We start from the raw sequence: 139,129 nt of genomic DNA on the forward strand, positions 1-139,129 counted from the left end.
GCACTCTCAGTAATGTCACTCTCAATAATTTCACTCTCAGTAATTTCACTCTCCGTAATGTCACTCTCAGTAATATCACTCTCAGTAATGTCACTCTCAGTAATGTCACTCTCAGCAATATCACTCTCAGCAGTATCACTCTCAGTAATATCACTCTCAGCAATGTCACTCTCTGCAATATCACTCTCAGTAATGTCACTCTCAGTAATATCACTCTCAGTAATGTCACCCTCACTAATGTCACTCTCAGCAATATGAATGTCAGCAATAACGCTCTCAGTATTATCACTCTCAGTAATGTCACTCTCAGCAATACCACTCTCAGTAAAGTCACTCTCAGCAATATCAATCTCTGCAATATCACTCTCAGCAATATCACACTCAGTAATATCACTCTCAGCAATATCACTCTCTGTAATATCACTCTCCGTAATGTCACTCTCAGCAATATCACTCTCGGCAATGTCACTCTCAGTATTATCACTCTCAGTAATGTCACTCTCCGCAATATCACTCTCAGTAATATATCTCTCAGCAATGTCACTCTCAGCAATATCACTCTCAGTAATGTCACTCTCAGCAATATCACTCTCAAAATGTCTCTCTCAGCAATATCACTCGCTGCAATATCACTCTCTTTAATATCACTCTCAGTAGTATAACTCTCAGCAATGTCACTCACAGAAACGTCACTCTCAGTAATATCACTCTCAGTACTGTCAGTCTCAGCAATATCACTCTCAGTAATGTCACTCTCAGCAATATCACTCTCAGCCATTTCACTCTCATTAATACCACTCTCAGTAATATCACTCTCAGCAATATCACTTTCAGCAATATCACTCTCAGTAATGTCACTCTCAGTAATGTCACTCTCAGTAATATCACTCCCAGGAATATCACTCTCAGTAATATCACTCTCAGTAATATCACTCTCAGCAATATCATTCTCATTAATATAACTCTCAGTAATGTCACACACTCTCAGTAATATCACTCTCATTAATGTCACTCTCAGTAATGTCACGCTCAGTAATGTCAATCTCAATAATGTCACTCTCAGTAATAACACTCTCAGTAATATCACTCTCAGCATTATAACTCTCAGCAATATCACTCTCAGCAATATCACTCTCAGTAATGCCACTCTCAGTAATGTCAATCTCAGTAATGTCACTCTCAGTAATGTCAATCTCAGTAATGTCACCCTCAGTAAAGTCACTCTCAGTAATGTCACTCTCAGCAATATCATTCTCAGTAATGTCACTCTCAGTAATGTCACTTTCAGCAATATCACCCTCAGTAATATCACTCTCAGCAATATCACTCTCAGTAATGTCACTCTCAGTAATGTCAGTCTCAGCAATATCACTGTCAGCAATTTCACTCTCAGCAATATCACTCTCAGTGATATCGCTCTCAGCACTATCACTCTCAGCAATATCGCTCTCAGTTATGTCATTCTAAGCAATATCACTCTCAGTAATGTCACTCTCAGCAATATCACTCTCAGCAACATCACTCTCAGTAATATCACTCTCAGTAATATCACTCTCAGTAATATCACTCTCAGTAATGTCACTCTCAGTATAACACTCTCAGTAATATCACTCTCAGCAATAACACTCTCAGCCATATCACTCTCAGTAATATCACTCTCAGTAATATCACTCTCAGTAATAGCACTCTCAGCAATATCACTCTCAGTAATGTCACTCTCTGAAATATCACTCTCAGCAATGCCACTCTCAGTAATATCACTCTCAGTAATATCACTCTCAGCAGTATAACTCTCAGCAATATCACTCTCAGCATTATCACTCTCAGTAATATCACTCTCAGCAATATCACTCTCAGCAATATCACTCTCAGAATATCACTCTCAGTAATGTCACTCACAGTAATATCACTCTCAGTAATGTCACTCTCAGTAATGTCACTCTCAGCCATATCACTCTCAGTAATGTCACTCTCAGTAATATCAATCTCCGCAATATCACTCTCAGCAATATCACACTCAGTAATATCACTCTCAGTAATATCACTCTCAGTAATATCACTCTCAGCATTATCACTCTCAGGAATATCAATCTCAGTAATGTCACTCTCAGTAATGTCACTCTCAGCAATATCACTCTCAGCAATATCATTCTCAGCAATATCACTCTCAGTAATATCACTCTCAGCAATATCACTCTCAGCATATCACTCTCCGTAATGTCATTTTCAGCAATATCACTCTCAGCAATATCACTCGCAGTAATATCACTCTCAGCAATATCACTCTCAGCAATATCACTCTCCGTAATGTCACTCTCAGCAATATCACTCTCAGCAACATCACTCTCAGTAATATTTCTCTCAGTAATGTCACTCTCAGTAATGTCACTCTCAGTAATAACACTCTCAGTAATATCACTTTGAGCAACATCACTCTCAGCAATATCACTCTCTGTATTATCACTCTCAGTAATATCACTCTCAGTATTATCACTCTCAGTAATGTTACTGTCAGCAATGCCACTCTCAGTAATATCACTCTCAGTAATATCACTCTCAGCAATTTCACTTTCAGCAATATCACTCTCAGTAATATCGCTCTCAGCAATGTCACTCTCTGCAATATCACTCTCAGTAATGTCACTCTCACTAATGTCACTCTCAGCAATATGAATGTCAGCAATAACGCTCTCAGTATTATCACTCTCAGTAATGTCACTCTCAGCAATACCACTCTCAGTAAAGTCACTCTCAGCAATATCAATCTCTGCAATATCACTCTCAGCAATATCACACTCAGTAATATCACTCTCAGCAATATCACTCTCTGTAATATCACTCTCCGTAATGTCACTCTCAGCAATATCACTCTCAGCAATGTCACTCTCAGTATTATCACTCTCAGTAATGTCACTCTCCGCAATATCACTCTCAGTAATATATCTCTCAGCAATGTCACTCTCAGCAATATCACTCTCAGTAATGTCACTCTAAGCAATATCACTCTCAGTAATGTCACACTCAGTAATGTGAATCTCAATAATGTCACTCTCAGCAATATCACTCGCAGCAATATCACTCTCTTTAATATCACTCTCAGTAGTATAACTCTCAGCAATGTCACTCACAGAAACGTCACTCTCAGTAATATCACTCTCAGTACTGTCAGTCTCAGCAACATCACTCTCAGTAATGTCACTCTCAGCAATATCACTCTCAGCCATTTCACTCTCAGTAATATCACTCTCAGCAATATCACTTTCAGCAATATCACTCTCAGTAATGTCACTCTCAGTAATGTCACTCTCAGTAATGTCACTCTCAGTAATGTCACTCTCAGTAATATCACTCTCAGTAATATCACTCTCAGTAATATCACTCTCAGTAATATCACTCTCAGTAATGTCACTCTCAGTATAACACTCTCAGTAATATCACTCTCAGCAATATTACTCTCAGCCATATCACTCTCAGTAATATCACTCTCAGTAATATCACTCTCAGTAATGTCACTCTTAGTAATGTCACTCTCATTAATATCACTCTCAGCAATATCACTCTCAGCAATATCACTCTCAGTAATGTCACTCTCAGAAATATCACTCTCAGCAATGCCACTCTCAGTAATATCACTCTCAGTAATATCACTCTCAGCAGTATAACTCTCAGCAATATCACTCTCAGCATTATCACTCTCAGTAATATCACTCTCAGCAATATCACTCTCAGCAATATCACTCTCAGAATATCACTCTCAGTAATGTCACTCACAGTAATATCACTCTCAGTAATTTCACTCTCAATAATGTCACTCTCAGCAATATCACTCTCAGCAATATCATTCTCAGCAATATCACTCTCAGTAATATCACTCTCAGCAATATCACTCTCAGCATATCACTCTCCGTAATGTCATTTTCAGCAATATCACTCTCAGCAATATCACTCGCAGTAATATCACTCTCAGCAATATCACTCTCAGCAATATCACTCTCCGTAATGTCACTCTCAGCAATATCACTCTCAGCAACATCACTCTCAGTAATGTTTCTCTCAGTAATGTCACTCTCAGTAATGTCAGTCTCAGTAATAACACTCACAGTAATATCACTTTGAGCAACATCACTCTCAGCAATATCACTCTCTGTATTATCACTCTCAGTAATATCACTCTCAGTATTATCACTCTCAGTAATGTTACTCTCAGCAATGCCACTCTCAGTAATATCACTCTCAGTAATATCACTCTCAGCAATATAACTCTCAGCACTATCACTCTCAGCAATATCACTCTCAGTAAAATCACTTTCAGCAATATCACTCTCAGCAATATTACTCTCTGTAAAATCCCTCTCAGTAATGTCACTCTCAGTAATATCACTCTCAGTAATGTCACTCTCAGTAATGTCACTCTCAGCAATATCACTCTCAGCAGTATCACTCTCAGTTATATCACTCTCAGCAATGTCACTCTCTGCAATATCACTCTCAGTAATATCACTCTCATTAATATCACTCTCAGTAATGTCACTCTCACTAATGTCACTCTCAGCAATATGAATGTCAGCAATAACGCTCTCAGTATTATCACTCTCAGTAATGTCACTCTCAGCAATACCACTCTCAGTAAAGTCACTCTCAGCAATATCAATCTCTGCAATATCACTCTCAGCAATATCACACTCAGTAATATCACTCTCAGCAATATCACTCTCTGTAATATCACTCTCCGTAATGTCACTCTCAGCAATATCACTCTCAGTAATATATCTCTCAGCAATGTCACTCTCAGCAATATCACTCTCAGTAATGTCACTCTCATTAATATCACTCTCAGTAATATCACTCTCAGCAATATCACTCTCAGCAATATCACTCTCAGTAATGTCACTCTCAGTAATGTCACTCTCAGTAGTGTCACTCTCAATAATTTCACTCTCAGTATTATCACTCTCAGTAATGTCACTCTCAGCAATGCCACTCTCAGTAATATCACTCTCAGTAATATCACTCTCAGCAATATAACTCTCAGCAGTATCACTCTCAGCAATATCACTCTCAGTAAAATCACTCTCAGCAATATCACTCTCAGCAATATTACTCTCAGTAATTTCACTCTCAGTAATGTCACTCTCAGTAATATCACTCTCAGTAATGTCACTCTCAGTAATGTCACTCTCAGCAATATCACTCTCAGCAGTATCACTCTCAGTAATATCACTCTCAGCAATGTCACTCTCTGCAATATCACTCTCAGTAATGTCACTCTCAGTAATATCACTCTCAGTAATGTCACTCTCACTAATGTCACTCTCAGCAATATGAATGTCAGCAATAACGCTCTCAGTATTATCACTCTCAGTAATGTCACTCTCAGCAATACCACTCTCAGTAAAGTCACTCTCAGCAATATCAATCTCTGCAATATCACTCTCAGCAATATCACTCTCTGTAATATCACTCTCCGTAATGTCACTCTCAGCAATATCACTCTCAGTAATATCACTCTCAGTAATGTCACTCTCAGTAATGTCACTCTCAGCAATATCACTCTCAGCAGTATCACTCTCAGTAATATCACTCTCAGCAATGTCACTCTCTGCAATATCACTCTCAGTAATATCACTCTCATTAATATCACTCTCAGTAATGTCACTCTCACTAATGTCACTCTCAGCAATATGAATGTCAGCAATAACGCTCTCAGTATTATCACTCTCAGTAATGTCACTCTCAGCAATACCACTCTCAGTAAAGTCACTCTCAGCAATATCAATCTCTGCAATATCACTCTCAGCAATATCACACTCAGTAATATCACTCTCAGCAATATCACTCTCTGTAATATCACTCTCCGTAATGTCACTCTCAGCAATATCACTCTCAGTAATATATCTCTCAGCAATGTCACTCTCAGCAATATCACTCTCAGTAATGTCACTCGCAGCAATATCACTCTCTTTAATATCACTCTCAGTAGTATAACTCTCAGCAATGTCACTCACAGAAACGTCACTCTCAGTAATATCACTCTCAGTACTGTCATTCTCAGCAATATCACTCTCAGTAATGTCACTGTCAGCAATATCACTCTCAGCCATTTCACTCTCATTAATATCACTCTCAGTAATATCACTCTCAGCAATATCACTTTCAGCAATATCACTCTCAGTAATGTCACTCTCAGTAATGTCACTCTCAGTAATATCACACTCAGTAATATCACTCTCAGCAATGTCACTCACAGAAATGTCACTCTCAGTAACATCACTCTTAGTAATGTCAGTCTCAGCAATATCACTCTCAGTAATGTCACTCTCAGCAATATCACTCTCAGCAATTTCACTCTCAGTAATATCATTCTCAGTAATATCACTCTCAGCAATATCACTCTCAGCAATATCACTCTCAGTAATGTCACTCTCAGTAATGTCACTCTCAGTAATGTCACTCTCAGCAATATCACTCTCAGCAATTTCACTCTCAGTAATATCATTCTCAGTAATATCACTCTCATTAATCTCACTCTCAGCAATATCACACTCAATAATGTCACTCTCAGTAATGTCAGTTTCAGTAATATCACTCGCAGGAATATCACTCTCAGCAATATCTCTCTCCGCAATATCACTCTCAGCAATATCACTCTCAGTTATATCGCTCTCAGTAATATCACTCTCAGCAATATCACTCTCATTAATGTCACAATCAGCAATGTCACGCTCAGTAATGTCACTCTCAGCAATATCACTCTCAGTAATGTCACTCTCAGTAATGTCACGCTCAGTGATGTCACTCTCAGTAATGTCACTCTCAGCAATATCACTCTCAGTAATGTCACTCTCAGTAATGTCACTCTCAGCAATATCACTCTTAGCAATATCACTCTCAGCAATATCACTGTCAGTAATGTCACTATCAGTAATATCATTCTCAGTAAAATCACTCTCAGTAATGTCACTCTCAGTAATATCACTCTCAGTAATGTCACTCTCAGTAATGTCACCTTCAGCAATATTACTCTCAGCAATGTCACTCTCAGCAATATCACTCTTTGTAATGTCACTCTCAGTAATGTCTCTCTCAGCAATATCACTCTCAGTAATGTCACTCTCTGTAATGTCAATCTCAGTTATGTCACTCTCAGTAATATCAATCTCACTAATGTCAATCTCAGTAATATCACTCTCAGTTATATCACTCTCAGTAATGTCACTCTTGGTAATGTCACTCTGGGCAATATCACTCTCAGTAATGTCACTCTCAGTAATGTCACTCTCAGTAATGTCAATCTCAGTAATATCACTCTCATTAATATCACTCTCAGTAATGTCACTCTCAGTAATATTACTCTCAGTAATGTCAATCTCAGTAATATCACTCTCAGTAATATCACTCTCAGCAATGTCACTCTCAGTATTATCACTCTCAGTAATATCACTCTCAGTAATATCATTCTCAGTAATGTCACTCAGCAATATCACTGTCAGCAATATCACTGTCAGCAACATCACTCTCAGTAATATCTCTCTCAGCAATATCTCTCGCAGCAATATCACTCTCAGTAATGTCACTCTCATTAATATCACTCTCAGTAATATCACTCTCAGCAATATCACTCTCAGCAATATCACTCTCAGTAATGTCACTCTCAGTAGTGTCACTCTCAGTAATAGCACTCTCAGTAATGTCACTCTCAATAATTTCACTCTCAGTATTATCACTCTCAGTAATGTCACTCTCAGCAATGCCACTCTCAGTAATATCACTCTCAGTAATATCACTCTCAGCAATATAACTCTCAGCAGTATCACTCTCAGCAATATCACTCTCAGTAAAATCACTCTCAGCAATATCACTCTCAGCAGTATCACTCTCAGTAATATCACTCTCAGCAATGTCACTCTCTGCAATATCACTCTCAGTAATGTCACTCTCAGTAATATCACTCTCAGTAATGTCACTCTCACTAATGTCACTCTCAGCAATATGAATGTCAGCAATAACGCTCTCAGTATTATCACTCTCAGTAATGTCACTCTCAGCAATACCACTCTCAGTAAAGTCACTCTCAGCAATATCAATCTCTGCAATATCACTCTCAGCAATATCACACTCAGTAATATCACTCTCAGCAATATCACTCTCTGTAATATCACTCTCCGTAATGTCACTCTCAGCAATATCACTGTCGGCAATGTCACTCTCAGTATTATCACTCTCAGTAATGTCACTCTCACTAATGTCACTCTCAGCAATATGAATGTCAGCAATAACGCTCTCAGTATTATCACTCTCAGTAATGTCACTCTCAGCAATACCACTCTCAGTAAAGTCACTCTCAGCAATATCAATCTCTGCAATATCACTCTCAGCAATATCACACTCAGTAATATCACTCTCAGCAATATCACTCTCTGTAATATCACTCTCCGTAATGTCACTCTCAGCAATATCACTCTCGGCAATGTCACTCTCAGTATTATCACTCTCAGTAATGTCACTCTCCGCAATATCACTCTCAGTAATATATCTCTCAGCAATGTCACTCTCAGCAATATCACTCTCAGTAATGTCACTCTCAGCAATATCACTCTCAAAATGTCTCTCTCAGCAATATCACTCGCAGCAATATCACTCTCTTTAATATCACTCTCAGTAGTATAACTCTCAGCAATGTCACTCACAGAAACGTCACTCTCAGTAATATCACTCTCAGTACTGTCAGTCTCAGCAATATCACTCTCAGTAATGTCACTCTCAGCAATATCACTCTCAGCCATTTCACTCTCATTAATATCACTCTCAGTAATATCACTCTCAGCAATATCACTTTCAGCTGTATCAATCTCAGTAATGTCACTCTCAGTAATGTCACTCTCAGTAATATCACACTCAGTAATATCACTCTCAGCAATGTCACTCACAGAAATGTCACTCTCAGTAACATCACTCTCAGTAATGTCACTCTCAGCAATATCACTCTCAGCAATTTCACTCTCATTAATATCACTCTCAGTAATATCACTCTCAGCAATATCACTTTCAGCAATATCACTCTCAGTAATGTCACTCTCAGTAATGTCACTCTCAGTAATATCACACTCAGTAATATCACTCTCAGCAATGTCACTCAGAAATGTCACTCTCAGTAACATCACTCTCAGTAATGTCAGTGTCAGCAATATCACTCTCAGTAATGTCACTCACAGCAATATCACTCTCAGCAATTTCACTCTCAGTAATATCATTCTCAGTAATATCACTCTCAGCAATATCACTCTCAGCAATATCACTCTCAGTAATGTCACTCTCAGTAATGTCACTCTCAGCAATATCACTCTCAGTAATGTCACTCTCAGTAATATCACTCTCATTAACCTCACTCTCAGCAATATCACACTCAGTAATGTCACTCTCAGTAATGTCAGTCTCAGCAATATCACTCGCAGGAATATCACTCTCAGCAATATCTCTCTCCGCAATATCACTCTCAGCAATATCACTCTCAGTTATATCACTCTCAGTAATATCGTTCTCAGCAATATCACTCTCATTAATGTCACTCTCAGCAATGTCACGCTCAGTAATGTCACTCTTAGCAATATCACTCTCAGCAATATCACTCTCAGTAATGTCACTATCAGTAATATCACTCTCAGTAATATCACTCTCAGTAATGTCACTCTCTGTAATATCACTCTCAGTAATGTCACTCTCAGTAATGTCACCTTCAGCAATATTACTCTCAGCAATGTCACTCTCAGCAATATCACTCTTTGTAATGTCACTCTCAGTAATGTCTCTCTCAGCAATATCACTCTCAGTAATGTCACTCTCTGTAATGTCACTCTCAGTTATGTCACTCTCTGTAATATCACTCTCAGTAATGTCAATCTCAGTAATATCACTCTCAGTTATATCACTCTCAGTAATGTCACTCTTAGTAATGTCACTCTGAGCAATATCACTCTCAGTAATGTCACTCTTAGTAATGTCCCTCTCTGTAACGTCACTCTCAGTAATATCATTCTCAGTAATATCACTCTCAGCAATATCACTCTCAGCAATGTCACTCTCAGTATTATCACTCTCAGTAATGTCACTCTCCGCAATATCACTCTCAGTAATATATCTCTCAGCAATGTCACTCTCAGCAATATCACTCTCAGCAATATCACTCGCAGCAATATCAGTCTCTTTAATATCACTCTCAGTAGTATAACTCTCAGCAATGTCACTCACAGAAACGTCACTCTCAGTAATATCACTCTCAGTACTGTCAGTCTCAGCAATATCAATCTCAGTAATGTCACTCTCAGCACATCACTCTCAGCCATTTCACTCTCATTAATATCACTCTCAGTAATATCACTCTCAGCAATACCACTTTCAGCAATATCACTCTCAGTAATGTCACTCTCAGTAATGTCACTCTCAGTAATATCACACTCAGTAATATCACTCTCAGCAATGTCACTCACAGAAATGTCACTCTCAGTAACATCACTCTCAGTAATGTCACTCTCAGCAATATCACTCTCAGTAATGTCACTCTCAGCAATATCACTGTCAGCAATATCACTCTCAGTAATGTCACTCTCAGTAATATCACTCTCATTAATCTCACTCTCAGCAATATCACACTCAGTAATGTCACTCTCAGTAATGTCAGTCTGAGTAATATCACTCGCAGGAATATCACTGTCAGCAATATCTCTCTCCGCAATATCACTGTCAGCAATATCACTCTCAGTTATATCACTCTCAGTAATATCACTCTCAGCAATATCACTCTCATTAATGTCACACTCAGCAATGTCACGCTCAGTATTGTCACTCTCAGCATTATCACTCTCAGTAATGTCACTCTCAGCAATATCACTCTTAGCAATATCACTCTCAGCAATATCACTGTCAGTAATGTCACTATCAGTAATATCATTCTCAGTAAAATCACTCTCAGTAATGTCACTCTCAGTAATATCACTCTCAGTAATGTCACTCTCGGTAATGTCACCTTCAGCAATATTACTCTCAGCAATGTCACTCTCAGCAATATCACTCTTTGTAATGTCACTCTCAGTAATGTCTCTCTCAGCAATATCACTCTCAGTAATGTCACTCTCTGTAATGTCACTCTCAGTTATGTCACTCTCAGTAATATCAATCTCACTAATGTCAATCTCAGTAATATCACTCTCAGTTATATCACTCTCAGTAATGTCACTCTTGGTAATGTCACTCTGAGCAATATCACTCTCAGTAATGTCACTCTCAGTAATGTCACTCTCAGTAATGTCAATCTCAGTAATATCACTCTCATTAATATCACTCTCAGTAATGTCACTCTCAGTAATATTACTCTCAGTAATGTCAATCTCAGTAATATCACTCTCAGTAATATCACTCTCAGCAATGTCACTCTCAGTATTATCACTCTCAGTAATATCACTCTCAGTAATATCATTCTCAGTAATGTCACTCAGCAATATCACTGTCAGCAATATCACTGTCAGCAACATCACTCTCAGTAATATCTCTCTCAGCAATATCTCTCGCAGCAATATCACTCTCAGTAATGTCACTCTCATTAATATCACTCTCAGTAATATCACTCTCAGCAATATCACTCTCAGCAATATCACTCTCAGTAATGTCACTCTCAGTAGTGTCACTCTCAGTAATAGCACTCTCAGTAATGTCACTCTCAATAATTTCACTCTCAGTATTATCACTCTCAGTAATGTCACTCTCAGCAATGCCACTCTCAGTAATATCACTCTCAGTAATATCACTCTCAGCAATATAACTCTCAGCAGTATCACTCTCAGCAATATCACTCTCAGTAAAATCACTCTCAGCAATATCACTCTCAGCAATATTACTCTCAGTAATTTCACTCTCAGTAATGTCACTCTCAGTAATATCACTCTCAGTAATGTCACTCTCAGTAATGTCACTCTCAGCAATATCACTCTCAGCAGTATCACTCTCAGTAATATCACTCTCAGCAATGTCACTCTCTGCAATATCACTCTCAGTAATGTCACTCTCAGTAATATCACTCTCAGTAATGTCACTCTCACTAATGTCACTCTCAGCAATATGAATGTCAGCAATAACGCTCTCAGTATTATCACTCTCAGTAATGTCACTCTCAGCAATACCACTCTCAGTAAAGTCACTCTCAGCAATATCAATCTCTGCAATATCACTCTCAGCAATATCACACTCAGTAATATCACTCTCAGCAATATCACTCTCTGTAATATCACTCTCCGTAATGTCACTCTCAGCAATATCACTGTCGGCAATGTCACTCTCAGTATTATCACTCTCAGTAATGTCACTCTCACTAATGTCACTCTCAGCAATATGAATGTCAGCAATAACGCTCTCAGTATTATCACTCTCAGTAATGTCACTCTCAGCAATATCACTCTCAGCAATATCACTCTCCGTAATGTCACTCTCAGCAATATCACTCTCAGCAACATCACTCTCAGTAATGTTTCTCTCAGTAATGTCACTCTCAGTAATGTCAGTCTCAGTAATAACACTCACAGTAATATCACTTTGAGCAACATCACTCTCAGCAATATCACTCTCTGTATTATCACTCTCAGTAATATCACTCTCAGTATTATCACTCTCAGTAATGTTACTCTCAGCAATGCCACTCTCAGTAATATCACTCTCAGTAATATCACTCTCAGCAATATAACTCTCAGCACTATCACTCTCAGCAATATCACTCTCAGTAAAATCACTTTCAGCAATATCACTCTCAGCAATATTACTCTCTGTAAAATCCCTCTCAGTAATGTCACTCTCAGTAATATCACTCTCAGTAATGTCACTCTCAGTAATGTCACTCTCAGCAATATCACTCTCAGCAGTATCACTCTCAGTTATATCACTCTCAGCAATGTCACTCTCTGCAATATCACTCTCAGTAATATCACTCTCATTAATATCACTCTCAGTAATGTCACTCTCACTAATGTCACTCTCAGCAATATGAATGTCAGCAATAACGCTCTCAGTATTATCACTCTCAGTAATGTCACTCTCAGCAATACCACTCTCAGTAAAGTCACTCTCAGCAATATCAATCTCTGCAATATCACTCTCAGCAATATCACACTCAGTAATATCACTCTCAGCAATATCACTCTCTGTAATATCACTCTCCGTAATGTCACTCTCAGCAATATCACTCTCAGTAATATATCTCTCAGCAATGTCACTCTCAGCAATATCACTCTCAGTAATGTCACTCTCATTAATATCACTCTCAGTAATATCACTCTCAGCAATATCACTCTCAGCAATATCACTCTCAGTAATGTCACTCTCAGTAGTGTCACTCTCAGTAATAGCACTCTCAGTAATGTCACTCTCAATAATTTCACTCTCAGTATTATCACTCTCAGTAATGTCACTCTCAGCAATGCCACTCTCAGTAATATCACTCTCAGTAATATCACTCTCAGCAATATAACTCTCAGCAGTATCACTCTCAGCAATATCACTCTCAGTAAAATCACTCTCAGCAATATCACTCTCAGCAATATTACTCTCAGTAATTTCACTCTCAGTAATGTCACTCTCAGTAATATCACTCTCAGTAATGTCACTCTCAGTAATGTCACTCTCAGCAATATCACTCTCAGCAGTATCACTCTCAGTAATATCACTCTCAGCAATGTCACTCTCTGCAATATCACTCTCAGTAATGTCACTCTCAGTAATATCACTCTCAGTAATGTCACTCTCACTAATGTCACTGTCAGCAATATGAATGTCAGCAATAACGCTCTCAGTATTATCACTCTCAGTAATGTCACTCTCAGCAATACCACTCTCAGTAAAGTCACTCTCAGCAATATCAATCTCTGCAATATCACTCTCAGCAATATCACTCTCTGTAATATCACTCTCCGTAATGTCACTCTCAGCAATATCACTCTCAGTAATATCACTCTCAGTAATGTCACTCTCAGTAATGTCACTCTCAGCAATATCACTCTCAGCAGTATCACTCTCAGTAATATCACTCTCAGCAATGTCACTCTCTGCAATATCACTCTCAGTAATATCACTCTCATTAATATCACTCTCAGTAATGTCACTCTCACTAATGTCACTCTCAGCAATATGAATGTCAGCAATAACGCTCTCAGTATTATCACTCTCAGTAATGTCACTCTCAGCAATACCACTCTCAGTAAAGTCACTCTCAGCAATATCAATCTCTGCAATATCACTCTCAGCAATATCACACTCAGTAATATCACTCTCAGCAATATCACTCTCTGTAATATCACTCTCCGTAATGTCACTCTCAGCAATATCACTCTCAGTAATATATCTCTCAGCAATGTCACTCTCAGCAATATCACTCTCAGTAATGTCACTCGCAGCAATATCACTCTCTTTAATATCACTCTCAGTAGTATAACTCTCAGCAATGTCACTCACAGAAACGTCACTCTCAGTAATATCACTCTCAGTACTGTCATTCTCAGCAATATCACTCTCAGTAATGTCACTGTCAGCAATATCACTCTCAGCCATTTCACTCTCATTAATATCACTCTCAGTAATATCACTCTCAGCAATATCACTTTCAGCAATATCACTCTCAGTAATGTCACTCTCAGTAATGTCACTCTCAGTAATATCACACTCAGTAATATCACTCTCAGCAATGTCACTCACAGAAATGTCACTCTCAGTAACATCACTCTTAGTAATGTCAGTCTCAGCAATATCACTCTCAGTAATGTCACTCTCAGCAATATCACTCTCAGCAATTTCACTCTCAGTAATATCATTCTCAGTAATATCACTCTCAGCAATATCACTCTCAGCAATATCACTCTCAGTAATGTCACTCTCAGTAATGTCACTCTCAGTAATGTCACTCTCAGCAATATCACTCTCAGCAATTTCACTCTCAGTAATATCATTCTCAGTAATATCACTCTCATTAATCTCACTCTCAGCAATATCACACTCAATAATGTCACTCTCAGTAATGTCAGTTTCAGTAATATCACTCGCAGGAATATCACTCTCAGCAATATCTCTCTCCGCAATATCACTCTCAGCAATATCACTCTCAGTTATATCGCTCTCAGTAATATCACTCTCAGCAATATCACTCTCATTAATGTCACAATCAGCAATGTCACGCTCAGTAATGTCACTCTCAGCAATATCACTCTCAGTAATGTCACTCTCAGTAATGTCACGCTCAGTGATGTCACTCTCAGTAATGTCACTCTCAGCAATATCACTCTCAGTAATGTCACTCTCAGTAATGTCACTCTCAGCAATATCACTCTTAGCAATATCACTCTCAGCAATATCACTGTCAGTAATGTCACTATCAGTAATATCATTCTCAGTAAAATCACTCTCAGTAATGTCACTCTCAGTAATATCACTCTCAGTAATGTCACTCTCAGTAATGTCACCTTCAGCAATATTACTCTCAGCAATGTCACTCTCAGCAATATCACTCTTTGTAATGTCACTCTCAGTAATGTCTCTCTCAGCAATATCACTCTCAGTAATGTCACTCTCTGTAATGTCAATCTCAGTTATGTCACTCTCAGTAATATCAATCTCACTAATGTCAATCTCAGTAATATCACTCTCAGTTATATCACTCTCAGTAATGTCACTCTTGGTAATGTCACTCTGGGCAATATCACTCTCAGTAATGTCACTCTCAGTAATGTCACTCTCAGTAATGTCAATCTCAGTAATATCACTCTCATTAATATCACTCTCAGTAATGTCACTCTCAGTAATATTACTCTCAGTAATGTCAATCTCAGTAATATCACTCTCAGTAATATCACTCTCAGCAATGTCACTCTCAGTATTATCACTCTCAGTAATATCACTCTCAGTAATATCATTCTCAGTAATGTCACTCAGCAATATCACTGTCAGCAATATCACTGTCAGCAACATCACTCTCAGTAATATCTCTCTCAGCAATATCTCTCGCAGCAATATCACTCTCAGTAATGTCACTCTCATTAATATCACTCTCAGTAATATCACTCTCAGCAATATCACTCTCAGCAATATCACTCTCAGTAATGTCACTCTCAGTAGTGTCACTCTCAGTAATAGCACTCTCAGTAATGTCACTCTCAATAATTTCACTCTCAGTATTATCACTCTCAGTAATGTCACTCTCAGCAATGCCACTCTCAGTAATATCACTCTCAGTAATATCACTCTCAGCAATATAACTCTCAGCAGTATCACTCTCAGCAATATCACTCTCAGTAAAATCACTCTCAGCAATATCACTCTCAGCAGTATCACTCTCAGTAATATCACTCTCAGCAATGTCACTCTCTGCAATATCACTCTCAGTAATGTCACTCTCAGTAATATCACTCTCAGTAATGTCACTCTCACTAATGTCACTCTCAGCAATATGAATGTCAGCAATAACGCTCTCAGTATTATCACTCTCAGTAATGTCACTCTCAGCAATACCACTCTCAGTAAAGTCACTCTCAGCAATATCAATCTCTGCAATATCACTCTCAGCAATATCACACTCAGTAATATCACTCTCAGCAATATCACTCTCTGTAATATCACTCTCCGTAATGTCACTCTCAGCAATATCACTGTCGGCAATGTCACTCTCAGTATTATCACTCTCAGTAATGTCGCTCTCACTAATGTCACTCTCAGCAATATGAATGTCAGCAATAACGCTCTCAGTATTATCACTCTCAGTAATGTCACTCTCAGCAATACCACTCTCAGTAAAGTCACTCTCAGCAATATCAATCTCTGCAATATCACTCTCAGCAATATCACACTCAGTAATATCACTCTCAGCAATATCACTCTCTGTAATATCACTCTCCGTAATGTCACTCTCAGCAATATCACTCTCGGCAATGTCACTCTCAGTATTATCACTCTCAGTAATGTCACTCTCCGCAATATCACTCTCAGTAATATATCTCTCAGCAATGTCACTCTCAGCAATATCACTCTCAGTAATGTCACTCTCAGCAATATCACTCTCAAAATGTCTCTCTCAGCAATATCACTCGCAGCAATATCACTCTCTTTAATATCACTCTCAGTAGTATAACTCTCAGCAATGTCACTCACAGAAACGTCACTCTCAGTAATATCACTCTCAGTACTGTCAGTCTCAGCAATATCACTCTCAGTAATGTCACTCTCAGCAATATCACTCTCAGCCATTTCACTCTCATTAATATCACTCTCAGTAATATCACTCTCAGCAATATCACTTTCAGCTGTATCAATCTCAGTAATGTCACTCTCAGTAATGTCACTCTCAGTAATATCACACTCAGTAATATCACTCTCAGCAATGTCACTCACAGAAATGTCACTCTCAGTAACATCACTCTCAGTAATGTCACTCTCAGCAATATCACTCTCAGCAATTTCACTCTCATTAATATCACTCTCAGTAATATCACTCTCAGCAATATCACTTTCAGCAATATCACTCTCAGTAATGTCACTCTCAGTAATGTCACTCTCAGTAATATCACACTCAGTAATATCACTCTCAGCAATGTCACTCAGAAATGTCACTCTCAGTAACATCACTCTCAGTAATGTCAGTGTCAGCAATATCACTCTCAGTAATGTCACTCACAGCAATATCACTCTCAGCAATTTCACTCTCAGTAATATCATTCTCAGTAATATCACTCTCAGCAATATCACTCTCAGCAATATCACTCTCAGTAATGTCACTCTCAGTAATGTCACTCTCAGCAATATCACTCTCAGTAATGTCACTCTCAGTAATATCACTCTCATTAACCTCACTCTCAGCAATATCACACTCAGTAATGTCACTCTCAGTAATGTCAGTCTCAGCAATATCACTCGCAGGAATATCACTCTCAGCAATATCTCTCTCCGCAATATCACTCTCAGCAATATCACTCTCAGTTATATCACTCTCAGTAATATCGTTCTCAGCAATATCACTCTCATTAATGTCACTCTCAGCAATGTCACGCTCAGTAATGTCACTCTTAGCAATATCACTCTCAGCAATATCACTCTCAGTAATGTCACTATCAGTAATATCACTCTCAGTAATATCACTCTCAGTAATGTCACTCTCTGTAATATCACTCTCAGTAATGTCACTCTCAGTAATGTCACCTTCAGCAATATTACTCTCAGCAATGTCACTCTCAGCAATATCACTCTTTGTAATGTCACTCTCAGTAATGTCTCTCTCAGCAATATCACTCTCAGTAATGTCACTCTCTGTAATGTCACTCTCAGTTATGTCACTCTCTGTAATATCACTCTCAGTAATGTCAATCTCAGTAATATCACTCTCAGTTATATCACTCTCAGTAATGTCACTCTTAGTAATGTCACTCTGAGCAATATCACTCTCAGTAATGTCACTCTTAGTAATGTCCCTCTCTGTAACGTCACTCTCAGTAATATCATTCTCAGTAATATCACTCTCAGCAATATCACTCTCAGCAATGTCACTCTCAGTATTATCACTCTCAGTAATGTCACTCTCCGCAATATCACTCTCAGTAATATATCTCTCAGCAATGTCACTCTCAGCAATATCACTCTCAGCAATATCACTCGCAGCAATATCACTCTCTTTAATATCACTCTCAGTAGTATAACTCTCAGCAATGTCACTCACAGAAACGTCACTCTCAGTAATATCACTCTCAGTACTGTCAGTCTCAGCAATATCAATCTCAGTAATGTCACTCTCAGCACATCACTCTCAGCCATTTCACTCTCATTAATATCACTCTCAGTAATATCACTCTCAGCAATACCACTTTCAGCAATATCACTCTCAGTAATGTCACTCTCAGTAATGTCACTCTCAGTAATATCACACTCAGTAATATCACTCTCAGCAATGTCACTCACAGAAATGTCACTCTCAGTAACATCACTCTCAGTAATGTCACTCTCAGCAATATCACTCTCAGTAATGTCACTCTCAGCAATATCACTGTCAGCAATATCACTCTCAGTAATGTCACTCTCAGTAATATCACTCTCATTAATCTCACTCTCAGCAATATCACACTCAGTAATGTCACTCTCAGTAATGTCAGTCTGAGTAATATCACTCGCAGGAATATCACTGTCAGCAATATCTCTCTCCGCAATATCACTGTCAGCAATATCACTCTCAGTTATATCACTCTCAGTAATATCACTCTCAGCAATATCACTCTCATTAATGTCACACTCAGCAATGTCACGCTCAGTATTGTCACTCTCAGCATTATCACTCTCAGTAATGTCACTCTCAGCAATATCACTCTTAGCAATATCACTCTCAGCAATATCACTGTCAGTAATGTCACTATCAGTAATATCATTCTCAGTAAAATCACTCTCAGTAATGTCACTCTCAGTAATATCACTCTCAGTAATGTCACTCTCGGTAATGTCACCTTCAGCAATATTACTCTCAGCAATGTCACTCTCAGCAATATCACTCTTTGTAATGTCACTCTCAGTAATGTCTCTCTCAGCAATATCACTCTCAGTAATGTCACTCTCTGTAATGTCACTCTCAGTTATGTCACTCTCAGTAATATCAATCTCACTAATGTCAATCTCAGTAATATCACTCTCAGTTATATCACTCTCAGTAATGTCACTCTTGGTAATGTCACTCTGAGCAATATCACTCTCAGTAATGTCACTCTCAGTAATGTCACTCTCAGTAATGTCAATCTCAGTAATATCACTCTCATTAATATCACTCTCAGTAATGTCACTCTCAGTAATATTACTCTCAGTAATGTCAATCTCAGTAATATCACTCTCAGTAATATCACTCTCAGCAATGTCACTCTCAGTATTATCACTCTCAGTAATATCACTCTCAGTAATATCATTCTCAGTAATGTCACTCAGCAATATCACTGTCAGCAATATCACTGTCAGCAACATCACTCTCAGTAATATCTCTCTCAGCAATATCTCTCGCAGCAATATCACTCTCAGTAATGTCACTCTCATTAATATCACTCTCAGTAATATCACTCTCAGCAATATCACTCTCAGCAATATCACTCTCAGTAATGTCACTCTCAGTAGTGTCACTCTCAGTAATAGCACTCTCAGTAATGTCACTCTCAATAATTTCACTCTCAGTATTATCACTCTCAGTAATGTCACTCTCAGCAATGCCACTCTCAGTAATATCACTCTCAGTAATATCACTCTCAGCAATATAACTCTCAGCAGTATCACTCTCAGCAATATCACTCTCAGTAAAATCACTCTCAGCAATATCACTCTCAGCAATATTACTCTCAGTAATTTCACTCTCAGTAATGTCACTCTCAGTAATATCACTCTCAGTAATGTCACTCTCAGTAATGTCACTCTCAGCAATATCACTCTCAGCAGTATCACTCTCAGTAATATCACTCTCAGCAATGTCACTCTCTGCAATATCACTCTCAGTAATGTCACTCTCAGTAATATCACTCTCAGTAATGTCACTCTCACTAATGTCACTCTCAGCAATATGAATGTCAGCAATAACGCTCTCAGTATTATCACTCTCAGTAATGTCACTCTCAGCAATACCACTCTCAGTAAAGTCACTCTCAGCAATATCAATCTCTGCAATATCACTCTCAGCAATATCACACTCAGTAATATCACTCTCAGCAATATCACTCTCTGTAATATCACTCTCCGTAATGTCACTCTCAGCAATATCACTGTCGGCAATGTCACTCTCAGTATTATCACTCTCAGTAATGTCACTCTCCGCAATATCACTCTCAGTAATATATCTCTCAGCAATGTCACTCTCAGCAATATCACTCTCAGTAATGTCACTCTCAGCAATATCACTCTCAAAATGTCTCTCTCAGCAATATCACTCGCAGCAATATCACTCTCTTTAATATCACTCTCAGTAGTATAACTCTCAGCAATGTCACTCACAGAAACGTCACTCTCAGTAATATCACTCTCAGTACTGTCAGTCTCAGCAATATCACTCTCAGTAATGTCACTCTCAGCAATATCACTCTCAGCCATTTCACTCTCATTAATATCACTCTCAGTAATATCACTCTCAGCAATATCACTTTCAGCTGTATCAATCTCAGTAATGTCACTCTCAGTAATGTCACTCTCAGTAATATCACACTCAGTAATATCACTCTCAGCAATGTCACTCACAGAAATGTCCTCTCAGTAACATCTCTCTCAGTAATGTCACTCTCAGCAATATCACTCTCAGCAATTTCACTCTCATTAATATCACTCTCAGTAATATCACTCTCAGCAATATCACTTTCAGCAATATCACTCTCAGTAATGTCTCTCTCAGTAATGTCACTCTCAGTAATATCACACTCAGTAATATCACTCTCAGCAATGCCACTCAGAAATGTCACTCTCAGTAACATCACTCTCAGTAATGTCAGTGTCAGCAATATCACTCTCAGTAATGTCACTCACAGCAATATCACTCTCAGCAATTTCACTCTCAGTAATATCATTCTCAGTAATATCACTCTCAGCAATATCACTCTCAGCAATATCACTCTCAGTAATGTCACTCTCAGTAATGTCACTCTCAGCAATATCACTCTCAGTAATGTCACTCTCAGTAATATCACTCTCAATCTCACTCTCAGCAATATCACACTCAGTAATGTCACTCTCAGTAATGTCAGTCTCAGCAATATCACTCGCAGGAATATCACTCTCAGCAATATCTCTCTCCGCAATATCACTCTCAGCAATATCACTCTCAGTTATATCACTCTCAGTAATATCGTTCTCAGCAATATCACTCTCATTAATGTCACTCTCAGCAATGTCACGCTCAGTAATGTCACTCTTAGCAATATCACTCTCAGCAATATCACTCTCAGTAATGTCACTATCAGTAATATCACTCTCAGTAATATCACTCTCAGTAATGTCACTCTCTGTAATATCACTCTCATTAATGTCACTCTCAGCAATGTCACGCTCAGTAATGTCACTCTTAGCAATATCACTCTCAGCAATATCACTCTCAGTAATGTCACTATCAGTAATATCACTCTCAGTAATATCACTCTCAGTAATGTCACTCTCTGTAATATCACTCTCAGTAATGTCACTCTCAGTAATGTCACCTTCAGCAATATTACTCTCAGCAATGTCACTCTCAGCAATATCACTCTGTGTAATGTCACTCTCAGTAATGTCTCTCTCAGCAATATCACTCTCAGTAATGTCACTCTCTGTAATGTCACTCTCAGTTATGTCACTCTCAGTAATATCACTCTCAGTAATGTCAATCTCAGTAATATCACTCTCAGTTATATCACTCTCAGTAATGTCACTCTCAGCAATATCACTATGAGCAATATCACTCTCAGTAATGTCAATCTCAGTAATGTCCCTCTCTGTAACGTCACTCTCAGTAATATCACTCTCAGTAATATCACTCTCAGCAATATCACTCTCAGTAATGTCACTCTCAGTAGTGTCACTCTCAGTAATAGCACTCTCAGTAATGTCACTCTCAATAATTTCACTCTCAGTATTATCACTCTCAGTAATGTCACTCTCAGCAATGCCACCCTCAGTAATATCACTCTCAGTAATATCACTCTCAGCAATATAACTCTCAGCAGTATCACTCTCAGCAATATCACTCTCAGTAATATCACTCTCAGCAATGTCACTCTCAGCAATATTACTCTCAGTAATTTCACTCTCAGTAATGTCACTCTCAGTAATATCACTCTCAGTATGTCACTCTCAGTAATGTCACTCTCAGCAATATCACTCTCAGCAGTATCACTCTCAGTAATATCACTCTCAGCAATGTCACTCTCTGCAATATCACTCTCAGTATATGTCACTCTCAGTAATATCACTCTCAGTAATGTCACTCTCACTAATGTCACTCTCAGCAATATGATGTCAGCAATACGCTCTCAGTATTATCACTCTCAGCAATATCACTGTCAGCAATTTCACTCTCAGTAATGTCACTCTCAGTAATGTCACTCTCAGTAATATCACACTCAGTAATATCACTCTCAGCAATGTCACTCACAGAAATGTCACTCTCAGTAACATCACTCTTAGTAATGTCAGTCTCAGCAATATCACTCTCAGTAATGTCACTCTCAGCAATATCACTCTCAGCAATTTCACTCTCAGTAATATCATTCTCAGTAATATCACTCTCAGCAATATCACTCTCAGCAATATCACTCTCAGTAATGTCACTCTCAGTAATGTCACTCTCAGTAATGTCACTCTCAGCAATATCACTCTCAGCAATTTCACTCTCAGTAATATCATTCTCAGTAATATCACTCTCATTAATCTCACTCTCAGCAATATCACACTCAATAATGTCACTCTCAGTAATGTCAGTTTCAGTAATATCACTCGCAGGAATATCACTCTCAGCAATATCTCTCTCCGCAATATCACTCTCAGCAATATCACTCTCAGTTATATCGCTCTCAGTAATATCACTCTCAGCAATATCACTCTCATTAATGTCACAATCAGCAATGTCACGCTCAGTAATGTCACTCTCAGCAATATCACTCTCAGTAATGTCACTCTCAGTAATGTCACGCTCAGTGATGTCACTCTCAGTAATGTCACTCTCAGCAATATCACTCTCAGTAATGTCACTCTCAGTAATGTCACTCTCAGCAATATCACTCTAAGAAATATCACTCTCAGCAATATCACTGTCAGTAATGTCACTATCAGTAATATCATTCTCAGTAAAATCACTCTCAGTAATGTCACTCTCAGTAATATCACTCTCAGTAATGTCACTCTCAGTAATGTCACCTTCAGCAATATTACTCTCAGCAATGTCACTCTCAGCAATATCACTCTTTGTAATGTCACTCTCAGTAATGTCTCTCTCAGCAATATCACTCTCAGTAATGTCACTCTCTGTAATGTCAATCTCAGTTATGTCACTCTCAGTAATATCAATCTCACTAATGTCAATCTCAGTAATATCACTCTCAGTTATATCACTCTCAGTAATGTCACTCTTGGTAATGTCACTCTGAGCAATATCACTCTCAGTAATGTCACTCTCAGTAATGTCACTCTCAGTAATGTCAATCTCAGTAATATCACTCTCATTAATATCACTCTCAGTAATGTCACTCTCAGTAATATTACTCTCAGTAATGTCAATCTCAGTAATATCACTCTCAGTAATATCACTCTCAGCAATGTCACTCTCAGTATTATCACTCTCAGTAATATCACTCTCAGTAATATCATTCTCAGTAATGTCACTCAGCAATATCACTGTCAGCAATATCACTGTCAGCAACATCACTCTCAGTAATATCTCTCTCAGCAATATCTCTCGCAGCAATATCACTCTCAGTAATGTCACTCTCATTAATATCACTCTCAGTAATATCACTCTCAGCAATATCACTCTCAGCAATATCACTCTCAGTAATGTCACTCTCAGTAGTGTCACTCTCAGTAATAGCACTCTCAGTAATGTCACTCTCAATAATTTCACTCTCAGTATTATCACTCTCAGTAATGTCACTCTCAGCAATGCCACTCTCAGTAATATCACTCTCAGTAATATCACTCTCAGCAATATAACTCTCAGCAGTATCACTCTCAGCAATATCACTCTCAGTAAAATCACTCTCAGCAATATCACTCTCAGCAGTATCACTCTCAGTAATATCACTCTCAGCAATGTCACTCTCTGCAATATCACTCTCAGTAATGTCACTCTCAGTAATATCACTCTCAGTAATGTCACTCTCACTAATGTCACTCTCAGCAATATGAATGTCAGCAATAACGCTCTCAGTATTATCACTCTCAGTAATGTCACTCTCAGCAATACCACTCTCAGTAAAGTCACTCTCAGCAATATCAATCTCTGCAATATCACTCTCAGCAATATCACACTCAGTAATATCACTCTCAGCAATATCACTCTCTGTAATATCACTCTCCGTAATGTCACTCTCAGCAATATCACTGTCGGCAATGTCACTCTCAGTATTATCACTCTCAGTAATGTCACTCTCACTAATGTCACTCGCAGCAATATGAATGTCAGCAATAACGCTCTCAGTATTATCACTCTCAGTAATGTCACTCTCAGCAATACCACTCTCAGTAAAGTCACTCTCAGCAATATCAATCTCTGCAATATCACTCTCAGCAATATCACTCTCAGTAATATCACTCTCAGCAATATCACTCTCTGTAATATCACTCTCCGTAATGTCACTCTCAGCAATATCACTCTCGGCAATGTCACTCTCAGTATTATCACTCTCAGTAATGTCACTCTCCGCAATATCACTCTCAGTAATATATCTCTCAGCAATGTCACTCTCAGCAATATCACTCTCAGTAATGTCACTCTCAGCAATATCACTCTCAAAATGTCTCTCTCAGCAATATCACTCGCAGCAATATCACTCTCTTTAATATCACTCTCAGTAGTATAACTCTCAGCAATGTCACTCACAGAAACGTCACTCTCAGTAATATCACTCTCAGTACTGTCAGTCTCAGCAATATCACTCTCAGTAATGTCACTCTCAGCAATATCACTCTCAGCCATTTCACTCTCATTAATATCACTCTCAGTAATATCACTCTCAGCAATATCACTTTCAGCTGTATCAATCTCAGTAATGTCACTCTCAGTAATGTCACTCTCAGTAATATCACACTCAGTAATATCACTCTCAGCAATGTCACTCACAGAAATGTCACTCTCAGTAACATCACTCTCAGTAATGTCACTCTCAGCAATATCACTCTCAGCAATTTCACTCTCATTAATATCACTCTCAGTAATATCACTCTCAGCAATATCACTTTCAGCAATATCACTCTCAGTAATGTCACTCTCAGTAATGTCACTCTCAGTAATATCACACTCAGTAATATCACTCTCAGCAATGTCACTCAGAAATGTCACTCTCAGTAACATCACTCTCAGTAATGTCAGTGTCAGCAATATCACTCTCAGTAATGTCACTCACAGCAATATCACTCTCAGCAATTTCACTCTCAGTAATATCATTCTCAGTAATATCACTCTCAGCAATATCACTCTCAGCAATATCACTCTCAGTAATGTCACTCTCAGTAATGTCACTCTCAGCAATATCACTCTCAGTAATGTCACTCTCAGTAATATCACTCTCATTAACCTCACTCTCAGCAATATCACACTCAGTAATGTCACTCTCAGTAATGTCAGTCTCAGCAATATCACTCGCAGGAATATCACTCTCAGCAATATCTCTCTCCGCAATATCACTCTCAGCAATATCACTCTCAGTTATATCACTCTCAGTAATATCGTTCTCAGCAATATCACTCTCATTAATGTCACTCTCAGCAATGTCACGCTCAGTAATGTCACTCTTAGCAATATCACTCTCAGCAATATCACTCTCAGTAATGTCACTATCAGTAATATCACTCTCAGTAATATCACTCTCAGTAATGTCACTCTCTGTAATATCACTCTCAGTAATGTCACTCTCAGTAATGTCACCTTCAGCAATATTACTCTCAGCAATGTCACTCTCAGCAATATCACTCTTTGTAATGTCACTCTCAGTAATGTCTCTCTCAGCAATATCACTCTCAGTAATGTCACTCTCTGTAATGTCACTCTCAGTTATGTCACTCTCTGTAATATCACTCTCAGTAATGTCAATCTCAGTAATATCACTCTCAGTTATATCACTCTCAGTAATGTCACTCTTAGTAATGTCACTCTGAGCAATATCACTCTCAGTAATGTCACTCTTAGTAATGTCCCTCTCTGTAACGTCACTCTCAGTAATATCAATCTCAGTAATATCACTCTCAGCAATATCACTCTCAGCAATGTCACTCTCAGTATTATCACTCTCAGTAATGTCACTCTCCGCAATATCACTCTCAGTAATATATCTCTCAGCAATGTCACTCTCAGCAATATCACTCTCAGCAATATCACTCGCAGCAATATCACTCTCTTTAATATCACTCTCAGTAGTATAACTCTCAGCAATGTCACTCACAGAAACGTCACTCTCAGTAATATCACTCTCAGTACTGTCAGTCTCAGCAATATCAATCTCAGTAATGTCACTCTCAGCACATCACTCTCAGCCATTTCACTCTCATTAATATCACTCTCAGTAATATCACTCTCAGCAATATCACTTTCAGCAATATCACTCTCAGTAATGTCACTCTCAGTAATGTCACTCTCAGTAATATCACACTCAGTAATATCACTCTCAGCAATGTCACTCACAGAAATGTCACTCTCAGTAACATCACTCTCAGTAATGTCACTCTCAGCAATATCACTCTCAGTAATGTCACTCTCAGCAATATCACTGTCAGCAATTTCACTCTCAGTAATATCAATCTCAGTAATATCACTCTCATCAATCTCACTCTCAGCAATATCACACTCAGTAATGTCACTCTCAGTAATGTCAGTCTGAGTAATATCACTCGCAGGAATATCACTGTCAGCAATATCTCTCTCCGCAATATCACTGTCAGCAATATCACTCTCAGTTATATCACTCTCAGTAATATCACTCTCAGCAATATCACTCTCATTAATGTCACACTCAGCAATGTCACGCTCAGTATTGTCACTCTCAGCATTATCACTCTCAGTAATGTCACTCTCAGTAATGTCACTCTCAGCAATATCACTCTTAGCAATATCACTCTCAGCAATATCACTGTCAGTAATGTCACTATCAGTAATATCATTCTCAGTAAAATCACTCTCAGTAATGTCACTCTCAGTAATATCACTCTCAGTAATGTCACTCTCGGTAATGTCACCTTCAGCAATATTACTCTCAGCAATGTCACTCTCAGCAATATCACTCTTTGTAATGTCACTCTCAGTAATGTCTCTCTCAGCAATATCACTCTCAGTAATGTCACTCTCTGTAATGTCACTCTCAGTTATGTCACTCTCAGTAATATCAATCTCACTAATGTCAATCTCAGTAATATCACTCTCAGTTATATCACTCTCAGTAATGTCACTCTTTGTAATGTCACTCTGAGCAATATCACTCTCAGTAATGTCACTCTCAGTAATGTCACTCTCAGTAATGTCAATCTCAGTAATATCACTCTCATTAATATCACTCTCAGTAATGTCACTCTCAGTAATATTACTCTCAGTAATGTCAATCTCAGTAATATCACTCTCAGTAATATCACTCTCAGCAATGTCACTCTCAGTATTATCACTCTCAGTAATATCACTCTCAGTAATATCATTCTCAGTAATGTCACTCAGCAATATCACTGTCAGCAATATCACTGTCAGCAACATCACTCTCAGTAATATCTCTCTCAGCAATATCTCTCGCAGCAATATCACTCTCAGTAATGTCACTCTCATTAATATCACTCTCAGTAATATCACTCTCAGCAATATCACTCTCAGCAATATCACTCTCAGTAATGTCACTCTCAGTAGTGTCACTCTCAGTAATAGCACTCTCAGTAATGTCACTCTCAATAATTTCACTCTCAGTATTATCACTCTCAGTAATGTCACTCTCAGCAATGCCACTCTCAGTAATATCACTCTCAGTAATATCACTCTCAGCAATATAACTCTCAGCAGTATCACTCTCAGCAATATCACTCTCAGTAAAATCACTCTCAGCAATATCACTCTCAGCAATATTACTCTCAGTAATTTCACTCTCAGTAATGTCACTCTCAGTAATATCACTCTCAGTAATGTCACTCTCAGTAATGTCACTCTCAGCAATATCACACTCAGCAGTATCACTCTCAGTAATATCACTCTCAGCAATGTCACTCTCTGCAATATCACTCTCAGTAATGTCACTCTCAGTAATATCACTCTCAGTAATGTCACTCTCACTAATGTCACTCTCAGCAATATGACTGTCAGCAATAACGCTCTCAGTATTATCACTCTCAGTAATGTCACTCTCAGCAATACCACTCTCAGTAAAGTCACTCTCAGCAATATCAATCTCTGCAATATCACTCTCAGCAATATCACACTCAGTAATATCACTCTCAGCAATATCACTCTCTGTAATATCACTCTCCGTAATGTCACTCTCAGCAATATCACTGTCGGCAATGTCACTCTCAGTATTATCACTCTCAGTAATGTCACTCTCCGCAATATCACTCTCAGTAATATATCTCTCAGCAATGTCACTCTCAGCAATATCACTCTCAGTAATGTCACTCTCAGCAATATCACTCTCAAAATGTCTCTCTCAGCAATATCACTCGCAGCAATATCACTCTCTTTAATATCACTCTCAGTAGTATAACTCTCAGCAATGTCACTCACAGAAACGTCACTCTCAGTAATATCACTCTCAGTACTGTCAGTCTCAGCAATATCACTCTCAGTAATGTCACTCTCAGCAATATCACTCTCAGCCATTTCACTCTCATTAATATCACTCTCAGTAATATCACTCTCAGCAATATCACTTTCAGCTGTATCAATCTCAGTAATGTCACTCTCAGTAATGTCACTCTCAGTAATATCACACTCAGTAATATCACTCTCAGCAATGTCACTCACAGAAATGTCACTCTCAGTAACATCTCTCTCAGTAATGTCACTCTCAGCAATATCACTCTCAGCAATTTCACTCTCATTAATATCACTCTCAGTAATATCACTCTCAGCAATATCACTTTCAGCAATATCACTCTCAGTAATGTCTCTCTCAGTAATGTCACTCTCAGTAATATCACACTCAGTAATATCACTCTCAGCAATGCCACTCAGAAATGTCACTCTCAGTAACATCACTCTCAGTAATGTCAGTGTCAGCAATATCACTCTCAGTAATGTCACTCACAGCAATATCACTCTCAGCAATTTCACTCTCAGTAATATCATTCTCAGTAATATCACTCTCAGCAATATCACTCTCAGCAATATCACTCTCAGTAATGTCACTCTCAGTAATGTCACTCTCAGCAATATCACTCTCAGTAATGTCACTCTCAGTAATATCACTCTCATTAATCTCACTCTCAGCAATATCACACTCAGTAATGTCACTCTCAGTAATGTCAGTCTCAGCAATATCACTCGCAGGAATATCACTCTCAGCAATATCTCTCTCCGCAATATCACTCTCAGCAATATCACTCTCAGTTATATCACTCTCAGTAATATCGTTCTCAGCAATATCACTCTCATTAATGTCACTCTCAGCAATGTCACGCTCAGTAATGTCACTCTTAGCAATATCACTCTCAGCAATATCACTCTCAGTAATGTCACTATCAGTAATATCACTCTCAGTAATATCACTCTCAGTAATGTCACTCTCTGTAATATCACTCTCAGTAATGTCACTCTCAGTAATGTCACCTTCAGCAATATTACTCTCAGCAATGTCACTCTCAGCAATATCACTCTTTGTAATGTCACTCTCAGTAATGTCTCTCTCAGCAATATCACTCTCAGTAATGTCACTCTCTGTAATGTCACTCTCAGTTATGTCACTCTCTGTAATATCACTCTCAGTAATGTCAATCTCAGTAATATCACTCTCAGTTATATCACTCTCAGTAATGTCACTCTTAGTAATGTCACTCTGAGCAATATCACTCTCAGTAATGTCACTCTTAGTAATGTCCCTCTCTGTAACGTCACTCTCAGTAATATCATTCTCAGTAATATCACTCTCAGCAATATCACTCTCAGCAATGTCACTCTCAGTATTATCACTCTCAGTAATGTCACTCTCCGCAATATCACTCTCAGTAATATATCTCTCAGCAATGTCACTCTCAGCAATATCACTCTCAGCAATATCACTCGCAGCAATATCACTCTCTTTAATATCACTCTCAGTAGTATAACTCTCAGCAATGTCACTCACAGAAACGTCACTCTCAGTAATATCACTCTCAGTACTGTCAGTCTCAGCAATATCAATCTCAGTAATGTCACTCTCAGCACATCACTCTCAGCCATTTCACTCTCATTAATATCACTCTCAGTAATATCACTCTCAGCAATATCACTTTCAGCAATATCACTCTCAGTAATGTCACTCTCAGTAATGTCACTCTCAGCAATATCACACTCAGTAATATCACTCTCAGCAATGTCACTCACAGAAATGTCACTCTCAGTAACATCACTCTCAGTAATGTCACTCTCAGCAATATCACTCTCAGTAATGTCACTCTCAGCAATATCACTGTCAGCAATTTCACTCTCATTAATATCAATCTCAGTAATATCACTCTCAGCAATATCACTCTCAGCAATATCACTCTCAGTAATGTCACTCTCAGTAATGTCACTCTCAGCAATATCACTCTCAGTAATGTCACTCTCAGTAATATCACTCTCATTAATCTCACTCTCAGCAATATCACACTCAGTAATGTCACTCTCAGTAATGTCACTCTCAGTAATATCACTCTCAGCAATATCACTCTCAGCAATATCACTCTCAGTAATGTCACTCTCAGTAATGTCAATCTCAGTAATGTCACTCTCAGTAGCATCACTCTCAGCAATATCACTCTCAGTAATATCACTCTCAGTAATATCACTCTCAATAATGTCACTCTCAGCAATGTCACTCTCAGTAATGTCACTCTCAGTAATGTCACTCTCAGTAATATCACTCTGAGTAATATCACTCTCAGCAATATCACTCTCAGCAATATCACTCTATTTGTAATGTCACTCTCAGCAAAATCATTCTCAGTAATATCACTCTCAGTAATATCACTCTCAGTAATGTCACTCTCAGTAATGTCAATCTGAGTAATGTCACTCTCAGCAATATCACTCTCAGTAATATCACTCTCAGTAATGTCACTCTCAGTAATATCACTCTCAGTAATATCACTCTCAGTAATGTCAATCTCAGTTATGTCAATCTGAGTAATGTCACTCTCAGTAATATCACTCTCAGCTAATGTCAATCTCAGTAATATCACTCTCAGTTATATCACTCTCAGTAATGTCACTCTTGGTAATGTCACTCTGAGCAATATCACTCTCAGTAATGTCACTCTCAGTAATGTCACTCTCAGTAATATCACTCTCATTAATATCACTCTCAGTAATGTCACTCTCAGTAATATTACTCTCAGTAATGTCAATCTCAGTAATATCACTCTCAGTAATATCACTCTCAGCAATGTCACTCTCAGTATTATCACTCTCAGTAATATCACTCTCAGTAATATCATTCTCAGTAATGTCACTCAGCAATATCACTGTCAGCAATATCACTGTCAGCAAAATCACTCTCAGTAATATCTCTCTCAGCAATATCTCTCGCAGCAATATCACTCTCAGTAATGTCACTCTCATTAATATCACTCTCAGTAATATCACTCTCAGCAATATCACTCTCAGCAATATCACTCTCAGTAATGTCACTCTCAGTAGTGTCACTCTCAGTAATAGCACTCTCAGTAATGTCACTCTCAATAATTTCACTCTCAGTATTATCACTCTCAGTAATGTCACTCTCAGCAATGCCACTCTCAGTAATATCACTCTCAGTAATATCACTCTCAGCAATATAACTCTCAGCAGATCACTCTCGCAATATCACTCTCAGTAAATCACTCTCAGCAATATCACTCTCAGCAATATTACTCTCAGTAATTTCACTCTCAGTAATGTCACTCTCAGTAATATCACTCTCAGTAATGTCACTCTCAGTAATGTCACTCTCAGCAATATCACTCTCAGCAGTATCACTCTCAGTAATATCACTCTCAGGCAATGTCACTCTCTGCAATATCACTCTCAGTAATGTCACTCTCAGTAATATCACTCTCAGTAAGTCACTCTCACTAATGTCACTCTCAGCAATATGAATGTCAGCAATAACGCTCTCAGTATTATCACTCTCAGTAATGTCACTCTCAGCAATATCACTCTCAGTAATATCACTCTCAGTAATATCACTCTCAGTAATGTCACTCTCAGCAATATCACTCTCAGTAATGTCACTCTCAGTAATATCACTCTCAGTAAAGTCACTCTCAGTCATGGCACACTCAGCAATATCACTCTCAGTAATGTCACTCTCAGTAATATCACTCTCAGTAATGTCACTCTCAGCAATATCACTCTCACTTATATCACTCTCAGCAATATCACTCTCAGCAATATCACTCTCAGCAATATCACTCTCAGTAATATCACTCTCAGCAATATCACTCGCAGCAATATCACTCTCAGTAATGTCACTCTCAGCAATATCACTCTCAGTTATGTCACTCTCAGTAATATCACTCTCAGTAATGTCAATCTCAGTAATATCACTCTCAGCAATATCACTCTCAGTAATATCACTCTCAGTAATGTCACTCTCAGTAATGTCACTCTCAGCAATATCACTCTCAGTAATGTCACTCTCAGCAATATCACTCTCAGCAATATCACTCTCAGCAATATCACTCTCAGTATATCACTCTCAGCAATATCACTCTCAGTAATGTCACTCTCAGTAATGTCACTCTCAGTAATATCACTCTCAGTAATGTCACCCTCAGTAATGTCACTCTCAGTAATGTCACTCTCAGTAATGTCACTCTCAGTAATATCACTCTCAGTAATGTCAATCTCAGTAATATCACTCTCAGTAATATCACTCTCAGTAATATCACTCTCAGCAATATCACTCTCAGCAATATCTCTCTCAGTAATGTCACTCTCAGTAATGTCACACTCAGTAGTATCACTCTCAGCAATGTCACTCCAGAAACGTCACTCTCAGTAATATCACTCTCAGTACTGTCACTCTCAGTAATATCACACTCAGCAATATCACTCGCAGCAATATCACTCTCAGTAATTTCACTCTCATTAATATCACTCTCAGTAATATCACTCTCAGCAATATCACACTCAGCAATGTCTCTCTCAGTAATGTCACTCTCAGTAATGTCACTCTCAGTAATATCACACTCAGTAATATCACTCTCAGCAATGTCACTCACAGAAATGTCACTTCTCAGTAACATCTCTCTCAGTAATGTCACTCTCAGCAATATCACTCTCAGCAATTTCACTCTCATTAATATCACTCTCAGTAATATCACTCTCAGCAATATCACTTTCAGCAATATCACTCTCAGTAATGTCTCTCTCAGTAATGTCACTCTCAGTAATATCACACTCAGTAATATCACTCTCAGCAATGCACTCAGAAATGTCACTCTCAGTAACATCACTCTCAGTAATGTCAGTGTCAGCAATATCACTCTCAGTAATGTCACTCAGCAATATCACTGTCAGCAATATCACTGTCAGCAATATCACTCTCAGTAATATCACTCTCAGCAATATCACTCTCAGCAATATCACTCTCAGTAATGTCTCTCTCAGTAATGTCTCTCTCAGCAATATCTCTCTCAGTAATGTCACTCTCTGCAAAGTCACTCTCAGTTATGTCACTCTCAGTAATATCACACTCAGTAATGTCACTCTCAGTAATGTCAGTCTCAGCAATATCACTCGCAGGAATATCACCCTCAGCAATATCACTCTCCGCAATATCACTCTCAGCTATATCACTCTCAGTTATTCACTCTCAGTAATATCGTTCTCAGCAATATCACTCTCATTAATGTCACTTTCAGCAATGTCACGCTCAGTAATGTCACTCTAGCAATATCATTCTCAGCAATATCACTCTCAGTAATGTCACTATCAGTAATATCACTCTCAGTAATATCACTCTCAGTAATGTCACTCTCTGTAATATCACTCTCAGTAATGTATCTCTCAGTAATGTCACCTCAGCAATATTACTCTCAGCAATGTCACTCTCAGCAATATCACTCTTTGTAATGTCACTCTCAGTAATGTCTCTCTCAGCAATATCACTCTCAGTAATGTCACTCTCAGTAATATCACTCTCAGTAATGTCACTCTCATTAATGTCACTCTCTGTAATGTCACTCTCAGTAATGTCAATCTCAGGAATTTCACTCTCAGTAAATTCACTCTCAGTCATGGCACACTCAGCAATATCACTCTCAGTAATGTCACTCTCAGTAATGTCACTCTCAGTAATGTCACTCTCAGCAATATCACTCTCACTTATATCACTCTCAGCAATATCACTCTCAGCCATATCACTCTCAGCAATATCACTCTCAGTAATGTCACTCTCAGCAATATCACTCTCAGCAATATCACTCTCAGCAATGTCACTCTCAGCAATATCACTCTCAGCAATATCACTCTCAGCAATATCACTCTCAGTAATTTCACTCTCAGTAATATCACTCTCAGTAATGTCACTCTCAGTAATGTCACTCTCAGTAATATCACTCTCAGTAATATCACTCTCAGTAATATCACTCTCAGTAATGTCACTCTCAGTAATATCACTCTCAGTAATATCACTCTCAGTAATATCACTCTCAGCTAATATCACTCTCAGCAATGTCACTCTCAGCAATATCACTCTCAGTAATGTCACTCTCAGTAATATCACTCTCAGTAATATCACTCTCAGCAATGTCACTCTCAGCAATTTCACTCTCAGTAATATCACTCTCAGCAATATCACTCTCAGTAATATCACTCTCAGTAATATCACTCTCAGTAAGTCACTCTCAGTAATAGTCACTCTCAGCAATATCACTCTCAGTAATTTCACTCTCAGCAATATCACTCTCAGTAATATCACTCTCAGCAATATCACTCTCAGAATGTCACTCTCAGTAATATCACTCTCAGCAATATCACTCTCAGCAATATCACTCTCAGCAATATCACTCTCAGTAATATCACTCTCAGCAATATCACTCTCAGCAATATCACTCTCAGTAATATCAGCCTCAGTAATATCACTCTCAGTAATATCACTCTCAGTAATATCACTCTCAGTAATGTCACTCTCAGCAATATCACTCTCAGTAATGTCACTCTCAGTAATGTCACTCTCAGCAATATCACTCTCAGTAATGTCACTCTCAGCAATATCACTCTCAGTAATGTCACTCTCAGCAATATCACCTCTCAGTAATGTCACTCTCAGTAAATGTCACTCTCAGTAATAGTCACTCTCAGTAATGTCACTCTCAGTAATATCACTCTCAGAATATCACTCTCAGCAATATCACTCTCAGTAATGTCACTCTCAGTAATGTCACTCTCAGTAATGTCACTCTCAGTAATATCACTCTCAGTAATAGTCACTCTCAGCTAATGTCACTCTCAGCTAATATCACTCTCAGTAATATCACTCTCAGTAATTTCACTCTCAGTAATATCACTCTCAGTAATTCACTCTCAGTAATGTCACTCTCAGGTAATATCACTCTCAGTAATATCACTCTCAGTAATTTCTTTCTCAGTAATATCACTCTCAGCAATTTCACTCTCAGCAATATCACTCTCAGTAATATCACTCTCAGTAATGTCACTCTCAGTAATATCACTCTCAGTAATGTCAATCTCAGTAATATCACTCTCAGTAATATCACTCTCAGCAATGTCACTCTCAGTAATATCACTCTCAGTAATATCACTCTCAGTAATATCACTCTCAGTAATGTCACTCAGCAATATCACTGTCAGCAATATCACTGTCAGCAATATCACTCTCAGTAATATCTCTCTCAGCAATATCACTCTCAGCAATATCACTCTCAGTAATGTCACTCTCAGTAATATCACTCTCAGTATATCACTCTCAGCAATATCACTCTCAGCAATATCACTCTCAGTAATGTCACTCTCAGTAGTGTCACTCTCAGTAATAGCACTCTCAGTAATGTCACTCTCAGATAATTTCACTCTCAGTAATATCACTCTCAGTAATGTCACTCTCAGCAATTCACTCTCAGTAATATCACTCTCAGTAATATCACTCTCAGCAATATAACTCTCAGCATTATCACTCTCAGCAATATCACTCTCAGTAAAATCACTCTCAGCAATATCACTCTCAGCAATATTACTCTCAGTAATTTCACTCTCAGTAATGTCACTCTCAGTAATATCACTCTCAGTAATGTCACTCTCAGTAATGTCACTCTCAGCAATATCACTCTCAGCAGTATCACTCTCAGTAATATCACTCTCAGCAATGTCACTCTCTGCAATATCACTCTCAGTAATGTCACTCTCAGTAATATCACTCTCAGTAATGTCACTCTCACTAATGTCACTCTCAGCAATATGAATGTCAGCAATAACGCTCTCAGTATTATCACTCTCAGTAATGTCACTCTCAGCAATACCACTCTCAGTAAAGTCACTCTCAGCAATATCAATCTCTGCAATATCACTCTCAGCAATATCACACTCAGTAATATCACTCTCAGCAATATCACTCTCTGTAATATCACTCTCCGTAATGTCACTCTCAGCAATATCACTCTCAGTAATGTCACTCTCAGCTAATGATCACTCTCAGCAATATCACTCTCAGCTAATTCACTCTCAGTAATATCACTCTCAGTAATGTCACTCTCAGCAATATCACTCTCAGTAATATCACTCTCAGCAATATCACTCTCAGTAATGTCACTCTCAGCAATATCACTCTCAGTAATATCACTCTCAGTAATATCACTCTCAGCAATGTCACTCTCAGCAATATCATTCTCAGCAATATCACTCTCAGTAATGTCACGCTCAGTAATGTCACTCTCAGTAATATCACTCTCAGTAATGTCACTCTCAGCAATGTCACTCTCAGTAATATCACTCTCAGTAATATCACTCTCAGTAATATCACTCTCAGTAATATCACTCTCAGCAATATCACTCTCAGTAAATATCACTCTCAGTAATATCACTCTCAGTAATATCACTCTCAGCAATATCACTCTCAGCAATATCACTCTCAGAAAGTCACTCTCAGCAATATCACTCTCAGTAATGTCACTGTCAGCATATCACTCTCAGCCAATTTTCACTCTCATTAATATCACTCTCAGTAATATCACTCTCAGCAATATCACTTTCAGCAATATCACTCTCAGTAATGTCACTCTCAGTAATGTCACTCTCAGTATATCACACACAGTAATATCACTCTCAGCAATGTCCACTCACAGAAATGTCACTCTCAGTAACATCACTCTTAGTATGTCAGTCTCAGCAATATCACTCTCAGTAATGTCACTCTCAGCAATATCACTCTCAGCAATTTCACTCTCAGTAATATCATTCTCAGTAATATCACTCTCAGCAATATCACTCTCAGCAATATCACTCTCAGTAATGTCACTCTCAGTAATGTCACTCTCAGCAATATCCACTTTCAGTAATGTCCACTTCTCAGTAATATCACTCTCATTAATCTCACTCTCAGCCTATCACACTCAATAATGTCACTCTCCGTAATGTCAGTTTCAGTAATATCGTCTCGCAGAATATCACTCTCAGCAATATCACTCTCAGCAATATCACTCTCAGCAATATCACTCTCAGTAATATCACTCTCAGTAATATCACTCTCAGCAATATCACTCTCAGTAATGTCACTCTCAGTAATGTCAATCTCAGTAATGTCACTCTCAGCAATATCACTCTCAGCAATATCACTCTCAGTAATGTCACACACTCTCAGTAATATCACTCTCAGTAATATCACTCTCAGTAATATCATTCTCAGTAATATCACTCTCAGTAATGTCACTCTCAGTAATGTCACTCTCAGCAATATCACTCTCAGCAATATCACTCTCAGCAATATCACTCTCAGTAATGTCACTCTCAGTAATGTCACTCTCAGCAATATCACTCTCAGTAATGTCACTCTCAGTAATGTCACTCTCAGTAATGTCACTCTCAGTAATATCACTCTCAGTAATGTCACTCTCAGTAATATCACTCTCAGTAATATCACTCTCAGTAATGTCACTCTCAGTAATGTCACTCTCAGCAATATCACTCTCAGTAATAGTCACTCTTAGTAATGTCCCTCTCAGTAACGTCACTCTCAGTAATATCATCTCAGTAATATCACTCTCAGTAATATCACTCTCAGCAATGTCACTCTCAGTATTATCACTCTCAGTAATGTCACTCTCAGCAATATCACTCTCAGTAATATATCTCTCAGCAATGTCACTCTCAGCAATATCACTCTCAGCAATATCACTCGCAGCAATATCACTCTCATTAATATCACTCTCAGTAGTATAACTCTCAGCAATGTCACTCTCAGAAACGTCACTCTCAGTAATATCACTCTCAGTACTGTCAGTCTCAGCAATATCACTCTCAGTAATGTCACTCTCAGCAATATCACTCTCAGCCATTTCACTCTCATTAATATCACTCTCAGTAATATCACTCTCAGCAATATCACTTTCAGCAATATCACTCTCAGTAATGTCACTCTCAGTAATGTCACTCTCAGTAATATCACACTCAGTAATATCACTCTCAGCAATATCACTCTCAGAAATGTCACTCTCAGTAATATCACTCTCAGTAATGTCACTCTCATCAATATCACTCTCAGTAATGTCACTCTCAGCAATATCACTCTCAGCAATATCACTCTCAGTAATATCACTCTCAGTAATATCACTCTCAGCAATATCACTCTCAGCAATATCACTCTCAGTAATGTCACTCTCAGTAATGTCACTCTCAGCAATATCACTCTCAGTAATGTCACTCTCAGTAATATCACTCTCAGTAATATCACTTTCCGCAGTATCACTCTCAGTAATATCACTCTCAGTAATGTCACTCTCAGTAATATCACTCTGAGTAATATCACTCTCAGCAATATCACTCTCAGCAATATCACTCTCAGCAATATCACTCTCAGTAATATCACTCTCAGTAATATCACTCTCAGCAATATCACTCTCAGTAATGTCACTCTCAGCAATGTCACTCTCAGTAATGTCACTCTCAGCAATATCACTCTCAGTAATGTCACTCTCAGTAATGTCACTCTCAGCAATATCACTCTCAGCAATATCACTCTCAGCAATATCACTCTCAGTAATGTCTCTCTCAGTAATATCACTCTCAGTAATATCACTCTCAGTAATGTCATTCTCAGTAATATCACTCTCAGTAATGTCACTCTCAGTAATGTCACCTTCAGCAATATCACTCTCAGCAATGTCACTCTCAGCAATATCACTCTCAGTAATGTCTCTCTCAGTAATGTCTCTCTCAGCAATATCACTCTCAGTAATGTCACTCTCTGCAATGTCACTCTCAGTTATGTCACTCTCAGTAATATCACTCTCAGTAATGTCAATCTCAGTAATATCACTCTCAGTAATATCACTCTCAGTAATGTCACTCTCAGTAATGTCAATCTCAGCAATATCACTCTCAGTAATATCACTCTCACTAATGTCAATCTCAGTAATATCACTCTCAGTAATATCACTCTCAGTAATGTCACTCTCAGTAATGTCAATCTCAGTAATGTCACTCTCAGTAATATCACTCTCAGTAATATCACTCTCAGCAATGTCACTCTCAGTAATATCACTCTCAGTAATATCACTCTCAGTAATATCACTCTCAGTAATGTCACTCTCAATATCACTCTCAGCAATATCACTCTCAGCAATATCACTCTCAGTAATATCACTCTCAGCAATATCACTCTCAGCAATATCACTCTCAGTAATGTCACTCTCAGTAATATCACTCTCAGTAATATCACTCTCAGCAATATCACTCTCAGCAATATCACTCTCAGTAATGTCACTCTCAGTAATGTCACTCTCAGTAATATCACTCTCAGTAATGTCACTCTCAGTAATATCACTCTCAGTAATATCACTCTCAGTAATGTCACTCTCAGCAATGTCACTCTCAGTAATATCACTCTCAGTAATGTCACTCTCAGCAATATCACTCTCAGCAATATCACTCTCAGCAATATCACTCTCAGTAATATCACTCTCAGCAATGATCACTCTCAGAAATATCACTCTCAGTAATTTCACTCTCAGTAATGTCACTCTCAGTAATATCACTCTCAGTAATGTCACTCTCAGTAATGTCACTCTCAGTAATATCACTCTCAGCAGTATCACTCTCAGTAATATCACTCTCAGCAAAGTCACTCTCTGCAATATCACTCTCAGTAATGTCACTCTCAGTAATATCACTCTCAGTAATGTCACTCTCAGTAATGTCACTCTCAGCAATAGGCAATGCTCAGCAATAACAGCTCTCAGTATTATCACTCTCAGTAATGTCACTCTCAGCAATACCACTCTCAGTAAGTCACTCTCAGCAATATCACTCTCTGCAATATCACTCTCAGCAATATCACACTCAGTAATATCACTCTCAGCAATATCACTCTCTGTAATATCACTCTCCGTAATGTCACTCTCAGCAATATCACTCTCAGCAATGTCACTCTCAGTAATATCACTCTCAGTAAAGTCACTCTCCGCAATATCACTCTCAGTAATATATCTCTCAGCAATGTCACTCTCAGCAATATCACTCTCAGTAATGTCACTCTCAGCAATATCACTCTCAAAATGTCTCTCTCAGCAATATCACTCGCAGCAATATCACTCTCTTTAATATCACTCTCAGTAGTATAACTCTCAGCAATGTCACTCACAGAAACGTCACTCTCAGTAATACCACTCTCAGTACTGTCAGTCTCAGCAATATCACTCTCAGTAATGTCACTTTCAGCAATATCACTTTCAGCAATATCACTCTCAGTAATGTCACTCTCAGTAATGTCACTCTCAGTAATATCACACTCAGTAATATCACTCTTCAGCTAATGATCACTCTCAGCTAATGTCACTCTCAGTAATATCACACTCTGTAATATCACTCTCAGCAATGTCACTCACAGAAATATCACTCTCAGTAATGTCACTCTCAGTAATGTCACTCTCAGCAATCTCACTCTCAGCAATATCACTCTCAGTAATATCACTCTCAGTAATATCACTCTCAGCAATATCACTCTCAGCAATATCACTCTCAGTAATGTCACTCTCAGTAATGTCACTCTCAGTAATATCACTCTCAGTAATATCACTCTCAGCAATGTCACTCAGTAATGTCACTCTCAGTAATATCACTCTCAGTAATGTCACTCTCAGCAATATCACTCTCAGTAATGTCACTCAGCAATATCACTCTCAGCAATATCACTCTCAGTAATATCACTCTCAGTAATATCACTCTCAGCAATATCACTCTCAGCAATATCACTCTCAGTAATGTCACTCTCAGTAATGTCACTCTCAGCAATATCACTCTCAGTAATGTCACTCTCAGTAATATCACTCTCAGTAATGTCACTCTCAGCAATATCACTCTCAGTAATGTCACTCTCAGTAATGTCACTCTCAGCAATATCAATCTTAGCAATATCACTCTCAGTAAAATCACTCTCAGCAATATCACTCTCAGCAATATTACTCTCAGTAATTTCACTCTCAGTAATTCACTCTCAGTAATATCACTCTCAGTAATGTCACTCTCAGGCAATATCACTCTCAGTAATATCACTCTCAGTAATTTCACTCTCAGTAATGTCACTCTCAGTAATGTCACTCTCAGTAATTCACTCTCAGTAATATCACTCTCAGTTATGTCACTCTCAGTAATTTCACTCTCAGTAATGTCAATCTCAGTAATATCACTCTCAGTAATATCACTCTCAGCAATATCTCTCTCAGTAATATCACTCTCAGTAATGTCACCCTCAGTAATGTCACTCTCAGTAATGTCTCTCTCAGTAATGTCACTCTCAGTAATATCACTCTCAGCAATATCAATCTCAGTAATATCACTCTCAGCAATATCACTCTCATTAATATCCCTCTCAGTAATGTCACTCTCAGCAATATCACTCTCAGTAATGTCACTCTCAGCAATATCACTCTCATTAATGTCACTCTCAGTAATGTCACTCTCAGTAATGTCAATCTCAGTAATGTCACTCTCAGTAATATCACTCTCAGTAATGTCACTCTCAGCAATATCACTCTCAGTAATATCACTCTCAGCAATGTCACTCTCAGCAATATCACTCTCAGTAATGTCAATCTCAGCAATATCACTCTCAGTAATGTCACTCTCAGCAATATCACTCTCAGAAATATCACTCTCAGCAATATCACTCTCAGAAATATAACTCTCAGCAATGTCACTCTCAGAAATGTCACTCTCAGCAATATCACTCTCAGCTAATGTCACTCTCAGCAATATCACTCTCAGTAATGTCACTCTCAGCAATATCACTCTCAGTAATTTCACTCTCAGTAATGTCACTCTCAGTAATATCACTCTCAGCAATATCACTCTCAGCAATATCACTCTCAGTAATGTCACTCTCAGCAATGTCACTCTCAGTAATATCACTCTCAGTAATTCACTCTCAGCAAGTCACTCTCAGAAATGTCACTCTCAGTCACTATCACTCTCAGTAATGTCACTCTCAGCAATATCACTCTCAGTAATGTCACTCTCAGCAATATCACTCTCAGCAATATCACTCTCAGCAATATAACTCTCAGCAATATCACTCTCAGCAATATCACTCTCAGCAATATCACTCTCAGTAATGTCACTCTCAGTAATGTCACTCTCAGCAATATCACTCTCAGTAATATCACTCTCAGTAATATCACTCTCAGTAATGTCAATGTCAGCAATATCTGTCTCAGTAATGTCACTCTCAGCAATATCACTCTCAGTAATAACACTCTCAGTAATATCACTCTCAGCAATATCACTGTCAGCAATATCACTCTCAGCAATATCACTCTCAGTAATATCACTCTCAGTAATATCACTCTCAGCAATATCACTCTCAGTAATGTCACTCTCAGCAATGTCACTCTCAGTAATGTCACTCTCAGCAATATCACTCTCAGTAATGTCACTCTCAGCAATATCACTTTCAGCAATATCACTCTCAGTAATGTCACTCTCAGTAATATCACTCTCAGTAATGTCACTCTCAGTAATATCACTCTCAGTAATATCACTCTCAGTAATATCACTCTCAGTAATGTCACTCTCAGTAATGTCACTCTCAGCAATATCACTCTCAGTAATATCACTCTCAGTAATGTCACTCTCAGTAATGTCACTCTCAGCAATATCACTCTCAGTAATGTCACTCTCAGTAATGTCACTCTCAGCAATATCACTCTCAGCAATATCACTCTCAGTAATATCACTCTCAGTAATATCACTCTCAGTAATGTCACTCTCAGTAATATCACTCTCAGTAATGTCACTCTCAGTAATGTCACTCTCAGCAATATCACTCTCAGCAATATCACTCTCAGCAATATCACTCTCAGTAATATCACTCTCAGTAATGTCACTCTCAGCAATATCACTCTCAGTAATATCACTCTCAGTAATATCACTCTCAGTAATGTCACTCTCAGTAATATCACTCTCAGTAATGTCACTCTCAGTAATGTCAATCTCAGTAATATCACTCTCAGTAATGTCACTCTCAGTAATGTCACTCTCAGTAATATTACTCTCAGTAATGTCAATCTCAGTAATATCACTCTCAGTAATATCACTCTCAGCAATATCACTCTCAGTAATATCACTCTCAGTAATATCACTCTCAGCAATATCACTCTCAGTAATATCACTCTCAGTAATATCACTCTCAGTAATATCACTCTCAGCAATATCACTCTCAGCAATATCACTCTCAGCAATATCATTCTCAGTAATATCACTCTCAGTAATATCACTCTCAGCAATGTCACTCTCAGTAATTTCACTCTCAGTAATGTCACTCTCAGTAATATCACTCTCAGTAATGTCACTCTCAGTAATATCACTCTCAGTAATATCACTCTCAGCAATATCACTCTCAGCAATATCACTCTCAGTAATATCACTCTCAGTAATGTCACTCTCAGTAATATCACTCTCAGTAATGTCACTCTCAGTAATATCACTCTCAGTAATATCACTCTCAGTAATGTCACTCTCAGCAATATCACTCTCAGTAATATCACTCTCAGTAATATCACTCTCAGCAATATCACTCTCAGCAATATCACTCTCAGCAATATCACTCTCAGTAATATCACTCTCAGCAATATCACTCTCAGCAATATCTCTCTCAGTAATATCACTCTCAGTAATGTCACCCTCAGTAATATCACTCTCAGTAATGTCACTCTCAGTAATGTCACTCTCAGCAATATCACTCTCAGCAATATCACTCTCAGTAATATCACTCTCAGCAATGTCACTCTCTGCAATATCACTCTCAGTAATGTCACTCTCAGTAATATCACTCTCAGTAATGTCACTCTCAGTAATATCACTCTCAGCAATATCACTCTCAGCAGTATCACTCTCAGTAATATCACTCTCAGCAATGTCACTCTCAGCAATATCACTCTCAGTAATGTCACTCTCAGTAATATCACTCTCATTAATGTCACTCTCAATAATGTCACTCTCAGTAATGTCAATCTCAGTAATGTCACTCTCCAGTAATATCACTCTCAGTAATGTTCACTCTCAGCAATATCAACTCTCAGTAGAGTCACTCTCAGTAATGTCACTCTCAGCAATATCACTCTCAGTAATGTTCACTCTCAGTAATATCACTCTCAGTAATTCACTCTCAGCAATATCACTCTCATTAATATCACTCTCAGTAATGTCAGCTCTCAGTAATTTCACTCTCAGGATATTCACTTCAGCAATATCACTCTCAGCAATATCACTCTCAGCAATATCACTCTCAGTATATCACTCTCAGTAATATCACTCTCAGCAATATCACTCTCAGTAATGTCACTCATCACTAATGTCACTCTCAGTAATATCACTCTCAGCAATATCACTCTCAGTAATATCACTCTCAGTAATGTCACTCTCAGTAGATGTCACTCTCAGTAATGTCACTCTCAGAATATCAATCTCAGCAATATCACTCTCAGTAATATCACTCTCAGCTAATATCACTCTCAGCAATATCACTCTCAGTAATATCACTCTCAGCAATGTCACTCTCAGCAATATCACTCTCAGTATATATCACTCTCAGCTAATGTCACTCTCAGCAATATCACTCTCAGCAATGTCACTCTCAGTCAATATCCACTCTCAGTAATGTCACTCTCAGCAATATCACTCTCAGAATATCACTCTCAGCAATTTCACTTCTCAGTAATATCACTCTCAGCTATATCACTCTCAGAATAGTCACTCTCAGTAATATCACTCTCAGTAATATCTCTCTCAGCAATATCACTCTCAGTAATGTCACTCCTGCAAAGTCACTCTCAGTAATGTCACTCTCAGTAATGTCACTCTCAGCAATATCACTCTCAGCAATATCACTCTCAGTAATATCACTCTCAGCAATATCAATGTCAGCAATATCGCTCTCAGTAAAATCACTCTCAGTAATATAACTCTCAGCAATGTCACTCACAGAAATGTCACTCTCAGTAACATCACTCTCAGTAATGTCACTCTCAGTAATGTCAATCTCAGTAATGTCACTCTCAGCAATATCACTCTCAGCAATTTCACTCTCATTAATATCATTCTCAGTAATATCACTCTCAGCAATATCACTCTCAGCAATATCACTCTCAGTAATGTCACTCTCAGTAATGTCACTCTCAGCAATATCACTCTCAGTAATGTCACTCTCAGTAATATCACTCTCAGTAATGTCACTCTCAGCAATATCACTCTCAGTAATGTCACACTCAGTAATATCAGTCTCAGTAATATCACTCTCAGCCATATCACTCTCAGCAATATCTCTCGCCGCAATATCACTCTCAGCAATATCACTCTCAGTTATATCACTCTCAGTAATATCACTCTCAGCAATATCACTCTCATTAATGTCACACTCAGCAACGTCACGCTCAGTGATGTCACTCTCAGCAATATCACTCTCAGTAATGTTACGCTCAGTATTGTCACTCTCAGCAATATCACTCTCAGTAATGTCACTCTCAGCAATATCACTCTCAGTATATCACTTCAGTAATATCACTCTCAGCTATATCACTCTCAGCAATATCACTTTCAGCAATATCACTCTCAGTATATCACTCTCAGTAATGTCACTCTCAGTAATATCACTCTCAGTAATGTCACTCTCAGCAATATCACTCAGCAATTTCACTCTCAGTAATAATCACTCTCAGTAATATCACTCTCAGTAATATCACTCTCAATAATTTCTTTCTCAGTAATATCACTCTCAGCAATTTCACTCTCAGCAATATCACTCTCAGTAATATCACTCTCAGTAATATCACTCTCAGCAATATCACTCTCAGTAATATCACTCTCAGTAATATCACTCTCAGTAATATCCTCTCAGAAATATCACTCTCAGTAATGTCACTCTCAGCAATAGTCAGCTCTCAGCAATATCACTCTCAGCAATATCACTCTCAGCAATATCACTCTCAGCAATGTCATCTCAGTAATATCACTCTCATTAATATCACTCTCAGCAATGTCACTCTCAGTAATATTCACTCTCAGTAATGTCACTCTCAGTAATATCACTCTCAGTAATATCACTCTCAGCAATGTCACTCTCAGTATTTCACTCTCAGTAATTTCACTCTCAGTAATATCATTCTCAGTAATGTCACTTCAGCAATATCACTCTCAGCAATATCACTCTCAGCAACATCACTCTCAGTAATATCTCTCTCAGTAATATCTCTCCAGCAATATCACTCTCAGTAATGTCACTCTCAGCAATATCACTCTCAGTAATATCACTCTCAGCAATATCACTCTCAGCAATATCACTCTCAGTAATGTCACTCTCAGTAGTGTCACTCTCAGTTATATCACTCTCAGTAATGTCACTCTCATAAATTTCACTCTCAGTATTATCACTCTCAGTATGTCACTCTCAAGCAATGCCACCCTCAGCAATATCACTCTCAGTAATATCACTCTCAGCAATATCTCTCTCCGCAATATCACTGTCAGCAATATCACTCTCAGTAATATCACTCTCAGCAATATCACTCTCAGCAATATCACTCTCAGTAATTCACTCTCAGTAATGTCACTCTCAGTAATATCACTCTCAGTAATGTCACTCTCAGTAATGTCACTCTCAGCAATATCACTCTCAGTAATATCACTCTCAGCATTATCACTCTCAGTAATATCACTCTCAGCAATATCACTCTCAGTAATATCACTCTCAGTAATATCACTCTCAGTAATATCACTCTCAGTAATGTCACTCTCAGTAATGTCACTCTCAGCAATATCACTCTCAGTAATATCACTCTCAGTAATGTCACTCTCAGCAATATCACTCTCAGTAATATCACTCTCAGTAATGTCACTCTCAGCAATATCACTCTCAGCAATATCACTCTCAGTAATATCACTCTCAGCAATATCACTCTCAGTAATATCACTCTCAGTAATGTCACTCTCAGCAATATCACTCTCAGTAATATCACTCTCAGTAATGTCACTCTCAGCAATATCACTCTCAGTAATATCACTCTCAGTAATATCACTCTCAGCAATGTCACTCTCAGCAATATCATTCTCAGTAATATCACTCTCAGTAATATCACTCTCAGTAATATCACTCTCAGCAATGTCACTCTCAGTAATGTCACTCTCAGTAATATCACTCTCAGTAATGTCACTCTCAGCAATATCACTCTCAGTAATGTCACTCTCAGCAATATCACTCTCAGTAATATCACTCTCAGTAATATCACTCTCAGTAATATCACTCTCAGCAATATCACTCTCAGCAATATCACTCTCAGTAATGTCACTCTCAGTAATGTCACTCTCAGTAATATCACTCTCAGTAATATCACTCTCAGCAATATCACTCTCAGTAATGTCACTCTCAGTAATATCACTCTCAGTAATGTCACTCTCAGCAATATCACTCTCAGTAATGTCACTCTCAGCAATATCACTCTCAGCAATATCACTCTCAGTAATATCACTCTCAGTAATATCACTCTCAGCAATATCACTCTCAGCAATATCACTCTCAGTAATGTCACTCTCAGTAATGTCACTCTCAGTAATGTCACTCTCAGGAATTTCACTCTCAGTAATATCACTCTCAGTAATGTCACTCTCAGCAATATCACTCTCAGTAATGTCACTCTCAGTAATGTCACTCTCAGTAATATCACTCTCAGTAATATCACTCTCAGTAATATCACTCTCAGCAATATCACTCTCAGCAATATCACTCTCAGTAATATCACTCTCAGTAATATCACTCTCAGCAATATCACTCTCAGTAATGTCACTCTCAGCAATATCACTCTCAGTAATGTCACTCTCAGCAATATCACTCTCAGTAATGTCACTCTCAGTAATATCACTCTCAGTAATGTCACTCTCAGTAATGTCACTCTCAGCAATATCACTCTCAGTAATGTCACTCTCAGTAATAATCACTCTCTTAATTTATCACTCTCAGTAATGTCACTCTCGCAATCCTCAGTAATGTCACTCCTCAGCACTATCACTCTCATAATTGTCACTCTCAGTAATGTCACTCTCCGTAATGTCAATCTCAGTAATGTCACTCTCAGTTAATAACACTCTCAGTAATATCACTGGCCATTATAATATGATACTCTCTCGTAGAATATCAATCTCAGTAATAGGCACTCTCAGTAATAGTCACTCATCTATGTCACTGTCACTCTCAGTAATGATCAAGCTCTCAGTAATGCACTCTCAGTAATAGCATTCTCAGTAATGGCACTCCATTCACTGTCACATATCACTCTCAGCTACTGTCACTCTCAGTAATAGTCACTCTCAGCTATAGTCACTCTCAGCAATATCACTCTCACTTATATCACTCTCAGGAATATCACTCTCAGTAATATCACTCTCAGCAATATCACTCTCAGCTAATCTCACTCTCAGTAATAGTCACTCTCAGCAGTATCACTCTCAGCAATATCACTCTCAGTAATATCACTCTCAGCAATAATCACTTCAGCAATATTCACTCTCAGTAATTTCACTCTCAGTAATGTCACTCTCAGTAATATCACTCTCAGTAATGTCACTCTCAGTAATGTCACTCTCAGCAATATCACACTCAGCAGTATCACTCTCAGTAATATCACTCTCAGCAATGTCACTCTCTGCAATATCACTCTCAGTAATGTCACTCTCAGTAATATCACTCTCAGCAATATCACTCTCAGCAGTATCACTCTCAGTAATATCACTCTCAGCAATGTCACTCTCTGCAATATCACTCTCAGTAACGTCACTCTCAGTAATATCACTCTCAGTAATGTCACTCTCACTAATGTCACTCTCAGCAATATGAATGTCAGCAATAACGCTCTCAGTATTATCACTCTCAGTAATGTCACTCTCAGCAATATCACTCTCAGTAATGTCACTCTCAGCAATATCAATCTCTGCAATATCACTCTCAGCAATATCACACTCAGTAATATCACTCTCAGTAATGTCACTCTCAGCAATATCACTCTCAGTAATATCACTCTCAGTAATGTCACTCTCAGTAATGTCACTCTCAGCAATATCACTCTCAGCAGTATCACTCTCAGTAATATCACTCTCAGCAATGTCACTCTCTGCAATATCACTCTCAGTAATATCACTCTCATTAATATCACTCTCAGTAGTGTCACTCTCACTAATGTCACTCTCAGTAATATGAATGTCAGCAATAACGCTCTCAGTATTATCACTCTCAGTAATGTCACTCTCAGCAATACCACTCTCAGTAAAGTCACTCTCAGCAATATCAATCTCTGCAATATCACTCTCAGCAATAACACTCAGTAATATCACTCTCAGCAATATCACTCTCTGTAATATCACTCTCCGTAATGTCACTCTCAGCAATATCACTCTCAGTAATATATCTCTCAGCAATGTCACTCTCAGCAATGTCACTCTCAGTAATGTCACTCTCAGCAATATCACTCTCAAAATGTCTCTCTCAGCAATATCACTCGCAGCAATATCACTCTCTTTAATATCACTCTCAGTAGTATAACTCTCAGCAATGTCACTCACAGAAACGTCACTCTCAGTAATATCACTCTCAGTACTGTCATTCTCAGCAATATCACTCTCAGTAATGTCACTGTCAGCAATATCACTCTCAGCCATTTCACTCTCATTAATATCACTCTCAGTAATATCACTCTCAGCAATATCACTTTCAGCAATATCACTCTCAGTAATGTCACTCTCAGTAATGTCACTCTCAGTAATATCACACTCAGTAATATCACTCTCAGCAATGTCACTCACAGAAATGTCACTCTCAGTAACATCACTCTTAGTAATGTCAGTCTCAGCAATATCACTCTCAGTAATGTCACTCTCAGCAATATCACTCTCAGCAATTTCACTCTCAGTAATATCATTCTCAGTAATATCACTCTCAGCAATATCACTCTCAGCAATATCACTCTCAGTAATGTCACTCTCAGTAATGTCACTCTCAGCAATATCACTTTCAGTAATGTCACTCTCAGTAATATCACTCTCATTAATCTCACTCTCAGCAATATCACACTCAATAATGTCACTCTCAGTAATGTCAGTTTCAGTAATATCACTCGCAGGAATATCACTCTCAGCAATATCTCTCTCCGCAATATCACTCTCAGCAATATCACTCTCAGTTATATCACTCTCAGTAATATCACTCTCAGCAATATCACTCTCATTAATGTCACAATCAGCAATGTCACGCTCAGTAATGTCACTCTCAGCAATATCACTCTCAGTAATGTCACTCTCAGTAATGTCACGCTCAGTGATGTCACTCTCAGTAATGTCACTCTCAGCAATATCACTCTCAGTAATGTCACTCTCAGTAATGTCACTCTCAGCAATATCACTCTTAGCAATATCACTCTCAGCAATATCACTGTCAGTAATGTCACTATCAGTAATATCATTCTCAGTAAAATCACTCTCAGTAATGTCACTCTCAGTAATATCACTCTCAGTAATGTCACTCTCAGTAATGTCACCTTCAGCAATATTACTCTCAGCAATGTCACTCTCAGCAATATCACTCTTTGTAATGTCACTCTCAGTAATGTCTCTCTCAGCAATATCACTCTCAGTAATGTCACTCTCTGTAATGTCACTCTCAGTTATGTCACTCTCAGTAATATCAATCTCACTAATGTCAATCTCAGTAATATCACTCTCAGTTATATCACTCTCAGTAATGTCACTCTTGGTAATGTCACTCTGAGCAATATCACTCTCAGTAATGTCACTCTCAGTAATGTCACTCTCAGTAATGTCAATCTCAGTAATATCACTCTCATTACTATCACTCTCAGTAATGTCACTCTCAGTAATATTACTCTCAGTAATGTCAATCTCAGTAATATCACTCTCAGTAATATCACTCTCAGCAATGTCACTCTCAGGATTATCACTCTCAGTAATATCACTCTCAGTAATATCATTCTCAGTAATGTCACTCAGCAATATCACTGTCAGCAATATCACTGTCAGCAACATCACTCTCAGTAATATCTCTCTCAGCAATATCTCTCGCAGCAATATCACTCTCAGTAATGTCACTCTCATTAATATCACTCTCAGTAATATCTACTCCTCAGCAATATCACTCTCAGCAATATCACTCTCAGTAATGTCACTCTCAGTAGTGTCACTCTCAGTAATAGCACTCTCAGTAATGTCACTCTCAATAATTTCACTCTCAGTATTATCACTCTCAGTAATGTCACTCTCAGCAATGCCACCCTCAGTAAAATCACTCTCAGTAATATCACTCTCAGCAATATAACTCTCAGCAGTATCACTCTCAGCAATATCACTCTCAGTAAAATCACTCTCAGCAATATCACTCTCAGCAATATTACTCTCAGTAATTTCACTCTCAGTAATGTCACTCTCAGTAATATCACTCTCAGTAATGTCACTCTCAGTAATGTCACTCTCAGCAATATCACTCTCAGCAGTATCACTCTCAGTAATATCACTCTCAGCAATGTCACTCTCAGCAATATCACTCTCAGTAATGTCACTCTCAGTAATATCACTCTCAGTAATGTCACTCTCAGTAATATCACTCTCAGCAATATCACTCTCAGCAATATCACTCTCAGTAATATCACTCTCAGTAATGTCACTCTCAGCAATATCACTCTCAGTAAATCACTCTCAGCAATATCACTCTCAGCAATATCACTCTCAGCAATATCACTCTCAGTAATATCACTCTCAGCAATATCACTCTCAGTAATATCACTCTCAGTAATGTCACTCTCAGCAATATCACTCTCAGCAATGTCACTCTCAGTCATATCACTCTCAGTAATATCACTCTCAGCAATATCACTCTCAGTAATATCACTCTCAGCAATGTCACTCTCAGCAATATCACTCTCAGTAATATCACTCTCAGCAATATCACTCTCAGTAATGTCACTCTCAGCAATATCACTCTCAGCAATATCACTCTCAGTAATATCACTATCATTCATATAACTCTCAGCAATGTCACTCACAGAAATGTCACTCTCAGTAATATCACTCTCAGTAATCACTCTCAGCAATATCACTCTCAGTAATGTCACTCTCAGCAATATCACTCTCAGTAATATCACTCTCAGTAATATCACTCTCAGTAATATCACTCTCAGCAATATCACTCTCAGCAATATCACTCTCAGTAATGTCACTCTCAGTAATGTCACTCTCAGTAATATCACTCTCAGTAATATCACTCTCAGCAATATCACTCTCAGTAAATGTCACTCTCAGTAATATCACTCTCAGTAATGTCACTCTCAGCAATATCACTCTCAGCAATATCACTCTCAGTAATATCACTCTCAGCAATATCACTCTCAGCAATATCAATCTCAGCAATATCACTCTCAGTAATATCACTCTCAGTAATGTCACTCTCAGTAATGTCACTCTCAGTAATATCACTCTCAGTAATGTCACTCTCAGTAATGTCACTCTCAGTAATATCACTCTCAGTAATGTCACTCTCAGTAATATCACTCTCAGTAATGTCACTCTCAGCAATATCACTCTCAGCAATATCACTCTCAGTAATATCACTCTCAGTAATATCACTCTCAGCAATATCACTCTCAGTAATATCACTCTCAGTAATGTCACTCTCAGTAATATCACTCTGAGTAATATCACTCTCAGTAATATCACTCTCAGTAATATCACTCTCAGTAATGTCACTCTCAGCAATATCACTCTCAGTAATATCACTCTCAGCAATATCACTCTCAGTAATATCACTCTCAGCAATATCACTCTCAGTAATATCACTCTCAGTAATATCACTCTCAGCAATATCACTCTCAGTAATGTCACTCTCAGCAATATCACTCTCAGTAATGTCACTCTCAGCAATATCACTCTCAGCAATATCACTCTCAGTAATGTCACTCTCAGTAATATCACTCTCAGTAATATCACTCTCAGTAATGTCACTCTCAGTAATATCACTCTCAGTAATATCACTCTCAGCAATATCACTCTCAGTAATATCACTCTCAGCAATATCACTCTCAGCAATATCACTCTCATTAATATCACTCTCAGTAATGTCACTCTCAGCAATATCACTCTCAGTAATATCACTCTCAGTAATATCACTCTCATTAATGTCACTCTCTGTAATGTCACTCTCAGTAATGTCAATCTCAGGAATTTCACTCTCAGTAAATTCACTCTCAGTCATGGCACACTCAGTAATGTCACTCTCAGCAATATCACTCTCAGTAATATCACTCTCAGTAATGTTACTGTCAGCAATATCAGTCTCAGTAATATCACTCTCAGTAATATCACTCTCAGTAATATCACTCTCAGTAATGTCACTGTCAGTAATATCACTCTCAGTAATATCACTCTCAGCAATATCACTCTCAGCAATATCACTCTCAGTAATATCACTCTCAGCAATATCACTCTCAGTAATATCACTCTCAGCAATATCACTCTCAGCAATATCACTCTCAGTAATATCACTCTCAGTAATATCACTCTCAGCAATATCACTCTCAGTAATATCACTCTCAGTAATATCACTCTCAGTAATGTCACTCTCAGCAATATCACTCTCAGTAATGTCACTCTCAGCATATCACTCTCAGCAATATCACTCTCAGTAATATCACTCTCAGTAATATCACTCTCAGCAATATCACTCTCAGCAATATCACTCTCAGTAATGTCACTCTCAGTAATGTCACTCTCAGTAATATCACTCTCAGTAATATCACTCTCAGCAATATCACTCTCAGTAATGTCACTCTCAGTAATATCACTCTCAGTAATGTCACTCTCAGCAATATCACTCTCAGTAATGTCACTCTCAGCAATATCACTCTCAGCAATATCACTCTCAGTAATATCACTCTCAGTAATATCACTCTCAGCAATATCACTCTCAGCAATATCTCTCTCAGTAATATCACTCTCAGTAATGTCACCCTCAGCAATATCACTCTCAGTAATGTCACTCTCAGTAATGTCACTCTCAGTAATATCACTCTCAGTAATATCACTCTCAGTAATGTCAATCTCAATAATTTCACTCTCAGTAATATCACTCTCAGTAATATCACTCTCAGCAATATCACTCTCAGCAATATCACTCTCAGTAATGTCACTCTCAGTAAAGTCACTCTCAGTCATGGCACTCTCAGCAATATCACTCTCAGTAATGTCACTCTCAGTAATGTCACTCTCAGTAATGTCACTCTCAGCAATATCACTCTCAGTAATGTCACTCTCAGTAATATCACTCTCAGTAATGTCACTCTCAGTAATGTCACTCTCAGCAATATCACTCTCAGTAATATCACTCTCAGTAATGTCACTCTCAGCAATATCACTCTCAGTAATATCACTCTCAGTAATATCACTCTCAGTAATATCACTCTCAGCAATGTCACTCTCAGTAATGTCACTCTCAGCAATGTCACTCTCAGTAATGTCACTCTCAGTAATATCACTCTCAGTAATGTCACTCTCAGCAATATCACTCTCAGTAATATCACTCTCAGTAATGTCAATCTCAGTAATATCACTCTCAGCAATATCACTCTCAGCAATATCACTCTCAGTAATATCACTCTCAGTAATGTCACTCTCAGTAATATCACTCTCAGTAATATCACTCTCAGCAATATCACTCTCAGTAATATCACTCTCAGTAATATCACTCTCAGTAATGTCACTGTCAGCAATATCACTCTCAGCAATATCACTCTCAGTAATATCACTCTCAGTAATATCACTCTCAGTAATATCACTCTCAGCAATATCACTCTCAGTAATGTCACTCTCAGTAATGTCACTCTCAGTAATATCACTCTCAGTAATATCACTCTCAGCAATATCACTCTCAGTAATATCACTCTCAGTAATATCACTCTCAGTAATGTCACTCTCAGCAATATCACTCTCAGTAATATCACTCTCAGCAATATCACTCTCAGCAATATCACTCTCAGCAATATCACTCTCAGCAATATCACTCTCAGCAATATCACTCTCAGCAATATCACTCTCAGTAATGTCACTCTCAGTAATATCACTCTCAGCAATATCACTCTCAGTAATGTCACTCTCAGTAATGTCACTCTCAGTAATGTCACTCTCAGCAATATCACTCTCACTTATATCACTCTCAGCAATATCACTCTCAGCAATATCACTCTCAGCAATATCACTCTCAGTAATATCACTCTCAGCAAAATCACTCTCAGCAATATCACTCTCCGTAATGTCATTCTAAGCAATGTCACTCTCAGTAATGTCACTCTCAGTAATATCACTCTCAGCAATATCACTCTCAGTAATATCATTCTCAGCAATATCACTCTCATTAATATCCCTCTCAGTAATGTCACTCTCAGCAATATCACTCTCAGTAATGTCACTCTCAGCAATGTCACTCTCAGCAATATCACTCTCAGCAATGTCACTCTCAGCAATATCACTCTCAGTAATGTCACTCTCAGTAATGTCACTCTCAGCAATATCACTCTCAGTAATGTCACTCTCAGTAATATCACTCTCAGTAATGTCACTCTCAGTAATATCACTCTCAGTAATGTCACTCTCAGTAATATCACTCTCAGTAATATCACTCTCAGTAATGTCACTCTCAGTAATGTCACTCTCAGCAATATCACTCTCAGTAATATCACTCTCAGTAATGTCACTCTCAGTAATGTCACTCTCAGTAATATCACTCTCAGTAATATCACTCTCAGCAATATCACTCTCAGCAATATCACTCTCAGTAATATCACTCTCAGTAATGTCACTCTCAGCAATATCACTCTCAGTAATATCACTCTCAGCAATGTCACTCTCAGTAATATCACTCTCAGCAATATCACTGTCAGCAATATCACTCTCAGTAATATCACTCTCAGTAATATCACTCTCAGTAATATCACTCTCAGTAATATCACTCTCAGCAATATCACTCTCAGTAATGTCACTCTCAGCAATATCACTCTCAGTAATGTCACTCTCAGCAATATCACTCTCAGTAATATCACTCTCAGTAATATCACTCTCAGTAATATCACTCTCAGCAATATCACTCTCAGCAATATCACTCTCAGTAATGTCACTCTCAGTAATGTCACTCTCAGTAATATCACTCTCAGTAATATCACTCTCAGCAATGTCACTCTCAGAAATGTCACTCTCAGTAATATCACTCTCAGTAATGTCACTCTCAGCAATATCACTCTCAGTAATGTCACTCTCAGCAATATCACTCTCAGTAATATCACTCTCAGTAATATCACTCTCAGTAATATCACTCTCAGCAATATCACTCTCAGCAATATCACTCTCAGTAATGTCACTCTCAGTAATGTCACTCTCAGCAATATCACTCTCAGTAATGTCACACTCAGTAATATCAGTCTCAGTAATATCACTCTCAGCAATATCACTCTCAGCAATATCACTCTCAGTAATGTCACTCTCAGTAATATCACTCTCAGTAATATCACTCTCAGCAATATCACTCTCAGCAATATCACTCTCAGCAATATCACTCTCAGTAATATCACTCTCAGTAATATCACTCTCAGCAATATCACTCTCAGTAATGTCACGCTCAGCAATATCACTCTCAGTAATGTCACTCTCAGCAATATCACTCTCAGTAATATCACTCTCAGTAATGTCACTCTCAGTAATATCACTCTCAGTAATGTCACTCTCAGCAATATCACTCTCAGTAATGTCACTCTCAGTAATGTCACTCTCAGCAATATCACTCTCAGCAATATCACTCTCAGCAATATCACTCTCAGTAATGTCACTCTCAGTAATGTCACTCTCAGTAATATCACTCTCAGTAATGTCACTCTCAGTAATGTCACTCTCAGCAATATCACTCTCAGCAATGTCACTCTCAGCAATATCACTCTCAGTAATATCACTCTCAGTAATGTCACTCTCAGCAATATCACTCTCAGTAATGTCACTCTCAGTAATATCACTCTCAGTAATGTCACTCTCAGTAATATCACTCTCAGTAATGTCACTCTCAGTAATATCACTCTCAGTAATATCACTCTCAGTAATGTCACTCTCAGTAATATCACTCTCAGTAATATCACTCTCAGTAATGTCACTCTCAGTAATATCACTCTCAGTAATATCACTCTCAGTAATGTCAATCTCAGTAATATCACTCTCAGTAATATCACTCTCAGTAATGTCACTCTCAGTAATGCCACTCTCAGTAATATCACTCTCCTTAATGTCACTCTCAGCAATATCACTCTCAGCAATATCACTCTCAGCAATATCACTCTCAGCAATATCACTCTCAGCAATATCACTCTCAGCAATATCACTCTCAGTAATTTCACTCTCATTAATATCACTCTCAGTAATATCACTCTCAGTAATGTCACTCTCATTAATATCACTCTCAGTAATATCACTCTCAGCAATATCACTCTCAGCAATATCACTCTCAGTAATGTCACTCTCAGTAATATCACTCTCAGTAATATCACTCTCAGTAATGTCACTCTCAGTAATATCACTCTCAGTAATATCACTCTCAGTAATGTCACTCTCAGCAATATCACTCTCAGCAATATCACTCTCAGTAATATCACTCTCAGCAATATCACTCTCAGCAATATCACTCTCAGCAATATCACTCTCAGTAATATCACTCTCAGCAATATCACTCTCAGCAATATCACTCTCAGTAATATCACTCTCAGTAATGTCACTCTCAGTAATATCACTCTCAGTAATGTCACTCTCAGTAATGTCACTCTCAGCAATATCACTCTCAGCAGTATCACTCTCAGTAATATCACTCTCAGCAATGTCACTCTCTGCAATATCACTCTCAGTAATGTCACTCTCAGTAATATCACTCTCAGCAATATCACTCTCAGCAGTATCACTCTCAGTAATATCACTCTCAGCAATGTCACTCTCAGCAATATCACTCTCAGTAATGTCACTCTCAGTAATATCACTCTCAGTAATGTCACTCTCAGTAATGTCACTCTCAGCAATATCACTCTCAGCAATATCACTCTCAGCAATATCACTCTCAGTAATGTCACACTCAGCAATATCAGTCTCAGTAATGTCACTCTCAGCAATATCACTCTCAGCAATATAACTCACAGCAATATCACTCTGAGCAATATCACTCTCAGTAATGTCACTCTCAGCAATATCACTCTCAGTAATATCACTCTCAGTAATGTCACTCTCAGTAATGTCACTCTCAGCAATATCACTCTCAGCAATATCACTCTCAGTAATATCACTCTCAGCAATGTCACTCTCAGCAATATCACTCTCAGTAATATCACTCTCAGTAATATCACTCTCAGTAATGTCACTCTCAGTAATGTCACTCTCAGTAATATCACTCTCAGCAATATCACTCTCAGTAAATTCACTCTCAGTCATGGCACTCTCAGCAATATCACTCTCAGTAATGTCACTCTCAGCAATATCACTCTCAGCAATATCACTCTCAGCAATATCACTCTCAGTAATATCACTCTCAGCAATATCACTCTCAGTAATATCACTCTCAGTAATATCACTCTCAGCAATATCACTCTCAGCAATATCACTCTCAGCAATGTCACTCTCAGCAATATCACTCTCAGTAATGTCACTCTCAGCAATATCACTCTCAAAATGTCTCTCTCAGCAATATCACTCTCAGCAATATCACTCTCAGTAATATCACTCTCAGTAATATCACTCTCAGCAATGTCACTCTCAGTAACGTCACTCTCAGTATTATCACTCTCAGTAATGTCACTCTCCGTAATATCACTCTCAGTAATGTCACTCTCAGTAATGTCAATCTCAATAATTTCACTCTCAGTAATATCACTCTCAGTAATATCACTCTCAGCAATATCACTCTCAGCAATATCTCTCTCAGTAATATCACTCTCAGTAATGTCACCCTCAGTAATGTCACTCTCAGTAATGTCTCTCTCAGTAATGTCACTCTCAGAAATGTCACTCTCAGTAATATCACTCTCAGTAATGTCACTCTCAGCAATATCACTCTCAGTAATGTCACTCTCAGCAATATCACTCTCAGCAATATCACTCTCAGTAATATCACTCTCAGTAATATCACTCTCAGCAATATCACTCTCAGCAATATCACTCTCAGTAATGTCACTCTCAGTAATGTCACTCTCAGCAATATCACTCTCAGTAATGTCACTCTCAGTAATATCACTCTCAGTAATATCACTCTCAGCAATATCACTCTCAGTAATGTCACTCTCAGTAATGTCACTCTCAGTAATATCACTCTCAGTAATATCACTCTCAGCAATATCACTCTCAGCAATATCACTCTCAGCAATATCACTCTCAGTAATATCACTCTCAGTAATATCACTCTCAGCAATATCACTCTCAGTAATGTCACTCTCAGCATATCACTCTCAGTAATGTCACTCTCAGCAATATCAGTCTCAGTAATGTTACGCTCAGTATTGTCACGCTCAGTGATGTCAATCTCAGTAATGTCACTCTCAGCAATATCACTCTCAGTAAAGTCACTCTCAGTAATGTCACTCTCAGCAATATCACTCTCAGCAATATCACTCTCAGCAATATCACTCTCAGTAATGTCTCTCTCAGTAATATCACTCTCAGTAATATCACTCTCAGTAATGTCATTCTCAGTAATATCACTCTCAGTAATGTCACTCTCAGTAATGTCACTCTCAGCAATATCACTCTCAGTAATGTCACTCTCAGCAATATCACTCTCAGTAATGTCACTCTCAGTAATGTCACTCTCAGTAATATCACTCTCAGTAATGTCACTCTCAGTAATGTCACTCTCAGTAATGTCACTCTCAGTAATGTCACTCTCAACAATATCACTCTCAGTAATATCACTCTCAGTAATATCACTCTCAGTAATGTCACTCTCAGTAATGTCAATCTCAGCAATATCACTCTCAGTAATGTCACTCTCAGTAATGTCACTCTCAGTAATGTCACTCTCAGTAATATCACTCTCAGTAATATCACTCTCAGTAATGTCACTCTCAGTAATATCACTCTCAGTAATGTCACTCTCAGTAATATCAATATCAGTAATATCACTCTCAGCAATGTCACTCTCAGTAATATCACTCTCAGTAATATCACTCTCAGTAATATCACTCTCAGTAATGTCACTCAGCAATATCACTCTCAGCAATATCACTCTCAGCAATATCACTCTCAGTAATATCACTCTCAGCAATATCACTCTCAGCAATATCACTCTCAGTAATGTCACTCTCAGTAATATCACTCTCAGTAATGTCACTCTCAGCAATATCACTCTCAGCAATATCACTCTCAGTAATGTCACTCTCAGTAATGTCACTCTCAGTAATGTCACTCTCAGTAATGTCACTCTCAGCAATATCACTCTCAGTAATATCACTCTCAGTAATGTCACTCTCAGCAATGCCACTCTCAGTAATATCACTCTCAGTAATGTCACTCAGCAATATCACTCTCAGCAATATCACTGTCAGCAATATCACTCTCAGTAATATCACTCTCAGCAATATCACTCTCAGCAATGTCACTCTCAGTATGTTCACTGTCAGTAATGTCACTCTCAGTCATATCACTCTCAGTAATGTCAATCTCAATAATTTCACTCTCAGTAATATCACTCTCAGTAATATCACTCTCAGCAATATCACTCTCAGCAATATCTCTCTCAGTAATATCACTCTCAGTAATGTCACTCTCAGTAATATCACTCTCAGTAATGTCACTCTCAGTAATGTCACTCTCAGCAATATCACTCTCAGCAATATCACTCTCAGTAATATCACTCTCAGTAATGTCACTCTCAGCAATATCACTCTCAGTAAATCACTCTCAGTAATATCACTCTCAGCAATATCACTCTCAGCAATATCACTCTCAGTAATATCACTCTCAGCAATATCAATGTCAGCAATATCACTCTCAGTAATGTCTCTCTCAGCAATATCACTCTCAGCAATGTCACTCTCAGTAATATCACTCTCAGTAATGTCACTCTCAGCAATATCACTCTCAGTAATATCACTCTCAGTAATGTTACTGTCAGCAATATCAGTCTCAGTAATGTCACTCTCAGCAATATCACTCTCAGTAATAACACTCTACGCAATATCACTCTCAGCAATATCACTCTCAGTAATATCACTCTCAGTAATATCACTCTCAGCAATGTCACTCTCAGTAATATCACTCTCAGTAATATCACTCTCAGTAATATCACTCTCAGCAATATCACTCTCAGTAATGTCACTCTCAGCAATATCACTCTGAGAAATGTCACTCTCAGTAATATCACTCTCAGTAATATCACTCTCAGCAATATCACTCTCAGCAATATCACTCTCAGCAATATCACTCTCAGCAATATCACTCTCAGTAATGTCACTCTCAGCAATATCATTCTCAGTAATATCACTCTCAGTAATGTCACTCTCAGTAATGTCACTCTCAGTAATATCACTCTCAGTAATGTCACTCTCAGTAATGTCACTCTCAGCAATATCACTCTCAGCAATATCATCACTCTCAGCAATATCACTCTCAGTAATGTCACTCTCAGTAATATCACTCTCAGTAATATCACTCTCAGTAATGTCACTCTCAGTAATATCACTCTCAGTAATATCACTCTCAGTAATATCACTCTCAGCAATATCACTCTCAGCAATGTCACTCTCAGCAATATCACTCTCAGTAATGTCACTCTCAGTAATGTCACTCTCAGCAATATCACTCTCAGTAATATCACTCTCAGTAATGTCACTCTCAGTAATATCACTCTCAGTAATATCACTCTCAGTAATGTCACTCTCAGTAATATCACTCTCAGTAATATCACTCTCAGTAATGTCACTCTCAGTAATGTCACTCTCAGCAATATCACTCTCAGTAATGTCACTCTCAGTAATGTCACTCTCAGTAATATCACTCTCAGTAATATCACTCTCAGTAATATCACTCTCAGTAATGTCACTCTCAGTAATATCACTCTCAGTAATGTCAATCTCAGTAATATCACTCTCAGTAATATCACTCTCAGCAATGTCACTCTCAGTAATATCACTCTCAGTAATATCACTCTCAGTAATATCACTCTCAGTAATGTCACTCAGCAATATCACTCTCAGCAATATCACTGTCAGCAATATCACTCTCAGTAATATCACTCTCAGCAATATCACTCTCAGCAATATCACTCTCAGTAAGTTCACTCTCAGTAATATCACTCTCAGTAATATCACTCTCAGCAATATCACTCTCAGCAATGTCTCTCTCAGTAATGTCACTCTCAGTAATGTCACTCTCAGTAATATCACTCTCAGTAATGTCACTCTCAAAAATTTCACTCTCAGTAATATCACTCTCAGCAATTTCACTCTCAGCAATATCACTCTCAGTAATATCACTCTCAGTAATATCACTCTCAGCAATATCACTCTCAGCAATATCACTCTCAGTAATATCACTCTCAGTAATATCACTCTCAGCAATATCACTCTCAGCAATATCTCTCTCAGTAATATCACTCTCAGTAATGTCACCCTCAGTAATGTCACTCTCAGTAATGTCACTCTCAGTAATGTCACTCTCAGCAATATCACTCTCAGCAATATCACTCTCAGTAATATCACTCTCAGTAATATCACTCTCAGCAATATCACTCTCAGTAATGTCACTCTCAGTAATATCACTCTCAGTAATGTCACTCTCAGTAATCACTCTCAGCAATATCACTCTCAACAATATCACTCTCAGCAATATAACTATCAGTAATGTCACACTCAGCAATATCAGTCTCAGTAATGTCACTCTCAGCAATATCACTCTCAGCAATATCACTCTCAGCAATATCACTCTGAGCAATATCACTCTCAGTAAAATCACTCTCAGTAATATCACTCTCAGTAATGTCACTCTCAGCAATATCACTCTCAGCAATATCACTCTCAGTAATATCACTCTCAGTAATGTCACTCTCAGCAATATCACTCTCAGTAATATCACTCTCAGCAATGTCACTCTCAGCAATATCACTCTCAGTAATGTCACTCTCAGCAATATCACTCTCAGTAATGTCACTCTCAGCAATATCACTCTCAGCAATATCACTCTCAGTAATATCACTCTCAGTAATATCACTCTCAGCAATGTCACTCTCAGTAATATCACTCTCAGTAATATCACTCTCAGTAATGTCACTCTCAGCAATATCACTCTCAGTAATGTCACTCTCAGCAATATCACTCTCAGTAATATCACTCTCAGTAATATCACTCTCAGTAATATCACTCTCAGCAATATCACTCTCAGTAATATCAATCACAGTAATATCACTCTCAGTAATATCACTCTCAGTAATATCACTCTCAGTAATGTCACTCTCAGCAATATCACTCTCAGTAATGTCACTCTCAGTAATATCACTCTCAGTAATATCACTCTCAGCAATATCACTCTCAGCAATATCACTCTCAGTAATATCACTCTCAGTAATATCACTCTCAGCAATATCACTCTCAGCAATATCACTCTCAGTAATGTCACTCTCAGTAATGTCACTCTCAGTAATATCACTCTCAGTAATATCACTCTCAGCAATATCACCCTCAGTAATGTCACTCTCAGTAATGTCTCTCTCAGTAATGTCACTCTCAGCAATATCACTCTCAGGAATATCACTCTCAGTAATATCACTCTCAGCAATATCACTCTCATTAATATCACTCTCAGTAATGTCACTCTCAGCAATATCACTCTCAGTAATATCACTCTCAGTAATGTCACTCTCAGTAATGTCACTCTCAGTAATATCACTCTCATTAATATCACTCTCAGTAAATTCACTCTCAGTCATGGCACTCTCAGCAATATCACTCTCAGTAATGTCACTCTCAGTAATGTCACTCTCAGCAATGTCACACTCTCAATATCACTCTCAGCAATATCACTCTCAGCAATATCACTCTCAGCAATATCACTCTCAGTAATATCACTCTCAGTAATATCACTCTCAGCAATATCACTCTCAGTAATGTCACTCTCAGTAATATCACTCTCAGTAATGTCACTCTCAGCAATATCACTCTCAGTAATATCACTCTCAGTGATGTCACTCTCAGCAATATCACTCTCAGTAATATCACTCTCAGCAATATCACTCTCAGTAATGTCGCTGTCAGTAATATCACTCTCAGTAATATCACTCTCAGTAATGTCATTCTCAGTAATATCACTCTCAGTAATGTCACTCTCAGTAATGTCACCTTCAGCAATATCACTCTCAGCAATGTCACTCTCAGCAATATCACTCTCAGTAATGTCTCTCTCAGTAATGTCTCTCTCAGCAATATCACTCTCAGTAATGTCACTCTCAGTAATATCACTCTCAGTAATGTCACTCTCAGTAATATCACTCTCAGTAATGTCACTCTCAGTAATATCACTCTCAGTAATATCACTCTCAGTAATATAACTATCAGTAATGTCACTCTCAGCAATATCACTCTCAGTAATATCACTCTCAGTAATGTCACTCTCAGTAATGTCACTCTCAGTAATATCACTCTCAGTAATATCACTCTCAGCAATATCACTCTCAGCAATGTCACTCTCAGTAATATCACTCTCAGTAATGTCACTCTCAGCAATATCACTCTCAGTAATATCACTCTCAGCAATGTCACTCTCAGTAATATCACTCTCAGTAATATCACTCTCAGCAATATCACTCTCAGTAATATCACTCTCAGTAATATCACTCTCAGTAATGTCACTCTCAGTAATATCACTCTCAGTAATATCACTCTCAGTAATGTCACTGTCAGCAATATCAGTCTCAGTAATGTCACTCTCAGCAATATCACTCTCAGTAATATCACTCTCAGTAATATCACTCTCAGTAATATCACTCTCAGCAATATCACTCTCAGCAATATCACTCTCAGTAATGTCACTCTCAGTAATGTCACTCTCAGTAATATCACTCTCAGTAATATCACTCTCAGCAATATCACTCTCAGTAATGTCACTCTCAGTAATATCACTCTCAGTAATGTCACTCTCAGCAATATCACTCTCAGTAATGTCACTCTCAGCAATATCACTCTCAGCAATATCACTCTCAGTAATAACACTCTCAGTAATATCACTCTCAGCAATATCACTCTCAGTAATATCATTCTCAGTAATGTCACGCTCAGTAATGTCAGTCTCAAAAATATCACACTCAGTAATGTCACTATCAGTAATATCACTCTCAGTAATGTCACGCTCAGCAATATCACTCTCAGTAATGTCACTCTCAGTAATGTCACTCTCAGTAATATCACTCTCAGTAATATCACTCTCAGTAATATCACTCTCAGCAATATCACTCTCAGCAATATCACTCTCAGTAATATCACTCTCAGTAATATCACTCTCAGCAATATCACTCTCAGTAATGTCACTCTCAGTAATATCACTCTCAGTAATGTCACTCTCAGCAATATCACTCTCAGTAATATCACTCTCAGTAATGTCACTCTCAGTAATGTCACTCTCAGTAATGTCACTCTCAGCAATATCACTCTCAGTAATGTCACTCTCAGTAATGTCACTCTCAGCAATATCACTCTCAGCAATATCACTCTCAGTAATATCACTCTCAGTAATATCACTCTCAGTAATGTCACTCTCAGTAATATCACTCTCAGTAATGTCAATCTCAGTAATATCACTCTCAGTAATATCACTCTCAGTAATATCACTCTCAGTAATGTCACTCTCAGTAATGTCACTCTCAGTAATGTCACTCTCAGTAATATCACTCTCAGTAATATCACTCTCAGCAATATCACTCTCAGTAATATCACTCTCAGTAATATCACTCTCAGTAATGTCACTCTCAGTAATATCACTCTCAGTAATATCACTCTCAGTAATGTCACTCTCAGCAATATCACTCTCAGGAATATCACTCTCAGTAATATCACTCTCAGTAATATCACTCTCAGTAATATCACTCTCAGCAATATCACTCTCAGTAATATCACTCTCAGTAATATCACTCTCAGTAATATCACTCTCAGTAATGTCACTCTCAGTAATATCACTCTCAGTAATATCACTCTCAGCAATATCACTCTCAGCAATATCACTCTCAGTAATATCACTCTCAGTAATGTCACTCTCAGTAATATCACTCTCAGTAATGTCACTCTCAGTAATGTCACTCTCAGTAATATCACTCTCAGAAATATCACTCTCAGCAATGCCACTCTCAGTAATATCTCTCTCAACAATATAATTCTCAGCAATATCACTCTCAGCATTATCACTCTCAGCATTATCACTCTCAGTAATATCACTCTCAGCAATATCACTCTCAGCAATATGAGCCTCAGTAATATCACTCTCAGTAATGTCACCCTCAGTAATGTCACTCTCAGTAATGTCACTCTCAGTAATGTCACTCTCAGCAATATCACTCTCAGCAATATCACTCTCAGTAATATCACTCTCAGCAATATCACTCTCAGCAATATCGCTCTCAGTAATGTCACTCTCAGTAATATCACTCTCAGTAATATCACTCTCAGTAATGTCACTCTCAGCAATATCACTCTCAGAAATGCCACTCTCAGTAAAGTCACTCTCAGTAATGTCACTCTCATCAATATCACTCTCAGTAATGTCACTCTCAGTAATATCAATCTCAGTAATGTCACTCTCAGCAATATCACACTCAGTAATATCACTCTCAGCAATATCACTCTCAGTAATATCACTCTCAGTAATGTCACTCTCAGCAATATCACTCTCAGTAATGTCACTCTCAGCAATATCACTCTCAGTAATATCACTCTCAGCAATATCACTCTCAGTAATATCACTCTCAGTAATGTCACTCTCAGCAATATCACTCTCAGTAATATCACTCTCAGTAATGTCACTCTCAGTAATGTCACTCTCAGCAATATCACTCTCAGCAATATCACTCTCAGTAATATCACTCTCAGCAATATCAATGTCAGCAATATCGCTCTCAGTAATATCACTCTCAGTAATATCACTCTCAGTAATGTCACTCTCAGTAATGTCACTCTCAGTAATATCACTCTCAGCAATATCACTCTCAGTAATATCACTCTCAGTAATGTCACTCTCAGCAATATCACTCTCAGTAATGTCACTCTCAGCAATATCACTCTCAGCAATATCACTCTCAGCAATATCACTCTCAGTAATATCACTCTCAGCAATATCACTCTCAGCAATATCACTCTCAGTAATGTCACTCTCAGCAATATCACTCTCAGTAATATCACTCTCAGTAATGTCACTCTCAGCAATATCACTCTCAGTAATGTCACTCTCAGCAATATCACTCTCAGTAATGTCACTCTCAGCAATATCACTCTCAGCAATATCACTCTCAGTAATATCACTCTCAGTAATATCACTCTCAGCAATGTCACTCTCAGTAATATCACTCTCAGTAATATCACTCTCAGTAATGTCACTCTCAGCAATATCACTCTCAGTAATGTCACTCTCAGCAATATCACTCTCAGTAATATCACTCTCAGTAATATCACTCTCAGTAATATCACTCTCAGCAATATCACACTCAGCAATGTCTCTCTCAGTAATGTCACTCTCAGTAATGTCACTCTCAGTAATATCACTCTCAGTAATATCACTCTCAGTAATGTCACTCTCAGTAATGTCACTCTCAGTAATATCACTCTCAGTAATGTCACTCTCAGCAATATCACTCTCAGTAATGTCACTCTCAGCAATATCACTCTCAGCAATATCACTCTCAGTAATATCACTCTCAGTAATATCACTCTCAGCAATATCACTCTCAGCAATATCACTCTCAGTAATGTCACTCTCAGTAATGTCACTCTCAGCAATATCACTCTCAGTAATGTCACTCTCAGTAATATCACTCTCAGTAATATCACTCTCAGCAATATCACTCTCAGTAATGTCACCCTCAGTAATATCAGTCTCAGTAATATCACTCTCAGCAATATCACTCTCAGCAATATCACTCTCAGCAATATCACTCTCAGCAATATCACTCTCAGTTATATCACTCTCAGCAAAATCACTCTCAGCAATATCACTCTCCGTAATGTCATTCTAAGCAATATCACTCTCAGTAATGTCACTCTCAGCAATATCACTCTCAGCAACATCACTCTCTGTAATATCACTCTCAGTAATATCACTCTCAGTAATGTCACTCTCAGCAATATCTCTCTCAGTAATATCACTCTCAGTAATATCACTCTCAGAAATATCACTCTCAGTAATATCACTCTCAGTAATATCACTCTCAGTAATATCACTCTCAGTAATATCACTCTCAGTAATATCACTCTCAGTAATGTCACTCTCAGTAATATCACTCTCAGTAATGTCACTCTCAGCAATATCACTCTCAGTAATATCACTCTCAGTAATATCACTCTCAGTAATATCACTCTCAGTAATATCACTCTCAGTAATATCACTCTCAGTAATGTCACTCTCAGTAATATCACTCTCAGTAATGTCACTCTCAGTAATATCACTCTCAGTAATATCACTCTCAGTAATATCACTCTCAGTAATATCACTCTCAGTAATATCACTCTCAGTAATATCACTCTCAGTAATATCACTCTCAGCAATATCACTCTCAGTAATATCACTCTCAGTAATATCACTCTCAGTAATATCACTCTCAGTAATATCACTCTCAGTAATATCACTCTCAGTAATGTCACTCTCAGTAATATCACTCTCAGTAATATCACTCTCAGTAATGTCACTCTCAGTAATATCACTCTCAGTAATATCACTCTCAGCAATATCACTCTCAGCAATATCACTCTCAGTAATATCACTCTCAGTAATATCACTCTCAGCAATATCACTCTCAGTAATATCACTCTCAGCAATATCACTCTCAGTAATATCACTCTCAGTAATATCACTCTCAGTAATATCACTCTCAGTAATGTCACTCTCAGTAATATCACTCTCAGTAATGTCACTCTCAGCAATATCACTCTCAGTAATATCACTCTCAGTAATGTCACTCTCAGCAATATCACTCTCAGTAATATCACTCTCAGCAATGTCACTCTCAGTAATATCACTCTCAGTAATATCACTCTCAGTAATTTCACTCTCAGTAATATCACTCTCAGTAATATCACTCTCAGTAATATCACTCTCAGTAATGTCACTCTCAGTAATGTCACTCTCAGTAATGTCACTCTCAGTAATTTCACTCTCAGTAATATCACTCTCAGTAATGTCACTCTCAGCAATATCACTCTCAGTAATGTCAATCTCAGTAATATCACTCTCAGTAATATCACTCTCAGTAATATCACTCTCAGTAATGTCACTCTCAGTAATGTCACTCTCTGGAATGTCACTCTCAGTAATGTCACTCTCAGTAATATCACTCTCAGTAATGTCAATCTCAGTAATATCACTCTCAGTAATATCACTCTCAGCAATATCACTCTCAGTAATATCACTCTCAGTAATGTCACTCTCAGTAATATCACTCTCAGTAATATCACTCTCAGTAATGTCACTCTCAGTAATATCACTCTCAGTAATATCACTCTCAGCAATGTCACTCTCAGTAATATCACTCTCAGTAATATCACTCTCAGTAATATCACTCTCAGTAATATCACTCTCAGCAATATCACTCTCAGTAATATCACTCTCAGCAATATCACTCTCATTAATATCACTCTCAGTAATGTCACTCACAGCAATATCACTCTCAGTAATGTCACTCTCAGTAATATCACTCTCATTAATGTCACTCTCAGTAATATCACTCTCAGTAATATCACTCTCAGTAATATCACTCTCAGTAATATCACTCTCAGTAATATCACTCTCAGTAATGTCACTCTCAGCAATATCACTCTCATTAATATCACTCTCAGTAATGTCACTCTCAGCAATATCACTCTCAGTAATATCAATATCAGTAATATCACTCTCAGCAATGTCACTCTCAGTAATATCACTCTCAGTAATATCACTCTCAGTAATATCACTCTCAGTAATATCACTCTCAGCAATATCACTCTCAGTAATATCACTCTCAGTAATATCACTCTCAGTAATATCACTCTCAGTAATATCACTCTCAGTAATGTCACTCTCAGCAATATCACTCTCAGCAATATCACTCTCAGTAATATCACTCTCAGCAATGTCACTCTCAGCAATATCACTCTCAGTAATGTCACTCTCAGTAATATCACTCTCAGTAATGTCACTCTCAGTAATGTCACTCTCAGCAATATCACTCTCAGCAATATCACTCTCAGTAATATCACTCTCAGTAATGTCACTCTCAGCAATATCACTCTCAGTAATATCACTCTCAGCAATATCACTCTCAGCAATATCACTCTCAGCAATATCACTCTCAGTAATATCACTCTCAGCAATATCACTCTCAGAAATATCACTCTCAGTAATGTCACTCTCAGCAATATCACTCTCAGTAATATCACTCTCAGTAATATCACTCTCAGTAATGTCACTCTCAACAATTTCACTCTCAGCAATATCACTCTCAGTAATGTCACTCTCAGCAATATCACTCTCAGTAATATCACTCTCAGCAATATCACTCTCAGTAATGTCACTCTCAGCAATATCACTCTCAGTAATATCACTCTCAGTAATATCACTCTCAGTAATATCACTCTCAGCAATGTCACTCTCAGTAATATCACTCTCAGTAATATCACTCTCAGTAATGTCACTCTCAGCAATATCACTCTCAGTAATGTCATTCTCAGCATTATCACTCTCAGTAATATCACTCTCAGTAATATCACTCTCAGTAATATCACTCTCAGTAATGTCACTCTCAGCAATATCACTCTCAGTAATATCACTCTCAGTAATGTCACTCTCAGTAATATCACTCTCAGTAATATCACTCTCAGTAATATCACTCTCAGTAATATCACTCTCAGTAATATCACTCTCAGTAATATCACTCTCAGTAATATCACTCTCAGCAATATCACTCTCAGTAATATCACTCTCAGTAATATCACTCTCAGCAATATCACTCTCAGTAATATCACTCTCAGTAATGTCACTCTCAGTAATGTCACTCTCAGTAATATCACTCTCAGTAATATCACTCTCAGCAATATCACTCTCAGTAATATCACTCTCAGTAATATCACTCTCAGTAATGTCACTCTCAGCAATATCACTCTCAGTAATATCACTCTCAGTAATATCACTCTCAGTAATATCACTCTCAGTAATATCACTCTCAGTAATATCACTCTCAGTAATATCACTCTCAGTAATATCACTCTCAGTAATATCACTCTCAGTAATGTCACTCTCAGCAATATCACTCTCAGTAATATCACTCTCAGTAATATCACTCTCAGTAATATCACTCTCAGCAATATCACTCTCAGTAATGTCACTCTCAGTAATATCACTCTCAGTAATATCACTCTCAGTAATATCACTCTCAGTAATATCACTCTCAGTAATATCACTCTCAGCAATATCACTCTCAGTAATATCACTCTCAGTAATATCACTCTCAGCAATATCACTCTCAGTAATGTCACTCTCAGCAATATCACTCTCAGTAAATATCACTCTCAGTAATATCACTCTCAGTAATATCACTCTCAGTAATATCACTCTCAGTAATATCACTCTCAGTAATATCACTCTCAGTAATATCACTCTCAGTAATGTCACTCTCAGTAATATCACTCTCAGTAATATCACTCTCAGTAATATCACTCTCAGTAATATCACTCTCAGTAATATCACTCTCAGTAATGTCACTCTCAGTAATATCACTCTCAGTAAATCACTCTCAGTAATATCACTCTCAGTAATGTCACTCTCAGTAATATCACTCTCAGTAATATCACTCTCAGTAATATCACTCTCAGTAATATCACTCTCAGTAATGTCACTCTCAGTAATATCACTCTCAGTAATATCACTCTCAGTAATATCACTCTCAGTAATATCACTCTCAGTAATATCACTCTCAGTAATATCACTCTCAGCAATATCACTCTCAGTAATATCACTCTCAGTAATATCACTCTCAGTAATATCACTCTCAGTAATATCACTCTCAGTAATATCACTCTCAGCAATATCACTCTCAGTAATATCACTCTCAGTAATATCACTCTCAGTAATGTCACTCTCAGCAATATCACTCTCAGTAATATCACTCTCAGCAATATCACTCTCAGCAATATCACTCTCAGCAATATCACTCTCAGTAATATCACTCTCAGTAATATCACTCTCAGTAATATCACTCTCAGTAATGTCACTCTCAGTAATGTCACTCTCAGTAATATCACTCTCAGTAATGTCACTCTCAGTTATGTCACTCTCAGTAATATCACTCTCAGTAATCTCAATCTCAGTAATATCACTCTCAGTTATATCACTCTCAGTAATATCACTCTCAGCAATATCACTCTCAGCAATATCTCTCTCAGTCATATCACTCTCAGTTATATCACTCTCAGTAATGTCACGCTTAGTAATGTCACTCTCAGTAATATCACTCTCAGCAATATCACTCTCAGCAATATCACTCTCAGTAATGTCTCTCTCAGAAATATCACTCTCAGCAATGCCACTCTCAGTAATATCACTCTCAGTAATATCACTCTCAGTAATATCACTCTCAGTAATATCACTCTCAGCATTATCACTCTCAGCATTATCACTCTCAGTAATATCACTCTCAGCAATATCACTCTCAGCAATATCACTCTCAGTAATATCACTCTCAGTAATATCACTCTCAGTAATGTCACTCTCAGCAATATCACTCTCAGTAATGTCACTCTCAGTAATATCACTCTCAGTAATATCACTCTCAGTAATATCACTCTCAGTAATATCACTCTCAGCAATATCACTCTCAGTAATATCACTCTCAGTAATATCACTCTCAGTAATATCACTCTCAGCAATATCACTCTCAGTAATATCACTCTCAGCAATATCACTCTCAGTAATATCACTCTCAGTAATATCACTCTCAGTAATGTCACTCTCAGTAATATCACTCTCAGTAATATCACTCTCAGTATATGTCACTCTCAGTAATATCACTCTCAGTAATATCACTCTCAGTAATATCACTCTCAGTAATATCACTCTCAGTAATATCACTCTCAGTAATATCACTCTCAGTAATATCACTCTCAGTAATGTCACTCTCAGTAATATCACTCTCAGTAATGTCACTCTCAGTAATATCACTCTCAGTAATATCACTCTCAGTAATGTCACTCTCAGTAATATCACTCTCAGTAATATCACTCTCAGTAATGTCACTCTCAGTAATATCACTCTCAGTAATATCACTCTCAGTAATATCACTCTCAGTAATATCACTCTCAGTAATATCACTCTCAGCAATATCACTCTCAGTAATATCACTCTCAGTAATATCACTCTCAGTAATGTCACTCTCAGCAATATCACTCTCAGTAATATCACTCTCAGTAATATCACTCTCAGTAATATCACTCTCAGCAATATCACTCTCAGTAATATCACTCTCAGTAATATCACTCTCAGTAATATCACTCTCAGTAATATCACTCTCAGTAATGTCACTCTCAGTAATATCACTCTCAGTAATATCACTCTCAGTAATATCACTCTCAGCAATATCACTCTCAGTAATATCACTCTCAGTAATGTCACTCTCAGTAATATCACTCTCAGTAATATCACTCTCAGTAATATCACTCTCAGTAATATCACTCTCAGTAATATCACTCTCAGCAATATCACTCTCAGTAATATCACTCTCAGTAATATCACTCTCAGTAATATCACTCTCAGCAATATCACTCTCAGTAATATCACTCTCAGTAATATCACTCTCAGTAATATCACTCTCAGCAATATCACTCTCAGTAATATCACTCTCAGTAATATCACTCTCAGTAATATCACTCTCAGTAATATCACTCTCAGTAATGTCAATCTCAGTAATATCACTCTCAGTAATATCGCTCTCAGCAATTTCACTCTCAGTAATATCACTCTCAGCAATATCACTCTCAGTAATGTCACCCTCAGTAATATCACTCTCAGTAATACCACTCTCAGCAATATCACTCTCAGTAATATCACTCTCAGCAATATCACTCTCAGCAATATCAATCTCAGTAATGTCACTCTCAGCAATATCACTCTCAGTAATATCACTCTCAGTAATATCACTCTCAATAATATCACTCTCAGTAATATCACTCTCAGTAATATCACTCTCAGTAATATCACTCTCAGTAATATCACTCTCAGTAATGTCACTCTCAGTAATATCACTCTCAGTAATATCACTCTCAGTAATATCACTCTCAGTAATATCACTCTCAGCAATATCACTCTCAGTAATATCACTCTCAGTAATGTCACTCTCAGCAATATCACTCTCAGTAATATCACTCTCAGTAATATCACTCTCAGTAATATCACTCTCAGCAATATCACTCTCAGTAATATCACTCTCAGTAATGTCACTCTCAGTAATGTCACTCTGAACAATATCACTCTCAGTAATATCACTCTCAGTAATATCACTCTCAGTAATGTCAATCTCAGTACTTCAATCTCAGCAATATCACTCTCAGTATTGTCACTCTCTGTAATGTCACTCTCAGTAATGTCACTCTCAGCAATATCACTCTCAGTAATGTCACTCTCAGCAATATCACTCTCAGTAATATCACTCTCAGTAATAACACTCTCAGTAATGTCACTCTCAGCAATATCACTCTCAGTAATAACACTCTACGCAATATCAATCTCAGCAATATCACTCTCAGTAATATCACTCTCAGCAATGTCACTCTCAGCAATATCACTCTCAGTAATGTCACTCTCAGCAATATCACTCTCAGTAATGTCACTCTCAGCAATATCACTCTCAGCAATATCACTCTCAGTAATATCACTCTCAGTAATATCACTCTCAGTAATGTCACTCTCAGTAATGTCACTCTCAGTAATATCACTCTCAGTAATGTCACTCTCAGCAATATCACTCTCAGTAATGTCACTCTCAGCAATATCACTCTCAGTAATATCACTCTCAGTAATATCACTCTCAGTAATATCACTCTCAGCAATATCACTCTCAGCAATATCACTCTCAGTAATGTCACTCTCAGTAATATCACTCTCAGTAATATCACTCTCAGTAATATCACTCTCAGCAATATCACTCTCAGTAATATCACTCTCAGTAATATCACTCTCAGTAATGTCACTCTCAGCAATATCACTCTCAGTAATGTCACTCTCAGCAATATCACTCTCAGCAATATCACTCTCAGTAATATCACTCTCAGTAATATCAATCACAGTAATATCACTCTCAGTAATATCACTCTCAGTAATATCACTCTCAGTAATGTCACTCGCAGCAATATCACTCTCAGTAATGTCACTCTCAGTAATATCACTCTCAGTAATATCACTCTCAGCAATATCACTCTCAGTAATATCACACACAGTAATATCACTCTCAGCAATATCACTCTCAGTAATTTCACTCTCAGTAATATCACTCTCAGCAATATCACTCTCAGCAATATCACTCTCAGTAATATCACTCTCAGTAATATCACTCTCAGCAATATCACTCTCAGTAATGTCACTCTCAGCAATATCACTCTCAGTAATGTCACTCTCAGCAATATCACTCGCAGCAATATCACTCTCAGTAATGTCACTCTCAGTAATATCACTCTCAGTAATATCACTCTCAGCAATATCACTCTCAGTAATATCACACACAGTAATATCACTCTCAGCAATATCACTCTCAGTAATTTCACTCTCAGTAATGTCAATCTCAGTAATATCACTCTCAGTAATATCACTCTCAGTAATATCACTCTCAGTAATGTCACTCTCAGTAATATCACTCTCAGTAATATCACTCTCAGTAATATCACTCTCAGTAATGTCACTCTCAGTAATATCACTCTCAGTAATATCACTCTCAGTAATATCACTCTCAGTAATATCACTCTCAGTAATATCACTCTCAGTAATATCACTCTCAGTAATATCACTCTCAGTAATATCACTCTCAGTAATATCACTCTCAGTAATATCACTCTCAGTAATATCACTCTCAGTAATATCACTCTCAGTAATATCACTCTCAGTAATATCACTCTCAGTAATATCACTCTCAGTAATATCACTCTCAGTAATATCACTCTCAGTAATATCACTCTCAGTAATATCACTCTCAGTAATATCACTCTCAGTAATATCACTCTCAGTAATATCACTCTCAGTAATATCACTCTCAGTAATATCACTCTCAGTAATATCACTCTCAGTAATATCACTCTCAGTAATATCACTCTCAGTAATGTCACTCTCAGCAATATCACTCTCAGTAATATCACTCTCAGCAATATCACTCTCAGCAATATCACTCTCAGTAATATCACTCTCAGCAATATCACTCTCAGTAATGTCACTCTCAGTAATATCACTCTCAGCAATATCACTCTCAGTAATATCACTCTCAGAAATATCACTCTCAGTAATATCACTCTGAGTAATGTCACTCTCAGCAATATCATTCTCAGTAATATCACTCTCAGTAATGTCACTCTCAGTAATATCACTCTCAGTAATATCACATTCAGTAATATCTCTCTCAGTAATATCACACTCAGTAATATCACTCTCAGTAATGTCACTCTCAGCAATGTCACTCTCAGTAATATCACTCTCAGTAATATCACTCTCAGTAATATCACTCTCAGTAATATCACTCTCAGTAATATCACTCTCAGTAATATCACTCTCAGTAATATCACTCTCAGTAATATCACTCTCAGTAATATCACTCTCAGTAATATCACTCTCAGTAATATCACTCTCAGTAATATCACTCTCAGTAATGTCACTCTCAGCAATATCACTCTCAGTAATATCACTCTCAGTAATATCACTCTCAGTAATATCACTCTCAGCAATATCACTCTCAGTAATATCACTCTCAGTAATATCACTCTCAGTAATATCACTCTCAGTAATATCACTCTCAGTAATATCACTCTCAGTAATATCACTCTCAGTAATATCACTCTCAGTAATATCACTCTCAGCAATATCACTCTCAGTAATATCACTCTCAGTAATATCACTCTCAGTAATATCACTCTCAGTAATATCACTCTCAGTAATATCACTCTCAGTAATATCACTCTCAGTAATATCACTCTCAGTAATATCACTCTCAGTAATATCACTCTCAGTAATATCACTCTCAGTAATATCACTCTCAGTAATATCACTCTCAGTAATGTCACTCTCAGCAATATCACTCTCAGTAATATCACTCTCAGTAATATCACTCTCAGTAATATCACTCTCAGCAATATCACTCTCAGTAATATCACTCTCAGTAATATCACTCTCAGTAATATCACTCTCAGTAATATCACTCTCAGTAATATCACTCTCAGTAATATCACTCTCAGTAATATCACTCTCAGTAATATCACTCTCAGTAATATCACTCTCAGTAATATCACTCTCAGTAATATCACTCTCAGTAATATCACTCTCAGTAATATCACTCTCAGTAATATCACTCTCAGTAATATCACTCTCAGTAATATCACTCTCAGCAATATCACTCTCAGTAATATCACTCTCAGTAATATCACTCTCAGTAATATCACTCTCAGTAATATCACTCTCAGTAATATCACTCTCAGTAATATCACTCTCAGCAATATCACTCTCAGTAATATCACTCTCAGTAATATCACTCTCAGTAATATCACTCTCAGTAATATCACTCTCAGTAATATCACTCTCAGTAATATCACTCTCAGTAATATCACTCTCAGTAATATCACTCTCAGTAATATCACTCTCAGTAATATCACTCTCAGTAATATCACTCTCAGTAATATCACTCTCAGTAATATCACTCTCAGTAATATCACTCTCAGTAATATCACTCTCAGTAATATCACTCTCAGTAATATCACTCTCAGTAATATCACTCTCAGTAATATCACTCTCAGTAATATCACTCTCAGTAATATCACTCTCAGTAATATCACTCTCAGTAATATCACTCTCAGTAATATCACTCTCAGTAATATCACTCTCAGTAATATCACTCTCAGTAATATCACTCTCAGTAATATCACTCTCAGTAATATCACTCTCAGTAATATCACTCTCAGTAATGTCACTCTCAGTAATATCACTCTCAGTAATATCACTCTCAGTAATATCACTCTCAGTAATATCACTCTCAGTAATATCACTCTCAGTAATATCACTCTCAGTAATATCACTCTCAGTAATATCACTCTCAGTAATATCACTCTCAGTAATATCACTCTCAGCAATATCACTCTCAGTAATATCACTCTCAGTAATATCACTCTCAGTAATATCACTCTCAGCAATATCACTCTCAGTAATATCACTCTCAGTAATATCACTCTCAGTAATATCACTCTCAGTAATATCACTCTCAGTAATATCACTCTCAGTAATATCACTCTCAGTAATATCACTCTCAGTAATATCACTCTCAGTAATATCACTCTCAGCAATATCACTCTCAGTAATATCACTCTCAGTAATATCACTCTCAGTAATATCACTCTCAGTAATATCACTCTCAGTAATATCACTCTCAGTAATATCACTCTCAGTAATATCACTCTCAGTAATATCACTCTCAGTAATATCACTCTCAGTAATATCACTCTCAGTAATATCACTCTCAGTAATATCACTCTCAGTAATATCACTCTCAGTAATATCACTCTCAGTAATATCACTCTCAGCAATATCACTCTCAGTAATATCACTCTCAGTAATATCACTCTCAGCAATATCACTCTCAGTAATATCACTCTCAGTAATATCACTCTCAGTAATGTCACTCTCAGCAATATCACTCTCAGTAATATCACTCTCAGTAATATCACTCTCAGTAATGTCACTCTCAGCAATATCACTCTCAGTAATATCACTCTCAGTAATATCACTCTCAGTAATATCACTCTCAGTAATATCACTCTCAGTAATATCACTCTCAGTAATATCACTCTCAGTAATATCACTCTCAGTAATATCACTCTCAGTAATATCACTCTCAGTAATATCACTCTCAGTAATGTCACTCTCAGTAATATCACTCTCAGTAATATCACTCTCAGTAATATCACTCTCAGTAATATCACTCTCAGTAATATCACTCTCAGTAATATCACTCTCAGTAATATCACTCTCAGTAATATCACTCTCAGTAATATCACTCTCAGTAATATCACTCTCAGTAATGTCACTCTCAGCAATATCACTCTCAGTAATATCACTCTGAGTAATAACACTCTACACAATATCACTCTCAGCAATATCACTCTCAGTAATATCACTCTCAGTAATATCACTCTCAGTAATATCACTCTCAGTAATGTCACTGTCAGCAATATCACTCTCAGTAATATCACTCTCAGTAATATCACTCTCAGTAATATCACTCTCAGTAATATCACTCTCAGTAATATCACTCTCAGTAATATCACTCTCAGTAATATCACTCTCAGTAATATCACTCTCAGTAATATCACTCTCAGTAATATCACTCTCAGTAATATCACTCTCAGTAATATCACTCTCAGTAATATCACTCTCAGTAATATCACTCTCAGTAATATCACTCTCAGTAATATCACTCTCAGTAATATCACTCTCAGTAATATCACTCTCAGTAATATCACTCTCAGTAATATCACTCTCAGTAATATCACTCTCAGTAATATCACTCTCAGTAATATCACTCTCAGTAATATCACTCTCAGTAATATCACTCTCAGTAATATCACTCTCAGTAATATCACTCTCAGTAATATCACTCTCAGTAATATCACTCTCAGTAAAATCACTCTCAGTAATATCACTCTCAGTAATATCGATCTCAGTAATGTCACTCTCAGTAATGTCACTCTCAGTAATCTTCACTCTCAGAATGTCACTCTCAGTAATATCACTCTCAGCAGATATCACTCTCAGTATTATCACTCTCATCAATATCACTCTCAGCAATATCACTCTCAGCAATATCACTCTCAGTAAAATCACTCTCGGTAGATATCACTCTCAGTAATATCACTCTCAGCTATATCACTCTCAGTAATATCACTCTCAGTAATATCACTCTCAGTAATGTCACTCTCAGCAATATCACTCTCAGTAATATCACTCTCAGTAATATCACTCTCAGTAATATCACTCTCAGTAATATCACTCTCAGTAATATCACTCTCAGTAATATCACTCTCAGTAATATCACTCTCAGTAATATCACTCTCAGTAATGTCACTCTCAGTAATATCACTCTCAGTAATATCACTCTCAGTAATATCACTCTCAGTAATGTCACTCTCAGTAATATCACTCTCAGTAATATCACTCTCAGTAATATCACTCTCAGTAATATCACTCTCAGTAATATCACTCTCAGTAATATCACTCTCAGTAATATCACTCTCAGTAATGTCACTCTCAGTAATATCACTCTCAGTAATGTCACTCTCAGCAATATCACTCTCAGTAATATCACTCTCAGTAATATCACTCTCAGTAATGTCACTCTCAGCAATGTCACTCTCAGTAATGTCACTCTCAGTAATGTCACTCTCAGTTATATCACTCTGAGTAATATCACTCTCAGCAATATCACTCTATTTGTAATATCACTCTCAGCAAAATCACTCTCAGTAATATCACTCTCAGTAATATGACTCTCAGTAATGTCACTCTCAGTAATATCACTCTCAGTAATATCACTCTCAGTAATATCACTCTCAGTAATATCACTCTCAGTAATATCACTCTCAGTAATATCACTCTCAGTAATATCACTCTCAGTAATATCACTCTCAGTAATATCACTCTCAGTAATATCACTCTCAGTAATATCACTCTCAGTAATATCACTCTCAGTAATATCACTCTCAGTAATATCACTCTCAGTAATATCACTCTCAGTAATATCACTCTCAGTAATATCACTCTCAGTAATATCACTCTCAGTAATATCACTCTCAGTAATATCACTCTCAGTAATATCACTCTCAGTAATATCACTCTCAGTAATGTCACTCTCAGTAATATCACTCTCAGTAATATCACTCTCAGTAATATCACTCTCAGTAATATCACTCTCAGTAATATCACTCTCAGTAATATCACTCTCAGTAATATCACTCTCAGTAATATCACTCTCAGTAATATCACTCTCAGTAATATCACTCTCAGTAATATCACTCTCAGTAATATCACTCTCAGTAATATCACTCTCAGTAATATCACTCTCAGTAATATCACTCTCAGTAATATCACTCTCAGCAATATCACTCTCAGTAATATCACTCTCAGTAATATCACTCTCAGTAATATCACTCTCAGTAATATCACTCTCAGTAATATCACTCTCAGTAATATCACTCTCAGTAATATCACTCTCAGTAATATCACTCTCAGTAATATCACTCTCAGTAATATCACTCTCAGTAATGTCACTCTCAGTAATATCACTCTGAGTACTATCACTATCAGCAATATCACTCTCAGTAATATCACTCTCAGCAATATCACTCTCAGCAATATCAGTGTCAGTAATATCACTCTCAGCAATATCACTCTCAGTATTGTCACTCTCAGCAATGTCACTCTCAGTATATCACTCTCAGCAATATCACTCTCAGTAATATCACTCTCAGTAATATCACTCTCAGTATGTCACTCTCAGCAATATCACTCTCAGTAATGTCACTCTCAGTAATATCACTCTCAGTATTGTCACTCTCAGCAATATCACTCTCAGTAATATCACTCTCAGCAATACACTCTCAGCAATATCACTCTCAGCAATACACTCTCAGTAATTCACTCTCAGCAATATCACTCTCAGCAATATCATTCTCAGTAATATCACTCTCAGTAATATGTCTCTCAGTAATGTCACTCTCAGCAATATCAGTCTCAGTAATATCACTCTCAGTAATATCACTCTCAGTAATGTCACTCTCAGCAATATCACTCTCAGCAATATCACTCTCAGTAATATCAATCTCAGCAATATCACTCTCAGTAATATCACTCTCAGAAATGTCACTCTCAGCAATATCACTCTCAGTAATATCACTCTCAGTAATATCACTCTCAGTAATATCACTCTCAGCAATATCACTCTCAGTAATATCACTCTCAGTAATATCACTCTCAGTAATATCACTCTCAGTAATATCACTCTCAGTAATATCACTCTCAGCAATATCACTCTCAGTAATATCACTCTCAGTAATATCACTCTCAGTAATATCACTCTCAGTAATATCACTCTCAGTAATATCACTCTCAGTAATATCACTCTCAGTAATATCACTCTCAGTAATATCACTCTCAGTAATATCACTCTCAGCAATATCACTCTCAGTAATATCACTCTCAGTAATATCACTCTCAGTAATATCACTCTCAGCAATATCACTCTCAGTAATATCACTCTCAGTAATATCACTCTCAGTAATATCACTCTCAGTAATATCACTCTCAGTAATATCACTCTCAGTAATATCACTCTCAGTAATATCACTCTCAGTAATATCACTCTCAGTAATATCAATCTCAGCAATATCAAGATCAGCAATAACGCTCTCAGTAATATCACTCTCAGTAATGTCACTCTCAGTAATGTCACTCTCAGTAATATCACTCTCCTTAATGTCACTCTCAGCAATATCAACTCTCAGTCAATGTCACTCTCAGTATTATCACTCTCAGTAATGTCACTCTCCGCAATATCACACTCAGTAATGCCACGCTCAGTAATTCACTCTCATAATTATCACTCTCAGTAAAGTCACTCTCAGCAATGTCACTCTCAGTAATATCACTCTCAGTAATGTCACTCTCAGTAATATCACTCTCAGTAATATCACATTCAGTAATATCTCTCTCAGTAATATCACTCTCAGTAATATCACTCTCAGTAATGTCACTCTCAGCAATGTCACTCTCAGTAATGTCACTCTCAGTAATATCACTCTGAGTAATATCACTCTCAGCAATATCACTCTCAGTATTAACACTCTCAGCAATATCAAACTCAGCAATATCACTCTCAGCAATATCACTCTCAGTAATATCACTCTCAGTAATGTCACTCTCAGTAATATCAATCTCAGTAACATCACTCTCAGCAATATCACTCTCAGTAATATCACTCTCAGTAATATAACTATCAGTAATGTCACTCTCAGCAATATCACTCTCAGTGTTGTCAATCTCAGTAATGTCACTCTCAGTAAGTCACTCTCAGTAATTTCAATCTCAGTAATATCACTCTCAGTAATATCACTCTCAGTAATGTCACTCTCAGCAATGTCACTCTCAGTAATGTCACTCTCAGTAATATCACTCTCAGTTATATCACTCTCAGCAATATCACTCTCATAATGTCACTCTCAGCAATATCACTCTCAGCAATATCACTCTCAGCAATATCACTCTCAGCAATGTCACTCTCAGTAATAGTCACTCTCAGCAATATCACTCTCAGTAATATCACTCTCAGATAATGTCACATCAGTAATATCACGCTCAGCAATATCAGCTCTCAGCAATATCACTCTCAGTAATATCACTCTCAGTAATGTCAAACTCAGAATATCACTCTCAGTAATATCACTCTCAGCAATATCACTCTCAGCAATATCACTCTCAGTACTATCACTCTCAGTAATGTCTCTCACAGCAATATCACTCTCAGTGTTGTCAATCTCAGTAATGTCACTCTCAGTATATCACTCTCAGCAATATCACTCTCAGTAATATCACTCTCAGTAATATCACTCTCAGTAATGTCACTCTCCGCAAGTGTCACTCTCAGTAAGGTCACTCTCAGTAATATCACTCTGAGTAATATCACTCTCAGCAATATCAACTCTCAGTATTAACACTCTCAGCAATATCACTCTCAGCAATATCACTCTCAGCAATATCACTCTCAGCAATATCACTTCTCATAATGTCACTCTCAGCAATATCATTCTCATAATATCACTCTCTGTAATATTCTCTCAGTAATGTCACGCTCAGCAATATCAGTCTCAGTAATATCACTCTCAGTAATATCACTCTCAGTAATATCACTCTCAGTAATATCACTCTCAGTAATATCACTCTCAGTAATATCACTCTCAGTAATATCACTCTCAGTAATATCACTCTCAGTAATATCACTCTCAGTAATATCACTCTCAGTAATATCACTCTCAGTAATATCACTCTCAGTAATATCACTCTCAGTAATATCACTCTCAGTAATATCACTCTCAGTAATGTCACTCTCAGTAATATCACTCTCAGTAATATCACTCTCAGCAATATCACTCTCAGTAATATCACACACAGTAATATCACTCTCAGCAATATCACTCTCAGTAATTTCACTCTCAGTAATGTCAATCTCAGTAATATCACTCTCAGTAATGTCACTCTCAGTAATGTCAATCTCAGTAATGTCAATCTCAGTAATATCACTCTCAGTAATATCACTCTCAGTAATATCACTCTCAGTAATATCACTCTCAGTAATATCACTCTCAGTAATATCACTCTCAGTAATATCACTCTCAGTAATATCACTCTCAGTAATATCACTCTCAGTAATATCACTCTCAGTAATATCACTCTCAGTAATATCACTCTCAGTAATATCACTCTCAGTAATATCACTCTCAGTAATATCACTCTCAGTAATATCACTCTCAGCAATATCACTCTCAGTAATATCACTCTCAGTAATATCACTCTCAGTAATATCACTCTCAGTAATGTCACTCTCAGTAATATCACTCTCAGTAATATCACTCTCAGTAATATCACTCTCAGTAATATCACTCTCAGTAATATCACTCTCAGTAATATCACTCTCAGTAATATCACTCTCAGTAATATCACTCTCAGTAATATCACTCTCAGTAATATCACTCTCAGTAATATCACTCTCAGTAATATCACTCTCAGTAATATCACTCTCAGTAATATCACTCTCAGCAATATCACTCTCAGTAATATCACTCTCAGTAATATCACTCTCAGTAATATCACTCTCAGTAATATCACTCTCAGTAATATCACTCTCAGAATATCACTCTCAGTAATATCACTCTCAGCAATATCACTCTCAGTAATATCACTCTCAGCAATATCACTCTCTGTAATATCACTCTCAGCAATATCACTCTCAGTATATATCACTCTTCAGTAATGTCACTCTCAGCAATATCACTCTCAGTAATATCACTCTCAGTAATATCACTCTCAGTAATGTCACTCTCAGCAATTATCATTCTCAGTAATATCACTCTCAGTAATTGTCACTCTCAGTAATGTCACTCTCAGCAATATCACTCTCAGTAATATCACTCTCAGTAAGTCACTCTCAGCAATATCACTCTCAGCAATATCACTCTCAGTAATGTCACTCTCAGTAATATCACTCTCAGTAATATCACTCTCAGTAATATCACTCTCAGTAATGTCACTCTCAGCAATATCACTCTCAGTAATATCACTCTCAGTAATAGTCACTCTCAGTAAAGTCACTCTCAGTAATATCACTCTCAGTAATATCACTCTCAGTAATGTCACTCTCAGTAATATCACTCTCAGTAATATCACTCCCAGTAATATCACTCTCAGTAATCTCACTCCCAGTAATATCACTCTCAGTAATGTCACTCTCAGTAATATCACTCTCAGTAATGTCACCTCAGTAATATCACTCTCAGTAATATCACTCTCAGTAATATCACTCTCAGGAATGTCACTCTCAGCAATATCACTCTCAGTAATGTCACTCTCAGCAATATCACTCCTCAGTAATATCACTCTCAGTAATTCACTCTCAGTAATATCACTCTCAGTAATATCACTCTCAGTAATGTCACTCTCAGTAATATCACTCTCAGTAATGTCACTCTCAGTAATGTCACTCTCAGCAATATCACTCTCAGAATGTCACTCTCAGTAATATCACTCTCAGTAATATCACTCTCAGTAATGTCACTCTCAGTAATGTCAATCTCAGCAATATCACACTCAGTAATGTCACTCTCAGTAATGTCACTCTCAGTAATGTCAATCTCAACAATATCACTCTCAGTAATATCACTCTCAGTAATATCACTCTCAGTAATGTCACTCTCAGTAATGTCAATCTCAGCAATATCACTCTCAGTAATGTCACTCTCAGTAATGTCACTCTCAGCAATATCACTCTCAGCAATATCACTCTCAGCGATATCACTCTCAGTAATATCACTCTCAGTAATATCACTATCAGTAATTGTCACTCTCAGCAATATCACTCTCAGCAATATCACCTACAGTAATATCACTCTCAGAATATCACTCTCAGTAAAATCACTCTCAGCAATATCACTCTCAGCAATATCCCTCTCAGTAATATCATCTCAGTAATATCACTCTCAGTAATATCACTCTCAGTAATGTCACTCTCAGAATAGCACTCTCAGCAATATCACTCTCAGTAATAGCACTCTCAGAATATCACTCTCAGTAATGTCACTCTCAGAATATCAGTCTCAGCAATGTCACTCTCAGCAATATCACTCTCAGTAATATCACTCTCAGCAATATCACTCTCAGTAATGTCACTCTCAGCAATTCACTCTCAGTAATTCACTCTCATAATATCACTCTCAGGAATGTCACTGTCAGCAATATCACTCTCAGTAATGTCACTTCTCAGCAATATCACTCTCAGCAATATCACTCTCAGCATTATCACTCTCAGCAATAGTCACTTCAGTAATTCACTCTCAGTAATATCACTCTCAGCATTGTCACTTCAGTAATATCACTCATCAGCAATATCACTCTCAGTAATTCACTCTCAGTAGATTCACTCTCAGCAATATCACTCTCAGTAATGTCACTCTCAGCAATATCACTCTCAGTAATATCACTCTCAGCAATATCACTCTCAGTAATGTCACTCTTCAGCAATATCACTCTCACAATATCACTCTCAGTAATTCACTCTCAGTAATGTCAATCTCAGTAATATCACTCTCAGTAATATCACTCTCAGCAATTTCACTCTCAGTAATATCACTCTCAGCAATATCACTGTCAGCAATATCACTCTCAGTAATATCACTCTCAGTAATATCACTCTCAGTAATATCACTCTCAGTAATGTCACTCTCAGTAATTTCACTCTCAGTAATGTCACTCTCAGTAATATCACTCTCAGTAATATCACTCTCAGTAATATCACTCTCAGCAATATCACTCTCAGTAATATCACTCTCAGTAATATCACTCTCAGTAATATCACTCTCAGTAATATCACTCTCAGTAATATCACTCTCAGTAATATCACTCTCAGTAATGTCACTCTCAGTAATATCACTCTCAGTAATATCACTCTCAGTAATATCACTCTCAGTAATATCACTCTCAGTAATATCACTCTCAGTAATATCACTCTCAGTAATATCACTCTCAGTAATATCACTCTCAGTAATATCACTCTCAGCAATATCACTCTCAGTAATATCACTCTCAGTAATATCACTCTCAGTAATATCACTCTCAGTAATATCACTCTCAGTAATGTCACTCTCAGTAATGTCACTCTCAGTAGTTCACTCTCAGTATGTCACTCTCAGTAATATCACTCTCAGCAATATCACTCTCAGTAATATCACTCTCAGCAATATCACTCTCAGTAATATCACTCTCAGCAATATCACTCTCAGCAATAGGCACTCTCAGTAATGTCACTCTCAGTAATATCACTCTCAGCTATATCACTCTCAGCAATATCACTCTCAGTAATGTCACTCTCAGCAATATCACTCTCAGTAATATCACTCTCAGTAATATCACTCTCAGTAATATCACTCTCAGTAATGTCACTCTCAGCAATATCACTCTCAGTAATAGCACTCTCAGTAATATCACTCTCAGTAATATCACTCTCAGCAATTCACTCTCAGCAATATCACTGTCAGCAATATCACTCTCAGTAATATCACTCTCAGTAATATCACTCTCAGCAATATCACTCTCAGTAATATCACTCTCAGTAATATCACTCTCAGTAATATCACTCTCAGTAATATCACTCTCAGTAATGTCACTCTCAGCAATATCACTCTCAGTAATGTCACTCTCAGTAATATCACTCTCAGTAATGTCACTCTCAGCAATATCACTCTCAGTAATATCACTCTCAGTAATATCACTCTCAGTAATGTCACTCTCAGTAATATCACTCTCAGTAATGTCACTCTCAGCAATATCACTCTCAGTAATATCACTCTCAGTAATATCACTCAGAAATGTCACTCTCAGCAATATCACTCTCAGTAATGTCACTCTCAGTAATATCACTCTCAGTAATATCACTCTCAGTAATATCACTCTCAGTAATGTCACTCTCAGCATTATCACTCTCAGCAATATCACTCTCAGCAATATCACTCTCAGTAATGTCACTCTCAGCAATATCACTCTCAGTAATGTCACCCTCAGTAATATCAGTCTCAGTAATAACACTCTCAGCCATATCACTCTCAGCTATATCTCTCGCCGCAATATCACTCTCAGCAATATCACTCTCAGTTATATCACTCTCAGTAATATCACTCTCAGCAATATCACTCTCAGTAATATCACTCTCAGCAATATCACTCTCAGTAATATCACTCTCAGTAATATCACTCTCAGTAATATCACTCTCAGCAATATCACTCTCAGTAATATCACTCTCAGTAATATCACTCTCAGTAATATCACTCTCAGCAATATCACTCTCAGTAATATCACTCTCAGCAATATCACTCTCAGTAATATCACTCTCAGTAATATCACTCTCAGTAATATCACTCTCAGTAATATCACTCTCAGTAATATCACTCTCAGTAATATCACTCTCAGTAATATCACTCTCAGTATATCACTCTCAGTAATATCACTCTCAGTAATATCACTCTCAGTAATATCACTCTCAGTAATATCACTCTCAGTAATATCACTCTCAGTAATATCACTCTCAGTAATATCACTCTCAGTAATATCACTCTCAGTAATATCACTCTCAGTAATATCACTCTCAGTAATATCACTCTCAGTAATGTCACTCTCAGTAATATCACTCTCAGTAATATCACTCTCAGTAATATCACTCTCAGTAATATCACTCTCAGTAATATCACTCTCAGTAATATCACTCTCAGTAATATCACTCTCAGTAATGTCACTCTCAGTAATATCACTCTCAGTAATATCACTCTCAGTAATATCACTCTCAGTAATATCACTCTCAGTATCACTCTCAGTAATATCACTCTCAGTAATATCACTCTCAGTAATATCACTCTCAGTAATATCACTCTCAGTAATATCACTCTCAGTAATATCACTCTCAGTAATATCACTCTCAGTAATATCACTCTCAGTAATATCACTCTCAGTAATATCACTCTCAGTAATATCACTCTCAGTAATATCACTCTCAGTAATATCACTCTCAGTAATATCACTCTCAGTAATGTCACTCTCAGTAATATCACTCTCAGTAATATCACTCTCAGCAATATCACTCTCAGCAATATCACTCTCAGAAATATCACTCTCAGTAATGTCACTCTCAGCAATATCACTCTCAGTGTTGTCAATCTCAGTAATGTCACTCTCAGTAGTATCACTCTCAGCAATATCACTCTCAGTAATATCACTCTCAGTAATTCACTCTCAGTAATGTCACTCCTCAGCAATGTCACTCTCAGTAAGGTCACTCTCAGTAATACACTCTGAGTAATATCACTCTCAGCAATATCACTCTCATATTAACACTCTCAGCAATATCACTCTCAGCAATATCAATCTCAGCAATACACTCTCAGCAATGTCACTCCTCAGTAATGTCACTCTCACAATATCATTCTCAGTAATATCACTCGCTGTAATATGTCTCTCAGTAATGTCACGCTCAGCAATATCAGTCTCAGTAATTCAATCTCAGAGATATCACTCTCAGTAATATCACTCTCAGTAATGTCACTCTCAGTAATATCACTCTCAGTAATGTCACTCTCAGTAATATCACTCTCAGTAATATCACTCTCAGTAATGTCACTCTCAGCAATATCACTCTCAGTAATATCACTCTCAGTAATATCACTCTCAGTAATGTCACTCTCAGCAATATCACTCTCAGTAATATCACTCTCAGTAATATCACTCTCAGTAATGTCACTCTCAGCAATATCACTCTCAGTAATATCACTCTCAGCAATATCACTCTCAGTAATATCACTCTCAGTAATATCACTCTCAGTAATATCACTCTCAGTAATATGACTCTCAGTAATGTCACGCTCAGCAATTTCATTCTCAGTAATGTCACTCTCAGCAATATCACTCTCAGTAATATCACTCTCAGCATTAAGAACTCTCAGTAATGTCATTCTCAGCAATTTCACTCTCAGTAATATCACTCTCAGTAATATCACTCTCAGTAATATCACTCTCAGTAATGTCACTCTCAGTAATATCACTCTCAGTAATGTCAATCTCAGTAATACCACTTCAGCAATATCACTCTCAGTAATGTCACTTCAGCAATATCACTCTCAGAAATATCATCTCAGTAATGTCACTCTCTGCAATATCACTCTCAGTAATATCACACTCAGTAATGTCACTCTCAGTAATGTCACTCTCAGCAATATCATCTCTGTAATGTCACTCTCAGTAATATCACTCTCAGTAATAACACTCTACGCAATATCACACTCAGCAATATCACTCTCAGCATATAACTCTCAGCAATATCACTCTCAACAATATCACTCTCAGTAAATTCAATCTCAGCAATATCACTCTCAGCAATATGACTTCAGTAATTTCACTCTCAGTAAGGTCACTCTCAGTAATACCACTCTCAGTAATGTCACTCTCAGTAATATCACTCTCCGCAGTATCACTCTCAGTAATATCACTCTCAGCAATGTCACTCTCAGCAATATCACTCTCAGCAATATCACTCTCAGTAATATCACTCTCAGCAATATCACTCTCAGTAATATCACTCTCAGTAATATCACTCTCAGCAATGTCACTCTCAGTAATATCACTCTCAGTAATGTCACTCTCAGTAATATCACTCTCAGTAATGTCACTCTCAGCAATATCACTCTCAGTAATATCACTCTCAGCAATATCACTCTCAGTAATATCACTCTCAGTAATATCATCTCAGTAATGTCACTCTCAGCAAATATCACTCTCAGTAATGTCACTCTCAGTAATATCACTCTCAGTAATATCACTCTCAGTAATATCACTCTCAGTAATATCACTCTCAGTAATGTCACTCTCAGTAATGTCACTCTCAGTAATGTCACTCTCAGTAATGTCACTCTCAGCAATATCACTCTCAGTAATATCACTCTCAGTAATATCACTCTCAGTAATGTCACTCTCAGTAATATCACTCTCAGTAATGTCACTCTCAGTTATATCACTCTCAGTAATTTCACTCTCAGTAATATCACTCTCAGTAATATCACTCTCAGCAATATCACTCTCAGTAATATCACTCTCAGTAATATCACTCTCAGTAATATCACTCTCAGTAATATCACTCTCAGTAATATCACTCTCAGTAATATCACTCTCAGTAATATCACTCTCAGTAATATCACTCTCAGTAATATCACTCTCAGTAATATCACTCTCAGTAATATCACTCTCAGTAATATCACTCTCAGTAATATCACTCTCAGTAATATCACTCTCAGTAATATCACTCTCAGTAATATCACTCTCAGTAATATCACTCTCAGTAATATCACTCTCAGTAATATCACTCTCAGTAATATCACTCTCAGTAATATCACTCTCAGTAATATCACTCTCAGTAATATCACTCTCAGCAATATCACTCTCAGTAATATCACTCTCAGTAATATCACTCTCAGTAATATCACTCTCAGCAATATCACTCTCAGTAATATCACTCTCAGTAATATCACTCTCAGCTATATCACTCTCAGCAATATCACTCTCAGCAATATCACTCTCAGTAATATCACTCTCAGCTAATATCATTCTCAGTAATATCACTCTCTGTAATATTCCTCTCAGTAATGTCACTCTCAGTAATTTCACTCTCAGTAATATCACTCTCAGTAATATCACTCTCAGTAATATCACTCTCAGTAATGTCACTCTCAGCAATATCACTCTCAGTAATGTCACTCTCAGTAATGTCACTCTCAGCAATATCAATCTCAAATATGTCACTCTCAGCAATATCACTCTCAGTAATATCACTCTCAGTAATATCACTCTCAGTAATGTCACGCTCAGTAATATCATCTCAGTAATATCACTCTCAGCAATATCACTCTCAGTAATGTCACGCTCCGCAATATCAGTCTCAGTAATGTCGCTCTCAGCAATATCACTCTCAGTAATATCACTGCTCAGCAATATCACTCTAAGTAATGTCACTCTCAGCAATATCACTCTCAGTAAGATCACTCTCAGTAATATCACTCTCAGTAATGTCACTGTCAGCATATCAGTCTCAGTAATGTCACTCTCAGCAATATCACTCTCAGTAAATATCACTCTACGCAATATCACTCTCAGCAATATCACTCTCAGCAATTATCACTCTCAGCAATATCACTATTAGTAATGTCCCTCTCAGCAATATCACTCTCAGTATGTCACTCTCAGTACTACACTTTCAGCAATATCACTCTCAGTAATGTCACTCTCAGCAATATCACTCTCAGTAATGTCACTCTCAGCAATATCACTCTCAGCAATATCACTCTCAGTAATATCACTCTCAGTAATATCACTCTCAGTAATGTCACTGTCAGCAATATCAGTCTCTGTAATGTCACTCTCAGTAATATCACTCTCAGTAATAACACTCTACGCAATATCACTCTCAGCAATATCACTCTCAGCATATAACTCTCAGCAATATCACTCTCAGCAATATCACTCTCAGTAAAATCACTCTCAGCAACTGTCAATCTCAGCAATATCAATCTCAGCAATAAGCCTCTCAGTAATATCACTCTCAGTAATGTCACTCTCAGTAATGTCACTCTCAGAATATCACTCTCCTTAATTCACTCTCAGCAATATCACTCTCAGCAATGTCACTCTCAGTATTATCACTCTCAGGAATGTCACTCTCCGCTATATCACACTCAGTAATGTCACGCTCAGTAATGTCATCTCAGTAATATCACTCTCTGTAAAGTCACTCTCAGCAATGTCACTCTCAGTAATATCACTCTCAGTAATGTCACTCTCAGTAATATCACTCTCAGTAATGTCACATTCAGTAATACACTCTCAGTAATATCACTCTCAGCAAGATCACTCCTCAGTATATCACTCTCAGTAATGTCACTCTCAGTAATATCACTCTCAGTAATATCACTGTAGCGATATCACTCTCAGTAATATCACTCTCAGTAATATAACTATCAGTAATGTCACTCTCAGCAATATCACTCTCAGCAATATCACTCTCAGTAATATCACTCTCAGCAAATCACTCTCAGTAATATCACTCTCAGTAATATCAATCTCAGTAATAGCACGCTCAGCAATATCACTCTCAGTATAGTCACTCTCAGTAATATCACTCTCAGTAATGTCACTCTCAGCAATATCACTCTCAGTAATTCACTCTCAGTAATGTCACTCTCAGCAATATCACTCTCAGTAATATCACTCTCAGTAATATCACTCTCAGCAATTCACTCTCAGCAATATCACTCTCAGTAATATCACTCTCAGTAATATCACTCTCAGTAATGTCACTCTCAGCAATTTCACTCTCAGTAATATCACTCTCAGAAATATCACTCTCAGTAATATCACTCTCAGTAATGTCACTCTCAGTAATGTCACTCTCAGTAATTCACTCTCAGTAATGTCACTCTCAGTAATATCACTCTCAGTATATCACTCTCAGTAATATCACTCTCAGTAATAGCACTCTCAGCAATTTCACTCTCAGCAATATCACTCTCAGTAATGTCACTCTCAGTAATGATCCACTCTCAGTAATATCACTCTCAGTAATGTCACTCTCAGTAATGTCACTCTCAGTAATATCACTCTCAGTACATATCACTCTCAGTAATATCACTCTCAGTAATATCACTCTCAGTAATATCACTCTCAGTAATTTACATCTCAGCAATATCACTCTCAGTATCTAACTCTCAGTAATGTCACTCTCAGTTAATATCAATCTCAGCAATATCATCTCATGTAATATCACTCTCAGTAATTTCACTCTCAGTAATATCACTCTCAGTAATGTCACTCTCAGTAATGTCAATCTCAGCAATATCACTCTCAGTAATATCACTCTCAGTAATATCACTCTCAGTAATGTCACTCTCAGTAATATCAATCTCAGTAATAGTCATCTCAGCAATATCACTATCAGTAATGTCAATCTCAGTTATGTCAATCTGAGTAATGTCACTCTCAGCAATATCACTCTCAGTAATATCACTCTCAGTAATGTCACTCTCAGTAATATCACTCTCAGTAATGTCACTCTCAGTAATGTCACTCTCAGTAGTATCACTCTCAGCAATATCACTCTCAGTAATATCACTCTCAGTAATATCACTCTCAGTAATGTCACTCTCAGCAATGTCACTCTCAGTAATATCACTCTCAGTAATATCACTCTGAGTAATATCACTCTCAGCAATATCACTCTCAGTATTACACTCTCAGCAATATCACTCTCAGTAATATCACTCTCAGCAATATCACTCTCAGCAATATCAGTGTCAGTAATATCACTCTCAGCAATATCACTCTCAGAATATCACTCTCTGTATATGTCACTCTCAGTAATGTCACTCTCAGCAATATCACTCTCAGTAATATCACTCTCAGTAATATCACTCTCAGTAATATCACTCTCAGTAATGTCACTCTCAGCAATATCACTCTCAGTAATATCACTCTCAGTAATGTCACTCTCAGCAATATCACTCTCAATAATGTCACTCTCAGCAATATCACTCTCAGAAATATCACTCTCAGTAATATCACTCTGAGTAATGTCACTCTCAGCAATATCATTCTCAGTAATATCACTCTCAGTAATATGACTCTCAGTAATGTCACGCTCAGCAATATCAGTCTCAGTAATGTCACTCTCAGCAATATCACTCTCAGTAATGTCACTCTCAGCAATATCACTCAAGAAATGTCACACTCAGTCAATATCACTCTCAGTAAGATCACTCTCAGTAATATCACTCTCAGTAATGTCACTGTCAGCAATATCAGTCTCAGTAATGTCACTCTCAGCAATATCACTCTCAGTAATATACTCTCACGCAATATCACTCTCAGCAATATCACTCTCAGCAATATCACTCTTAGTAATGTCACTCTCAGGCTATATCACTCTCAGTAATATCACTCTCAGTAATATCACTTCAGCAATATCACTCTCAGTAATATCACTTCAGCAATATCACTCTCAGAAATATCAATCTCAGTAATGTCACTCTCTGCAATATCACTCTCAGTATATCACTCTCAGTAATATCACTCTCAGTAATGTCACTGTCAGCAATATCAGTCTCTGTAATGTCACTCTCAGTAAATCACTCTCAGTAATAACACTCTACGCAATATCACTCTCAGCAATATCACTCTCAGCATATAACTCTCAGCAATATCACTCTCACAATATCACTCTCAGTAAAATCAATCACAGCAACATCACTCTCAGCAATATGACTCAGTAATTTCACTCTCAGTAAGGGTCACTCTCAGTAATACCACTCTCAGTAATGTCACTCTCAGTAATATCACTCTCCGCAGTATCACTCTCAGTAATATCACTCTCAGCAATGTCACTCTCAGCAATATCACTCTCAGCAATATCACTCTCAGTAAAATCACTCTCAGCAATGATCACTCTCAGCAATATCACTCTCATTAATATCACTCTCAGCAATGTCACTCTCAGTAATATCACTCTCAGTAATGTCACTCTCAGTAATGTCACTCTCAGTAATGTCACTCTCAGAATATCACTCGTCAGTAATATCACTCTCAGTAATATCACTCTCAGTAATATCACTCTCAGTAATGTCACTCTCAGCAATATCACTCTCAGTAATTGTCACATTCAGTAATGTCACTCTCAGTAATATCACTCTCAGCAATATCACTCTCAGTATTATCACTCTCAGTAATGTCACTCTCAGTAATGTCACTCTCAGTAATGTCACTCTCAGTAATGTCACTCTCAGGTAATGTCACTCTCAGTAATATCACTCTCAGTAATATCATTCTCAGTAATGTCACTCTCAGCAATATCACTCTCAGTAATGTCACTCTCAGCATATCACTCTCAGTAATATCACTCTCAGTAATATAACTCTCAGTAATGTCACTCTCAGCAATATCACTCTCAGTAATTTCATCTCAGTAATGTCACTCTCAGCAATATCACTCTCAGTAATATCACTCTCAGCAATATCACTCTCAGTAATATCACTCTCAGTAATATCACTCTCAGTAATATCACTCTCAGTAATATCACTCTCAGTAATATCACTCTCAGTAATATCACTCTCAGTAATATCACTCTCAGTAATATCACTCTCAGTAATATCACTCTCAGTAATATCACTCTCAGTAATATCACTCTCAGTAATATCACTCTCAGTAATATCACTCTCAGTAATATCACTCTCAGTAATATCACTCTCAGTAATATCACTCTCAGTAATATCACTCTCAGTAATATCACTCTCAGCAATATCACTCTCAGTAATGTCACTCACAGTAATAACACTCTCAGTAATATCACTCTCAGCAATATCACTCTCAGTAATATCATTCTCAGTAATGTCACGCTCAGTAATATCAGTCTCAAAAATATCACTCTCAGTAATGTCACTATCAGTAATATCACTCTCAGTAATGTCACGCTCAGTAATATCACTCTCAGTAATGTCACTCTCAGTAATATCACTCTCAGTAATGTCACTCTCAGTAATGTCAATCTCAGTAATGTCAATCTCAACAATATCACTCTCAGTAATATCACTCTCAGTAATATCACTCTCAGTAATGTCACTCTCAGTAATGTCAATCTCAGCAATATCACTCTCAGTAATGTCACTCTCAGTAATATCACTCTCAGTAATGTCAATCTCAGCAATATCACTCTCAGCAATATCACTCTCAGTAATGTCACTCTCAGTAATGTCACTCTCAGTAATATCACTCTCAGTAATATCACTCTCAGTAATATCACTCTCAGCAATATCACTCTCAGTAATGTCACTCTCAGTAATATCACTCTCAGCAATGTCACTCTCAGTAATATCACTCTCAGTAATATCACTCTCAGTAATGTCAATCTCAGCAATATCACTCTCAGCAATATCACTCTCAGTAATATCACTCTCAGTAATATCACTCTCAGTAATATCACTCTCAGTAATATCACTCTCAGTAATATCACTCTCAGTAATGTCACTCTCAGCAATATCACTCTCAGTAATGTCACTCTCAGCAATATCACTCTCAGTAATATCACTCTCAGCAATATCACTCTCAGTAATGTCACTCTCAGCAATATCACTCTCAGTAAGATCACTCTCAGTAATATCACTCTCAGTAATGTCACTCTCAGCAATATCACTCTCAGTAATGTCACTCTCAGCAATATCACTCTCAGTAATATCACTCTCAGCAATATCACTCTCAGCTAATATCACTCTCAGTAATATCACTCTCAGTCATTATCACTCTCAGTAATGTCACTCTCAGAATATCACTCTCAGCAATATCACTCTCAGTAATATCACTCTCAGCAATATCACTCTCAGTAATATCACTCTCAGCTAATATCACTCTCAGTAATATCACTCTCAGTAATGTCACTCTCAGCAATATCACTCTCAGTAATAGTCACTCTCAGCAATATCACTCTCAGTAATATCACTCTCAGCAATATCACTCTCAGTAATATCACTCTCAGTAATATCACTCTCAGTAATATCACTCTCAGTAATATCACTCTCAGTAATGTCACTCTCAGTAATATCACTCTCAGTAATATCACTCTCAGCAATATCACTCTCAGTAATATCACTCTCAGTAATATCACTCTCAGTAATATCACTCTCAGTAATATCACTCTCAGTAATATCACTCTCAGTAATATCACTCTCAGTAATATCACTCTCAGTAATATCACTCTCAGTAATATCACTCTCAGTAATATCACTCTCAGTAATATCACTCTCAGTAATATCACTCTCAGTAATATCACTCTCAGTAATGTCACATTCAGTAATATCACTCTCAGTAATATCACTCTCAGTAATGTCACTCTCAGCAATATCACTCTCAGTAATATCACTCTCAGCAATATCACTCTCAGCAATATCACTCTCAGAAATATCACTCTCAGTAATATCACTCTCAGCAATATCACTCTCAGTAAGTCACTCTCAGTAATATCACTCTCAGTAATATCACTCTCAGCAATATCACTCTCAGTAATAGTCACTCTCAGTAATATCACTCTCAGTAATGTCACTCTCAGTAATATCACTCTCAGTAATGTCACTCTCAGTAATATCACTCTCAGTAATATCACTCTCAGCAATATCACTCTCAGTAATATCACTCTCAGCAATATCACTCTCAGCAATATCACTCTCAGCAATATCACTCTCAGCAATATCACTCTCAGTAATGTCACTCTCAGCAATATCACTCTCAGTAATATCACTCTCAGTAATATCACTCTCAGTAATGTCACTCTCAGCAATATCACTCTCAGTAATATCACTCTCAGTAATATCACTCTCAGTAATATCACTCTCAGTAATGTCACTCTCAGCAATGTCACTCTCAGTAATGTCACTCTCAGTAATATCACTCTCAGTAATATCACTCTCAGCAATGTCACTCTCAGTAATATCACTCTCAGTAATATCACTCTCAGTAATATCACTCTGAGTAATGTCACTCTCAGCAATATCACTCTCAGTAATATCACTCTCAGTAATATCACTCTCAGTAATATCACTCTCAGCAATATCATCTCAGAATATCCTCTCAGCAATATCACTCTCAGTAATATCACTCTCAGCAATATCACTCAAGTATTGTCACTCTCAGCAATAGTCACTCTCAGTAAGATCACTCTCAGTAATATCACTCTCAGTAATATCACTCTCAGCAATTTCACTCTCAGTAATGTCACTCTCAGCAATATCACTCTCAGTAATATCACTCTACGCAATATCACTCTCAGCTAATATCACTCTCAGCAATATCACTCTCCGTAATGTCACTCTCAGCAATATCACTCTCAGCAATATCACTCTCAGTATTATCACTCTCAGCAATGTCACTCTCCGCAATATCACTCTCAGTAATATCCACTCTCAGTAATGACAGTCTCAGTAATGTCACTCTCAGTAATGTCACTCTGAACAATATCACTCTCAGTAATATCACTCTCAGTAATATCACTCTCAGTATTATCACTCTCAGTAATGTCACATTCAGTAATATCACTCTCAGTAATATCACTCTCAGCAATATCACTCTCAGTAATATCACTCTCAGTAATGTCACTCTCAGTAATGTCACTCTCAGTAATATCACTGTCAGCGATATCACTCTCAGTAATATCACTCTCAGTAATATAACTATCAGTAATGTCACTCTCAGCAATATCACTCTCAGCAATATCACTCTAGTTAATGTCACTCTCAGCAAAATCATCTCAGTAATATCACTCTCAGTAATATCACTCTCAGTAATGTCACTCTCAGCTATTATCACTCTCAGTAATATCACTCTCAGTAATATCACTCTCAGTAATGTCACTCTCAGCAATATCACTCTCAGCTAATGTCACTCTCAGTAATGTCCCTCTCAGCAATATCAACTATCAGCAATATCACTCTCAGTAATATCACTCTCAGCAATATCACTCTCAGCAATATCAGTGTCAGTAATATCACTCTCAGCAATATCACTCTCAGTATTGTCACTCTCAGCAATATCACTCTGAGAAATGTCACTCTCAGTAATATCACTCTCAGTAATATCACTCTCAGCAATATCACTCTCAGTAATATCACTCTCAGCAATATCACTCTCAGTAATATCACTCTCAGCAATATCACTCTCAGTATTGTCACTCTCAGCAATATCACTCTGAGAAATGTCACTCTCAGTAATATCACTCTCAATAATATCACTCTCAGCAATATCACTCTCAGCAATATCACTCTCAGCAATATCACTCTCAGCAATATCACTCTCAGTAATGTCACGCTTAGTAATGTCACTCTCAGCAATATCATTCTCAGTAATATCACTCTCAGTAATGTCACTCTCAGTAATATCACTCTCAGTAATATCAATCTCAGCAATATCACTCTCAGTAATGTCACGCTCAGTAATGTCACTCTCAGTAATGTCACTCTCAGTAATAGCACTCTCAGCAATATCACTCCCAGGAATGTCAATCTCAGCAATATCACTCTCAGCAATATCACTCTCAGCAATATCACACTCAGTAATGTCACTCTCAGTAATATCACTCTCAGTAATATCACTCTCAGTAATATCACTCTCAGCAATATCACTCTCAGTAATGTCACTCTCAGTAATATCACTCTCAGTAATGTCACTCTCAGTAATGACACTCTCAGAATGTCACTCTCAGTAATATCACTCTCAGTAATATCACTCTCAGTAATATCACTCTCAGTAATATCACTCTCAGTAATATCACTCTCAGTAATATCACTCTCAGTAATATCACTCTCAGTAATATCACTCTCAGTAATATCACTCTCAGTAATATCACTCTCAGTAATATCACTCTCAGTAATGTCACTCTCAGTAATAGTCACTCTCAGAATATCACTCTCAGAAATATCACTCTCAGCTAATATCACTCTCAGTAATATCACTCTCAGTAATATCACTCTCAGTAATATCACTCTCAGTAATGTCACTCTCAGTAATATCAATCTCAGTAACATCACTCTCAGCAATATCAGTCTCAGTAATATCACTCTCAGTAATATCACTCTCAGTAATGTCACTCTCAGCAATGTCACTCTCAGTAATATCACTCTCAGTAATATCACTCTCAGTAATATCACTCTCAGCAATAGTCACTCTCAGTAATATCACTCTCAGCAATATCACTCTCAGCAATATCACTCTCAGTAATATCACTCTCAGTAATATCACTCTCAGTAATGTCACTCTCAGCAATATCACTCTCAGTAATATCACTCTCAGTAATATCACTCTCAGTAATGTCACTCTCAGCAATATCACTCTCAGTAATATCACTATCAGCAATATCACTCTCAGTAATATCACTCTCAGCAATATCACTCTCAGCAATATCAGTGTCAGTAATATCACTCTCAGCAATATCACTCTCAGTATTGTCACTCTCAGCAATATCACTCTGAGAAATGTCACTCGCATCAATATCACTCTCAGTAATATCACTCTCAGTAATATCACTCTAGTAATGGTCACTCTCAGCAATATCAGTCCAGTAATATCACTCTCAGTAATATCACTCTCAGTAATGTCACTCTTCGCCAATATCACTCGTCAGCAATGTCTCTCTCATCAATATCACTCTCAGTAATATCATCGCTCAGCATTATCACTAGCAGTAATGTCACTCTCAGCAATATCACTCTCAGTATGTCACTCTCAGTAATATCACTATCAGTAATGTCACTCTCAGCAATATCCACTCACAGATATTGTCACTCATCAGTAATACAACTTTCAGCAATATCACTCTCAGCATAGTCACTCTCAGCAATATCACTCTCAGCAATATCACTATTAGTAATGTCACTCTCAGCAATAGCTCTCTCAGTAATGGTTCACTCTCATAGCTACTCACTCAGCAGTATGTCACCTCAGTAATGTCACTCTCAGCAATATCACTCTCAGTAATTTCAATCTCAGTAATGTCACTCTCAGCAATATCACTCTCAGTAATATCACTCTCAGTAATATCACTCTCAGTAATGTCACTCTCAGCCATATCACTCTCTGTAATGTCACTCTCAGTAATATCACTCTCAGTAATATCACTCTCAGCAATATCACTCTCAGCAATATCACTCTCAGCATATAACTCTCAGCAATATCACTCTCAGCAATATCACTCTCAGTAATATCAATCTCAGCAATATCACTCTCAGCAATATCACTCTCAGTAATTTCACTCTCAGTAATATCACTCTCAGTAATATCACTCTCAGTAATGTCACTCTCATAATATCACTCTCAGTAATTCACTCTCAGTAATATCACTCTCAGTAATGTCACTCTCAGCAATATCACTCTCAGCAATATCACTCTCAGTAATATCACTCTCAGCAATATCACTCTCAGCAATATCACTCTCAGTAATTCACTCTCAGCAATATCACTCTCAATAATATCACTCTCAGTAATGTCACTCTCAGTAATGTCACTCTGAACAATATCACTCTCAGTAATATCACTCTCAGTAATATCACTCTCAGTAATATCACTCTCAGTATTATCACTCTCAGTAATGTCAATCTCAGCAATATCACTCTCAGTACTGTCACTCTCAGTAATGTCACTCTCAGTAATATCACTCTCAGCAATATCACTCTCAGTAATATCACTCTCAGTAATATCACTCTCAGTAATGTCACTCTCAGTAATGTCACTCTCAGTAATGTCAATCTCAGGAATATCACTCTCAGTAATATCACTCTCAGTAATGTCACTCTCAGTAATGTCACTCTCAGCAATATCACTCTCAGTAATATCACTCACAGTAATATCACTCTCAGTAATGTCACTCTCAGTAATGTCAATCTCAGCAATATCAATCTCAGTAATATCACTCTCAGTAATGTCACTCTCAGTAATGTCACACTCAGTAATGTCAATCTCAGCAATATCACTCTCAGTAATATCACTCTCAGTAATGTCACTCTCAGCAATATCACTCTCAGTAATGCCACTCTCAGTAATGTCACTCTCAGTAATGTCACTCTCAGCAATATCACTCTCAGTAATATCACTCTCAGTAATGCCACTCTCAGTAATGTCACTCTCAGTAATGTCACTCTCAGTAATATCACTCTCAGTAATGTCACTCTCAGCAATATCACACTCAGTAATGTGAATCTCAGTAATGTCACATTCAGCAATATCACTATCAGTAATATCACCCTCAGCAAAATCACTCTCAGCAATATCACTATCAGCAATATCACTCACAGCAATGTCACTCTCAGCAATATCACTCACAGGAATATCACTCTCAGTAATGTCACGATCAATAATGTCACTCTCAGTAATGTCACTCTGAATAATGTCAATCTCAGCAATATCACTCTCAGTAATTCACGCTCAGCAATATCATTCTCAGTAATATCACTCTCTGTAATATGTCTCTCAGTAATGTCACGCTCAGCAATATCAGTCTCAGTAATATCACTCTCAGTAATATCACTCTCAGTAATATCACTCTCAGTAATGTCACTCTCAGCAATATCACTCTCAGTAATGTCACTCTCAGTAAATGTCACTCTCAGCAATATCACTCTCAATAATGTCACTCTCAGCAATATCACTCTCAGAAATATCACTCTCAGTAATATCACTCTGAGTAATGTCACTCTCAGCAATATCATTCTCAGTAATATCACTCTCAGTAATATGACTCTCAGTAATGTCACGCTCCGCAATATCAGTCTCAGTAATGTCGCTCTCAGCAATATCACTCTCAGTAATATCACGCTCAGCAATATCACTCAAAGTAATGTCACACTCAGCAATATCACTCTCAGTAAGATCACTCTCAGTAATATCACTCTCAGTAATGTCACTGTCAGCAATGTCAGTCTCAGTAATGTCACTCTCAGCAATATCACTCTCAGTAATATCACTCTCAGTAATATCACTCTCAGCAATATCACTCTCAGTAATATCACTCTCAGCAATATCACTCTCAGTAATGTCACTCTCAGTAATATCACTCTCAGTAATGTCACTCTCAGTAATATCACTCTCAGTAATATCACTCTCAGTAATGTCACTCTCAGTAATATCACTCTCAGTAATATCACTCTCAGTAATTTCAATCTCAGCAATATCACTCTCAGTAATATCACTCTCAGTAATATCACTCTCAGTAATATCACTCTCAGCAATATCACTCTCAGTAATATCACTCTCAGTAATATCACTCTCAGTAATATCACTCTCAGCAATATCACTCTCAGTAATATCACTCTCAGTAATATCACTCTCAGTAATATCACTCTCAGCAATATCACTCTCAGTAATATCACTCTCAGTAATATCACTCTCAGCAATATCACTCTCAGTAATATCACTCTCAGTAATGTCACTCTCAGTATCACTCTCAGTAATACCACTCTCAGTAATGTCACTCTCAGTAATATCACTCTCCGCAGTATCACTCTCAGTAATATCACTCTCAGCAATGTCACTCTCAGCAATATCACTCTCAGCAATATCACTCTCAGTAAAATCACTCTCAGCAATATCACACTCAGCAATTTCACTCTCATTAATATCACTCTCAGCAATGTCACTCACAGTAATATCACTCTCAGTAATGTCACTCTCAGTAATGTCACTCTCAGTAATGTCACTCTGAACAATATCACTCTCAGTAATATCACTCTCAGTAATATCACTCTCAGTAATATCACTCTCAGTAATGTCAATCTCAGCAATATCACTCTCAGTACTGTCACTCTCAGTAATGTCACTCTCAGTAATGTCTATCTCAGCAATATCACTCTCAGTAATATCACTCTCAGTAATGTCACTCTCAGTAATGTCACTGTCAGTAATGTCACTCTCAGTTATGTCAATCTCAGGAATATCACTCTCAGTAATATCACTCTCAGTAATGTCACTCTCAGTAATGTCACTCTCAGCAATATCACTCTCAGTAATATCATTCGCAGTAATATCACTCTCAGTAATATCACTCTCAGTAATGTCACTCTCAGCAATATCACTCTCAGTAATGTCACTCTCAGTAATGTCACTCTCAGCAATATCACTCTCAATAATGTCACTCTCAGCAATATCACTCTCAGAAATATCACTCTCAGTAATATCACTCTGAGTAATGTCACTCTCAGCAATATCATTCTCAGTAATATCACTCTCAGTAATATGACTCTCAGTAATGTCACGCTCCGCAATATCAGTCTCAGTAATGTCGCTCTCAGCAATATCACTCTCAGTAATATCACGCTCAGCAATATCACTCAAAGTAATGTCACACTCAGCAATATCACTCTCAGTAAGATCACTCTCAGTAATATCACTCTCAGTAATGTCACTGTCAGCAATATCAGTCTCAGTAATGTCACTCTCAGCAATATCACTCTCAGTAATATCACTCTAAGCAATATCACTCTCAGCAATATCACTCTCAGCAATATCACTCTCAGTAATGTCACTCCCAGTAATATCACTCTGAGTAATATCACTCTCAGCAACATCACTCTCAGCAATATCACTCTCAGTAATTTCACTCTCAGTAATGTCACTCTCAGTAATACCAGTCTCAGCAATATCACTCTCAGTAATATCACTCTCAGTAATCACTCTCAGTAATATCACTCTCAGTAATGTCACTCTCAGCAATATCACTCTCAGTAATATCACTCTCAGTAATATCACTCTCAGCAATATCACTCTCAGCAATATCACTCTCAGTAATATCACTCTCAGCAATGTCACTCTCAGTAATATCACTCTCTGTAATATCACTCTCAGTAATATCACTCTCAGCAATATCACTCTCAGCAATATCACTCTCAGTAATTTCAATCTCAGTAATGTCACTCTCTGTAATATCACTCTCAGTAATGTCACTCTCAGTAATATCACTCTCAGCAGTATCACTCTCAGTAATATCACTCTCAGCAATGTCACTCTCAGCAATATCACTCTCAGCAATATCACTCTCAGTAAAATCACTCTCAGCAATATCACTCTCAGCAATATCACTCTCATTAATATCACTCTCAGCAATGTCACTCACAGTAATATCACTCTCTGTAATGTCACTCTCAGTAATGCCACTCTCAGTAATGTCACTCTGAACAATATCACTCTCAGTAATATCACTCTCAGTAATATCACTCTCAGTATTATCACTCTCAGTAATGTCAATCTCAGCAATATCACTCTCAGTACTGTCACTCTCAGTAATGTCACTCTCAGTAATGTCTATCTCAGCAATATCACTCTCAGTAATATCAGTCTCAGTAATGTCACTCTCAGTAATGTCACTCTCAGTAATGTCACTCTCAGTTATGTCAATCTCAGGAATATCACTCTCAGTAATATCACTCTCAGTAATATCATTCTCAGTAATGTCACTCTCAGTAATATCAATCTCAGTAATATCACTGTCAGCGATATCACTCTCAGTAATATCACTCTCAGTAATATAACTATCAGTAATGTCACTCTCAGCAATATCACTCTCAGTGTTGTCAATCTCAGTAATGTCACTCTCAGCAATATCACTCGTCAGTAATAACACTCTACGCAATATCAGTCTCAGTAATGTCACTCTCAGCAATATCACTCTCAGTAATAACACTCTACGCAATATCACTCTCAGCAATATCACTCTCGGCAATATCACTCTCAGTAATTTCACTCTCAGTAATATCACACTCAGTAATGTCACTCTCAGTAATGTCACTCTCAGCAACGTCAATCTCAGCAATATCAATCTCAGCAATATCGCTCTCAGTAATATCACTCTCAGTAATGTCACTCTCAGTAATGTCACTCTCAGTAATATCACTCTCCTTAATGTCACTCTCAGCAATATCACTCTCAGCAATGTCACTCTCAGTATTATCACTCTCAGTAATGTCACTCTCAGCAATATCACTCTCAGTAATGTCACTCTCAGTAATGTCACTCTCAGTAATATCACTCTCAGTAAAGTCACTCTCAGCAATGTCACTCTCAGTAATATCACTCTCAGTAATATCACTCTCAGTAATATCACTCTCAGTAATGTCACTCTCAGTAATATCACTCTCAGTAATATCACTCTCAGCAATATCACTCTCAGTAATATCACTCTCAGTAATGTCACTCTCAGTAATATCAATCTCAGTAATATCACTCTCAGCTATATCACTCTCAGTAATATCACTCTCAGTAATATAACTATCAGTAATGTCACTCTCAGCAATATCACTCTCAGCAATATCACTCTCTTGTAATGTCACTCTCAGCAATATCACTCTCAGTAATATCACTCTCAGTAATATCACTCTCAGTAATGTCACTCTCAGCAATATCACTCTCAGTAATATCACTCTCAGTAATATCACTCTCAGTAATGTCACTCTCAGCAATATCACTCTCAGCAATATCACTCTCAGTAATGTCACTCTCAGCAATATCACTCTCAGTAATATCACTCTCAGTAATATCACTCTCAGCAATGTCACTCTCAGCAATATCATTCTCAGTAATATCACTCTCAGTAATATGACTCTCAGTAATGTCACGCTCAGCAATTTCATTCTCAGTAATGTCACTCTCAGCAATATCACTCTCAGTAATATCACTCTCAGCAATATCACTCTCAGTAATGTCATTCTCAGCAATATCACTCTCAGTAATATCACTCTCAGTAATATCACTCTCAGTAATGTCACTGTCAGTAATATCAGTCTCAGTAATATCACTCTCAGCAATATCACTCTCAGTAATAACACTCTACGCAATATCACTCTCAGCAATATCACTCTCAGCAATATCACTCTCAGCAATATCACTCTCAGCATTATCACTATCAGTAATGTCCCTCTCAGCAATATCACTCTCAGTAATGTCACTCTCAGTAATACCACTAACAGTAATGTCCCTCTCAGCAATATCACTCTCAGTAATGTCACTCTCAGTAATACCAATTTCAGCAATATCACTCTCAGTAATGTCACTCTCAGCAATATCACTCTCAGCAATATCACTCTCAGTAATGTCACTCTGAGCAATATCACTCTCAGTAATATCACTCACAGCAATATCACTCTCAGTAATGTCACGCTCAGTAATGTCACTCTCAGTAATAACACTCTCAGTAATATCACTCTCAGCAATATCACTCTCAGTAATGTCACGCTCAGTAATATCACTCTCAGTCATGTCACTCTCAGTAATGACACGCTCAGAAATGTCACTCTCAGTAATATCACTCTCAGTAATATCACTCTCAGTAAAGTCACTCTCAGTAATATCACTCTCAGTAATATCACTCTCAGTAATATCACTCTCAGTAATATCACATTCAGTAATATCTCTCTCAGTAATATCACTCGCAGCAATATCACTCTCAGTAATATCACTCTCAGTAATGTCACTCTCAGTAATATCACTCTCAGTAATATCACTCTCAGAAATATCACTCTCAGCAATATCACTCTCAGTAATATCACTCTCAGTAATGTCACTCTCAGCAATATCACTCTCAGTGTTGTCAATCTCAGTAATGTCACTCTCAGTAGTATCACTCTCAGCAATATCACTCTCAGTAATATCACTCTCAGTAATATCACTCTCAGTAATGGCACTCTCAGCAATGTCACTCTCAGTAAGGTCACTCTCAGTAATATCACTCTGAGTAATATCACTCTCAGCAATATCACTCTCAGTATTAACACTCTCAGCAATATCACTCTCAGCAATATCACTCTCAGCAATATCACTCTCAGCAATATCACTCTCAGTAATGTCACTCTCAGCAATATCATTCTCAGTAATATCACTCTCTGTAATATGTCTCTCAGTAATGTCACGCTCAGCAATATCAGTCTCAGTAATATCACTCTCAGTAATATCACTCTCAGTATTATCACTCTCAGTAATGTCACTCTCAGCAATATCACTCTCAGTAATGTCACTCTCAGTAATGTCACTCTCAGCAATATCACTCTCAATAATGTCACTCTCAGCAATATCACTCTCAGAAATATCACTCTCAGTAATATCACTCTGAGTAATGTCACTCTCAGCAATATCATTCTCAGTAATATCACTCTCAGTAATATGACTCTCAGTAATGTCACGCTCCGCAATATCAGTCTCAGTAATGTCGCTCTCAGCAATATCACTCTCAGTAATATCACGCTCAGCAATATCACTCAAAGTAATGTCACACTCAGCAATATCACTCTCAGTAAGATCACTCTCAGTAATATCACTCTCAGTAATGTCACTGTCAGCAATATCAGTCTCAGTAATGTCACTCTCAGCAATATCACTCTCAGTAATAACACTCTACGCAATATCACTCTCAGCAATATCACTCTCAGCAATATCACTCTCAGCAATATCACTATTAGTAATGTCCCTCTCAGCAATATCACTCTCAGTAATGTCACTCTCAGTACTACCACTTTCAGCAATATCACTCTCAGTAATGTCACTTTCAGCAATATCACTCTCAGAAATATCAATCTCAGTAATGTCACTCTCTGCAATATCACTCTCAGTAATATCACTCTCAGTGATATCACTCTCAGTAATGTCACTGTCAGCAATATCAGTCTCTGTAATGTCACTCTCATTAATATCACTCTCAGTAATATCTCTCTACGCAATATCACTCTCAGCAATATCACTCTCAGCATATAACTCTCAGCAATATCACTCTCAGCAATATCACTCTCAGTAAAATCAATCACAGCAATATCACTCTCAGCAATATGACTTCAGTAATTTCACTCTCAGTAAGGTCACTCTCAGTAATACCACTCTCAGTAATGTCACTCTCAGTAATATCACTCTCCGCAGTATCACTCTCAGTAATATCACTCTCAGCAATGTCACTCTCAGCAATATCACTCTCAGCAATATCACTCTCAGTAAAATCACTCTCAGCAATATCACTCTCAGCAATATCACTCTCATTAATATCACTCTCAGCAATGTCACTCACAGTAATATCACTCTCTGTAATGTCACTCTCAGTAATGTCACTCTCAGTAATGTCACTCTGAACAATATCACTCTCAGTAATATCACTCTCAGTAATATCACTCTCAGTATTATCACTCTCAGTAATGTCAATCTCAGCAATATCACTCTCAGTACTGTCACTCTCAGTAATGTCACTCTCAGTAATGTCTATCTCAGCAATATCACTCTCAGTAATATCAGTCTCAGTAATGTCACTCTCAGTAATGTCACTCTCAGTAATGTCACTCTCAGTTATGTCAATCTCAGGAATATCACTCTCAGTAATATCACTCTCAGTAATGTCACTCACAGTAATGTCACTCTCAGCAATATCACTCTCAGTAATATCATTCGCAGTAATATCACTCTCAGTGATGTCACTCTCAGTAATGTCATTCTCAGCAATATCAATCTCAGTAATATCAATCTCATTAATGTCTCTCTCAGTAATGTCACACTCAGTAATGTCAATCTCAGCAATATCACTCTCAATAATATCACTCTCAGTAATGTCACTCTCAGCAATATCACTCTCAGTAATGCCACTCTCAGTAATGTCACTCTCAGTAATGTCACTCTCAGCAATATCACTCTCAGTAATATCACTCTCAGTAATGCCACTCTCAGTAATGTCACTCTCAGTAATGTCACTCTCAGTAATATCAATCTCAGTAATGTCACTCTCAGCAATATCACACTCAGTAATGTGAATCTCAGTAATGTCACATTCAGCAATATCACTATCAGTAATATCACCCTCAGCAAAATCACTCTCAGCAATATCACTATCAGCAATATCACTCACAGCAATGTCACTCTCAGCAATATCACTCACAGGAATATCACTCTCAGTAATGTCACGATCAATAATGTCACTCTGAATAATGTCAATCTCAGCAATATCACTCTCAGTAATGTCACGCTCAGCAATATCATTCTCAGTAATATCACTCTCTGTAATATGTCTCTCAGTAATGTCACGCTCAGCAATATCAGTCTCAGTAATATCACTCTCAGTAATATCACTCTCAGTAATATCACTCTCAGTAATGTCACTCTCAGCAATATCACTCTCAGTAATGTCACTCTCAGTAATGTCACTCTCAGCAATATCACTCTCAATAATGTCACTCTCAGCAATATCACTCTCAGAAATATCACTCTCAGTAATATCACTCTGAGTAATGTCACTCTCAGCAATATCATTCTCAGTAATATCACTCTCAGCAAAATCACTCTCAGCAATATCACTCTCCGTAATGTCATTCTAAGCAATATCACTCTCAGTAATGTCACTCTCAGCAATATCACTCTCAGCAACATAACTCTCTGTAATATCACTCTCAGTAATATCGCTCTCAGTAATATCACTCTGAGTAATGTCATTCTCAGTAATGTCACTCTCAGTATAACACTCTCAGTAATATCACTCTCAGCAATATCACTCTCAGCAATATCACTCTCAGCAATATCACTCTCAGCAATATCACTCTCAGTAATGTCACTCTCAGCAATATCATTCTCAGTAATATCACTCTCAGTAATATGTCTCTCAGTAATGTCACGCTCAGCAATATCAGTCTCAGTAATATCACTCTCAGTAATATCACTCTCAGTAATATCACTCTCAATAATGTCACTCTCAGCAATATCACTCTCAGTAATGTCACTCTCAGTAATGTCACTCTCAGCAATATCACTCTCAATAATGTCACTCTCAGCAATATCACTCTCAGAAATATCACTCTCAGTAATATCACTCTGAGTAATGTCACTCTCAGCAATATCATTCTCAGTAATATCACTCTCAGTAATATGACTCTCAGTAATGTCACGCTCCGCAATATCAGTCTCAGTAATGTCGCTCTCAGCAATATCACTCTCAGTAATATCATGCTCAGCAATATCACTCAAAGTAATGTCACACTCAGCAATATCACTCTCAGTAAGATCACTCTCAGTAATATCACTCTCAGTAATGTCACTGTCAGCAATATCAGTCTCAGTAATGTCACTCTCAGCAATATCACTCTCAGTAATAACACTCTACGCAATATCACTCTCAGCAATATCACTCTCAGCAATATCACTCTCAGCAATATCACTATTAGTAATGTCCCTCTCAGCAATATCACTCTCAGTAATGTCACTCTCAGTACTACCACTTTCAGCAATATCACTCTCAGTAATGTCACTTTCAGCAATATCACTCTCAGCAATATCAATCTCAGTAATGTCACTCTCTGCAATATCACTCTCAGTAATATCACTCTCAGTAATATCACTCTCAGTAATGTCACTGTCAGCAATATCAGTCTCTGTAATGTCACTCTCAGTAATATCACTCTCAGTAATAACACTCTACGCAATATCACTCTCAGCAATATCACTCTCAGCATATAACTCTCAGCAATATCACTCTCAGCAATATCACTCTCAGTAAAATCAATCACAGCAATATCACTCTCAGCAATATGACTTCAGTAATTTCACTCTCAGTAAGGTCACTCTCAGTAATACCACTCTCAATAATGTCACTCTCAGTAATATCACTCTCCGCAGTATCACTCTCAGTAATATCACTCTCAGCAATGTCACTCTCAGCAATATCACTCTCAGCAATATCACTCTCAGTAAAATCACTCTCAGCAATATCACTCTCAGCAATATCACTCTCATTAATATCACTCTCAGCAATGTCACTCACAGTAATATCACTCTCTGTAATGTCACTCTCAGTAATGTCACTCTCAGTAATGTCACTCTGAACAATATCACTCTCAGTAATATCACTCTCAGTAATATCACTCTCAGTATTATCACTCTCAGTAATGTCAATCTCAGCAATATCACTCTCAGTACTGTCACTCTCAGTAATGTCACTCTCAGTAATGTCTATCTCAGCAATATCACTCTCAGTAATATCAGTCTCAGTAATGTCACTCTCAGTAATGTCACTCTCAGTAATGTCACTCTCAGTTATGTCAATCTCAGGAATATCACTCTCAGTAATATCACTCTCAGTAATATCACTCTCAGTAATGTCACTCTCAGTAATATCAATCTCAGTAATATCACTGTTAGCGATATCACTCTCAGTAATATCACTCTCAGTAATATAACTATCAGTAATGTCACTCTCAGCAATATCACTCTCAGTGTTGTCAATCTCAGTAATGTCACTCTCAGCAATATCACTCTCAGTAATAACACTCTACGCAATATCACTCTCAGCAATATCACTCTCGGCAATATCACTCCCAGCAATATCACTCTCGGCAATATCACTCTCAGCAATATCACACTAAGCAATATCACTCTCAGCAATATCACTCTCAGCAATATCACTCTCAGTAATATCACTCTCAGTAATGTCACTCTCAGCAATATCACTCTCAGTGTTGTCAATCTCAGTAATGTCACTCTCAGTAGTATCACTCTCAGCAATATCACTCTCAGTAATATCACTCTCAGTAATATCACTCTCAGTAATGTCACTCTCAGCAATGTCACTCTCAGTAAGGTCACTCTCAGTAATATCACTCTGAGTAATATCACTCTCAGCAATATCACTCTCAGTATTAACACTCTCAGCAATATCACTCTCAGCAATATCACTCTCAGCAATATCACTCTCAGCAATATCACTCTCAGTAATGTCACTCTCAGCAATATCATTCTCAGTAATATCACTCTCTGTAATATGTCTCTCAGTAATGTCACGCTCAGCAATATCAGTCTCAGTAATATCACTCTCAGTAATATCACTCTCAGTAATATCACTCTCAGTAATGTCACTCTCAGCAATATCACTCTCAGTAATGTCACTCTCAGTAATGTCACTCTCAGCAATATCACTCTCAATAATGTCACTCTCAGCAATATCACTCTCAGAAATATCACTCTCAGTAATATCACTCTGAGTAATGTCACTCTCAGCAATATCATTCTCAGTAATATCACTCTCAGTAATATGACTCTCAGTAATGTCACGCTCCGCAATATCAGTCTCAGTAATGTCGCTCTCAGCAATATCACTCTCAGTAATATCATGCTCAGCAATATCACTCAAAGTAATGTCACACTCAGCAATATCACTCTCAGTAAGATCACTCTCAGTAATATCACTCTCAGTAATGTCACTGTCAGCAATATCAGTCTCAGTAATGTCACTCTCAGCAATATCACTCTCAGTAATAACACTCTACGCAATATCACTCTCAGCAATATCACTCTCAGCAATATCACTCTCAGCAATATCACTATTAGTAATGTCCCTCTCAGCAATATCACTCTCAGTAATGTCACTCTCAGTACTACCACTTTCAGCAATATCACTCTCAGTAATGTCACTTTCAGCAATATCACTCTCAGAAATATCAATCTCAGTAATGTCACTCTCTGCAATATCACTCTCAGTAATATCACTCTCAGTAATATCACTCTCAGTAATGTCACTGTCAGCAATATCAGTCTCTGTAATGTCACTCTCAGTAATATCACTCTCAGTAATAACACTCTACGCAATATCACTCTCAGCAATATCACTCTCAGCATATAACTCTCAGCAATATCACTCTCAGCAATATCACTCTCAGTAAAATCAATCACAGCAATATCACTCTCAGCAATATGACTTCAGTAATTTCACTCTCAGTAAGGTCACTCTCAGTAATACCACTCTCAATAATGTCACTCTCAGTAATATCACTCTCCGCAGTATCACTCTCAGTAATATCACTCTCAGCAATGTCACTCTCAGCAATATCACTCTCAGCAATATCACTCTCAGTAAAATCACTCTCAGCAATATCACTCTCAGCAATATCACTCTCATTAATATCACTCTCAGCAATGTCACTCACAGTAATATCACTCTCTGTAATGTCACTCTCAGTAATGTCACTCTCAGTAATGTCACTCTGAACAATATCACTCTCAGTAATATCACTCTCAGTAATATCACTCTCAGTATTATCACTCTCAGTAATGTCAATCTCAGCAATATCACTCTCAGTACTGTCACTCTCAGTAATGTCACTCTCAGTAATGTCTATCTCAGCAATATCACTCTCAGTAATATCAGTCTCAGTAATGTCACTCTCAGTAATGTCACTCTCAGTAATGTCACTCTCAGTTATGTCAATCTCAGGAATATCACTCTCAGTAATATCACTCTCAGTAATATCACTCTCAGTAATGTCACTCTCAGTAATATCAATCTCAGTAATATCACTGTTAGCGATATCACTCTCAGTAATATCACTCTCAGTAATATAACTATCAGTAATGTCACTCTCAGCAATATCACTCTCAGTGTTGTCAATCTCAGTAATGTCACTCTCAGCAATATCACTCTCAGTAATAACACTCTACGCAATATCACTCTCAGCAATATCACTCTCGGCAATATCACTCCCAGCAATATCACTCTCGGCAATATCACTCTCAGCAATATCACACTAAGCAATATCACTCTCAGCAATATCACTCTCAGTAATTTCACTCTCAGTAATGTCACTCTCAGTAATATCACACTTAGTAATGTCACTCTCAGTAATGTCACTCTCAGCAACGTCAATCTCAGCAATATCAATCTCAGCAATAACGCTCTCAGTAATATCACTCTCAGTAATGTCACTCTCAGTAATATCACTCTCAGTAATGTCACTCTCAGTAATGTCACTCTCAGCAACGTCAATCTCAGCAATATAAATCTCAGCAATAACGCTCTCAGTAATATCACTCTCAGTAATGTCACTCTCAGTAATGTCACTCTCAGTAATATCACTCTCCTTAATGTCACTCTCAGCAATATCACTCGCAGCAATGTCACTCTCAGTATTATCACTCTCAGTAATGTCACTCTCCGCAATATCACACTCAGTAATGCCACGCTCAGTAATGTCACTCTCAGTAATATCACTCTCAGTAAAGTCACTCTCAGCAATGTCACTCTCAGTAATATCACTCTCAGTAATGTCACTCTCAGTAATATCACTCTCAGTAATGTCACATTCAGTAATATCACTCTCAGTAATATCACTCTCAGCAATATCACTCTCAGTAATATCACTCTCAGTAATGTCAAACTCAGTAATATCACTCTCAGTAATATCACTCTCAGCAATATCACTCTCAGCAATATCACTCTCAGTAATATCACTCTCAGTAATGTCACTCTCAGCAATATCACTCTCAGTGTTGTCAATCTCAGTAATGTCACTCTCAGTAGTATCACTCTCAGCAATATCACTCTCAGTAATATCACTCTCAGTAATATCACTCTCAGTAATGTCACTCTCAGCAATGTCACTCTCAGTAAGGTCACTCTCAGTAATATCACTCTGAGTAATATCACTCTCAGCAATATCACTCTCAGTATTAACACTCTCAGCAATATCACTCTCAGCAATATCACTCTCAGCAATATCACTCTCAGCAATATCACTCTCAGTAATGTCACTCTCAGCAATATCATTCTCAGTAATATCACTCTCTGTAATATGTCTCTCAGTAATGTCACGCTCAGCAATATCAGTCTCAGTAATATCACTCTCAGTAATATCACTCTCAGTAATATCACTCTCAGTAATGTCACTCTCAGCAATATCACTCTCAGTAATGTCACTCTCAGTAATGTCACTCTCAGCAATATCACTCTCAATAATGTCACTCTCAGCAATATCACTCTCAGAAATATCACTCTCAGTAATATCACTCTGAGTAATGTCACTCTCAGCAATATCATTCTCAGTAATATCACTCTCAGTAATATGACTCTCAGTAATGTCACGCTCCGCAATATCAGTCTCAGTAATGTCGCTCTCAGCAATATCACTCTCAGTAATATCACGCTCAGCAATATCACTCAAAGTAATGTCACACTCAGCAATATCACTCTCAGTAAGATCACTCTCAGTAATATCACTCTCAGTAATGTCACTGTCAGCAATATCAGTCTCAGTAATGTCACTCTCAGCAATATCACTCTCAGTAATAATACTCTACGCAATATCACTCTCAGCAATATCACTCTCAGCAATATCACTATTAGTAATGTCCCTCTCAGCAATATCACTCTCAGTAATGTCACTCTCAGTACTACCACTTTCAGCAATATCACTCTCAGTAATGTCACTTTCAGCAATATCACTCTCAGAAATAACAATCTCAGTAATGTCACTCTCTGCAATATCACTCTCAGTAATATCACTCTCAGTAATATCACTCTCAGTAATGTCACTGTCAGCAATATCAGTCTCTGTAATGTCACTCTCAGTAATATCACTCTCAGTAATAACACTCTACGCAATATCACTCTCAGCAATATCACTCTCAGCATATAACTCTCAGCAATATCACTCTCAGCAATATCACTCTCAGTAAAATCAATCACAGCAACATCACTCTCAGCAATATGACTTCAGTAATTTCACTCTCAGTAAGGTCACTCTCAGTAATACCACTCTCAGTAATGTCACTCTCAGTAATATCACTCTCCGCAGTATCACTCTCAGTAATATCACTCTCAGCAATGTCACTCTCAGCAATATCACTCTCAGCAATATCACTCTCAGTAAAATCACTCTCAGCAATATCACTCTCAGCAATATCACTCTCATTAATATCACTCTCAGCAATGTCACTCACAGTAATATCACTCTCTGTAATGTCACTCTCAGTAATGTCACTCTCAGTAATGTCACTCTGAACAATATCACTCTCAGTAATATCACTCTCAGTAATATCACTCTCAGTATTATCACTCTCAGTAATGTCAATCTCAGCAATATCACTCTCAGTACTGTCACTCTCAGTAATGTCACTCTCAGTAATGTCTATCTCAGCAATATCACTCTCAGTAATATCAGTCTCAGTAATGTCACTCTCAGTAATGTCACTCTCAGTAATGTCACTCTCAGTTATGTCAATCTCAGGAATATCACTCTCAGTAATATCACTCTCAGTAATATCATTCTCAGTAATGTCACTCTCAGTAATATCAATCTCAGTAATATCACTGTCAGCGATATCACTCTCAGTAATATCACTCTCAGTAATATAACTATCAGTAATGTCACTCTCAGCAATATCACTCTCAGTGTTGTCAATCTCAGTAATGTCACTCTCAGCAATATCACTCTCAGTAATAACACTCTACGCAATATCGCTCTCAGCAATATCACTCTCGGCAATATCATTCTCAGCAATATCACTCTAAGCAATATCACTCTCAGCAATATCACTCTCAGTAATTTCACTCTCAGTAATGTCACTCTCAGTAATATCACTCTCAGTAATGTCACTCTCAGTAATGTCACTCTCAGCAACGTCAATCTCAGCAATATCAATCTCAGCAATAAAGCTCTCAGTAATATCACTCTCAGTAATGTCACTCTCAGTAATGTCACTCTCAGTAATATCACTCTCCTTAATGTCACTCTCAGCAATATCACTCTCAGCAATGTCACTCTCAGTATTATCACTCTCAGTAATGTCACTCTCCGCAATATCACACTCAGTAATGCCACGCTCAGTAATGTCAGTCTCAGTAATATCACTCTCAGTAAAGTCACTCTCAGCAATGTCACTCTCAGTAATATCACTCTCAGTAATGTCACTCTCAGTAATATCACTCTCAGTAATGTCACATTCAGTAATATCACTCTCAGTAATATCACTCTCAGCAATATCACTCTCAGTAATATCACTCTCAGTAATGTCACTCTCAGTAATATCAATCTCAGTAATATCACTGTCAGCGATATCACTCTCAGTAATATCACTCTCAGTAATATAACTATCAGTAATGTCACTCTCAGCAATATCACTCTCAGCAATATCACTCTATTTGTAATGTCACTCTCAGCAAAATCATTCTCAGTAATATCACTCTCAGTAATATGACTCTCAGTAATGTCACGCTCAGCAATATCAGTCTCAGTAATATCACTCTCAGTAATATCACTCTCAGTAATGTCACTCTCAGCAATATCACTCTCAGCAATATCACTCTCAGTAATGTCCCTCTCAGCAATATCACTCTCAGTAATATCACTCTCAGTAATATCACTCTCAGCAATGTCACTCTCAGCAATATCATTCTCAGTAATATCACTCTCAGTAATATGACTCTCAGTAATGTCACGCTCAGCAATTTCATTCTCAGTAATGTCACTCTCAGCAATATCACTCTCAGTAATATCACTCTCAGCAATATCACTCTCAGTAATGTCATTCTCAGCAATATCACTCTCAGTAATATCACTCTCAGTAATATCACTCTCAGTAATGTCACTGTCAGTAATATCAGTCTCAGTAATATCACTCTCAGCAATATCACTCTCAGTAATAACACTCTACGCAATATCACTCTCAGCAATATCACTCTCAGCAATATCACTCTCAGCAATATCACTCTCAGCATTATCACTATCAGTAATGTCCCTCTCAGCAATATCACTCTCAGTAATGTCACTCTCAGTAATACCACTATCAGTAATGTCCCTCTCAGCAATATCACTCTCAGTAATGTCACTCTCAGTAATACCAATTTCAGCAATATCACTCTCAGCAATATCACTCTCAGTAATGTCACTCTGAGCAATATCACTCTCAGTAATATCACTCACAGCAATATCACTCTCAGTAATGTCACGCTCAGTAATGTCACTCTCAGTAATAACACTCTCAGTAATATCACTCTCAGCAATATAACTCTCAGTAATGTCACGCTCAGTAATATCACTCTCAGTCATGTCACTCTCAGTAATGACACGCTCAGAAATGTCACTCTCAGTAATATCACTCTCAGTAATATCACTCTCAGTAAAGTCACTCTCAGTAATATCACTCTCAGTAATATCACTCTCAGTAATATCACTCTCAGTAATATCACATTCAGTAATATCTCTCTCAGTAATATTACTCGCAGCAATATCACTCTCAGTAATATCACTCTCAGTAATGTCACTCTCAGTAATATCACTCTCAGTAATATCACTCTCAGAAATATCACTCTCAGTAATGTCACTCTCAGCAATATCACTCTCAGTGTTGTCAATCTCAGTAATGTCACTCTCAGTAGTATCACTCTCAGCAATATCACTCTCAGTAATATCACTCTCAGTAATATCACTCTCAGTAATGGCACTCTCAGCAATGTCACTCTCAGTAAGGTCACTCTCAGTAATATCACTCTGAGTAATATCACTCTCAGCAATATCACTCTCAGTATTAACACTCTCAGCAATATCACTCTCAGCAATATCACTCTCAGCAATATCACTCTCAGCAATATCACTCTCAGTAATGTCACTCTCAGCAATATCATTCTCAGTAATATCACTCTCTGTAATATGTCTCTCAGTAATGTCACGCTCAGCAATATCAGTCTCAGTAATATCACTCTCAGTAATATCACTCTCAGTAATATCACTCTCAGTAATGTCACTCTCAGCAATATCACTCTCAGTAATGTCACTCTCAGTAATGTCACTCTCAGCAATATCACTCTCAATAATGTCACTCTCAGCAATATCACTCTCAGAAATATCACTCTCAGTAATATCACTCTGAGTAATGTCACTCTCAGCAATATCATTCTCAGTAATATCACTCTCAGTAATATGACTCTCAGTAATGTCACGCTCCGCAATATCAGTCTCAGTAATGTCGCTCTCAGCAATATCACTCTCAGTAATATCACGCTCAGCAATATCACTCAAAGTAATGTCACACTCAGCAATATCACTCTCAGTAAGATCACTCTCAGTAATATCACTCTCAGTAATGTCACTGTCAGCAATATCAGTCTCAGTAATGTCACTCTCAGCAATATCACTCTCAGTAATAACACTCTACGCAATATCACTCTCAGCAATATCACTCTCAGCAATATCACTCTCAGCAATATCACTATTAGTAATGTCCCTCTCAGCAATATCACTCTCAGTAATGTCACTCTCAGTACTACCACTTTCAGCAATATCACTCTCAGTAATGTCACTTTCAGCAATATCACTCTCAGAAATATCAATCTCAGTAATGTCACTCTCTGCAATATCACTCTCAGTAATATCACTCTCAGTGATATCACTCTCAGTAATGTCACTGTCAGCAATATCAGTCTCTGTAATGTCACTCTCATTAATATCACTCTCAGTAATAACACTCTACGCAATATCACTCTCAGCAATATCACTCTCAGCATATAACTCTCAGCAATATCACTCTCAGCAATATCACTCTCAGTAAAATCAATCACAGCAATATCACTCTCAGCAATATGACTTCAGTAATTTCACTCTCAGTAAGGTCACTCTCAGTAATACCACTCTCAGTAATGTCACTCTCAGTAATATCACTCTCCGCAGTATCACTCTCAGTAATATCACTCTCAGCAATGTCACTCTCAGCAATATCACTCTCAGCAATATCACTCTCAGTAAAATCACTCTCAGCAATATCACTCTCAGCAATATCACTCTCATTAATATCACTCTCAGCAATGTCACTCACAGTAATATCACTCTCTGTAATGTCACTCTCAGTAATGTCACTCTCAGTAATGTCACTCTGAACAATATCACTCTCAGTAATATCACTCTCAGTAATATCACTCTCAGTATTATCACTCTCAGTAATGTCAATCTCAGCAATATCACTCTCAGTACTGTCACTCTCAGTAATGTCACTCTCAGTAATGTCTATCTCAGCAATATCACTCTCAGTAATATCAGTCTCAGTAATGTCACTCTCAGTAATGTCACTCTCAGTAATGTCACTCTCAGTTATGTCAATCTCAGGAATATCACTCTCAGTAATATCACTCTCAGTAATGTCACTCACAGTAATGTCACTCTCAGCAATATCACTCTCAGTAATATCATTCGCAGTAATATCACTCTCAGTGATGTCACTCTCAGTAATGTCATTCTCAGCAATATCAATCTCAGTAATATCAATCTCATTAATGTCTCTCTCAGTAATGTCACACTCAGTAATGTCAATCTCAGCAATATCACTCTCAATAATATCACTCTCAGTAATGTCACTCTCAGCAATATCACTCTCAGTAATGCCACTCTCAGTAATGTCACTCTCAGTAATGTCACTCTCAGCAATATCACTCTCAGTAATATCACTCTCAGTAATGCCACTCTCAGTAATGTCACTCTCAGTAATGTCACTCTCAGTAATATCAATCTCAGTAATGTCACTCTCAGCAATATCACACTCAGTAATGTGAATCTCAGTAATGTCACATTCAGCAATATCACTATCAGTAATATCACCCTCAGCAAAATCACTCTCAGCAATATCACTATCAGCAATATCACTCACAGCAATGTCACTCTCAGCAATATCACTCACAGGAATATCACTCTCAGTAATGTCACGATCAATAATGTCACTCTCAGTAATGTCACTCTGAATAATGTCAATCTCAGCAATATCACTCTCAGTAATGTCACGCTCAGCAATATCATTCTCAGTAATATCACTCTCTGTAATATGTCTCTCAGTAATGTCACGCTCAGCAATATCAGTCTCAGTAATATCACTCTCAGTAATATCACTCTCAGTAATATCACTCTCAGTAATGTCACTCTCAGCAATATCACTCTCAGTAATGTCACTCTCAGTAATGTCACTCTCAGCAATATCACTCTCAATAATGTCACTCTCAGCAATATCACTCTCAGAAATATCACTCTCAGTAATATCACTCTGAGTAATGTCACTCTCAGCAATATCATTCTCAGTAATATCACTCTCAGTAATATGACTCTCAGTAATGTCACGCTCCGCAATATCAGTCTCAGTAATGTCGCTCTCAGCAATATCACTCTCAGTAATATCACGCTCAGCAATATCACTCAAAGTAATGTCACACTCAGCAATATCACTCTCAGTAAGATCACTCTCAGTAATATCACTCTCAGTAATGTCACTGTCAGCAATGTCAGTCTCAGTAATGTCACTCTCAGCAATATCACTCTCAGTAATAACACTCTACGCAATATCACTCTCAGCAATATCACTCTCAGCAATATCACTCTCAGCAATATCACTATTAGTAATGTCCCTCTCAGCAATATCACTCTCAGTAATGTCACTCTCAGTACTACCACTTTCAGCAATATCACTCTCAGTAATGTCACTTTCAGCAATATCACTCTCAGAAATATCAATCTCAGTAATGTCACTCTCTGCAATATCACTCTCAGTAATATCACTCTCAGTAATATCACTCTCAGTAATGTCACTGTCAGCAATATCAGTCTCTGTAATGTCACTCTCAGTAATATCACTCTCAGTAATAACACTCTACGCAATATCACTCTCAGCAATATCACTCTCAGCATATAACTCTCAGCAATATCACTCTCAGCAATATCACTCTCAGTAAAATCAATCACAGCAATATCACTCTCAGCAATATGACTTCAGTAATTTCACTCTCAGTAAGGTCACTCTCAGTAATACCACTCTCAGTAATGTCACTCTCAGTAATATCACTCTCCGCAGTATCACTCTCAGTAATATCACTCTCAGCAATGTCACTCTCAGCAATATCACTCTCAGCAATATCACTCTCAGTAAAATCACTCTCAGCAATATCACTCTCAGCAATTTCACTCTCATTAATATCACTCTCAGCAATGTCACTCACAGTAATATCACTCTCTGTAATGTCACTCTCAGTAATGTCACTCTCAGTAATGTCACTCTGAGCAATATCACTCTCAGTAATATCACTCTCAGTAATATCACTCTCAGTATTATCACTCTCAGTAATGTCAATCTCAGCAATATCACTCTCAGTACTGTCACTCTCAGTAATGTCACTCTCAGTAATGTCTATCTCAGCAATATCACTCTCAGTAATATCACTCTCAGTAATGTCACTCTCAGTAATGTCACTGTCAGTAATGTCACTCTCAGTTATGTCAATCTCAGGAATATCACTCTCAGTAATATCACTCTCAGTAATGTCACTCTCAGTAATGTCACTCTCAGCAATATCACTCTCAGTAATATCATTCGCAGTAATATCACTCTCAGTGATGTCACTCTCAGTAATGTCATTCTCAGCAATATCAATCTCAGTAATATCAATCTCAGTAATGTCTCTCTCAGTAATGTCACACTCAGTAATGTCACTCTCAGCAATATCACTCTCAGTAATGCCACTCTCAGTAATGTCACTCTCAGTAATGTAACTCTCAGCAATATCACTCTCAGTAATATCACTCTCAGTAATGCCACTCTCAGTAATGTCACTCTCAGTAATGTCACTCTCAGTAATATCAATCTCAGTAATGTCACTCTCAGCAATATCACACTCAGTAATGTGAATCTCAGTAATGTCACATTCAGCAATATCACTATCAGTAATATCACCCTCAGCAAAATCACTCTCAGCAATATCACTATCAGCAATATCACTCACAGCAATGTCACTCTCAGCAATATCACTCACAGGAATATCACTCTCAGTAATGTCACGATCAATAATGTCACTCTCAGTAATGTCACTCTGAATAATGTCAATCTCAGCAATATCACTCTCAGTAATGTCACGCTCAGCAATGTCACTCTCAGTAATGTCACTCTCAGTAATGGCACTCTCAGCAATATCACTCTCAGTAATGTCAATCACAGCAATAACGCTCTCAGCAATATCACTCTCAGCAATATCATTCTCAGCAATATCACTCTCAGTAATGTCATGCTCAGTAATGTCACTCTCAGTAATATCACTCTCAGTAATGTCACGCTCAGTAATGTCACTCTCAGTAATAACACTCTCAGTAATATCACTCTCAGCAATATCACTCTCAGTAATGTCACGCTCAGTAATATCACTCTCAGTCATGTCACTCTCAGTAATGACACGCTCAGAAATGTCACTCTCAGTAATATCACTCTCAGTAAAGTCACTCTCAGCAATGTCACTCTCAGTAATATCACTCTCAGTAATGTCACTCTCAGTAATATCACTCTCAGTAATATCACATTCAGTAATATCTCTCTCAGTAATATCACTCGCAGCAATATCACTCTCAGTAATATCACTCTCAATAATGTCACTCTCAGTAATATCAATCTCAGTAACATCACTCTCAGCAATATCACTCTCAGTAATATCACTCTCAGTAATATAACTATCAGTAATGTCACTCTCAGCAATATCACTCTCAGTGTTGTCAATCTCAGTAATGTCACTCTCAGTAGTATCACTCTCAGTAATATCACTCTCAGTAATATCACTCTCAGTAATGCCACTCTCAGTAATGTCACTCTCAGTAATGTCACTCTCAGTAATATCAATCTCAGTAATGTCACTCTCAGCAATATCACACTCAGTAATGTGAATCTCAGTAATGTCACATTCAGCAATATCACTATCAGTAATATCACCCTCAGCAAAATCACTCTCAGCAATATCACTATCAGCAATATCACTCACAGCAATGTCACTCTCAGCAATATCACTCACAGGAATATCACTCTCAGTAATGTCACGATCAATAATGTCACTCTCAGTAATGTCACTCTGAATAATGTCAATCTCAGCAATATCACTCTCAGTAATGTCACGCTCAGCAATGTCACTCTCAGTAATGTCACTCTCAGTAATGGCACTCTCAGCAATATCACTCTCAGTAATGTCAATCACAGCAATAACGCTCTCAGCAATATCACTCTCAGCAATATCATTCTCAGCAATATCACTCTCAGTAATGTCACGCTCAGTAATGTCACTCTCAGTAATATCACTCTCAGTAATGTCACGCTCAGTAATGTCACTCTCAGTAATAACACTCTCAGTAATATCACTCTCAGCAATATCACTCTCAGTAATGTCACGCTCAGTAATATCACTCTCAGTCATGTCACTCTCAGTAATGACACGCTCAGAAATGTCACTCTCAGTAATATCACTCTCAGTAAAGTCACTCTCAGCAATGTCACTCTCAGTAATATCACTCTCAGTAATGTCACTCTCAGTAATATCACTCTCAGTAATATCACATTCAGTAATATCTCTCTCAGTAATATCACTCGCAGCAATATCACTCTCAGTAATATCACTCTCAGTAATGTCACTCTCAGTAATATCAATCTCAGTAACATCACTCTCAGCAATATCACTCTCAGTAATGTCACTCTCAGCAATATCACTCTCAGTGTTGTCAATCTCAGTAATGTCACTCTCAGTAGTATCACTCTCAGTAATATCACTCTCAGTAATATCACTCTCAGTAATAACACTCTACGCAATATCACTCTCAGCAATATCACTCTCAGCATATAACTCTCAGCAATATCACTCTCAGCAATATCACTCTCAGTAAAATCAATCACAGCAATATCACTCTCAGCAATTTGACTTCAGTAATTTCACTCTCAGTAAGTTCACTCTCAGTAATACCACTCTCAGTAATGTCACTCTCAGTAATATCACTCTCCGCAGTATCACTCTCAGTAATATCACTCTCAGCAATGTCACTCTCAGCAATATCACTCTCAGCAATATCACTCTCAGTAAAATCACTCTCAGCAATATCACTCTCAGCAATATCACTCTCATTAATATCACTCTCAGCAATGTCACTCACAGTAATATCACTCTCTGTAATGTCACTCTCAGTAATGTCACTCTCAGTAATGTCACTCTGAACAATATCACTCTCAGTAATATCACTCTCAGTAATATCACTCTCAGTATTATCACTCTCAGTAATGTCAATCTCAGCAATATCACTCTCAGTACTGTCACTCTCAGTAATGTCACTCTCAGTAATGTCTATCTCAGCAATATCACTCTCAGTAATATCAGTCTCAGTAATGTCACTCTCAGTAATGTCACTCTCAGTAATGTCACTCTCAGTTATGTCAATCTCAGGAATATCACTCTCAGTAATATCACTCTCAGTAATATCATTCTCAGTAATGTCACTCTCAGTAATATCAATCTCAGTAATATCACTGTCAGCGATATCACTCTCAGTAATATCACTCTCAGTAATATAACTATCAGTAATGTCACTCTCAGCAATATCACTCTCAGTGTTGTCAATCTCAGTAATGTCACTCTCAGCAATATCACTCTCAGTAATAACACTCTACGCAATATCGCTCTCAGCAATATCACTCTCGGCAATATCATTCTCAGCAATATCACTCTAAGCAATATCACTCTCAGCAATATCACTCTCAGTAATTTCACTCTCAGTAATGTCACTCTCAGTAATATCACTCTCAGTAATGTCACTCTCAGTAATGTCACTCTCAGCAACGTCAATCTCAGCAATATCAATCTCAGCAATAAAGCTCTCAGTAATATCACTCTCAGTAATGTCACTCTCAGTAATGTCACTCTCAGTAATATCACTCTCCTTAATGTCACTCTCAGCAATATCACTCTCAGCAATGTCACTCTCAGTATTATCACTCTCAGTAATGTCACTCTCCGCAATATCACACTCAGTAATGCCACGCTCAGTAATGTCAGTCTCAGTAATATCACTCTCAGTAAAGTCACTCTCAGCAATGTCACTCTCAGTAATATCACTCTCAGTAATGTCACTCTCAGTAATATCACTCTCAGTAATGTCACATTCAGTAATATCACTCTCAGTAATATCACTCTCAGCAATATCACTCTCAGTAATATCACTCTCAGTAATGTCACTCTCAGTAATATCAATCTCAGTAATATCACTGTCAGCGATATCACTCTCAGTAATATCACTCTCAGTAATATAACTATCAGTAATGTCACTCTCAGCAATATCACTCTCAGCAATATCACTCTATTTGTAATGTCACTCTCAGCAAAATCATTCTCAGTAATATCACTCTCAGTAATATGACTCTCAGTAATGTCACGCTCAGCAATATCAGTCTCAGTAATATCACTCTCAGTAATATCACTCTCAGTAATGTCACTCTCAGCAATATCACTCTCAGCAATATCACTCTCAGTAATGTCCCTCTCAGCAATATCACTCTCAGTAATATCACTCTCAGTAATATCACTCTCAGCAATGTCACTCTCAGCAATATCATTCTCAGTAATATCACTCTCAGTAATATGACTCTCAGTAATGTCACGCTCAGCAATTTCATTCTCAGTAATGTCACTCTCAGCAATATCACTCTCAGTAATATCACTCTCAGCAATATCACTCTCAGTAATGTCATTCTCAGCAATATCACTCTCAGTAATATCACTCTCAGTAATATCACTCTCAGTAATGTCACTGTCAGTAATATCAGTCTCAGTAATATCACTCTCAGCAATATCACTCTCAGTAATAACACTCTACGCAATATCACTCTCAGCAATATCACTCTCAGCAATATCACTCTCAGCAATATCACTCTCAGCATTATCACTATCAGTAATGTCCCTCTCAGCAATATCACTCTCAGTAATGTCACTCTCAGTAATACCACTATCAGTAATGTCCCTCTCAGCAATATCACTCTCAGTAATGTCACTCTCAGTAATACCAATTTCAGCAATATCACTCTCAGTAATGTCACTCTCAGCAATATCACTCTCAGCAATATCACTCTCAGTAATGTCACTCTGAGCAATATCACTCTCAGTAATATCACTCACAGCAATATCACTCTCAGTAATGTCACGCTCAGTAATGTCACTCTCAGTAATAACACTCTCAGTAATATCACTCTCAGCAATATCACTCTCAGTAATGTCACGCTCAGTAATATCACTCTCAGTCATGTCACTCTCAGTAATGACACGCTCAGAAATGTCACTCTCAGTAATATCACTCTCAGTAATATCACTCTCAGTAAAGTCACTCTCAGTAATATCACTCTCAGTAATATCACTCTCAGTAATATCACTCTCAGTAATATCACATTCAGTAATATCTCTCTCAGTAATATCACTCGCAGCAATATCACTCTCAGTAATATCACTCTCAGTAATGTCACTCTCAGTAATATCACTCTCAGTAATATCACTCTCAGAAATATCACTCTCAGCAATATCACTCTCAGTAATATCACTCTCAGTAATGTCACTCTCAGCAATATCACTCTCAGTGTTGTCAATCTCAGTAATGTCACTCTCAGTAGTATCACTCTCAGCAATATCACTCTCAGTAATATCACTCTCAGTAATATCACTCTCAGTAATGGCACTCTCAGCAATGTCACTCTCAGTAAGGTCACTCTCAGTAATATCACTCTGAGTAATATCACTCTCAGCAATATCACTCTCAGTATTAACACTCTCAGCAATATCACTCTCAGCAATATCACTCTCAGCAATATCACTCTCAGTAATGTCACTCTCAGCAATATCATTCTCAGTAATATCACTCTCTGTAATATGTCTCTCAGTAATGTCACGCTCAGCAATATCAGTCTCAGTAATATCACTCTCAGTAATATCACTCTCAGTATTATCACTCTCAGTAATGTCACTCTCAGCAATATCACTCTCAGTAATGTCACTCTCAGTAATGTCACTCTCAGCAATATCACTCTCAATAATGTCACTCTCAGCAATATCACTCTCAGAAATATCACTCTCAGTAATATCACTCTGAGTAATGTCACTCTCAGCAATATCATTCTCAGTAATATCACTCTCAGTAATATGACTCTCAGTAATGTCACGCTCCGCAATATCAGTCTCAGTAATGTCGCTCTCAGCAATATCACTCTCAGTAATATCACGCTCAGCAATATCACTCAAAGTAATGTCACACTCAGCAATATCACTCTCAGTAAGATCACTCTCAGTAATATCACTCTCAGTAATGTCACTGTCAGCAATATCAGTCTCAGTAATGTCACTCTCAGCAATATCACTCTCAGTAATAACACTCTACGCAATATCACTCTCAGCAATATCACTCTCAGCAATATCACTCTCAGCAATATCACTATTAGTAATGTCCCTCTCAGCAATATCACTCTCAGTAATGTCACTCTCAGTACTACCACTTTCAGCAATATCACTCTCAGTAATGTCACTTTCAGCAATATCACTCTCAGAAATATCAATCTCAGTAATGTCACTCTCTGCAATATCACTCTCAGTAATATCACTCTCAGTGATATCACTCTCAGTAATGTCACTGTCAGCAATATCAGTCTCTGTAATGTCACTCTCATTAATATCACTCTCAGTAATAACACTCTACGCAATATCACTCTCAGCAATATCACTCTCAGCATATAACTCTCAGCAATATCACTCTCAGCAATATCACTCTCAGTAAAATCAATCACAGCAATATCACTCTCAGCAATATGACTTCAGTAATTTCACTCTCAGTAAGGTCACTCTCAGTAATACCACTCTCAGTAATGTCACTCTCAGTAATATCACTCTCCGCAGTATCACTCTCAGTAATATCACTCTCAGCAATGTCACTCTCAGCAATATCACTCTCAGCAATATCACTCTCAGTAAAATCACTCTCAGCAATATCACTCTCAGCAATATCACTCTCATTAATATCACTCTCAGCAATGTCACTCACAGTAATATCACTCTCTGTAATGTCACTCTCAGTAATGTCACTCTCAGTAATGTCACTCTGAACAATATCACTCTCAGTAATATCACTCTCAGTAATATCACTCTCAGTATTATCACTCTCAGTAATGTCAATCTCAGCAATATCACTCTCAGTACTGTCACTCTCAGTAATGTCACTCTCAGTAATGTCTATCTCAGCAATATCACTCTCAGTAATATCAGTCTCAGTAATGTCACTCTCAGTAATGTCACTCTCAGTAATGTCACTCTCAGTTATGTCAATCTCAGGAATATCACTCTCAGTAATATCACTCTCAGTAATGTCACTCACAGTAATGTCACTCTCAGCAATATCACTCTCAGTAATATCATTCGCAGTAATATCACTCTCAGTGATGTCACTCTCAGTAATGTCATTCTCAGCAATATCAATCTCAGTAATATCAATCTCATTAATGTCTCTCTCAGTAATGTCACACTCAGTAATGTCAATCTCAGCAATATCACTCTCAATAATATCACTCTCAGTAATGTCACTCTCAGCAATATCACTCTCAGTAATGCCACTCTCAGTAATGTCACTCTCAGTAATGTCACTCTCAGCAATATCACTCTCAGTAATATCACTCTCAGTAATGCCACTCTCAGTAATGTCACTCTCAGTAATGTCACTCTCAGTAATATCAATCTCAGTAATGTCACTCTCAGCAATATCACACTCAGTAATGTGAATCTCAGTAATGTCACATTCAGCAATATCACTATCAGTAATATCACCCTCAGCAAAATCACTCTCAGCAATATCACTATCAGCAATATCACTCACAGCAATGTCACTCTCAGCAATATCACTCACAGGAATATCACTCTCAGTAATGTCACGATCAATAATGTCACTCTCAGTAATGTCACTCTGAATAATGTCAATCTCAGCAATATCACTCTCAGTAATGTCACGCTCAGCAATATCATTCTCAGTAATATCACTCTCTGTAATATGTCTCTCAGTAATGTCACGCTCAGCAATATCAGTCTCAGTAATATCACTCTCAGTAATATCACTCCCAGTAATATCACTCTCAGTAATGTCACTCTCAGCAATATCACTCTCAGTAATGTCACTCTCAGTAATGTCACTCTCAGCAATATCACTCTCAATAATGTCACTCTCAGCAATATCACTCTCAGAAATATCACTCTCAGTAATATCACTCTGAGTAATGTCACTCTCAGCAATATCATTCTCAGTAATATCACTCTCAGTAATATGACTCTCAGTAATGTCACGCTCCGCAATATCAGTCTCAGTAATGTCGCTCTCAGCAATATCACTCTCAGTAATATCACGCTCAGCAATATCACTCAAAGTAATGTCACACTCAGCAATATCACTCTCAGTAAGATCACTCTCAGTAATATCACTCTCAGTAATGTCACTGTCAGCAATGTCAGTCTCAGTAATGTCACTCTCAGCAATATCACTCTCAGTAATAACACTCTACGCAATATCACTCTCAGCAATATCACTCTCAGCAATATCACTCTCAGCAATATCACTATTAGTAATGTCCCTCTCAGCAATATCACTCTCAGTAATGTCACTCTCAGTACTACCACTTTCAGCAATATCACTCTCAGTAATGTCACTTTCAGCAATATCACTCTCAGAAATATCAATCTCAGTAATGTCACTCTCTGCAATATCACTCTCAGTAATATCACTCTCAGCAATATCACTCTCAGTAATGTCACTGTCAGCAATATCAGTCTCTGTAATGTCACTCTCAGTAATATCACTCTCAGTAATAACACTCTACGCAATATCACTCTCAGCAATATCACTCTCAGCATATAACTCTCAGGAATATCACTCTCAGCAATATCACTCTCAGTAAAATCAATCACAGCAATATCACTCTCAGCAATATGACTTCAGTAATTTCACTCTCAGTAAGGTCACTCTCAGTAATACCACTCTCAGTAATGTCACTCTCAGTAATATCACTCTCCGCAGTATCACTCTCAGTAATATCACTCTCAGCAATGTCACTCTCAGCAATATCACTCTCAGCAATATCACTCTCAGTAAAATCACTCTCAGCAATATCACTCTCAGCAATTTCACTCTCATTAATATCACTCTCAGCAATGTCACTCACAGTAATATCACTCTCTGTAATGTCACTCTCAGTAATGTCACTCTCAGTAATGTCACTCTGAACAATATCACTCTCAGTAATATCACTCTCAGTAATATCACTCTCAGTATTATCACTCTCAGTAATGTCAATCTCAGCAATATCACTCTCAGTACTGTCACTCTCAGTAATGTCACTCTCAGTAATGTCTATCTCAGCAATATCACTCTCAGTAATATCACTCTCAGTAATGTCACTCTCAGTAATGTCACTGTCAGTAATGTCACTCTCAGTTATGTCAATCTCAGGAATATCACTCTCAGTAATATCACTCTCAGTAATGTCACTCTCAGTAATGTCACTCTCAGCAATATCACTCTCAGTAATATCATTCGCAGTAATATCACTCTCAGTGATGTCACTCTCAGTAATGTCATTCTCAGCAATATCAATCTCAGTAATATCAATCTCAGTAATGTCTCTCTCAGTAATGTCACACTCAGTAATGTCAATCTCAGCAATATCACTCTCAATAATATCACTCTCAGTAATGTCACTCTCAGCAATATCACTCTCAGTAATGCCACTCTCAGTAATGTCACTCTCAGTAATGTCACTCTCAGCAATATCACTCTCAGTAATATCACTCTCAGTAATGCCACTCTCAGTAATGTCACTCTCAGTAATGTCACTCTCAGTAATATCAATCTCAGTAATGTCACTCTCAGCAATATCACACTCAGTAATGTGAATCTCAGTAATGTCACATTCAGCAATATCACTATCAGTAATATCACCCTCAGCAAAATCACTCTCAGCAATATCACTATCAGCAATATCACTCACAGCAATGTCACTCTCAGCAATATCACTCACAGGAATATCACTCTCAGTAATGTCACGATCAATAATGTCACTCTCAGTAATGTCACTCTGAATAATGTCAATCTCAGCAATATCACTCTCAGTAATGTCACGCTCAGCAATGTCACTCTCAGTAATGTCACTCTCAGTAATGGCACTCTCAGCAATATCACTCTCAGTAATGTCAATCACAGCAATAACGCTCTCAGCAATATCACTCTCAGCAATATCATTCTCAGCAATATCACTCTCAGTAATGTCATGCTCAGTAATGTCACTCTCAGTAATATCACTCTCAGTAATGTCACGCTCAGTAATGTCACTCTCAGTAATAACACTCTCAGTAATATCACTCTCAGCAATATCACTCTCAGTAATGTCACGCTCAGTAATATCACTCTCAGTCATGTCACTCTCAGTAATGACACGCTCAGAAATGTCACTCTCAGTAATATCACTCTCAGTAAAGTCACTCTCAGCATTGTCACTCTCAGTAATATCACTCTCAGTAATGTCACTCTCAGTAATATCACTCTCAGTAATATCACATTCAGTAATATCTCTCTCAGTAATATCACTCGCAGCAATATCACTCTCAGTAATATCACTCTCAATAATGTCACTCTCAGTAATATCAATCTCAGTAACATCACTCTCAGCAATATCACTCTCAGTAATATCACTCTCAGTAATATAACTATCAGTAATGTCACTCTCAGCAATATCACTCTCAGTGTTGTCAATCTCAGTAATGTCACTCTCAGTAGTATCACTCTCAGTAATATCACTCTCAGTAATATCACTCTCAGTAATGCCACTCTCAGTAATGTCACTCTCAGTAATGTCACTCTCAGTAATATCAATCTCAGTAATGTCACTCTCAGCAATATCACACTCAGTAATGTGAATCTCAGTAATGTCACATTCAGCAATATCACTATCAGTAATATCACCCTCAGCAAAATCACTCTCAGCAATATCACTATCAGCAATATCACTCACAGCAATGTCACTCTCAGCAATATCACTCACAGGAATATCACTCTCAGTAATGTCACGATCAATAATGTCACTCTCAGTAATGTCACTCTGAATAATGTCAATCTCAGCAATATCACTCTCAGTAATGTCACGCTCAGCAATGTCACTCTCAGTAATGTCACTCTCAGTAATGGCACTCTCAGCAATATCACTCTCAGTAATGTCAATCACAGCAATAACGCTCTCAGCAATATCACTCTCAGCAATATCATTCTCAGCAATATCACTCTCAGTAATGTCACGCTCAGTAATGTCACTCTCAGTAATATCACTCTCAGTAATGTCACGCTCAGTAATGTCACTCTCAGTAATAACACTCTCAGTAATATCACTCTCAGCAATATCACTCTCAGTAATGTCACGCTCAGTAATATCACTCTCAGTCATGTCACTCTCAGTAATGACACGCTCAGAAATGTCACTCTCAGTAATATCACTCTCAGTAAAGTCACTCTCAGCAATGTCACTCTCAGTAATATCACTCTCAGTAATGTCACTCTCAGTAATATCACTCTCAGTAATATCACTCTCAGTAATATCACATTCAGTAATATCACTCGCAGCAATATCACTCTCAGTAATATCACTCTCAGTAATGTCACTCTCAGTAATATCAATCTCAGTAACATCACTCTCAGCAATATCACTCTCAGTAATATCACTCTCAGTAATATAACTATCAGTAATGTCACTCTCAGCAATATCACTCTCAGTGTTGTCAATCTCAGTAATGTCACTCTCAGTAGTATCACTCTCAGTAATATCACTCTCAGTAATATCACTCTCAGTAATATCACTCTCAGTAATGTCACTCTCAGCAATGTCACTCTCAGTAATGTCACTCTCAGTAATATCACTCTGAGTAATATCACTCTCAGCAATATCACTCTCAGTATTAACACTCTCAGCAATATCACTCTCAGCAATATCACTCTCAGCAATATCACTCTCAGCAATATCACTCTCAGTAATGTCACTCTCAGCAATATCATTCTCAGTAATATCACTCTCAGTAATATGTCTCTCAGTAATGTCACGCTCAGCAATATCAGTCTCAGTAATATCACTCTCAGTAATATCACTCTCAGTAATGTCACTCTCAGCAATATCACTCTCAGCAATATCACTCTCAGTAATGTCACTCTCAGCAATATCACTCTCAGCAATATCACTCTCAATAATGTCACTCTCAGCAATATCACTCTCAGAAATATCACTCTCAGTAATATCACTCTGAGTAATGTCACTCTCAGCAATATCATTCTCAGTAATATCACTCTCAGTAATATGACTCTCAGTAATGTCACGCTCCGCAATATCAGTCTCAGTAATGTCGCTCTCAGCAATATCACTCTCAGTAATATCACGCTCAGCAATATCACTCAAAGTAATGTCACACTCAGCAATATCACTCTCAGTAAGATCACTCTCAGTAATATCACTCTCAGTAATGTCACTGTCAGCAATATCAGTCTCAGTAATGTCACTCTCAGCAATATCACTCTCAGCAATATCACTCTCAGCAATATCACTCTCAGCAATATCACTATTAGTAATGTCCCTCTCAGCACTATCACTCTCAGTAATGTCACTCTCAGTACTACCACTTACAGCAATATCACTCTCAGTAATGTCACTTTCAGCAATATCACTCTCAGCAATATCAATCTCAGTAATGTCACTCTCTGCAATATCACTCTCAGTAATATCACTCTCAGTAATATCACTCTCAATAATGTCACTGTAAGCAATATCAGTCTCAGTAATATCACTCTCAGTAATATCACTCTCAATAATGTCACTGTCAGCAATATCAGTCTCAGTAATGTCACTCTCAGCAATATCACTCTCAGTAATAACACTCTACGCAATATCACTCCCAGCAATATCACTCTCGGCAATATCACTCTCAGCAATATCACACTAAGCAATATCACTCTCAGCAATATCACTCTCAGTAATTTCACTCTCAGTAATGTCACTCTCAGTAATATCACACTTAGTAATGTCACTCTCAGTAATGTCACTCTCAGCAACGTCAATCTCAGCAATATCAATATCAGCAATAACGCTCTCAGTAATATCACTCTCAGTAATGTCACTCTCAGTAATGTCACTCTCAGTAATATCACTCTCCTTAATGTCACTCTCAGCAATATCACTCTCAGCAATGTCACTCTCAGTATTATCACTCTCAGTAATGTCACTCTCCGCAATATCACACTCAGTAATGCCACGCTCAGTAATGTCACTCTCAGTAATATCACTCTCAGTAAAGTCACTCTCAGCAATGTCACTCTCAGTAATATCACTCTCAGTAATGTCACTCTCAGTAATATCACTCTCAGTCATGTCACATTCAGTAATATCACTCTCAGTAATATCACTCTCAGCAATATCACTCTCAGTAATATCACTCTCAGTAATGTCACTCTCAGTAATATCAATCTCAGTAATATCACTGTCAGCGATATCACTCTCAGTAATATCACTCTCAGT

The 139,129-nt window shown here is 37.6% G+C and overlaps 1 protein-coding gene across 1 annotated transcript; it reads left to right on the forward strand.

Annotated features, from left to right (window-relative positions):
• Window positions 1–3,010: 3,010 nt before the first annotated feature.
• Window positions 3,011–121,570, forward strand: LOC121273432 (protein PF14_0175-like; the record flags this gene model as incomplete). Its single annotated transcript, XM_041180615.1, has 5 exons — window positions 3,011–3,122; window positions 22,549–22,629; window positions 50,636–50,695; window positions 119,980–119,993; window positions 121,497–121,570. Coding segments are annotated over 5 exons (341 nt in total), but the record flags the coding sequence as incomplete, so codon positions are not given.
• Between the last annotated feature and the right edge of the window lie 17,559 nt (window positions 121,571–139,129).

Source organism: Carcharodon carcharias (assembly GCF_017639515.1).
Source record: "Carcharodon carcharias isolate sCarCar2 chromosome 19 unlocalized genomic scaffold, sCarCar2.pri SUPER_19_unloc_8, whole genome shotgun sequence".
NCBI lineage: Eukaryota > Metazoa > Chordata > Chondrichthyes > Lamniformes > Lamnidae > Carcharodon > Carcharodon carcharias.